The following is a 120,092-nucleotide window of genomic DNA, read 5'->3' as shown; positions in this document are numbered from 1 at the left end:
ATTCCATCAGAAGGCTGCAGGCAGGCTAGGGATGAGCTAGGTACAAGTGAAGACTGTGCATCCCCCCAGGGGTATCCGAATCGACCGACTGTCAAAACCCTTCACCACCTGGACCACACATACTCTTCAAAAGAAAGCCCTAGAAGCAAGGCAAAGCGGCTGGAAAGGTCCCTCAAGGAAGCCAGAAAAAGAATAAAAGTGCTTGAAGCAAAAACAAACTGACACATTGAGCGAAGCCGTACCCTGCAGAACGTGATTGATGAAATGAGGAACAAGTCACTGATTACAGAAGAGGCACAGACAAAACTGGAACAATTTGGAAACCTGCCAGTCGAAATACTTAATAATTGGCGCAAAAATGCCACAGAGCAGCCTCGAGGCAGGAGGTACAGTATATAAATGAAAAAAATACCACGACACTACATTATTACTCCCCTCGAGCATATGACTATGAAAGTTCTTTGTTTGCCATGCCTAGCGTGCAATCTATACGGTAGTGGCTCAGAGTTGTTGGAGGCTGGCCTGGCTTCACAGCTGAGGTGTTAACAGCACTCAAAGAGCAGCACAAAAACGACACACCATGAGAGCGCCTGTGCTCCATCCTTCTTGATGGAATGAGCATCAAGAAGGCATGCGAACTGGACCTTTCAAGTGGGCGACTGATACGGTTTGTAGATGTAGGAAACGGTCAGGAACCTCACGATGCAGACAACATCCCCCTTGCTACACAGGCACTAGTATTCATGGTGGTAGGGTTGGCAGCGCCATGGAAGATGCCCTTCGGATATTTCCTGAACGCTGGACTTTCAGGAGAAGTTATAAAGAACTTGCTCCTCGAAGCCGTCCACTGCATACAAGAATGTGGACTCAAGGTGACTGCAATTGTGTGCGACTGCCTTATGGCCAACGTGGCAATGGTGAAGCTTCTTTGGTGCCGCGTGCATGAGCTCACATTTGAAAACCTAAGGACATCATTCCCAAACCCACAGGATGAACAAGAAGAAATTTTCGTAATGTTTGACGCATGCCATGCACTCAAACTACTGCGGAACCTTTTGGGTGACAAGAACATTCTTTTGAGTGAAACATATGGGGTAAGTGTTACATTTCATGAATAATAATAACGCTTATGGGCCATAATGTGACAGTGCTACTGTAATAGAGGAATTAAAGGCATGGAAGCGCATAGGCATCTCATTTCAAAGCAAACAGGTTAGCTATGAATTGAACACAAAATGGATGTAGAATTCTTACACCTCATGATCAGGACCATCAGCAAATTCTCCTATGCTAAAGCTTTAAGCATCTTGTACAAAAGCAGCCTATTTTAGACGCGAAGCAACTTATGGCGGGCGCTTTGTCTGTCCCTCCCGAGGCGTCCCACACCCCCACAACGCATCCCCTCCCCCTCTCTCTCCTCTCCTACGCTCCCCCCTTTCTCTCCTCTAGAAATCCGGAGCGGCGTGCACGACAGGTGGTGTGACAGCTGCATGCTCCGCTGGGGGCGCCACGGTAGTTCTGCGGTATGAAAATTATGGAGCGCGCGCGCCTCATTCTCTCTCCTGTGAAGCGCCGCGATGAGCGCTCGGGCCACTGCAGCGAAACCATCTCCCGCTTAAGCTAACCATCTCCCCACTGCTTTGCATCCACACATGGTTCCCTTTAGCGGGAGATGGAGTAATTTTTTTCCGATCGACACATTTGAAATAATAACTCTCCCATGTGCAAAGAAGTAAGTCCTTTCATTTTAGCTGGAAATTAAACAAGCAGACAGTACTTGTACAAGAACTCACAATGTGGGATTAGCAAAATACCGTACGCACTCGGGTAAGGGCTGCACTCTGAACTTGTCAGCGAAAAATTTGGAGAAAAAAATTTCCAACAAAGATGTAATCACGTTTGGTACCCTTCTTCTTCTTCTTTCTGGGGTTTTACGTGCCAAAACCAGTTCTGATTATGAGGCACGCCGTAGTGGAGGGCTCCGGATTAATTTTGACCACCTGGGGTTCTTTAACGTGCGCTACAACGCAAGCACACGGGCGTTTCTGCATTTCGCCTCCATCGAAATGCGGCCGGCGCGGCCGGGATTCGATCCCGCGACCTCGGGCTCAGCAGTGCAACGCCTTAGCTGACTGAGCCACCCCGGTACCCGATATCGTGCACGTGCATCGGTGAATTTTTTTCGTCCTGCGTACTTGCACGTGCTGCTACTACATGGCGAGGGCCAGGGTGTGCACAAGTCGCTAGCTGCGCTGGCACCATTTTGACCAAAAGGTGCATTCCTGTGTAAGAGCCGCATCATATCAAAATTGTGAAGGGAAAAAAAATGCAGCCCTTACACAAGCATATACGGTACATATGTAACTAAAAGCTTGTTTAATTTAGGCAACGTGAGGCAAGAGCAACTTTCAGGCCAAACAACGCTCAATTAGGGCACACCAACTCAGTGAAAATCCTGAAGGTAAAATAATTTCCAAGATATCTGTCCCCTCAAAGTGCAATGAAATACATACATAGCAGTAAAAGTTTGTTCTGCCCTGCAATGCATGAGGCAGGCTTTGCGGAAAACAAGTGAAATGTTAATGTCTCTTGTAGCACATTTTATTAAGGGAAGGATACTTTGAAGCTACAGAAAGTTTATGGATCTGTACTGTTGACTGCATCACTACACTTCTTTAATTCTACAATCGCAGTGTGTACCCTAAAAGGATCAAACCAGAGTCAATTAATTTACATCAACTTTGACACTTATGCATTAACCTCGCCATTTGCCATGCATGTCATATATCCATCGCATCAAGTAGTCTATCCAGAGAGGTGGAACTTCACCATCCTCGAAACAAACCTTTCACGAAAGAAAATAAAAATAAAGGTATTACACCATGTACACATAGGGGGCAAAAGATTGTCAGTAGTTATCATATCTTAGCTCATGTGCAGGCCTGAGGTGCTCCTTCATTTTATCAATATCAATCCATTTTAGCCTGTCTTTGTCTACATGATTCTGGCCCACAGCGACTGCTACAACTCTGTAGTGTCGTGGCTGGGCAACTTAATTGTACCTTGTTTCCACACGCACTAATTGTGCTGTGTTTATGATGATGTTTATTGTCTTCCCAATGGCTTCTATTTTTTATTATTTGTTGTCAATGGGTTGTGGGATGTATTCCGCATAAATTAAGCCATTTCATGGTTCAAAACAATCCACAATAAACAATAGAGGAATGCTTTAAACTGTCCCAATAACAAACAAACCTTGAACTTAAGTTTTATTTATGATAAATTTTTCATGCATACTACCCAATGCAAAGAGTAGCAACCTTCACCTTTCATTTCCCCTCGCCCCAATCTAACACAGAATGTATCGAAAGAAATAGATACTGTGATAACGTCAAGCGCTGACGCGCCACTGCGTTATCGCATGCACTGATAGCAGCGGATAAGCAACCGCTGCCTATAAAAGTGCGTCAAACGAATAAACGCACACATCTTGTTCTGCACCTGCCACGGCTGTTTCTTTGAGTACGGCTGCCGCCTACTCGGCTGCCGCACGCTACTACATCTACTGGCGACGAGGATGGGATGCCGGCGGCTTGCCACTTGCTTCTGCTGTTGCTGCTGAAGACGACGACAGCCTGGCCGGCGCTGCAATGGCGAAGGTGGGAAAAATTGATAATTTTGATGAAAAGAGTGAGAGCTTCGAGTCCTACTTGGAAAGATTTGAGCTTTACGTGTTGGCAAATGATGTGGCTGAAGGCAAGAAACTAGCTGTATTCTTGACGGTAGTAGGACCTCGAGTGTATGAAGTATTGAAGAACCTGCTAATACCTCACTCCCCAGCCAGCAGAACGTATGACGAGGTCACGACTCTGTTGAAAACCCACTACAGTCCCCGAAAGGCCGTGATCGCGGAAAGGTGCCGATTTAACCGAAGAGTGCAACTTGAGCAAGAGACGGTAGCCGAATTTATTGTTCAGCTGAAGCACCTGGCTAGAAGTTGCGATTTTGGCAAATTTCTCGACGAAGCGCTTAGAGACAGGCTTGTCGCCGGGCTACGCTGCGCCGACACTCAACGTGAGCTGTTTGCAGCTGAACAGCTGACATGCGAAGAGGCATGCAAAATCGCGTTAAATCGTGAACTAGCTTGTACACAAACTCAACAAATGAAATTAGAAGAGCCCCATGGTAGATCACAAAGGTCGACAGGGCTAGAAGTTGATGTTCTGAGGAAGGGCAATCGTGCTAAGGAAAGCTATCGGGTCAAGACTGAACCCCTAGAGTGCTTCCGTTGCGGTAAAAGTCATACGCCCGAAAGTTGCCGGTATCGCAAGTACAAGTGCCACAATTGCGGTGAGCAAGGTCACTTGCGCATAAAGTGTAGACAGAGCACAGGCAGACCGAAGGCGCTAAATGCAATCGATTGCCGGGAAGACGATTCCGACGAAGATCAAGAAATATACAGCATGACAATAAATAAGTCTGCGTACTATGTCACTGTTCACATGGAAGAACAAGCCATAAGAATGCAAATTGACACAGGGGCTTCCGTCACCGTCATGCCGAAGTCTGTTTTTCAGCGCAAGTTTCCACACTTGACGGTCAAGAAAGAGACTGTTCCTTTAAGGACATACACAGGGGAACTGGTGCCGGTCGTAGGATCGGTGAACGTGCGAGTCGAGCATGGTGATCAAACTGAGATTTTACCTGTGCTGATAGTAGATGACTGTGGACGAGAGTTGCCATGTCTGCTTGGTCGTAACTGGCTGAGAAAGCTTAAATTGAACTGGCAGGAAGTTCAAGCTTTACAGCAAGATGATGCCGTGAATGAAATAAACAAGAAATTTGAGGCCGTGTTTTCACCGCAGATAGGCTTGATAACGGGCTACAAAGCACAAGTTCACTTGAAGCCAAACAGCAAGCCAGTATTTTGTAAGGCCCGTCTTGTCCCTTTTGCGTTGAGGCGAGTTGTGTCCGAGGAACTGAACGCCTTAGAACAGACTGGGGTATTAAAAAAGGTCACCAGAAGTGATTGGGCAACTCCTTTGGTGGTGGTACCTAAAGACGGAGGGGCAAAAGTGCGGCTGTGCGGTGACTACAAGGTCACGGTGAACCCGGTGCTTCTGACTGAGCATTACCCTCTTCCTTTGCCAGAAGATTTGTTCGCAATGTTAGCAGGCTCAAAGGTATTCTGTGTTCTTGACCTTGCTACCGCTTACCAACAAGTGGAGCTTAACGAAGATGCGAAGGCGATTTTAACTGTAAACACACACCAAGGCCTTTACCAATATCAGAGGCTCCCTTACGGCATCGCAAGTGCTCCTGCCATATTCCAGTCGCTCATGGACGGTCTTCTAAAAGGTATCCCTCAAGTAGGGTGCTACATTGATGATGTCATCATTGGAGGTTCGAATGCGAATGAATGTCGGCAAAAGCTGGAAGAGGTGTTGACACGGCTACAGAATCACAATGTGACGCTGCGCATGGAAAAATGCAAGCTCTTTTTCAGCGAAGTCCGCTACCTGGGCCACGGAATTTCAGCTGGGGGAATCAAGCCACTGGGATCGAAAGTAAGGGCGATTAAGGATGCACCCGAGCCCACGAATAGTACGGAGCTGAAATCTTTCCTTGGAATGGTAACATTCTACTCCAAGTTCCTATCGAACTTGGCGTCCGTTGCTGCGCCGCTCTACGAGCTCCTGAAGAAGGGCAAGCGTTGGAATTGGACAGGCAAGTGTGCCCTCGCGTTTCAGGAAATGAAGAACTTGCTCTCGACCAGTCCGTTACTTGCTTACTATGATCCGAAGCAGCCCTTGGCTATAAGCTGTGATGCTTCGCAGTATGGGCTCGGCGCGGTTCTTTTCCACATACTTCCAAATGGTATAGAAAAACCTGTTGCTTTTGCGTCCAGGACGCTATCGCAAGCTGAGCGTGGCTATGCCCAGATTGAACGAGAGGCGCTAGCGATAATCTTCGCTCTCAAGAAGTTTCATCGCTACGTATATGGCCGGGAATTCACGTTGTTCACGGACCATCAACCATTGATAGGCATCTTAGGGCCACGCAAGCAGGTTCCATCTTTGGCGGCTGCTCGCATGCAACAATGGGCTTTAATCTTGGCTTCTTATCGTTATGAATTGAGATATCGAAAGGGAGCTCAAATGGAAGTTGCAGACGCGCTGTCCAGACTGCCTATTTCAAGTGGAACCAGGAAGGATGAGACCGATACCCTCTGTGTTTTTGAGACTACGCCACTGATGGCTAAGGATGTTGCTAAAGCGAGCAAGTATGACGCGACGCTCAGCAAGGTCTACCGATATACATTGGAAGGATGGCCAGCACAAGTCAAAGACACTGAACTTGTACCGTACTATAACAGACGTGCGGAGCTATCGCTGGAAGCAGGATGCGTCACATGGGGAAGTCGTGTTATTGTGCCAACAAAGTTGCACAACGCGGTGTTGGGACTGTTGCACGCAGAACACCCTGGGGCGTCACGCATGAAGATGCTCGCACGTAGCCTGCTATGGTGGCCAGGACTAGACGCAGACATAGAAAGAGCGGTAAAAATGTGCAGCATTTGCCAAGAGATGCAAAACAGTGCTCCCCGTTCTCCGCTCGAGCCATGGCCGTTTCCCGCCCGCTGCTGGCAGAGAGTGCATGTGGACTTTTTTGAATTTGAAAAAACTACATTCCTCTTGTGCGTAGACTCGTTTTCAAAGTGGATCGAAGTGTTTCCTATGCGTACTACTACAGCCACGAAGACTATCGAGCGCTTGCGTAGTCCGTTTGCTGCTTACGGATTTCCTGAACAACTGATTTCTGATAATGGCCCTCAGTTTTCGTCGCAGGAGTTCCAGGATTTCCTCGATGCCTGTGGCATCCGACGCACGTACAGCCCGCCATACCATCCGGAATCCAACGGGGCTGCCGAAAGGTCGGTGCAAACTGTTAAGAGGAGCCTTCGCAAGCAGTTGATGCACGACAAGAAAGGAGATAACTGCAGACCAATGCGGTTCAGACTGGACGATTTCTTGCTGGCGTATCGGACAACACCAAACACGACAACAGGCAAGTGTCCGGCCGAACTGTTTCTGAAACGAATGCCGCGCACGAAACTGTCATTGCTGAGGCCATCGTTTCGGGATGACATGCAGACCAAGCAAGAAGTGGTAAAACGGCAGCATGACCGACGGAGATCTACTTTCCGTTCATTCAGGGAAGGAGACTGGGTATACGTGAAGACGGTCAGGCACGAGAAGGTTTCATGGACGGAAGGGCGTGTAGTGCGGCTAGTCAGCCCTGTGACCTATCTGGTAGAGACTCAGAAAACAGTCCGGCACGTTCATGTTGACCATTTGCGCTCGCGCAGTTGTTTCCGACATGCAGGATGTGACATTGGGGCAGAAGCCTCGAGACCACCCGGGACCGAGGACCTTGTACGTCATCAGGAGGCCGCCCAAACCGCACCCCAGCAGGCGCATCATGAGGCTGACACGGCATTACCTCCCCTTCCGGATGACGCAACAACCCCGGACCCGCCACCACCAGACGGGCAGGAATTGCAACTGCCCGCTTCGGACAACGACCACCCTCAGACGCAAGCTGAAGAGTCTTCCGTCTCCCCGCCAACCCTGCGCAGAAGCCAGCGTGCCCGGAAACCACAAGACCGATATGCCTCCCGCGATTTCCGTCACTGAAGCCAATCAATAAAGACTATGATCTGGGGGGGAAGGAATGTGATAACGTCAAGCACTGACGCGCCACTGCGTTATCGCGTGCACTGATATCAGCAGCGGATAAGCAACCGCTGCCTATAAAAGTGCGTCAAACGAATAAACGCACACATCTTGTTCTGCACCTGCCACGGCTGTTTCTTTGAGTACGGCTGCCGCCTACTCGGCTGCCGCACGCTACTACAGATACAAATGTCATTTTCCAGATAGGAACTCTTTCTTGGTGAGGTCCAGTGATGGGATGCTTATAGAGTACACTTATTAGCCGTTTTTTTGATACAAGACACTTCAAATATTTCTCTATCAGCCAACCTCTGGATCCTTCTGAGCGCACATGTGCTTTGAAACTGTGTAGTGCACGAGCACCTATTGCAATGGTCAGCCAGAGAGCCACCAGCCACTAAAACACTGACAGCCGCCCTCTGTTTCCCTCATGCGGTCGTTAAAACACCGACCCGTTTTCAAACACCGCAGCTGGTTAACCATGCTTCAAGGCTTGATTACTTCAACATAACTTTTTTTTTACAAACATTCTTTTCTACTGTTCCTTCTTTATATTCTGTTTACACACTTTGTTTTTGTTTTCCATATGCTGTATCCTCCCCCCTACAAAATGCCATAACAGTGTTGCAAGCTTTTTAAGTAAATTAAAAATGAATAAATAGTAAAAGGGGGCCTGAACCAACATTTTAGATCAGTGAATAAGTGCATATTACAAGCAGAGCATGGAACTGTGAGTACCTCTGTCACATTTACTAGTGCTATTGGCCCCGAGACCGACCTACAGGGGCGCTGCTCGCGTGAGGTTGCGGCACAAACTCACACCTGTCGCCTGCTGCAGTTCCGGCAGCGTTCGGGCTACTTCTGCAGTGTTTCCATTTGTGCGCTCTCGTTCTCTATGCTTGTATACTTATGACGATCATCTCAAATATATTTTTACAGCATCTTCATTAGCGAAAATTTATTCAAAGTGCTTATTTCCTCTATGTCCTAAATGCAGCTGCTGCAGCCAGAATTGAACCCACCGCCTTGAGCTCAGCAGCGCAACACCACAGCTGCTAAGCTATCGTGGCGGGCAAAAGATATACACAATGGCATTGTCTTTGGCACTTCCCTTAATGTTGCCTTGAACCCAAGTAGTGGGAGAAAATGGCAAGGACTACTGCCATCACGGAGCCAAATGTGATTAAATCAGTCAATAATACAGGGCCTTGAGCAATGCTTGTGTCAGCGCCTTTGTGATAGCCTTGTTTATGAAAGTACCGTGTTTTATGCATAAATGATCTCTTCAATCGTTGGCTGATGATGATCTCTTCATTGATATTCTTGTATATCTATGTTACTGCAAATGATAGTTCATTACTGTTGATCACAATTAGTAAACCTTGTAATATATATATATTACGTTTGTGTTTGTCACAACCATTAGGCACATCCTACATCTAAACATGGAGAAAGGGCCCATAACTGATCTATCCCTGTAAAACAGAAGAGGGTGGCGTTTTGATGACTCACCAAATTGCTGCAGGTGAAGCGTGGGCCCGACCCCTCCTCTCGGCAGACGATGCGGCCGCAGCGGAGACAGTTGTTGATGAGCGCGTGGTGGTGAGCCTGACATTCGCACGAGTGTCGGCCGGGCAGCAACACGACATCGCGCAACCGTTCTTCCCGGCTGTGCACAGGTTGACGAAACGCTGCTTGCGGCACGATGCGTTCTGCGTCATGGCGATGTTCGACCGCTCCTTATCAGGAACTGCCTGTTCCGATACCTGCTGGCTACTGTTCAAGCTCGACTCCAGCTGCTCCAGATTGATCTTGCGCTGGCTGCAATACGAATACACGAATAAGTTTTGCTAAACGCAGCAAGTCAAGGTGCATGGACATTTACAACGAATTCACAAGCTCGTGTGTTCGTAAGACAACTCATCTGCACTGAATTAACATACGCTAGTAGGATGATAAAAACTGCTTTTATAGCTGAGTCTTGCCCACAGTGGCCATAGCTCTTTGAAGGGGTGACACTGCGCCTAGAGTATTTATGCAACGCAAGAACGGCGCATTTGTTTGCATCGGCGCGCGTACGGCCACCGCTCGCTGTTCTCTTCAAGTACAGCAGAAACCGTGCACCGCTCACACGAAATGAGGAAATGTTCAAAGCATATATGAACACTTCTCATGCACATGTCACAAGCGATCACACTGAGACGAGAAGGCATGGACGTCACGGGAACATGGAAAACGGCTACAACGACCACCTAGTCGCACTGGCACGCGAAAATGCCGATGCCTGCCGTACTCGCGTGGCAACGAGCGGTGTTGTTGCTTACGATGCAGTATCGAAAGGGCCATCACTTGTTGCCTGTTTAGCATAAGAGGCAAACTGTGTTATCGGTAACTACTAAATCTGGCAGCGTAAAAATACACTCTAGTAGTTGCACTTCGTTCATGGAAGCGTCGGCGACTGCGACCGACAGCCTTCGTTCAAGAACGGTGCCTGTACCGCGGTATTAGCACTGCGCCATGTCGCCGCTTCCCACACACTGTGTGTGCATCGTACTATGCTAAGAGTGGTTCACTTCAAATCGATAAGGTCAGTACGGACCTATATAAGCAGTTTCCTTCGTCGTACTTTCTTATCCTATATTTCAGGTCCGCCGGTAGCGGACGAACTCGTACGCTGTAGCTGCCTGAACGAGATCGACACCGCCTCAAACTTGTTGCGGAGGGCTGTAAAGGGCTGGAAATCATGCATATCAGCGTCGGAAGCACATTTCGACTCAATTTGAGCGTCAATAAATACATACACGAGCGTATTTGCGGCGATATTCACGTTGTCGGTGCGATGTTCTCACTCGGCGGCCGCTCGCACGGCGATCAACACACAGGTTTTGTCGGCGTCATCGGCATGAAAGCTTATCACACTACGATCACTTGCTGTCGTCGGCCGCTTCTTCGTCATACTTGTATGACAATATAGGTCTCCCACTGGCACAGTACCACAACTACAGCCGGCCGAGCGTTGGCGCCAGCATGAGGTCGACTTCTCACTGGCATCGGTGTCGTGTCGGCACATATTGTGATTTACGGGACGTTAACCGAATATCGCTGTGAACAGCTGAAGTTTCTACCGAAACACAGCGCAAATACCGCGTCGTCGACCGGCACAGCGCCGACAATAAGTTCGCGTCCTCGACGACTATCCTGCATACGCGTGCGTCGTCAGCTGCACGAACCACCGACGCCGTACAAAACGTTTCCGGCGCTCGCCGCTAGGGTACAGCGCATGCGCACTCGGGACATGCAAATGCAAATGGTAGCAGACATCTTTCTTAGCTCTGCAGTAAATTAAAATAATTATTTATAGGTATTAATAAAGTTTGCTTATAATTAAAATGAACTATAGAAATTTTAAGTCCTCATAGTTACAATTTTTGTTTACAACAGAAGTTAAAAAAGAAACATGCAGAATAGTTGTACGTCAAAACGCGCGCAAAGTTTCGCTACGGTAGTTTCGCGCTACTTTCGGCGCGGGCGATCGCGGTAGGGATAACGCTATTCAGCGTTGAGCGCTTTCCTGCGGTAAAAATTTCGAGGGAGGCTTTGTGCCACTCACAGGCATTACCAAGCGTTAACGCAACGCAGTAGCCATGGTGCGAACGAAGGCGGACGTTGCCAGCCGAGGTAAGTATGAACACCGTGAACAAGCTGGTTGCACTGTTCACAGATAAGGTGGTTTTCGGACAACAGCGTATCATATCTCTTCCGCAGCTGTTGGTGCGAAGTCCTTCAGGAAAACTTTGAGCAGTCCCGGAGCTGCCAGTTCCAGCACACCGAGTTCTCGAAAGACTAAAGGAGGTATGTGGCCCGATATGCGGCTGAAAAGCGTAGCAGTGCATTGCTGGGTTGATGAGTACGAGAGAAGTCGTGTGGACGTTTTAGCGCTGTCATATTTTCTCGCCGAGTGGTTTTGGGCATTTAATCAGCGTGCCTACAGGTCTTTGAAATCCTTGAAAACCCTTGAAATTGAAAAGTGCGTTTTCAAGGCCCTTGAAAGTCCTGGAATTTTTTTCCTTCCTTGAAAGGTCCTTGAATTTCGTGAGCAATGCACTCTGATATCGACATTGCGACCTCCTTTCTGTGATAGATCGGCGTCGATCTTACAAACTCCCCCATTTCAAAAACAATACGCCTGCGCGAGCACACATGGTTCCGTTTTGCAGAACTGCACGAAAAAAAAAAAAAAATGTCACAGCTAGTTTCGCCCTAACTGCGACGCACTGAATGCGATAGCAACACAGCAATGTCATACGAAGTAAGGTGAGCGGCTTTGGTAGCAATATGAATTGTAGTAAACATGAGCTGATTAAGAAGCAGGTGTGCTGCGGCGTAAGTAGACCGACATGAAGAGAGACTTAATGACCACGAGAAGGCGCGTGTGAAACGGTGGTGTTGATGAGAAGCGCTTCCCGTGGGCAGCGCGTGCGAAGGGACACACCTGTAGCGCTGCACTGCCGATCCGGGCAGCATTGCATGTGTAGTGTGCGTTGGAAAATTTGGTCCGACTATTACTAACTGAATGAACAAGCGTGGTGTGAGCGCGCACAAACAAACATGAATAGATCACACTGAATGACTGCAGACAACGACTGTCAAAACGGTGGCAGCAAGCGCATACGCCGCAGCGGCGAAGGTACGTGCGGTTTATCGCTTCAACGGAAACTGAGCGGCGAATGCACGGCGCATAAAGGTCAGAGCCGTGTGGAGATAAGAGACGATGCGAGCGAGCGACGAGCATGGTTGTTGGCAGAGTAGAAGTGCCCCCGCTCCCTCTGGCGCTGGCTTCCCGCTTCCTTGCTTGCGCGTGGGAGATTGAGTGCGTTCGCTCTCCGTGATAGCTCGCGTCCCCGCACGCTTCCGCTCGGGCATCCGGCGCGCGGCGAAGATCTTATCTATAGGGAACCTCATGGCGACAGCAGAAATCCGGTTGAAGTGTCCATATAATTGCTATCGCAATAATAAATAAAAGGCATCACCGCTTCAAACCGGAGCAGAGCGAGAGACCCGTACCGCGCTTCGGTGCTGGCTCAGCTGGCATTGTGTACGCACTTTCCTCACCCTATCGTTTCACTCCTCGCCGGTGAGTCTGCCTTCTCCCACTCTTGCGCGTGAGGTGAAGCTAAAGTGGAGCAACTTTACCACTGACGCTCAGTGCCTTTGGATGGAGGTTTGTTATATTATTTGTGATAATATAAGTGCAATAACATTAGCGAATTTTCGGTCTTTAATTCACACCTTTGTATAAGACTGCCCCTCAAAACAGCAGTTTTTACGGAAAAAAAATGTATATAAGGCGCACCTGTTCTTTCGGTAAGTGACTCAAAACAAGGTAGTGATGTTTCGCTCCGTGAAAGCGCGGGACACACGCAAAATTATGGGTGCCATATCTTTCCACTCCAGGCGCATTTCTGCAGTCGTGGTTGCCGGGATATTCCGTATAAAGACCAAGGGCGATAACATCGTCCCCGCACGCCGTATGCTGTATGTGCGAGTGACAGCGTGCGACCGTGAGCCGAATCGTGCACAAGGGAGGAAAGCGGGAAGTCAGTCCAGGGGGGGGGGGGGGGGGGGGGCTGTCTGTACTTTCGTAGCGACTGCGTAGTTTGCGCAGCGGCGCGGGCCATATCTTATCTGCAGATGTGATGACTTCGGGGTAGAGCGACTCGCGGTCGGCCTACCGCCGTTTGCGTTGCTGCTCCATCGTTTTCGCACGGCGCTCGGGGGCTTCATCACGAGAACCCTGCACCTCGATAGTACGCACAGAACCTGTGCCAATTAGGTCAACGAGCGCGCTTCGCGTGGCCACGACATCGGATCCGATTTTGACGGCACTTCTTCCGAGGAAAAAAACAAACAAAACGTAAACCGTTCTATAAGACGCACCGGCGAAAAATTGTGAAAAAAAAACGCGTCTTATACACCGGAAAATACGGTATGCTGAATGTTTTGGAAATATTTGATGAAGCAACCCAGCTGATATGTACTGCAGAAGCCTGAGCAGCTGTTGTGAGTGTTCGTTGTGATAACTTTTAATATTGCGGACTTGAGAAATGGTCAAGACATCTTTTACAAAATTGCAATATATACATCTACTTATTTGTTATTATATAATGGATGTGTAGCAAGACTACACTGAATGGTTTGGAAATGTTCGGTAAACTTGGCCAGTTAATACTTGAGATGTCAGAGTAGCTGTTGGGAGCATTCATTGTGTTTTGTGAACTTTTTTTGGTATTGTGAACTTGCAAAGTGATCAAGGCTAGACGTTATTTCCATCATTGGGATATACATTTATTTTTTATTTTAGTGCAACAACCCTATGCTGAATGTTTTGAATAATTTTGGAGAACTTTACCCAGCCTGTACTGGAGAAATCTCAGCCGCTGTTGTAGGCATTCATTTTGTGTTGTGATCTCGAGAAGTTATCAAGGCTAGACATTTTTATTATACAGTGGAATCTCTATGATACGATCACGGCTAATACGAATTTCCGGATGATACGAATTTTTTCTGAGGTCCCGGCCGAGCCCCATTACTTTGCAACGTGCTAGAGAACGGTTGTTACGAATCGATTTTCGACCCGCGTCGGTTGATACGAATAAACGCCGCCCCACCGACGGCCGCGAAAGTGAACAGCAAGAAATCACGCGCGTTTTCCCTTGCTCTTTTGGTGCGGAGGCGCGGACGCGGCGCCGGATAGCGCGGAAGCCGCAGCTGGCCGCGAAGAGTTTGAAGCGGCGGCACTTTTGTTGCTTTTGTGCTTTTCCTTTTGTCTCTTCGCTCGCTGCGGCGGCCGCCACAGCAAGCGAAGGCTCGTGCGTTCTATCGCTTCAACGGAAACTGAGCGGCGTAAGCACGGCGCATACAAAGGTCAGAGCCGTGTGGAGATCGCTTTCAAGATACGGTGCGTGCGACAACACCGACAGCCGGCACAGGCGCAAAGTAGAAGAACGCATTTGTAGGCAGAGTAAAAGCCCCCTTCCTCCCGCGCTACCTTCCCGCTTTGCTCCTTTCGCGTGGGAGATTGCGTCGCCAGTTACCCTTGCGCTCGGTTGCAATATACGCATTTGGTGACGTAGCACAGCGTCGACACGCCCCCCTCCCTCCCTTACCCCCACGGCCTCTCGCGCCACGGAAGTCGCGTTTCCTCTCCGCTGTGCGTTCGCTCTTCGTGAAGGCGCGCATCCCCCGCGCGCTTTACTGGCACATACGGCGCACAGCGACAATTTTATCGCCCTCGGACTCATGCTCCACGTCTCATGCTTCTCCTCCGCATCGCCCTCGTTGATCTCCTCTCCCATCGGTGGGCGTTCTCGTTGAGAAGCGTGCTCGCTACCGCCCTTGTCGGCAAGATTTTACCGCGGAAGCCGCATAATAACCGGTATTTCGTCTCACGCGGCTGCACTGTAAGCGGTATGCGTATACATGGAGTTCTATGGGAGGGTAAACGGGAGTCGGAAAAGGCCGCATTGTAGCCAGCTCTTCACTATAAACGGTTACGTTATAAGTGATCTATACTGTAAATGCTTTTTACGTGCATGTGCCTGAGTGAGTTCACCTCTGATTCTTTAATTTAGCTAGTTTTAATTGTGTTTCGATGATACGAATTTCGGCTAATACGAATATTTTTCGTGACACCGTGAGATTCGTATCATCGAGGTTCCGCTGTAATTGTGATATACATTTATTTATTGCAAGTGCAATAAAACTATTTATTTTTGGAAATGTTAGGGTAAAGAAATCCTACTTTGGATGCCGCTTTGAGTCCTTGAAAAACCTGCGACAGGTCCTGGAAAGTCCTGGCATATCCATGAATTTTTGCCTTGGAAACCTGTATGAACCCTGTTTAATGTTGGTAATAGTTGCATGAGCATTGATGAAATACAGGTGCGCTCCTTACGTTTATGTGGCGCGGTTTCTGCCTGTGGTCTCCCATATCCAGTGGCCATGTTATAAAAGAATACTTTTCCTTCGATTCTATTCGTTCATCACCCGTGACAGCGAGTGGCCGGTAACGGAAACTTGGTGTCATGCAAACGAGCGATGGCAGGCCAAAAAGAACGAAAATTTCAAATCGTTACATAATACAGCCCCGGCTCACTGGTCGAGATTTTCGGTCATTTCAGCAGGTTACGTGGCACTTTTTATTTCTGCCCAGCGGGAATAAAATCATGGGGCACCTACAGAAAGGCCACACACAACTTTTAGTCGTATAATTGCTGCCAATCGTACCTCGTTGCCATTGAACTACATGCCTGCATCAAGACCATCCTCACCGTTATGGTGCCTGCACAAACCTGACATACGCCTCACCATCCCAGAAATTGTGAAGAAAGCTCACATGCCGTCATTTGCCCTGAAACAGGCCACATTAGGACTTCACAGTGGCCGCATACATGTTTATGTCGATGGCTCAGTCACACCTACAAGTTCAGCAGCCGCAGTGATGATACCAGCAAGATCCGTCAAGATACAGCTAAAGACGTCACATGTCTCATCAACGACAGCGGCTGAACTGGTAGCCCTCTGTGCGGCTCATTTCATTTTGGAGGAACCACCCCATCCATGGTCAATCTTGTGCGACTCCAAGGCAGCCCTCCAGAGTTTACTCTCAGTACTGCGCCATGGATCACATGAGCAGCTCGTCGCAGAGATCAGACAAGTACACCATCGCATAGTTGATGAAGGGCATGATATATCAGTGGTTGCCTAGTCACTGTGGCATACATGGCAATGATCGAGCGGACGCAGCGGCCTGATATGCCCATGACGGTGTCAACAGCGTTGCCATTCCTCTTTCGAGAGCCAACGCAGCGAAAAAACGTTCTGCGCTTGCGCGTGAGCTAACATTGATGCAGTGGAATTTATCTGATTTCACAAATGCACGCCTTCATGCCCTGGACCCTAATTTACAGCTCCGTATTCCGTTCAACCTTCCACGACAGGACTGCACGCTTCTAGTCCGTCTATGGCTTGGAGTAGCATTTTCAAATGCAAACTCCTTTCTTATCGGAATGGCCAATAGCCCACTTTGTGAATTCTGCGGGTGCAACGAAACAATCGCACACCTTCTTTGTGAGTGCCCTCGTTTCAACCCGCAGAGCAGCACTCTCAGCGATGATAGATCAACTGCACAACCGCCCAATAACAGAAAAGAACATCCTTCGAAACTGGCCTACACAAACAACGGCGCAAGCCGCCCCGAAGGCACTGCTGCGTTACTTAAGACACCGGACTCAGTGACAAATTGTGACTCTGCACTGTGTTACGTAAGATGGAACGTTGACACTATGCAACACGAGAACGCTTTCGCAGACTGCGTGACGGTGCCCACAGAAACAGTTCTGTTTTGTGTGTGATTTTCTTTTACTTCCTTCGTTTTTTTTTTATTTTAACATATTTTTTCTCTCTCCTTTCGCATCCCTTTACCCCTCCCCCGGTACACGGTAGCCAAGCGGAGGTAACCTCTGGTTAGCCTCCCTGTCTTTCCTTTACCTTTTTTCTCTCTCTGTCCAACGGATCACTGCTTATGAGCGTTTCATCCCATTTAGTTCTAATAGCATTGCATTCGTGGGATACTTCACACTTTCCAGTCTGTCTCCAACAGTTTTCCCTCAAACTTGGGTAGTACATGGTTTAATAAGTCGCGTCATATATATTCAGTCTAACGCCTATATTCAACAGACGCGCCGACTTCGTGGCAGTGTGAATGGCACCGGTTACAGTATTACATAGTTGTAAACACCAAAGCCTATATGAAACAGCCCGATTGTGGAATTTGTTGCATCGCAGCCCTGTTAACTTCTCAGTAAAGTTGCCGTTGTACCACTTCGCATCTGAAAACTATAGACAGTGCCCTACATAATATTCAGTTACTTTTGCATTAAATGCTCTTTACCACTTTTGGAAAAGGTAATTTGGCAAGAATCTGCGCTGAATAGTGATCTTTTGGTTATCAGTGTGCACAGTGGCAGTTTAAAAATTTTGTTCAGCCACGTACATCTGCCTGACAAGGCTGTTGTTCACATCACAATCAACCTGTTCTTGCTCGCACAAGTAGGTGCTTTGAACAGCAATGCTTCACTAATGCAAATTTTGTCTAAATTTCAGATAAGTATGGCGGTGGCAACCCTTACTGCCCACGGCCAACTCCACCCTGGCAGAAAGAAATTACAAGGTTCCTCGTGAAGACAAGTGCCTCCGAAGATGAGAATGGACAGCAGCCATCTGAAACAGCAACTAGTTCTGATGCATCTGACAGCAGCGCAAGTGGCAGCTCATTTTAGTAGTTGCTGCTCTCTTGTTTTTTCTTACCGACTGTTATCCTGCAAGTCATTTCACCATATGTGCTGTATGTATATGCTTTGCAACGTATTGTGAATAAAGAACACTAGAGGCATCTGCAACATTCTACATGCTTTCAGTTTATTCTCTTACCACTCACACAAAGCATAAACGGCCTGGAGTGACTGAAGTTCACTAAACTATTCTCATAAGAGAAGGATGGGAGGGGGAGGGAATGCATTTCACTTAAAATTTAAATGAAATAGAAAATCTTGTTCAGAATGCAAAAAGAAACAAGCTTTCTGCCACACACTGATTATCACAACAGCTTGCATTTGTGTGTATGTATACAAAGTTCAACTTCAGTGCAAGGCTGTCTGTGTAGCATAATTGATGCAGACCATTGAGAAGGGGTTTCAGAAAAACTTTTTTTGATTTGGCTTCCATCTCGCATGAACTTCTCATGCCCAAGCAAACTTTCCCTTCCATTACATCTTTGGCTTGCATTTCTATTACCTCCCTTGTAGATCACACTGACTCGGACTAATTTCATGTCATCAGAAAAGAACCAGAGGTCAGCATGGCGTTACAAATATGCGCCAGGGGACAGGCGATAATATCGGCGATTTGCTTAACTGGCCTTGTCATTATGTTGTCTACGCTAGGGGTGCATTTGAGTTTGAGAATGTATAATATTAAACATTTCATTTTGAAATAATAAAAACTCGTTACAATCGAGTAAATACGGTACACAGGCGAAAATTTACGCAAGTAAGCTTCTCTATGGTGCCACCACGCCTCTTACTTTAGTGCACTATGGAAAGTAGTTTCCCACCGCAGGTTATAACAACTATTCCGTCATTTCTTTACAGAGTGATTGCATATAAATGTACAGTGCTCACGGATTGAAACGCGACAATTTAGGCTTAACCAATGCGCATACTTTTGTTTCTACCATCGGTAGTTTGTGTGACATCGGCACAATCCCGACTCGTACGCTTACATCAGAGTCCGCGTCCTCTTTCGTGACCTGAGGTTCCATTCTGGACACGCATGGCCATAGAGTTTCTAAATAAATACCCTAGAGGGAAAAGTGGCGCTAGTGTCTACGGGGGCTCTCCTGAACGTCGCCTCAACTTACATGGGAATGATGGGAAGTACAGGCTTCGGATTGACTTCTGTCTTGAAACTGGTGGCGTTTGCTTGCGGCGCAGTAAAAGAAGCTGTATTAAAACATTTTCGTGCAAGATTTAATTTTATTTATGTTGTGTTTTATATAATGCACAATACATTGTATAAAGTTTGTATGACTTTGAGAGTGAAGCACGGTTTACCACCAGGGTATGCATCGTTCTGCAATTCTGTTCCTGATTTAGCGCCATTGAATAATTATTTATTTAGTTTCACAACAGCAATAACAACCGTGCATGTGCTTATATAAAAAATACTCATCAAATATTTATCGAAATAAAAATTTTGTATTATGAGAAAATTGTTGCGCCTTTGAGAGAAATGCTACAAGTGTCGTCTGCTACGAGGCCTGCTCACTGCGAACGCGGGAAAAGTGAACTTTTTTCGCAGACGCTAAGCACTTGCGAACTCTCTCGCTCTTTCGAAAGGCTGCATCGGCTGTCACGATTGCTGAACGTCTTCGAGTACTTTTAAACACATCTGCTGCAGTGCTAGCTGGGACCTTTGTGGCCTCTTATGAGCATGCTTCACTATATTGCGACCAGGTCACGAGCTGCGGCGAGCGCAAGCCAGTATTCAGGCAAGGGGAGAAGAAGAAGAGGTTTTTCGTTTTTGGGGTCAGCCATTTTCCTGGCTAGTGCTCGTCTCTGCCGGTGCAGTACTTCTTGCTCTGAAGGCCTTCTGTTGCACCTGACAAACTGGTGGAGGTGCGGGGTAGTCCCAGCAAATGTCCTACATGCCTCCTGGTAGCCCTGTGCCTACAGTGACAACACCTGTTCACCGGGCCAGCCGAAGAGTCCGAGGATTGCCCCCTGAGCTTGGACCTCTTCCCGAGACTACGTCAGCGACGCACCAAAGCGGTATGGAAGGCACTACTACTGCTGCTCACTATAAGCTACAGAAAGTGCCAAAAGTCTTCCATGGTTCCATCCTTGAGGACGTCGAAGACTGGTTGGCTCAGTTCGAACGCGTCGCTGATTTCAATGGGTGGACCGATGCGAACAAGCTGAAGAATGTGTACTTTAGCCTGGAGGATGGCGCTCGCACCTGGTACGAGAACCGCGAACCCTTCTCGTTGTGGAGCGACTTTTGTCGTCATCTGCGGGCAAGTTACGCCAATGCTGATCGCTGTAAACGCGCCGAGTGGGCCATTCAGTTGTGCATCCAAATGCCCAACGAAAGTGTGATGATGTACGTTGAGGACATGACGCGCCTCTTTCGTCGAGCTGACCCGGACATGGCAGAAGATGGGAAGCTCCGCCACTTAATGCGAGGGGTTAAGGAGCAGCTTTTCGCTGGCCTTGTTCGGAGTCCCCCGACGACTGTGGCCGAGTTCTTAACGGAAGCCACGACAATGGAAAAAGTGCTTCAGCAGTGGTCAGCAGTGTACGACTGGCAAATCAGCGTCGCATCATCGATGGATCAGATGGGATCTGCCGGAGGTAGCATCAACATCGACTCCCCCTGTGACCTCATCGATCAGTGGTACGCGACGAGCTGCAAAGAATTAACTGCCCGCCTCAACCTACTGCGGGATCCATATCCAGCCTCATCAGGAACGAGGTGCAGCATGCTCTGCAAGTCCCGCTTTCCAGGGAGGTCACACCACCTGTGCCGAAGGAGCTTCGGCGCGCATCATACGCGGAAGCTACGAGCCGGTATATTCCTGCTTCTCCGCGCTTAATGCGCCCCACGCCTCACGATACACTTCCATCAGTGCAACCGATCCAGCACTTGGAGAACCGCCAACCGCTTCAAAGAAAATCGGACGTCTGGCGCACACCGGACAGGCGACCGCTGTGCTATCACTGTGGCGAAGCCGGACATGTATACCGTGAATGCCCGTATCGCCGCCTTGGACTTCAGGGTTTTGCCGTCGACTCTCCAAGGCCAAGATTAGGCGAAACACCAAGAGCCATTGAGGAATACCTGTCTCAACAGCGCATGCCACTGCCCTTGCGACGGCAGTCACGGTCACCGTCGCCGAGACGATTTCCCCCAAATTCCCGGAGCTCCCCAGTGGCAGCGCAGGGGTGTTCGCCAAGCCCTAGCGGGAAAACTAAAGACAGCGACCTTCGGGAGCGAGGCCGCTGATCATCGACGCGAGCAAGGCCTCCCAGCGACGCGACCAGGTACCGGCAGTGATTCGACAACAACAACTGAACTCGGAAGCCGACTGTCCTTGGATATACCTGTGGTGCTCGACGGTCACCATGAAGTCAGTGCGTTATTGGACACAGGGGCTGATTACTCGATCGTGAGCCGGAAACTAGCGATACACCTGAAGAAAGTAGTTACGCCTTGGTACGGAACACAAATTCGTACTGCCGGCGGACATGTAGTCACCCCACTTGGTATATGCACACTCCGAGTTAGCATTCGTGGACGTACGTTTCTCTCCAGTTGCCTTGTACTTCGCGAATGTTCCCGAGACATCATCCTGGGAATCGACTTTCTACGGGAATACGGCGCTATTATCGACCTGCAGGAGCGCACCGTGACCTTCTCGACAGAGAGAGCAGCAGACAAAACCGAATACAGCCATCTCAGCACGTTTCGCGTTTATGCCAACAACGTCACATTACCCCCACGTTCGAGTTTCCTCATTGATGTTGTGTGTGACAAGTTACGGGACGGTGAGGCAGTCGCTGAAGGCAACATGTCGCTCTTGCTCACACTAGGTCTCTGCGCCGCTCGCAGCCTCGTCACGCTTCGTGACAGACGTTCTACGCTGCTTGTGACGAATTTTAGTAATGAGTACCGTCACCTTTTTCGTCACACTGCCATCGCTCTCGCCTACCCCATAACAGAGATTGCTGAATGTTTTACGTCGGCATCACTGGACAATGCTCTCCAATAGACACCGGGGGCTGCGACGGCATTACTAGGCAAAGTAGACATTAATTCGACTCTACCGGAGGAACAACAAATAGCGCTGCACGAATTGCTGCTTCAATTCCAAGAATGTTTTGCCTCGTCCTCTAAGGTGCGTCAGACGCCGATCACGAAACACTGAATCATTACGTATACCGATGTCTCGCCCATAAAACAACAGCCTTACCGAGTTTCGGCCAAAGAATGGGACGCGATACATACGCAAGTCGAAGAGATGCTTCAAGACGATGTTATACAGCCTTTCAAAAGTCCCTGGTCATCGCCGGTCGTCCTCGTGTAGAAGAAGGACGGAACGCTACGTTTCTGCGTTGACTACAGGCAGCTAAACAGCGTGACTAAAAAAGACGTTTATCCACTGCCCTGCATCGATGATTCACTCGACAGACTGCGACGCGCCAAGTATTTTTCATCTATAGACTTGAAAAACGGATACTGGCAGATTGAAGTTGATGAACGAGATCGCGAGAAAACTGCCTTTGTTACACCGGATGGCCTGTATGAATTCAAAGTGCTCCCTTTCGGCTTGTGTTCTGCACCTGCGACATTCCAAAGAATGATGGACACTGTTCTCACCGGCTTGAAGTGGCATACTTGCCTCGTTTATCTTGATGACCTCGTCGTATTTTCGGCGACCTTTGAGGAACACCTGAATCGTCTGAAACTGTGCTGGATGCTCTCCGCGCCGCTAACCTCATGCTGAAGCCAGAGAAATGCCACTTCAGGTATAAAGAACTTAAGTTTCTCGGCCATGTTGTGAGCGCGGATGGCGTTCGACCTGACCCTGACAAGACCACCGCCATAGCCTCGTTTCCTGTTCCCCGTGACAAGAAAGCGGTCCATCGCTTTCTGGGGCTCTGCGCATACTATCGCCACTTCATCGCCAATTTTTCTAGGATTGCCGAACTTCTGACTCGCCTCACACGAGAAGATGTACCATTTTTCTGGAATGAAGAGCAGGACGCGGCTTTCACCGAGCTACGGGAGCGTTTGCAGACACCACCAGTTCTTGCTCACTTTGACCAGGACGCTGATACTGAAGTCCATACGGACGCCAGCAACGTAGGTCTTGGCGCCATCCTGGTCCAACACCAAGAGGGAACAGAGCGCGTGATAGCTTACGCCAGCCGTACTCTTTCACGCGCAGAAGCAAACTATTCCACCTCAGAGAAAGAGTGCATTGCAGTGGTATGGGTGACCATGAAGTTTCGGCCTTACCTCTACGGTCGCCCCTTCAAAGTAGTGACCGACCACCAGTGGCACACCGACGGGGGGGGGATTCGGGGTTTGGAACCCTCCCCCCCTTTTGTTTAACCCCTTTCCTTTCCTTACGCATTTGAGTACTGCAACTAAGATGTAAGACGCGCAATAGTCTGCACTCTCGCAAAAAGCGCATTTTTTTAACAATTTCCCGTGAAGAAATCGAAATTAGTGCTGTTTAGATGGTATTGGCAAACTGTCAACCCCTCCCTGGCAGAGATCCTGGGTGCGCTACTGCCGACCACCATTCATTGTGCTGGTTGACCAATATACGAGACCCCGCTGGATGACTCGCACGATGGAGCACGCTGCTACAATCTTCGCCATCGCCAAGTGGAATACCACCTGGGCGATCAAGTTTGGGTGTGGACGCCGGTGCGCTGCCAGGGGTTGTCCGAGAAACTGCTCAGTCGCTACTTTGGACCTTACAAAGTGCTGCGTCGCGTTAGGGACGTGAACTACGAGGTTCTCCCGCATTGTGCCATATCGCCCCAGCGTCGAAGGCCCCACTCAGAGATTGTGCACGTTGTACGACTCAAACCTTATTTCGCACGATAGTGCGACAGCGTCTCAACTTTATGACGTACTTTATTTTTCTCTCCCTCACCCTCCACTTGTGCATAATTTATGTTCGTTCCCTCTTTTTTCTTTCCCTCTACCTACGTCAACTAGCGCTAGCATTGGGACGATGCCCATTTTTTTCACAGGGGGAAAATGCCAACAGGTCACGAGCTGCAGCGAGCGCGAGCCAGTATTCAGGCAAGGGGAGAAGAAGAAGAGGTTTTTCGTTTTTGGGGTCAGCCATCTTCCTGGCCAGTGCTCGTCTCTGCCAGTGCAGTACTTCTTGCTCTGAAGGCCTTCTGTTGCACGTGACAATATTTTATGTTGACGTACCGCTTTTTCTGAAGCGCGCGCCAGCAGCTGTTATGTCGTGGCTTTGCACTTACCCGTTTCGCAACAGCAGACTACAGCCAGGAAGCAGAAACCTTTCCTACCACAAGTAAGTTTGTGTTCTCAAATGTCCTGAAACAACTATTTCAATGAGCACATAAACGAGTAATGTGTAAGGAAGCCCTCAATCAAATTTGATTGTCAAGTCAGTAGAAGAGCAACTATGTAGCAAACAAAATGCTTTATGCAAGCAGTCAGCAGTGTTTCCATTGCACTCGGCATCATCAGCAGAAAAAAATTACTGGCAGCTTATTAAAACACCCAGCATATGTCTGCAGCTACACTTAACAGCTTTAAGGCTAGCAGCATGTACAAGAAGCCAAAGTGCTGTAGCAAAGCAGAAAGATGCATCTACGTACTGACCACACAAAGAGCGACTGAACGAAAGTTGTTAGGTGCAATGGTAAGAGTCGGGAAGAGAGCAGTGTGGATCAGAGAGGAAATGGGGAAAGCCGATATTCCGTTTGATATTAAGAGAGAGAAAAAAAGGAACTGGGCAGGCCATGTAATGCATAGGGCATATAACTGTTGGACTATTAGAGTTACCGAATGGGGTGCCAAGCGAAGGGAAGCGCAGTCGAGGTCGGCAGAAAATTTGGTGAGGTGATGAAATTAGGAAATTTGCGTACGCAAGTTGGAATCAGCTAGTGCAAGACTGGGGTAATTGGAAATCACTAGGAGAGGCCCTCGTCCTGCACTGTACATATAAATAGGCTGGTGGTGATGATGACGACTGACCACTTTCTACACTTCTTGCGTTGCATAAACAGGTTTCCATTTGACAATCCCATCCTCCTGCAAAAATGGCTTCAAGCCATGGGTCTGAGAGGCTTTGCTCCAACCAGACGTCACGCTCTGTGCTCTGCCCACTTCGAGCAATCGAACTTTTGGGGTGGTCTACAACGACGCCGACTGTGTGAAGGGGCAGTGCCGACTTGGTTTCAACCAAGATGTGACAACACAAGGGTAGAAGTATGTGTGTTTATTTAATTTCAACTTTCAATTTATTTTCACTGTATACCAGGGAAGAGAAAGGTGTAGCAGATCCCAAAACGTCAGTCTCCCTCAGGTCCTAAAGAAACATGGAAAGAAATTCACAAAGATTATTAGCAGCAGCGAAGAGCAAAACTGACAAGAAAGAGTAAAATTTATGAATATATGTTGCACAATATAAATGTTCTAGCAAAACATGGCAGTTCCCTCGAGTTCACAGTAACGATTTCACATTATGTTTTTGTCTCGAACTCACTATGTTCATGCGAATGAACTTATCAGGGAAGAAACTGCCTGATGGGATCAAGAATACTGAAGAGTACTGACACAATTTTTGTCCCCTTTTCTTTCTTTGTATGTCTATTCCAATCTAATAACCAAGGTATAAAGCTTCAACCCCTCAGGCACACAACCAAAAATTATAGGTTCCTTTGACTTGAACACTTGCAAACACATGCCAAATGACATGTGTCTTCATACGACTGGTAACTTCACAGGAACAGCATGTGTAACCTTGTGGGATGTGAAGCTAGTGATGCGTGTGCCAATCACAAGATGAAGCATACACTGAGGCCGCACTGCCAATTACCCCATCCCAGCCATCTCACATGAACCATATTCATGTTCTGAAGAAAGTGAGGGGGATGCCTTAGGTTGCAAGAGAAGTGATGGCACAGAAGCGTATATTGCTGGCTCACTGCATACATGCTGCCCCGCAGGACGAGAAGACTGGGCTAACTTCAAAGGGCAGAGATCCTGTAATTCCTGTGATGTCACTTTTGGCGCATACTGCTCTTGGGATGTTTTGAAACATGCGTATAAAAGGCAGATATAAATCATTCTTGTGCACAGTATGAGTTGAAGTTTCGTATCACGATTACTGGGTCAAATGGCATCTGACTTTTAAAAAAGTTATTTTTATAACATAATATTAGGCGAAAACTAAATTTAGCTAAGAACTATTTATAGTTGGGGAATTCAAATACAAGGACTGTTAAGAAAAAGGCCTCTGGCTAATATATACAACCAGGGGCCGTATTCTGAAACGTTCCACTTCGGCGATAGTTCGCCTTTCACCCTCAGGCACGCGCTGATTGGCTGGTTGAGCAAAATTGAATGAGGTCAGGCTCAACAAGCCAATCACCTCATCCAATTTTACTGAAACAGCCAATGAGCGAGAGCCTGAAGGTGAAAGGTGAACTATCACTGAAGTGGAACGTTTCAAAATGCGTCCCCAGAAAAACATTTCCTTAAGGAAGAGCTAGGGCTAAGTATCATACTAATATAGTATGCAACTACAAACACAAACATGTAAATAGGAGCATTTCTAAAGCACATTGTAAAATTGTAAGTTGTAAAACAACATATTGAAGCAGTAGCGCACCCAGGATCTCTGCCAGGGGGGGGGTTGACAGTTTGCCAATACCATCTAAACAGCACTAATTTCGATTTCTGCTCGAGAAATTGTCAAAAAAATGCGCTTCTTGCGAGTGTGCAGACGATTGCGCGTCTTACATTTTAGTTGCAGTACTCAAATGCGTAAGGAAAGAAAAGGGGTTAAACAAAAGGGGGGGTTAAGTCGGCCTCAGGGGGGGTTCCAACCCCCGAATCCCCCCCCGTCGGTGCGCCACTGTATTGAAGGCTTATTTGTTGAACTCATTAATCTGTAGTGTTGTGAGCTCATTAAAACAAGGAAGCATTAGCTTCAGTATTGTAGAAAATCCTAATTTGTATGGCCGATTTTATAGGTGCTGCAATCAGACTTCTACACATCACAGAAAAACAAAATTATAATTAAATCAAAATTGTAATTGCCTACAGTGACCAATTACTGCCCTACAAAAACATTAGGTAACTACAGAAACTAATACATCTTACTTTACCAATATTTCCCTCCAAAAATACACTAAAAAGAACAAGCTGGCCTCGCTGTTTCAGTGCGTCCACTGAAACCCTTCACACGTGGATGATCTTCAGTAACACAATCTTTTATATTGCTATACTACACTACACTATTGTTATATGCTTTTTAAAATTGTCTTTTGTCTTCTACCCTCGGATTTCTTGTGAAGGCATCAGCAGCAACACTTGAAGCTCACTCGATGTGTTCACTGGAAGGATGGGCAGCGTTGTAATCAACCAACACGTTGTGCACAAGATTTTGGTTGCTCAATGCTGTGTTGCTCGCATCTAGGTCTTCTATGAAGTGTACACTATGACATAGTAGCCGGGCCTCAAATAAGGTGCTCCCGGTAGGGCTGGTGAAAAACTGAAAAATTGTGTATAGGCGATTCCCGGAATAAACATTAGACGTAGACTATTGTATGGCTCTCGAGCCATAGAATTGCTGTTTGAATGAGTGAGGCAACATTTGGTGCACCTCCTTCCAGCACCCTTCACTCCGTAGCCACATAGACTTGAATGACTAATTTGAACGGACACCAGCAAATCTTCAGGTTGCTTGAAAAGGTGGCCAAATATGTAATTTAAAATAAAGTCGCACAATGTTTAGCTCTAAAAATACTGCTTGTAGATTACAATTGCAAATATAGATGTATATTGTTACGGATGAGGCGTGTTTATTTACAGGTGATGGATGAGAGTCTAGGAAAACAGTTACAATATTATCAGACATACAGAAACATGGGTGTTCAATGGACAAAAAAACTTTCATTTATGTCACAGAAGTCTATATAGTTAACTGAGCAAAGAATAATTGATTAGCAGTTTTTAACACCTCAGAGTCACACCTAAGAGATAGAGAATGCTATTATAAATTACTTGTTACAGTTTGTTTTGAAACTAGTGTAACTGGTTACATGTGACTAGGTTACTGAAAAATGTCTCTGAGATATAGCGAGCATTACCAAGCAAACAGAATAGTTATTGAATTACAAAACCACCAGAAAATAGAATTTATTATGAGCAATTGGTTATGTACAAGTCTGGCTACAATGGGGCTAAATGCACATGGTGAGTGCTATCGTTTCAGGAGATGCCGTAATTAAAACGAGTGTGAGTGAACCCATAACAATGCAATAGAAGTATTTTAAAATAAATGCACAAGCCATGCAGTCTGCTGATTTCATCAGTAAGGCTATTATTTTACTAATGTTCAACTCTCCATAAAGGTCAGAGGTGTAATGACAAACATCTGTCTTTCAGCTCGTGCAGGTGCTACCAGTCGACAACACTGCTGCTGAAGAGGCCCCAACACTAGTGCCTGCAACGACGCTCAGACACCAAGCGAGCATGCAGAAGTGAGCATGAAATGTAAGGAAGGTGACGAGTGAGCTGATGCGAAATCTATGCTGATGCAGGTGCAAGGCATTCTATCAGAAGGCTGCAGGCAGGCTAGGGATGAGCTAGGTACAAGTGAAAACTGTGCATCCCCCCAGGGGTATCCGAATCGACCGACTGTCAAAACCCTTCACCACCTGGACCACACATACTCTTCAAAAGAAAGCCCTAGAAGCAAGGCAAAGCGGCTGGAAAGGTCCCTCAAGGAAGCCAGAAAAAGAATAAAAGTGCTTGAAGCAAAAACAAACCGACACAGTGAGCGAAGCCGTACCCTGCAGAACGTGATTGATGAAATGAGGAACAAGTCACTGATTACAGAAGAGGCACAGACAAAACTGGAACAATTTGGAAACCTGCCAGTCGAAATACTTAATAATTGGCGCAAAAATGCCACAGAGCAGCCTCGAGGCAGGAGGTACAGTATATAAATGAAAAAAATTGCCACGACACTACATTATTACTCCCCTCGAGCATATGACTATGAAAGTTCTTTGTTTGCCATGCCTAGCGTGCAATCTATACGGTAGTGGCTCAGAGTTGTTGGAGGCTGGCCTGGCTTCACAGCTGAGGTGTTAACAGCACTCAAAGAGCAGCACAAAAACGACACACCATGAGAGCGCCTGTGCTCCATCCTTCTTGATGGAATGAGCATCAAGAAGGCATGCGAACTGGACCTTTCAAGTGGGCGACTGATACGGTTTGTAGATGTAGGAAACGGTCAGGAACCTCACGATGCAGACAACATCCCCCTTGCTACAGAGGCACTTGTATTCATGGTGGTAGGGTTGGCAGTGCCATGGAAGATGCCCTTCGGATATTTCCTGAACGCTGGACTTTCAGGAGAAGTTATAAAGAACTTGCTCCTCGAAGCCGTTCACTGCATACAAGAATGTGGACTCAAGGTGACTGCAATTGTGTGCGACTGCGTTATGGCCGACGTGGCAATGGTGAAGCTTCTTCGGTGCCGCGTGCATGAGCTCACATTTGAAAACCTAAGGACATCATTCCCAAACCCACAGGATGAACAAGAAGAAATCTTCGTAATGTTTGACGCATGCCATGCATTCAAACTACTGTGGAACCTTTTGGGTGACAAGAACATTCTTTTGAGTAAAACATATGGGGTAAGCAGGCGCGGATCCAGGGGGGATGTCCGGATGTCCTGACCCCCCCCTCAGATTTCTGCATCACCCCTTCGTTGACAGGGGGATGGCCCTATCGCAAAAAAATATGCCCACCAGCATTCTTCACAAGTATTTTTCGCGAGTACCAGTGGTAGCAGCCATGTAGAAGTAAAGCTAGCTCGCTCACAAGCTTAGAATTGTATTACGTAAGGGTGTGGTGTCCCCAAGTTGCCGCAGTTATTTTTCTCATGAACACCTTGGACCTCCTGGCGCCGGCCGTGCCTTACTCGTCCCGTCGGTGGCGTCGAATGAACGAGGGGACGTCCCTTTTGCCAAGCACGCCGATGTGCGCGCGAGCGCCTTCGCGCCTGATTAACTTAGTTCCCCCTCGGGGTGTCATCGGTTGCCTCATTGGATGTCATCGGTTCCACGACCAACCTGCTTAATGAAAGAGATCTCTTGCTGAAGTGTTCATATATAAATAATAACAACTAACAGCTAAACTCAGAACTACGCATAGGCAACTTTTTTAACTGTAGCACTCATTGTGATCACAGGTATATATACGTTGACAGTATCCAGCACGAGCGCAGTACCGTTCGTACGCTACAAGTTTTTCATTGTAACTTCGCAGTTTTATTGTCGTACATTGAGCATAGGAGGCTCAAACCCGCCGGATTCGTTTATCTGAGTGGGCGTTCTCGCGAAGCGGGGCGAAGCGTTCTCGCGGGAGCGTGACGTCAGCGGCCAATGCCAGTGCGCGGGCCTAGGATGGCGTCGCGTGGTTAGAGAAACGGGAGCAGATACACGCCTTGTGTAAAACGATGACGTCGAGTGGGAAACAAAACACGAAGACGTTGGCTCGCGCTCCCGATGGTGTCGTGAGTCTTCATACGCGGTGATTCGCATATCGTAAACACTCAGCATAGTGGCTGCCGCGTTGGAGCGGGGCAAAGCAAACGAAGGTGTCTCAGCCGAACACAAGGATCTTCTTAAGGAAATCAAGGTGTCCCAACAGAACTCCAAAAACGGACGCGTGCTTACGCATTTATAACGAACCTGCAACAGATCATCCCAAATTTTATTTTAAGAAACAATACAGGCTTGATATACCGGGGGTTCAAAATTAAGCTTTATGATTTGCTTAAATTTAGGCACTGGGAGGCACGTGAAAACCATCTGCGCAAATAAGTTATGTGGCCAGGGGGACACAAAGTGAGATGATAATTATCGCTGTTAGCAGCCGAATTAACTAAAATTGAATAATTAACTTTTTATTGACTGCAAAAGTCTGTGTGTTTGTATTCAAAAGTTAGAGGCAGTCGTGTTTCTACACAGTTCCACTTGGAAGAATTCTTCTAGCATGTCTGAGCTCCGAGATACCCAACTCCAAATTTTAATTGTCGTTCGCACGATTACGCATGCAACTTGCAAGAGAGTGAGGATCGGCGCAAAGCTCCTCCCTGGTGTGACGCGGCTGTTGCGTGCGGCGTTTAGTCTGACAACGGGACGGAGGCATTGGCAAAGATAGTAACTGTCCTTCTTCCCCTCACGGCTGGTGAAATGCAAAAAAAAAAATCGAAGAACCCGTAACCGCTGTCGTAACACGCGACCGCACAGCCTGTAAAGATGGCGGCAGCTGCCATGCCGAGATAATGGCGCGAGCGGAGAAGCCGGACGGCAGTGCGTGTGCGTAATGGTGACTAGACGACCGGGCATGGTCCTTGCCTGGGCTTCGCAAATAAAGTGACTGCTGATTTCTAAGTATTGTAAGTTTTATTGCAATCAAAAGCAACAACTGCACCATCAAGAGCAGAAACCTTTTTAGCTATGCTAACAAATATTTCATACAGCCGCTTTAAGTTTGGTGTTGTCATGCACAAATCTCATGACAACACTTCACCCATCAAGATGTGAATGCCCTAAAAATGTTAAAAATGCCTCCCTTCCACAGCAACACAAAGCATAAACCGCTCTCGCGTCGAGTCGATAACTCTGCGCAGTACATTTGAAATTTGCAGTCGGATATCTCGGAGCGCGGACACGCTAGAATAATTCTTCCGACTGATACTGTGTAGAAACACGACTGCCTCTAAGTTTTCAATACAAACATACTCACGTACTGTAGTCGACAAAAAATATTTGTTCAATTTTAGTTAATTGGGCTGCTCACAGCGATAGTTATCATCTCACTTTGTTCCCCCCTGGCCACATAATTTATTTGTACCGGTGTTCTTCGCGTGCCTCCCAGTGCCTAATTTTAAGAAAACCATAAGCTTAGTTTTGAACACCCTGTATTATCAGGCACAGCCGCCATGCACATGACTGTATTGGGTAACGTCCTTTTTTTAGAAACCGATACCTAGCTGGCTTCGCTACAGGTCTTCTTTCTCTTTCTGGGGTTTCACGTGCCAAAATAAGTTCTGATTATTAAGTACGCCATAGTGGAAGGCTCCGGATTAATCTTGACCACCTGGGTTTCTTTAACGTGCACTACAACGCAAGCACACGGGCGTTTTTGCATTTCGCCTCCATCGAAATGCGGGCGCAGCGGCCGGGATTCGATCCCGCGATCTCGTGCTCAGCAGCGCAACGCCTGAACTGACTGAGCCACCGCGGCAGGCTACAGGTGTTGCTCTAGCCGTATAAAACTTGGGTTTGTCGTGAGCAGAAACGGTGAATTTTGGTAAATAAGAAAGGCTACTATCATCATCATCATCATCATTGACAGAAGCTGACCCCCCCCCCTCAGAAAAAACCTGGATCCGCCCCTGGGGGTAAGTGTTACATTTCATGAATAATAATAACGCTTATGGGCCATAATGTGACAGTGCTACTGTAATAGAGCAATTAAAGGCATGGAAGCGCATAGGCATCTCATTTCAAAGCAAACAGGTTAGCTATGAATTGAACACAAAATGGATGTAGAATTCTTACACCTCATGATCAGGACCATCAGCAAATTGTCCTATGCTAAAGCTTTAAGCATCTTGTACAAAAGCAGCCTATTCTACACGCGAAGCAGCTTATGGCGGGCGCTTTGTCTGTCCCTCCCGTGGCGTCCCACACCCCCACAGCGCATGCGCCTCCCCTCCCCCTCTCTCTCCTACGCTCCCCCCCTTTCTCTCCTCTAGAAATCCGGAGCGGCGTGCACGACAGGTGGTGTGACAGCTGCATACTCCGCTGGGGGCGCCATGGTAGTTCTGCGGTATGAAAATGATGTAGCGCGCGCGCCTCAGGTGGTTAGCTTAAGCGGGAGATGGTTTCGCGGCAGTGGCCCGAGCGCTCATCGCGGCGCTGCACAGGAGAGAGAATGAGGCGCACGCGCTACATCATTTTCTCTCCTGTGCAGCGCCGCGATGAGCGCTCGGGCCACTGCCGCGAAACCATCTCCCGCTTAAGCTAACCACCTCCCCACTGCTTTGCACCCACACACGGTTCCCTTTAGCGGGAGAAGGAGTAATTTTTTTCCGATCGACACATTTGAAATAATAACTCTCCCATGTGCAAAAAAGTAAGTCCTTTCATTTCAGCTGGAAATTAAACAAGCAGACAGTACTTGTACAAGAACTCACAATGTGGGATTAGCAAAATACCGTACACACTCGGGTAAGGGCTGCACTCTGAACTTGTCAGCGAAAAATTTGGAGAAAAAAATTTCCAACAAAGATGTAATCATGTTTGGTACCCTTCTTCTTCTTTCTGGGGTTTTACGTGCCAAAACCAGTTCTGATTATGAGGCACGCCGTAGTGGAGGGCTCCGGATTAATTTTGACCACCTGGGGTTCTTTAACGTGCGCTACAACGCAAGCACACGGGCGTTTCTGCATTTCGCCTCCATCGAAATGCGGCCGGCGCGGCCGGGATTCGATCCCGCGACCTCGGGCTCAGCAGCGCAACGCCTTAGCTGACTGAGCCACCCCGGTACCCGATATCGTGCACGTGCATCGGTGAATTTTTTTCGTCGTGTGTACTTGCACGTGCTGCTACTACATGGCGAGGGCCAGGGTGTGCACAAGTCGCTAGCTGCGCTGGCACCATTTTGACCAAAAGGTGCATTCCTGTGTAAGAGCTGCATCTCATCAAAATTGTGAAGGGAAAAAAAATGCAGCCCTTACAGAAGCATATACGGTACATATGTAACTAAAAGCTTGTTTAATTTAGGCAATGTGAGGCAAGAGCAACTTTCAGGCCAAACAACGCTCAATTAGGGCACACCAACTCAGTGAAAATGCTGAAGGTAAAATAATTTCCAAGATACCTGTCCCCTCAAAGTGCAATGAAATACATACATAGCAGTAAAAGTTTGTTCTGCCCTGCAATGCATGAGGGAGGCTTTGCGGAAAACAAGTGAAATGTTAATGTCTCTTGTAGCACATTTTATTAAGGGAAGGATACTTTGAAGCTACAGAAAGTTTATGGATCTGTACTGTTGACTGCATCACTACACTGCTTTAATTCTACAATCGCAGTGTGTACCCTAAAAGGATCAAACCAGAGTCAATTAATTTACATCAACTTTGACACTTATGCATTAACCTCGCCATTTGCCATGCATGTCATATATCCATCGCATCAAGTAGTCTATCCAGAGAGGTGGAACTTCACCATCCTCGAAACAAACCTTTCACGAAAGAAAATAAAAATAAAGGTATTACACCATGGTACACATAGGGGGCAAAAGATTGTTAGTAGTTATCATATCTTAGCTCATGTGCAGGCCTGAGGTGCTCCTTCATTTTATCAATATCAATCCATTTTAGCCTGTCTTTGTCTACATGATTCTGGCCCACAGCGACTGCTACAACTCTGTAGTGTTGTGGCTGGGCAACTTAATTGTACCTTGTTTCCACACGTACTAATTGTGCTGTGTTTATGATGATGTTTATTGTCTTCCCAATGGCTTCTATATTTTATTATTTGTTGTCAATGGGTTGTGGGATGTATTCCTCATAAATTAAGCCATTTTATGGTTCAAAACAATCCACAATAAACAATAGAGGAATGCTTTAAACTGTCCCAATAACAAACAAACCTTGAACTTAAGTTTTATTTATGATAAATTTTTCATGCATACTGCCCAATGCAAAGAGTAGCAACCTTCACCTTTCATTTCCCCTTGCCCCAATCTAACACAGAATGTATCGAAAGAAATAGATACAAATGTCATTTTCCAGATAGGAACTCTTTCTTGGTGAGGTCCAGTGATGGGATGCTTATAGAGTACACTTATTAGCCGTTTTTTTGATACAAGACACTTCAAATATTTCTCTATCAGCCAACCTCTGGATCCTTCTGAGCGCACATGTGCTTTGAAACTGTGTAGTGCACGAGCACCTATTGCAATGGTCAGCCAGAGAGCCACCAGCCACTAAAACACTGACAGCCGCCCTCTGTTTCCCTCATGCGGTCGTTAAAACACCGACCCGTTTTCAAACACCGCAGCTGGTTAACCATGCTTCAAGGGTTGATTACTTCAACATAACTTTTTTTTTACAAACATTCTTTTCTACTGTTCCTTCTTTATATTCTGTTTACACACTTTGTTTTTGTTTTCCATATGCTGTATCCTCCCCCCTACAAAATGCCATAACAGTGTTGCAAGCTTTTTAAGTAAATTAAAAATGAATAAATAGTAAAAGGGGGCCTGAACCAACATTTTAGATCAGTGAATAAGCGCATATTACAAGCAGAGCATGGAACTGTGAGTACCTCTGTCACATTTACTAGTGCTATTGGCCCCGAGACCGACCTACAGGGGCGCTGCTCGCGTGAGGTTGCGGCACAAACTCACACCTGTCGCCTGCTGCAGTTCCGGCAGCGTTCGGGCTACTTCTGCAGTGTTTCCATTTGTGCGCTCTCGTTCTCTATGCTTGTATACTTATGACGATCATCTCAAATATATTTTTACAGCATCTTCATTAGCGAAAATTTATTCAAAGTGCTTATTTCCTCTATGTCCTAAATGCAGCTGCTGCAGCCAGAACTGAACCCACCGCCTTGAGCTCAGCAGCGCAACACCACAGCTGCTAAGCTATCGTGGCGGGCAAAAGATATACACAATGGCATTGTCTTTGGCACTTCCCTTAATGTTGCCTTGAACCCAAGTAGTGGGAGAAAATGGCAAGGACTACTGCCATCACGGAGCCAAATGTGATTAAATCAGTCAATAATACAGGGCCTTGAGCAATGCTTGTGTCAGCGCCTTTGTGATAGCCTTGTTTATGAAAGTACCGTGTTTTATGCATAAATGATCTCTTCAATCGTTGGCTGATGATGATCTCTTCATTGATATTCTTGTATATCTATGTTACTGCAAATGATAGTTCATTACTGTTGATCACAATTAGTAAACCTTGTAATATATATATATTACGTTTGTGTTTGTCACAACCATTAGGCACATCCTACATCTAAACATGGAGAAAGGGCCCATAACTGATCTATCCCTGTAAAACAGTGGGCATAGCATCAGAAGAGGGTGGCGTTTTGATGACTCACCAAATTGCTGCAGGTGAAGCGTGGGCCCGACCCCTCCTCTCGGCAGACGATGCGGCCGCAGCGGAGACAGTTGTTGATGAGCGCGTGGCAGTGAGCCTGACATTCGCACGGGTGTCGGCCGGGCAGCAACACGACGTCGCGCAACCGTTCTTCCCGGCTGTGCACAGGTTGACGAAACGCTGCTTGCGGCACGATGCGTTCTGCGTCATGGCGATGTTCGACCGCTCCTTATCAGGAACTGGCTGTTCCGATACCTGCTGGCTACTGTTCAAGCTCGACTCCATCTGCTCCAGATTGATCTTGCGCTGGCTGCAATACGAATACACGAATAAGTTTTGCTAAACGCAGCAAGTCAAGATGCATGGACATTTACAACGAATTCACAAGCTCGTGTGTTCGTAAGACAACTCATCTGCACTGAATTAACATACGCTAGTAGGATGATAAAAACTGCTTTTATAGCTGAGTCTTGCCCACAGTGGCCATAGCTCTTTGAAGGGGTGACACTGCGCCTAGAGTATTTATGCAACGCAAGAACGGCGCATTTGTTTGCATCGGCGCGCGTACGGCCACCGCTCGCTGTTCTCTTCAAGTACAGCAGAAACCGTGCACCGCTCACACGAAATGAGGAAATGTTCAAAGCATATATGAACACTTCTCATGCACATGTCACAAGCGATCACACTGAGACGAGAAGGCATGGACGTCACGGGAACATGGAAAACGGCTACAACGACCACCTAGTCGCACTGGCACGCGAAAATGCCGATGCCTGCCGTACTCGCGTGGCAACGAGCGGTGTTGTTGCTTACGATGCAGTATCGAAAGGGCCATCACTTGTTGCCTGTTTAGCATAAGAGGCAAACTGTGTTATCGGTAACTACTAAATCTGGCAGCGTAAAAATACACTCTAGTAGTTGCACTTCGTTCATGGAAGCGTCGGCGACTGCGACCGACAGCCTTCGTTCAAGAACGGTGCCTGTACCGCGGTATTAGCACTGCGCCATGTCGCCGCTTCCCACACTCTGTGTGTGCATCGTACTATGCTAAGAGTGGTTCACTTCAAATCGATAAGGTCAGTACGGACCTATATAAGCAGTTTCCTTCGTCGTACTTTCTTATCCTATATTTCAGGTCCGCCGGTAGCGGACGAACTCGTACGCTGTAGCTGCCTGAACGAGATCGACACCGCCTCAAACTTGTTGCGGAGGGCTGTAAAGGGCTGGAAATCATGCATATCAGCGTCGGAAGCACATTTCGACTCAATTTGAGCGTCAATAAATACATACACGAGCGTATTTGCGGCGATATTCACGTTGTCGGTGCGATGTTCTCACTCGGCGGCCGCTCGCACGGCGATCAACACACAGGTTTTGTCGGCGTCGTCGGCATGAAAGCTTATCACACTACGATCACTTGCTGTCGTCGGCCGCTTCTTCGTCATACTTGTATGACAATATAGGTCTCCCACTGGCACAGTATCACAACTACAGCCGGCCGAGCGTTGGCGCCAGCGTGAGGTCGACTTCTCACTGGCATCGGTGTCGTGTCGGCACATATTGTGATTTACGGGACGTTAACCGAATATCGCTGTGAACAGCTGAAGTTTCTACCGAAACACAGCGCAAATACCGCGTCGGTCGTCGACCGGCACAGCGCCGACAATAAGTTCGCGTTCTCGACGACTATCCTGCATACGCGTGCGTCGTCAGCTGCACGAACCACCGACGCCGTACAAAACGTTTCCGGCGCTCGCCGCTAGGGTACAGCGCATGCGCACTCGGGACATGCAAATGCAAATGGTAGCAGACATCTTTCTTAGCTCTGCAGTAAATTAAAATAATTATTTATAGGTATTAATAAAGTTTGCTTATAATTAAAATGAACTATAGAGATTTTAAGTCCTCATAGTTACAATTTTTGTTTACAACAGAAGTTAAAAAAGAAACATGCAGAATAGTTGTACGTCAAAACGCGCGCAAAGTTTCGCTACGGTAGTTTCGCGCTACTTTCGGCGCGGGCGATCGCGGTAGGGATAACAAGGCCAATTCACATAGGTCGCGAAGCTTCGGGCGAAAAGCGGTTCAGAACCTATTGCCAGCGACATCAACAAGGGGAGTTATGGGAGTTGCAATTGAAGCGTGACTAGTGGACGAGGGAACAAACACTGATAAAAAAAACAATTTTTTGTCAAGGGCGAAGCAATTTCTTATACTGTTCAAACAACATTTATGTCCCAATCAATTGTGATTAGGCGCAATGTGTAAAGAAATTATGACAGTGCTTTTTTTATACCTTTTTCTCAGCGCCCTCTGAAGAAGGGGCGCATGTCGTAATCATACCATGCAGGTACAGTGTACTAGTTCTAGTACACTGTACATGCAGCCCTTGTAGTGCACGGAAAGACGCGCTCGTAAAGTTCGTCTGCTACGACACGCCTCCTCGCATGCTTTGGTGTTTCGCTCCTGCATGCGTTCTCTGAATTATTGTGGCGCGAATTTACTTTTTGCTGAGCGTGGTGTTGCGAGGTGCGTTTCATCGTGGATGAAAGTGCTGAACACTGCGTCCAACGGGCACGGCGTCCTACGGGACGATGCGACCAACAGTTCACGCCGAACGTTTTCCTCGATACCCGCGGAAACGATGTGCCGTGCAAGGATGCAACAGCAACGACCATACGGCTGGCGTTTCACTACACCGGTTTCCTCTCTATTCCACAAGGTGAGGCAAAACTCTATTACTATCAATGCCTTCCTGTAGGGTTGTGTGGAGGGATGCCGTGGTGCTTTGAAAAATTTGTGTGAAACTTCTGTTACTTTACAATTAGCGCTACGTTGTGGCCTTAGTTTTGGCTCGGAGCTTTTGGTGTCAACTTCCCCAGCGCTTCACCACCTATTCAAATAGCTTAAATATTGTGCTTCAGTCAATTAAAATTCGCATCGCTTTAGTTCTATATAAAAACAACGCTCCAAATCGTTATTACTGTGCTTAGATGCACAACTAGGCCGATATTTTGTAGCGATGCCTTTCATGTAATAATGCCTTTTTGCGCTTATCGCGCTTTGTCAGTGGTCGGAGCGACGGTCCGCTCGCGCTATCAACGGGATCAGCCGGAACAGACTGAGCGGTGGATGATAAGACTAGTATAGAATAAGTAATAATGCCTCGCTACAAAATACCGGCCCTAATCTCTCACACGCAGTACTTCATGCTTTCACTTTGTGCTACAGCCACATCTTTCCTGCCATGGGTTCTTCATTTGCTGTCATCACCCTGCTTTGCGTTGATCTAGTTTTCTCTTTTTTTTCTTCCTTATTCACCAGGACATTGGCCTAAATAATGCTACATGCCCCTTTGAATTTGCAGGCGTGAATCCTGGGTGAAATTTTGTAGGAACCCATGCCTGCTAGATAAGACGCCGGGACAACTACGGTCGAGAGTAGTGTGCTCGCTGCACTTTCATGAATCAGCATTCCTGCGGCCCGGTTTACTTCGTCACGACGCAGAGCCTACAATATCTCCTGTTATCAGTAAGCAAATCGCCAAGCCGTCTTTCGCGCGACAATAGGCATGCCTGTACTATAGTCGTTCGTAAAACAGTGCTTATCTTTAATAGAACAAGGGGAATGCATGGACAGAATTGATCTAGTGCATTCCTTGGTATAAAATCATCGTATATTTTACTACACCTTTATGGCATGGCACCGGATCTGACACCCATGGCGACAGGTGTGGTGAGGTTGGTCAGAATCATCTCCAGCCTTCCAAAATTGAAGGTGACTTTCATTTTAACATTACACGTAGTTGCATATGGCATAAATAAATTGTCCACATTACGTTTGGAGAGTCCAACTTGTCAGGCCACGTGAGCTCGTTCATCTCAGATGGTGTCTCGCCAATGGGCTGCCAACCAACCACCGTGAAGAAATCACCTAGTGTAGGAGGTAATTCCTTGCCTATTTATGTTAAGGACAGATATAAGGAGCGAAGACACGACTGTTCCCTTAGTACCCGAAAAAAAACTGCAGGGTGGAGCACAGTAAGGGACCAATGTGATCACACGTACGCCTGTCCTCCACTTGGACGTGCAGCCTCTCCGCAGGAAGTCCCACGTAATTCCTGGCGCAATGTGCTCTCTGTGGCACTCTCCATCACTTCTTTCTTCCTTTTTTTTCTTTCATTTTTTTTTGCTGCGTGTTTGACACACTGAAATGCACCATATTATGTCCCTCATTCGCAGCACACCGTGACTACATGCAATTGGAGGAGGCTGTTCCTGCACAAGATGGCAGTGGTAACGCCGCTCCCCAGGTGCCATCGGTTCTTGAGCCAACATCCTACCGGCTTGCTGAAGGCAGCGCCTCGGTGAAGCAGTTCTCTCGTGTAGAGGGTAACCTTGCCTTTTTATGTTAAGGACACATATAAGGAGCGAAGACACCACTGTTCCCCAACAATAGGTTCCCTAAACAAAATGGCAGGGTGGAGCACAGTAAGGGACCACTGTGATCACACGTACATCTGTTCTTCACTTAGAGGCGCAGCACCTCCGCAGGAAGTCGCTGGTAACTCCTGGCAGAATGTGGTCTCTGCGCCACTCTCGTCACTTCTTTTCTCTTTTGTTATCTCTCCAGGTTTGACAAGCTAAAATGCCCCATATTTTCTCCCTCCTCCGCAGAACAAGAGGATTACATGCAGTTGGAGGGGGCTGTTCCTGCACAAGAGGCCAGTGGTGACGCGGCTCCCCAGGTTCCGTCGGTTGCACAGACTTCTCGAAAATTCTCTGTCACTGGCACAGCTGCTGAGGCTTTCCGCAAATGTAAGTATATTTACATCGTGTAAAATCATATTGGGCGCCAACGCGCCCTTTAAATTTTACAAAAGTGTAAGGTAAAAGCAAAAGTGGAAATTTTCTTACGAATGACATCACCGAGTTAGGATTACAAGACATCTGTTGTTGCGGTTGCCTGCTATCGGCTGTTTGTCTTGAGCTCCCTTAATTATTATACTGGTAAAGTATTGCAAAAATGTTAAAAAATCTATAGCGCTGCACATGAAGTCGCTAACGATATGAAAGCAATTGAAAGTCATCCAGAAAAACAATTCTCTCGCAGATTTATCTAAGGCTAAAGATGTAAAAACAGAAAAGATATTTCTGTTATGCTTTTTGTGCTCGCCACAGAGGGCGGGCATTAAAATAAGGTCATGTTTCACTGCTTTGTTAAATATTTCTCTATCTTCAAACAATAACTTTTATTTGGTCTCACTGTGCTGAGCACTGATTCATACAACATGAAGTGTGCAGCAGACATGTCTGCTTACGCGCCAAGAATGACTTGCCAAGCGGGCCCCCTGTCCTCAAATACGCAGAAACATTCGCACAAGTTCATTCAACGGTGTAAAAGTCAGCCGGGGCTGCAGTAATCAGCATTCCTTAGCGTTACTCAAATAGCCCTCGTAAAAAGCTAAATACAATCTGGTCATGCCTCAAAGCTCAGAACTATGTAAAAATTAGCCAGTATCACATGCTCATCTTAACGGTTTCTAATATACATTGAATATCTATGAAGCAAACTTTTTGAAAAACCCACATCTTTGCACACCCACAGCGCCCTGTACCAGTGAGTCCGAGGCTCGGAGAAAAACCAAGGAGCTCAAGAAAAAACTGCGGAAGCAGCGGGATTTTAACCGGAGGCTGCAAAGAAGACTGCAGAGGAAGCGTCAAGCCTTAACGATTGAAGAAATCGTCCGGAGCGTCCGCTTACACGTGTCTCCACCTGTTGCTGCACTCCTGGAGGCTCAGCTGAGGATGAAGAATGTGAGCCGGTTCGGTCGCCGATGGTCAAGCCAGAACAAATCCTTTGCCTTAGGGCTCTACTTTCATAGTCCGAAGGGTTATAGGTATTGCAGGCGACTTCTCAGGCTGCCATCAGTGCGATCCTTGCAGTTATGGCTTCAGCGTGTGCCACTAAGGGTTGGGTTTTTCCCGGAAATCTTCGACCTTATAAAGAGACGAGCGGCTACCTTTTCCATGAGTGACAGAGCCTGTTGCATTGTTTTCGATGAAATGCATATTAAAAAAGAACTTTCATACAACCCCTCGCATGACAGGTTTGAAGGTCTGGAAGAGTATAACGGTTTTCAAGGCAATAACCTCTGCAACAAGGCTCTTGTCTTCATGGCAAAAGGTATCCGAACGCCATGGAAACAACCTCTTGGTTATTTTTTTGCCTATCGAGGAACACCCGCAAGCATTTTGAAAGACCTGCTTTTGCAATGCTGCAAGTCCCTTGTGGACGCTGGCTTGCAACCAGTAGCGGTAGTCTGTGACCAGGGAAGCCAGAACGTGTCCCTTTTTGCAAGCCTAGTCACCACCGAAGAGCCGTATACAGACATAGACGGAAGGAGGCTCTTTTTTCTTTTCGATGCTCCGCACTTACTTAAATGCCTCCGAAACATGCTATTTAAGTATGATTTCAGAATAGGTGGTCACCTTGTGAAGAGCAGTTACATTAGGCAGGCGTATGAAAAGGACCGCACGCATGAGATCCGTTTGATACCAAGGCTGAACGACAGACATTTTAACCTAACCTTTGCATCAAAGATGTCTGTAAAATTGGCTGCACAAGTTTTCAGCAACCACTGTGCTGCTGCAATGTACACCTTGGTCACTTTTCAGCAGCTGCCCGCTGAAGCAATTCATACTGCACGATTTGTAGAAAGGATAGATCGTTTGTTTGACTGCCTGAACAGTTCACAGAGAGCGGCAAAGACACCTTATGCATCTGCGATGTGCAATGGCTCTGTCCATAGAGAGTTTCTGACGGAATGCATTGCAGTATTTGAAAACATGCGAGTAGTGGGTTGTCCGAGGCAGCCGCCTTGTATACGCGGGTTTTGGGCATTTAATCAGCGTGCCTACAGGTCTTTGAAATCCTTGAAAACCCTTGAAATTGAAAAGTGCGTTTTCAAGGCCCTTGAAAGTCCTGGAATTTTTTTCCTTCCTTGAAAGGTCCTTGAATTTCGTGAGCAATGCACTCTGATATCGACATTGCGACCTCCTTTCTGTGATAGATCGGCGTCGATCTTACAAACTCCCCCATTTCAAAAACAATACGCCTGCGCGAGCACACATGGTTCCGTTTTGCAGAACTGCACGAAAAAAAAAAATGTCAGTTTCGCCCTAACTGCGACGCAATGAATGCGATAGCAACACAGCAATGTCATACGAAGTAAGGTGAGCGGCTTTGGTAGCAATATGAATTGTAGTAAACATGAGCTGATTAAGAAGCAGGTGTGCTGCGGCGTAAGTAGACCGACATGAAGAGAGACTTAATGACCACGAGAAGGCGCTTGTGAAACGGTGGTGTTGATGAGAAGCGCTTCCCGTGGGCAGCGCGTGCGAAGGGACACACCTGTAGCGCTGCACTGCCGATCCGGGCAGCATTGCATGTGTAGTGTGCGTTGGAAAATTTGGTCCGACTATTACTAACTGAATGAACAAGCGTGGTGTGAGCGCGCACAAACAAACATGAATAGATCACACTGAATGACTGCAGACAACGACTGTCAAAACGGTGGCAGCAAGCGCATACGCCGCAGCGGCGAAGGTACGTGCGGTTTATCGCTTCAACGGAAACTGAGCGGCGAATGCACGGCGCATAAAGGTCAGAGCCGTGTGGAGATAAGAGACGATGCGAGCGAGCGACGAGCATGGTTGTTGGCAGAGTAGAAGTTCCCCCGCTCCCTCTGGCGCTGGCTTCCCGCTTCCTTGCTTGCGCGTGGGAGATTGAGTGCGTTCGCTCTCCGTGATAGCTCGCGTCCCCGCACGCTTCCGCTCGGGCATCCGGCGCGCGGCGAAGATCTTATCTATAGGGAACCTCACGGCGACAGCAGAAATCCGGTTGAAGTGTCCATATAATTGCTATCGCAATAATAAATAAAAGGCATCACCGCTTCAAACCGGAGCGGAGCGAGAGACCCGTACCGCGCTTCGGTGCTGGCTCAGCTGGCATTGTGTACGCACTTTCCTCACCCTATCGTTTCACTCCTCGCCGGTGAGTCTGCCTTCTCCCACTCTTGCGCGTGAGGTGAAGCTAAAGTGGAGCAACTTTACCACTGACGCTCAGTGCCTTTGGATGGAGGTTTGTTATATTATTTGTGATAATATAAGTGCAATAACATTAGCGAATTTTCGGTCTTTAATTCACACCTTTGTATAAGACTGCCCCTCAAAACAGCAGTTTTTACGGAAAAAAAATGTGTATAAGGCGCACCTGTTCTTTCGGTAAGTGACTCAAAACAAGGTAGTGATGTTTCGCTCCGTGAAAGCGCGGGACACACGCAAAATTATGGGTGCCATATCTTTCCACTCCAGGCGCATTTCTGCAGTCGTGGTTGCCGGGATATTCCGTATAAAGACCAAGGGCGATAACATCGTCCCCGCACGCCGTATGCTGTATGTGCGAGTGACAGCGTGCGACCGTGAGCCGAATCGTGCACAAGGGAGGAAAGCGGGAAGTCAGTCCAGGGGGGGGGGGGGCTGTCTGTACTTTCGTAGCGACTGCGTAGTTTGCGCAGCGGCGCGGGCCATATCTTATCTGCAGATGTGATGACTTCGGGGTAGAGCGACTCGCGGTCGACCTACCGCCGTTTGCGTTGCTGCTCCATCGTTTTCGCACGGCGCTCGGGGGCTTCATCACGAGAACCCTGCACCTCGATAGTACGCACAGAACCTGTGCCAATTAGGTCAACGAGCGCGCTTCGCGTGGCCACGACATCGGATCCGATTTTGACGGCACTTCTTCCGAGGAAAAAAACAAACAAAACGTAAACCGTTCTATAAGACGCACCGGCGAAAAATTGTGAAAAAAAAACGCGTCTTATACACCGGAAAATACGGTATGCTGAATGTTTTGGAAATATTTGATGAAGCAACCCAGCTGATATGTACTGCAGAAGCCTGAGCAGCTGTTGTGAGTGTTCGTTGTGATAACTTTTAATATTGCGGACTTGAGAAATGGTCAAGACATCTTTTACAAAATTGCAATATATACAATTTGTATATATTGCAATTTACAATATATACAATATATACAATGCATACAATATATACAATGTATATACAATATATACAATATTTGTTATTATATAATGGATGTGTAGCAAGACTACACTGAATGGTTTGGAAATGTTCGGTAAACTTGGCCAGTTAATACTTGAGATGTCAGAGTAGCTGTTGGGAGCATTCATTGTGTTTTGTGAACTTTTTTTGGTATTGTGAACTTGCAAAGTGATCAAGGCTAGACGTTATTTCCATCATTGGGATATACATTTATTTTTTTATTTTAGTGCAACAACCCTATGCTGAATGTTTTGAATAATTTTGGAGAACTTTACCCAGCCTGTACTGGAGAAATCTCAGCCGCTGTTGTAGGCATTCATTTTGTGTTGTGATCTCGAGAAGTTATCAAGGCTAGACATTTTTATTATACAGTGGAATCTCTATGATACGATCACGGCTAATACGAATTTCCGGATGATACGAATTTTTTCTGAGGTCCCGGCCGAGCCCCATTACTTTGCAACGTGCTAGAGAACGGTTGTTACGAATCGATTTTCGACCCGCGTCGGTTGATACGAATAAACGCCGCCCCACCGACGGCCGCGAAAGTGAACAGCAAGAAATCACGCGCGTTTTCCCTTGCTCTTTTGGTGCGGAGGCGCGGACGCGGCGCCGGATAGCGCGGAAGCCGCAGCTGGCCGCGAAGAGTTTGAAGCGGCGGCACTTTTGTTGCTTTTGTGCTTTTCCTTTTGTCTCTTCGCTCGCTGCGGCGGCCGCCACAGCAAGCGAAGGCTCGTGCGGTCTATCGCTTCAACGGAAACTGAGCGGCGTAAGCACGGCGCATACAAAGGTCAGAGCCGTGTGGAGATCGCTTTCAAGATACGGTGCGTGCGACAACACCGACAGCCGGCACAGGCGCAAAGTAGAAGAACGCATTTGTAGGCAGAGTAAAAGCCCCCTTCCTCCCGCGCTACCTTCCCGCTTTGCTCCTTTCGCGTGGGAGATTGCGTCGCCAGTTACCCTTGCGCTCGGTTGCAATATACGCATTTGGTGACGTAGCACAGCGTCGACACGCCCCCCTCCCTCCCTTACCCCCACGGCCTCTCGCGCCACGGAAGTCGCGTTTCCTCTCCGCTGTGCGTTCGCTCTCCGTGAAGGCGCGCATCCCCCGCGCGCTTTACTGGCACATACGGCGCACAGCGACAATTTTATCGCCCTCGGACTCATGCTCCACGTCTCATGCTTCTCCTCCGCATCGCCCTCGTTGATCTCCTCTCCCATCGGTGGGCGTTCTCGTTGAGAAGCGTGCTCGCTACCGCCCTTGTCGGCAAGATTTTACCGCGGAAGCCGCATTATAACCGGTATTTCGTCTCACGCGGCTGCACTGTAAGCGGTATGCGTATACATGGAGTTCTATGGGAGGGTAAACGGGAGTCGGAAAAGGCCGCATTGTAGCCAGCTCTTCACTATAAACGGTTACGTTATAAGTGATCTATACTGTAAATGCTTTTTACGTGCATGTGCCTGAGTGAGTTCACCTCTGATTCTTTAATTTAGCTAGTTTTAATTGTGTTTCGATGATACGAATTTCGGCTAATACGAATATTTTTCGTGACACGGTGAGATTCGTATCATCGAGGTTCCGCTGTAATTGTGATATACATTTATTTATTGCAAGTGCAATAAAACTATTTATTTTTGGAAATGTTAGGGTAAAGAAATCCTACTTTGGATGCCGCTTTGAGTCCTTGAAAAACCTGCGACAGGTCCTGGAAAGTCCTGGAATATCCTTGAATTTTTGCCTTGGAAACCTGTATGAACCCTGTTTAATGTTGGTAATAGTTGCATGAGCATTGATGAAATACAGGTGCGCTCCTTACGTTTATGTGGCGCGGTTTCTGCCTGTGGTCTCCCATATCCAGTGGCCATGTTATAAAAGAATACTTTTCCTTCGATTCTATTCGTTCATCACCCGTGACAGCGAGTGGCCGGTAACGGAAACTTGGTGTCATGCAAACGAGCGATGGCAGGCCAAAAAGAACGAAAATTTCAAATCGTTACATAATACAGCCCCGGCTCACTGGTCGAGATTTTCGGTCATTTCAGCAGGTTACGTGGCACTTTTTATTTCTGCCCAGCGGGAATAAAATCATGGGGCACCTCCAGAAAGGCCACACACAACTTTTAGTCGTATAATTGCTGCCAATCGTACCTCGTTGCCATTGAACTACATGCCTGCATCAAGACCATCCTCACCGTTATGGTGCCTGCACAAACCTGACATACGCCTCACCATCCCAGAAATTGTGAAGAAAGCTTACATGCCGTCATTTGCCCTGAAACAGGCCACATTAGGACTTCACAGTGGCCGCATACATGTTTATGTCGATGGCTCAGTCACACCTACAAGTTCAGCAGCCGCAGTGATGATACCAGCAAGATCCGTCAAGATACAGCTAAAGACGTCACATGTCTCATCAACGACAGCGGCTGAACTGGTAGCCCTCTGTGCGGCTCATTTCATTTTGGAGGAACCACCCCATCCATGGTCAATCTTGTGTGACTCCAAGGCAGCCCTCCAGAGTTTACTCTCAGTACTGCGCCATGGATCACATGAGCAGCTCGTCGCAGAGATCAGACAAGTACACCATCGCATAGTTGATGAAGGGCATGATATATCAGTGGTTGCCTAGTCACTGTGGCATACATGGCAATGATCGAGCGGACGCAGCGGCCTGATATGCCCATGACGGTGTCAACAGCGTTGCCATTCCTCTTTCGAGAGCCAACGCAGCGAAAAAACGTTCTGCGCTTGCGCGTGAGCTAACATTGATGCAGTGGAATTTATCTGATTTCACAAATGCACGCCTTCATGCCCTGGACCCTAATTTACAGCTCCGTATTCCGTTCAACCTTCCACGACAGGACTGCACGCTTATAGTCCGTCTATGGCTTGGAGTAGCATTTTCAAATGCAAACTCCTTTCTTATCGGAATGGCCAATAGCCCACTTTGTGAATTCTGCGGGTGCAACGAAACAATCGCACACCTTCTTTGTGAGTGCCCTCGTTTCAACCCGCAGAGCAGCACTCTCAGCGATGATAGATCAACTGCACAACCGCCCAATAACAGAAAAGAACATCCTTCGAAACTGGCCTACACAAACAACGGCGCAAGCCGCCCCGAAGGCACTGCTGCGTTACTTAAGACACCGGACTCAGTGACAAATTGTGACTCTGCACTGTGTTACGTAAGATGGAACGTTGACACTATGCAACACGAGAACGCTTTCGCAGACTGCGTGACGGTGCCCACAGAAACAGTTCTGTTTTGTGTGTGATTTTCTTTTACTTCCTTCGTTTTTTTTTATTTTAACATATTTTTTCTCTCTCCTTTCGCATCCCTTTACCCCTCCCCCGGTACACGGTAGCCAAGCGGAGGTAACCTCTGGTTAGCCTCCCTGTCTTTCCTTTACCTTTTTTCTCTCTCTGTCCAACGGATCACTGCTTATGAGCGTTTCATCCCATTTAGTTCTAATAGCATTGCATTCGTGGGATACTTCACACTTTCCAGTCTGTCTCCAACAGTTTTCCCTCAAACTTGGGTAGTACATGGTTTAATAAGTCGCGTCATATATATTCAGTCTAACGCCTATATTCAACAGACGCGCCGACTTCGTGGCGGTGTGAATGGCACCGGTTACAGTATTACATAGTTGTAAACACCAAAGCCTATATGAAACAGCCCGATTGTGGAATTTGTTGCATCGCAGCCCTGTTCACTTCTCAGTAAAGTTGCCGTTGTACCACTTCGCATCTGAAAACTATAGACAGTGCCCTACATAATATTCAGTTACTTTTGCATTAAATGCTCTTTACCACTTTTGGAAAAGGTAATTTGGCAAGAATCTGCGCTGAATAGTGATCTTTTGGTTATCAGTGTGCACAGTGGCAGTTTAAAAATTTTGTTCAGCCACGTACATCTGCCTGACAAGGCTGTTGTTCACATCACAATCAACCTGTTCTTGCTCGCACAAGTAGGTGCTTTGAACAGCAATGCTTCACTAATGCAAATTTTGTCTAAATTTCAGATAAGTATGGCGGTGGCAACCCTTACTGCCCACGGCCAACTCCACCCTGGCAGAAAGAAATTTCAAGGTTCCTCGTGAAGACAAGTGCCTCCGAAGATGAGAATGGACAGCAGCCATCTGAAACAGCAACTAGTTCTGATGCATCTGACAGCAGCGCAAGTGGCAGCTCATTTTAGTAGTTGCTGCTCTCTTGTTTTGTCTTACCGACTGTTATCCTGCAAGTCATTTCACCATATGTGCTGTATGTATATGCTTTGCAACGTATTGTGAATAAAGAACACTAGAGGCATCTGCAACATTCTACATGCTTTCAGTTTATTCTCTTACCACTCACACAAAGCATAAACGGCCTGGAGTGACTGAAGTTCACTAAACTATTCTCATAAGAGAAGGATGGGAGGGGGAGGGAATGCATTTCACTTAAAATTTAAATGAAATAGAAAATCTTGTTCAGAATGCAAAAAGAAACAAGCTTTCTGCCACACACTGATTATCACAACAGCTTGCATTTGTGTGTATGTATACAAAGTTCAACTTCAGTGCAAGGCTGTCTGTGTAGCATAATTGATGCAGACCATTGAGAAGGGGTTTCAGAAAAACTTTTTTTGATCTGGCTTCCATCTCGCATGAACTTCTCATGCCCAAGCAAACTTTCCCTTCCATTACATCTTTGGCTTGCATTTCTATTACCTCCCTTGTAGATCACACTGACTCGGACTAATTTCATGTCATCAGAAAAGAACCAGAGGTCAGCATGGCGTTACAAATATGCGCCAGGGGACAGGCGATAATATCGGCGATTTGCTTAACTGGCCTTGTCATTATGTTGTCTACGCTAGGGGTGCATTTGAGTTTGAGAATGTATAATATTAAACATTTCATTTTGAAATAATAAAAACTCGTTACAATCGAGTAAATACGGTACACAGGCCAAAATTTACGCAAGTAAGCTTCTCTATGGTGCCACCACGCCTCTTACTTTAGTGCACTATGGAAAGTAGTTTCCCACCGCAGGTTATAACAACTATTCCGTCATTTCTTTACAGAGTGATTGCATATAAATGTACAGTGCTCACGGATTGAAACGCGACAATTTAGGCTTAACCAATGCGCATACTTTTGTTTCTACCATCGGTAGTTTGTGTGACATCGGCACAATCCCGACTCGTACGCTTACATCAGAGTCCGCGTCCTCTTTCGTGACCTGAGGTTCCATTCTGGACACGCATGGCCATAGAGTTTCTAAATAAATACCCTAGAGGGAAAAGTGGCGCTAGTGTCTACGGGGGCTCTCCTGAACGTCGCCTCAACTTACATGGGAATGATGGGAAGTACAGGCTTCGGATTGACTTCTGTCTTGAAACTGGTGGCGTTTGCTTGCGGCGCAGTAAAAGAAGCTGTATTAAAACATTTTCGTGCAAGATTTAATTTTATTTATGTTGTGTTTTATATAATGCACAATACATTGTATAAAGTTTGTATGACTTTGAGAGTGAAGCACGGTTTACCACCAGGGTATGCATCGTTCTGCAATTCTGTTCCTGATTTAGCGCCATTGAATAATTATTTATTTAGTTTCACAACAGCAATAACAACCGTGCATGTGCTTATATAAAAAATACTCATCAAATATTTATCGAAATAAAAATTTTGTATTATGAGAAAATTGTTGCGCCTTTGAGAGAAATGCTACAAGTGTCGTCTGCTACGAGGCCTGCTCACTGCGAACGCGGGAAAAGTGAACTTTTTTCGCAGACGCTAAGCACTTGCGAACTCTCTCGCTCTTTCGAAAGGCTGCATCGGCTGTCACGATTGCTGAACGTCTTCGAGTACTTTTAAACACATCTGCTGCAGTGCTAGCTGGGACGTTTGTGGCCTCTTATGAGCATGCTTCACTATATTGCGACCAGGTCACGAGCTGCGGCGAGCGCAAGCCAGTATTCAGGCAAGGGGAGAAGAAGAAGAGGTTTTTCGTTTTTGGGGTCAGCCATTTTCCTGGCTAGTGCTCGTCTCTGCCGGTGCAGTACTTCTTGCTCTGAAGGCCTTCTGTTGCACCTGACAAACTGGTGGAGGTGCGGGGTAGTCCCAGCAAATGTCCTACATGCCTCCTGGTAGCCCTGTGCCTACAGTGACAACACCTGTTCACCGGGCCAGCCGAAGAGTCCGAGGATTGCCCCCTGAGCTTGGACCTCTTCCCGAGACTACGTCAGCGACGCACCAAAGCGGTATGGAAGGCACTACTACTGCTGCTCACTATAAGCTACAGAAAGTGCCAAAAGTCTTCCATGGTTCCATCCTTGAGGACGTCGAAGACTGGTTGGCTCAGTTCGAACGCGTCGCTGATTTCAATGGGTGGACCGATGCGAACAAGCTGAAGAATGTGTACTTTAGCCTGGAGGATGGCGCTCGCACCTGGTACGAGAACCGCGAACCCTTCTCGTTGTGGAGCGACTTTTGTCGTCATCTGCGGGCAAGTTACGCCAATGCTGATCGCTGTAAACGCGCCGAGTGGGCCATTCAGTTGTGCATCCAAATGCCCAACGAAAGTGTGATGATGTACGTTGAGGACATGACGCGCCTCTTTCGTCGAGCTGACCCGGACATGGCAGAAGATGGGAAGCTCCGCCACTTAATGCGAGGGGTTAAGGAGCAGCTTTTCGCTGGCCTTGTTCGGAGTCCCCCGACGACTGTGGCCGAGTTCTTAACGGAAGCCACGACAATGGAAAAAGTGCTTCAGCAGTGGTCAGCAGTGTACGACTGGCAAATCAGCGTCGCATCATCGATGGATCAGATGGGATCTGCCGGAGGTAGCATCAACATCGACTCCCCCTGTGACCTCATCGATCAGTGGTACGCGACGAGCTGCAAAGAATTCACTGCCCGCCTCAACCTACTGCGGGATCCATATCCAGCCTCATCAGGAACGAGGTGCAGCATGCTCTGCAAGTCCCGCTTTCCAGGGAGGTCACACCACCTGTGCCGAAGGAGCTTCGGCGCGCATCATACGCGGAAGCTACGAGCCGGTATATTCCTGCTTCTCCGCGCTTAATGCGCCCCACGCCTCACGATACACTTCCATCAGTGCAACCGATCCAGCACTTGGAGAACCGCCAACCGCTTCAAAGAAAATCGGACGTCTGGCGCATACCGGATAGGCGACCGCTGTGCTATCACTGTGGCGAAGCCGGACATGTATACCGTGAATGCCCGTATCGCCGCCTTGGACTTCAGGGTTTTGCCGTCGACTCTCCAAGGCCAAGATTAGGCGAAACACCAAGAGCCATTGAGGAATACCTGTCTCAACAGCGCATGCCACTGCCCTTGCGACGGCAGTCACGGTCACCGTCGCCGAGACGATTTCCCCCAAATTCCCGGAGCTCCCCAGTGGCAGCGCAGGGGTGTTCGCCAAGCCCTAGCGGGAAAACTAAAGACAGCGACCTTCGGGAGCGAGGCCGCTGATCATCGACGCGAGCAAGGCCTCCCAGCGACGCGACCAGGTACCGGCAGTGATTCGACAACAACAACTGAACTCGGAAGCCGACTGTCTTTGGATATACCTGTGGTGCTCGACGGTCACCATGAAGTCAGTGCGTTATTGGACACAGGGGCTGATTACTCGATCGTGAGCCGGAAACTAGCGATACACCTGAAGAAAGTAGTTACGCCTTGGTACGGAACACAAATTCGTACTGCCGGCGGACATGTAGTCACCCCACTTGGTATATGCACACTCCGAGTTAGCATTCGTGGACGTACGTTTCTCTCCAGTTGCCTTGTACTTCGCGAATGTTCCCGAGACATCATCCTGGGAATCGACTTTCTACGGGAATACGGCGCTATTATCGACCTGCAGGAGCGCACCGTGACCTTCTCGACAGAGAGAGCAGCAGACAAAACCTAATACAGCCATCTCAGCACGTTTCGCGTTTATGCCAACAACGTCACGTTACCCCCGCGTTCGAGTGTCCTCATTGATGTGTGTGACAAGTTACGGGACGGTGAGGCAGTCGCTGAAGGCAACATGTCGCTCTTGCTCACACTAGGTCTCTGCGCCGCTCGCAGCCTCGTCACGCTTCGTGACAGATGTTCTACGCTGCTTGTGACGAATTTTAGTAATGAGTACCGTCACCTTTTTCGTCGCACTGCCATCGCTCTCGCCTACCCCATAACAGAGATTGCTGAATGTTTTACGTCGGCATCACTGGACAATGCTCTCCAATCGACACCGGGGGCTGCGACGGCATTACTAGGCAAAGTAGACATTAATTCGACTCTACCGGAGGAACAACAAATAGCGCTGCACGAATTGCTGCTTCAATTCCAAGAATGTTTTGCCTCGTCCTCTAAGGTGCGTCAGACGCCGATCACGAAACACTGAATCATTACGTATACCGATGTCTTGCCCATAAAACAACAGCCTTACCGAGTTTCGGCCAAAGAATGGGACGCGATACATACGCAAGTCGAAGAGATGCTTCAAGACGATGTTATACAGCCTTCCAAAAGTCCCTGGTCATCGCTGGTCGTCCTCGTGTAGAAGAAGGACGGAACGCTACGTTTCTGCGTTGACTACAGGCAGCTAAACAGCGTGACTAAAAAAGACGTTTATCCACTGCCCCGCATCGCTGATTCACTCGACAGACTGCGACGCGCCAAGTATTTTTCATCTATAGACTTGAAAAACGGATACTGGCAGATTGAAGTTGATGAACGAGATCGCGAGAAAACTGCCTTTGTTACACCGGATGGCCTGTATGAATTCAAAGTGCTCCCTTTCGGCTTGTGTTCTGCACCTGCGACATTCCAAAGAATGATGGACACTGTTCTCAACGGCTTGAAGTGGCATACTTGCCTCGTTTATCTTGATGACCTCGTCGTATTTTCGGCGACCTTTGAGGAACACCTGAATCGTCTGAAGACTGTGCTGGATGCTCTCCGCGCCGCTAACCTCACGCTGAAGCCAGAGAAATGCCACTTCAGTTATAAAGAACTTAAGTTTCTCGGCCATGTTGTGAGCGTGGATGGCGTTCGGCCTGACCCTGACAAGACCACCGCCTTAGCCTCGTTTCCTGTTCCCCGTGACAAGAAAGCGGTCCATCGTTTTCTGGGGCTCTGCGCATACTATCGCCACTTCATCGCCAATTTTTCTAGGATTGCCGAACTTCTGACTCGCCTCACACGAGAAGATGTACCATTTGTCTGGAATGAAGAGCAGGACGCGGCTTTCACCGAGCTACGGGAGCGTTTGCAGACACCACCAGTTCTTGCTCACTTTGACCAGGACGCTGATACTGAAGTCCATACCGACGCCAGCAACGTAGGTCTTGGCGCCATCCTGGTCCAACACCAAGAGGGAACAGAGCGCGTGATAGCTTACGCCAGCCGTACTCTTTCACGCGCAGAAGCAAACTATTCCACTTCAGAGAAAGAGTGCATTGCAGTGGTATGGGTGACCATGAAGTTTCGGCCTTGCATCTACAGTCGCCCCTTCAAACTAGTGACCGACCACCAGTGGCACACCGACGAGAGGGGGGGGGGATTCGGGGGTTGGAACCCCCCCCCCCTGAGGCCGACTTAACCCCCCCTTTTGTTTAACCCCTTTTCTTTCCTTACGCATTTGAGTACTGCAACTAAGATGTAAGACGCACAATCGTCTGCACACTCGCAAAAAGCGCATTTTTTAAACAATTTCCCGTGAAGAAATCGAAATTAGTGCTGTTTAGATGGTATTGGCAAACTGTCAACCCCCCCCCTGGCATAGATCCTGGGTGCACTACTGCCGACCACCATTCATTGTGCTGGTTGACCAATATACGAGACCCCACTGGATGACTCGCACGATGGAGCACGCCGCTACAATCTTCGCCATCGCCAAGTGGAATACCACCTGGGCGATCAAGTTTGGGTGTGGACGCCGGTGCGCTGCCAGGGGTTGTCCGAGAAACTGCTCAGTCGCTACTTTGGACCTTACAAAGTGCTGCGTCGCGTTAGGGACGTGAACTACGAGGTTCTCCCGCATAGTGCCATATCGCCCCAGCGTCGAAGGCACCACTCGGAGATTGTGCACGTACGACTCAAACCTTATTTCGCACGATAGTGCGACAGCGTCTCAACTTTATGACGTACTTTATTTTTCTCTCCCTCACCCTCCACTTGTGCATAATTTATGTTCGTTCCCTCTTTTTTCTTTCCCTCTACCTACGTCAACTAGCGCTAGCATTGGGACGATGCCCGTTTTTTCACAGGGGGAAAATGCCAACAGGTCACGAGCTGCAGCGAGCGCGAGCCAGTATTCACGCAAAGGGAGAAGAAGAAGAGGTTTTTTGTTTTTGGGGTCAGCCATCTTCCTGGCTAGTGCTCGTCTCTGCCGGTGCAGTACTTCTTGCTCTGAAGGCCTTCTGTTGCACGTGACTATATTTTATGCTGACGTACCGCTTTTTCTGAAGCGCGCGCCAGCAGCTGTTATGTCGTGGCTTTGCACTTACCCGTTTCGCAACAGCAGACTACAGCCAGGAAGCATCAACCTTTCCTACCACAAGTAAGTTTGTGTTCTCAAATGTCCTGAAACAACTACCTCAATGAGCACATAAACGAGTAATGTGTAATGAAGCCCTCAATCAAATTTGATTGTCAAGTCAGTAAAAGAGCAACTATGTAGCAAACAAAATGCTTTATGCAAGCAGTCAGCAGTGTTTCCATTGCACTCGGCATCATCAGCAGAAAAAAATTACTGGCAGCTTATTAAAACACCAAGCATATGTCTGCAGCTACACTTAACAGCTTTAAGGCTAGCAGCATGTACAAGAAGCCAAACTGCTGTAGCAAAGCAGAAAGTTGCATCTACGTACTGACCACACAAAGAGCGACGGAACGAAAGTTGTTAGGTGCAATGGTAAGAGTCGGGAAGAGAGCAGTGTGGATCAGAGAGAAAATGGGGAAAGCCGATATTCCGTTTGATATTAAGAGAGAGAAAAAAAGGAACTGGGCAGGCCATGTAATGCATAGGGCATATAACTGTTGGACTATTAGAGTTACCGAATGGGGTGCCAAGCGAAGGGAAGCGCAGTCGAGGTCGGCAGAAAATTTGGTGAGGTGATGAAATTAGGAAATTTGCGTGCGCAAGTTGGAATCAGCTAGTGCAAGACTGGGTTAATTGGAAATCACTAGGAGAGGCCCTCGTCCTGCACTGTACATATAAATAGGCTAGTGGTGATGATGACGACTGACCACTTTCTACACTTCTTGTGTTGCATAAACAGGTTTCCATTTGACAATCCCATCCTCCTGCAAAAATGGCTTCAAGCCATGGGTCTGAGAGGGTTTGCTCCAACCAGACGTCACGCTCTGTGCTCTGCCCACTTCGAGCAATCAAACTTTTGGGGTGGTCTACAACGACGCCGACTGTGTGAAGGGGCAGTGCCGACTTGGTTTCAACCAAGCAGTGACAACACAAGGGTAGAAGTATGTGTGTTTATTTCATTTCAACTTTCAATTTATTTTCACTGTATACCAGGGAAGAGAAAGGTGTAGCAGATCCCAAAACGTCAGTCTCCCTCAGGTCCTAAAGAAACATGGAAAGAAATTCACAAAGATTATTAGCAGCAGCGAAGAGCAAAACTGACAAGAAAGAGTAAAATTTATGAATATATGTTGCACAATATAAATGTTCTAGCAAAACATGGCAGTCCCCTCGAGTTCAAAGTAACGATTTCACATTATGTTTTTGTCTCGAACTCACTATGTTCATGCGAATGAACTTATCAGGGAAGAAACTGCCTGATGGGATCAAGAATACTGAAGAGTACTGACACAATTTTTGTCCCCTTTTCTTTCTTTGTATGTCTATTCCAATCTAATAACCAAGGTATAAAGCTTCAACCCCTCAGGCACACAACCAAAAATTATAGGTTCCTTTGACTTGAACACTTGCAAACACATGCCAAATGACATGTGTCTTCATACGACTGGTAACTTCACAGGAACAGCATGTGTAACCTTGTGGGATGTGAAGCTAGTGATGCGTGTGCCAATCACCAGATGAAGCATACACTGAGGCCGCACTGCCAAATTACCCCATCCCAGCCATCTCACATGAACCATATTCATGTTCTGAAGAAAGTGAGGGGGATGCCTTAGGTTGCAAGAGAAGTGATGGCACAGAAGCGTATATTGCTGGCTCACTGCATACATGCTGCTCCGCAGGACGAGAAGGCTGGGCTAACTTCAAAGGGCAGAGATCCTGTAATTCCTGTGATGTCACTTTTGGCGCATACTGCTCTTGGGATGTTTTGAAACATTTGTAGAAAAGGCAGATATAAATCATTCTTGTGCACAGTATGAGTTGAAGTTTCGTATCACGATTACTGGGTCAAATGGCATCTGACTTTTAAAAAAGTTATTTTTATAACATAATATTAGGTGAGCACTAAATTTAGCTAAGAACTATTTATAGTTGGGGAATTCAAATACAAGGACTGTTAAGAAAAGGCCTCTGGCTAATATATACAACCAGGGGCCGTATTCTGAAACGTTCCACTTCGGCGATAGTTCGCCTTTCACCCTCAGGCACGTGCTGATTGGCTGGTTGAGCAAAATTGAATGAGGTCAGGCTCAACAAGCCAATCACCTCATCCAATTTTACTGAAACAGCCAATGAGCGAGAGCCTGAAGGTGAAAGGTGAACTATCACTGAAGTGCAACGTTTCAAAATGCGTCCCCAGAAAAGCATTTCCTTAAGGAAGAGCTAGGGCTAAGTATCATACTAATATAGTATGCAACTACAAACACAAACACGTAAATAGGAGCATTTGTAAAGCACATTGTAAAATTGTAAGTTGTAAAACAACATATTGAAGGCTTATTTGTTGAACTCATTAATCTGTAGTGTTGTGAGCTCATTAAAACAATGAAACATTAGCTTCAGTATTGTAGAAAATCCTAATTTGTATGGCCGATTTTATAGGTGCTGCAATAAGACTTCTACACATCACAGAAAAACAAAATTATAATTAATACAAAATTGTAATTGCCTACAGTGACCAATTACTGCCCTACAAAAACATTAAGTAACTACAGAAACTAATACATCTTACTTTACCAATATTTTCCTCCAAAAATACACTAAAAAGAACAAGCTGGCCTCGCTGTTTCAGTGCGTCCACTGAAACCCTTCACACGCGGATGATCTTCAGTAACACAATCTGTTATATTGCTATACTACACTACACTATTGTTATATGCTTTTTAAAATTGTCTTTTGTCTTCTACCCTCGGATTTCTTGTGAAGGCATCAGCAGTAACACTTGAAGCTCACTCGATGTGTTCACTGGAAGGATGGGCAGCGTTGTAATCAACTAACACGTTGTGCACAAGATTTTGGTTGCTCAATGCTGTGTTGCTCGCATCTAGGTCTTCTATGAAGTGTACACTATGACATAGTAGCCGGGCCTCAAATAAGGTGCTCCCGGTAGGGCTGGTGAAAAACTGAAAAACTGTGTATAGGCGATTCCCGGAATAAACATTAGACGTAGACAATTGTATGGCTCTCGAGCCATAGAATTGCTGTTTGAATTAGTGAGGCAACATTTGGTGGACCTCCTTCCAGCACCCTTCACTCCGTAGCCATATAGACTTGAATGACTAATTTGAACGGACACCAGGAAATCTTTAGGTTGCTTGAAAAGGTGGCCAAATATCTAATTTAAAATAAAGTCGCACAATGTTTAGCTCTAAAAATACTGCTTGTAGATTACAATTGCAAATATAGATGTATATTGTTACGGATGAGGCGTGTTTATTTACAGGTGATGGATGAGAGTCTAGGAAAACAGTTACAATATTATCAGACATACAGAAACATGGGCGTTCAATGGACAAAAAAACTTTCATTTATGTCACAGAAGTCTATACAGTTAACTGAGCAAAGAATATTTGAGCAGCAGTTTTTAACACCTCAGAGTCACACCTAAGAGACAGAGAATGCTATTATAAAGTACTTGTTATAGTTTGTTTTGAAACTAGTGTAACTGGTTACATGTGACTAGGTTACTGAAAAATGTCTCTGAGATATAGCGAGCATTACTAAGCAAACAGAATAGTTATTGAATTACAAAACCACCAGAAAATAGAATTTATTATGAGCAATTGGTTATGTACAAGTCTGGCTACAATGGGGCTAAATGCACATGGTGAGTGCTATCCTTTCAGGAGATGCCGTAATTAAAAGGAGTGTGAGTGAACCCATAACAATGCAATAGAAGGATTTTAAAATAAATGCACAAGCCATGCAGTCTGCTGATTTCATCAGTAAGGCTATTATTTTACTAACGTTCAACTCTCCATAAAGGTCAGAGGTGTAATGACAAACATTGTCTTTCAGCTCGTGCAGGTGCTACCAGTCGACAACACTGCTGCTGAAGAGGCCCCAACACTAGTGCCTGCAACGACGCTCAGACACCAAGCGAGCATGCAGAGGTGAGCATGAAATGTAAGGAAGGTGACGAGTGAGCTGATGCGAAATCTATGCTGATGCAGGTGCAAGGCATTCCATCAGAAGGCTGCAGGCAGGCTAGGGATGAGCTAGGTACAAGTGAAGACTGTGCATCCCCCCAGGGGTATCCGAATCGACCGACTGTCAAAACCCTTCACCACCTGGACCACACATACTCTTCAAAAGAAAGCCCTAGAAGCAAGGTAAAGTGGCTGGAAAGGTCCCTCAAGGAAGCCAGAAAAAGAATAAAAGTGCTTGAAGCAAAAACAAGCCGACACAGTGAGCGAAGCCGTACCCTGCCGAACATGATTGATGAAATGAGGAGCAAGTCACTGATTACAGAAGAGGCACAGACAAAACTGGAACAATTTGGAAACCTGCCAGTCGAAATACTTAATAATTGGCGCAAAAATGCCACAGAGCAGCCTCGAGGCAGGAGGTACAGTATATAAATGAAAAAAATTGCCACGACACTACATTATTACTCCCCTCGAGCATATGACTATGAAAGTTCTTTGTTTGCCATGCCTAGCGTGCAATCTATACGGTAGTGGCTCAGAGTTGTTGGAGGCTGGCCTGGCTTCACAGCTGAGGTGTTAACAGCACTCAAAGAGCAGCACAAAAACGACACACCATGAGAGCGCCTGTGCTCCATCCTTCTTGATGGAATGAGCATCAAGAAGACATGCGAACTGGACCTTTCAAGTGGGCGACTGATACGGTTTGTAGATGTAGGAAACGGTCAGGAACCTCACGATGCAGACAACATCCCCCTTGCTACAGAGGCACTTGTATTCATGGTGGTAGGGTTGGCAGCGCCATGGAAGATGCCCTTCGGATATTTCCTGAACGCTGGACTTTCAGGAGAAGTTATAAAAAACTTGCTCCTCGAAGCCGTCCACTGCATACAAGAATGTGGACTCAAGGTGACTGCAATTTTGTGTGACTGCCTTATGGCCAACGTGGCAATGGTGAAGCTTCTTTGGTGCCGCGTGCATGAGTTCACATTTGAAAACCTAAGGACATCATTCCCAAACCCACAGGATGAACAAGAAGAAATCTTCGTAATGTTTGACGCATGCCATGCACTCAAACTACTGCAGAACCTTTTGGGTGACAAGAACATTCTTTTGAGTGAAACATATGGGGTAAGTGTTACATTTCATGAATAATAATAACGCTTATGGGCCATAATGTGACAGTGCTACTGTAATAGAGGAATTAAAGGCATGGAAGCGCATAGGCATCTCATTTAAAAGCAAACAGGTTAGCTATGAATTGAACACAAAATGGATGTAGAATTCTTACACCTCATGATCAGGACCATCAGCAAATTGTCCTATGCTAAAGCTTTAAGCATCTTGTACAAAAGCAGCCTATTTTAGACGCGAAGCAACTTATGGCGGGCGCTTTGTCTGTCCCTTCCGTGGCGTCCCACACCCCCACAGCGCATGCGCGTCCCCTCCCCCTCTCTCTCCTCTCCTACGCTCCCCCTTTCTCTCCTCTAGAAATCCGGAGCGGCGTGCACGACAGGTGGTGTGACAGCTGCATGCTCCGCTGGGGGCGCCACGGTAGTTCTGCGGTATGAAAATTATGGAGCGCGCGCGCCTCATTCTCTCTCCTGTGCAGCGCCGCGATGAGCGCTCGGGCCACTGCTGCGAAACCATCTCACGCTTAAGCTATCTCCCCACTGCTTTGCATCCACACATGGTTCCCTTTAGCGGGAGATGGAGTAATTCTTTTCCGATCGACACATTTGAAATAATAACTCTCCCATGTGCAAAGAAGTAAGTCCTTTCATTTCAGCTGGAAATTAAACAAGCAGACAGTACTTGTACAAGAACTCATAATGTGGGATTAGCAAAATACCGTACGCACTCGGGTAAGGGCTGCACTCTGAACTTGTCAGCGAAAAATTTCGAGAAAAATTTTCCAACAAAGATGTAATCACGTTTGGTACCCTTCTTCTTCTTCTTTCTGGGGTTTTACGTGCCAAAACCAGTTCTGATTATGAGGCACGCCGTAGTGGAGGGCTCCGGATTAATTTTGACCACCTGAGGTTCTTTAACGTGCGCTACAACGCAAGCACACGGGCATTTCTGCATTTCGCCTCCATCGTAATGCGGCCGGCGCGGCCGGGATTCGATCCCGCGACCTCGGGCTCAGCAGCGCAACGCCTTAGCTGACTGAGCCACCCCGGTACCCGATATCGTGCACGTGCATCGGTGAATTTTTTTCGTCCTGCGTACTTGCACGTGCTGCTACTACATGGCGAGGGCCAGGGTGTGCACAAGTCGCTAGCTGCGCTGGCACCATTTTGACCAAAAGGTGCATTCCTGTGTAAGAGCCGCATCTCATCAAAATTGTGAAGGGAAAAAAATGCAGCCCTTACACAAGCATATACGGTACATATGTAACTAAAAGCTTGTTTAATTTAGGCAACGTGAGGCAAGAGCAACTTTCAGGCCAAACAACGCCCAATTAGGGCACACCAACTCAGTGAAAATCCTGAAGGTAAAATAATTTCCATGATATCTGTCCCCTCAAAGTGCAATGAAATACATACATAGCAGTGAAAGTTTGTTCTGCCCTGCAATGCATGAGGGAGGCTTTGCGGAAAACAAGTGAAATGTTAATGTCTCTTGTAGCACATTTTATTAAGGGAAGGATACTTTGAAGCTACAGGTAGTTTATGGATCTGTGCTGTTGACTGCATCACTACACTGCTTTAATTCTACAATCGCAGTGTGTACCCTAAAAGGATCAAACCAGAGTCAATTAATTTACATTAACTTTGACACTTATGCATTAACCTCGCCATTTGCCATGCATGTCATATATCCATCGCATCAAGTAGTCTATCCAGAGAGGTGGAACTTCACCATCCTCGAAACAAACCTTTCACGAAAGAAAATAAAAATAAAGGTATTACACCATGGTACACATAGGGGGCAAAAGATTGTCAGTAGTTATCATATCTTAGCTCATGTGCAGGCCTGAGGTGCTCCTTCATTTTATCAATATCAATCCATTTTAGCCTGTCTTTGTCTACATGATTCTGGCCCACAGCGACTACTACAACTCTGTAGTGTCGTGGCTGGGCAACTTAATTGTACCTTGTTTCCACACGTACTAATTGTGCTGTGTTTATGATGATGTTTATTGTCTTCCCAATGGCTTCTATTTTTTATTATTTGTTGTCAATGGGTTGTGGGATGTATTCCTCATAAATTAAGCCATTTCATGGTTCAAAACAATCCGCAATAAACAATAGAGGAATGCATTAAACTGTCCCAAGAACAAACAAACCTTGAACTTAAGTTTTATTTATGATAAATTTTTCATGCATACTGCCCAATGCAAAGAGTAGCAACGTTCACCTTTCATTTCCCCTCGCCCCAATCTAACACAGAATGTATCGAAAGAAATCGATACAAATGTCATTTTCCAGATAGGAACTCTTTCTTGGTGAGGTCCAGTGATGGGATGCTTATAGAGTACACTTATTAGCCGTTTTTTTTATACAAGACACTTCAAATATTTCTCTATCAACCAACCTCTGGATCTTCATACAACGATAGGACGCAACACATCAAGGAAAAATTACAGGTGAAAGGAAGGAAAGAGCGTCTAAGCAAGGTTCGGACATAGGAAGAGTTGAACCGAAGAAAGGGCCCGCTATAGAAGAAATATATCTTAATAAAACTTGTTGTTGGGCTCGTTGGTACATTCTTCATACAACGATAGGACGCAACACATCAAGGAAAAATTACAGGTGAAAGGAAAGAACCTATGGATCCTTCTGCGTGCACATGTGCTTTGAAACTGTGTAGTGCACGAGCACCTATTGCAATGGTCAGCTAGAGAGCCACCAGCCACTAAAGCATTGACAGCCGCTCTCTGTTTCCCTCATGCGGTCGTTAAAACACCGACCCGTTTTCAAACACCGAAACTGGTTAACCATGCTTCAAGGCTTGATTACTTCAACATAATTTTTTTGTTACAAACATTCTTTTCTACTGTTCCTTCTTTATATTCTGTTTACACACTTTGTTTTTTTTTCCATATGCTGTATCCTCCCCCCTACAAAATGCCATAACAGTGTTGCAAGCTTTTTAAGTAAATTAAAAATGAATAAATAATAAAAGGGGGCCTGAACCAACATTTTAGATCAGTGAATAAGCGCATATTACAAGCAGAGCATGGAACTGTGAGTACCTCTGTCACATTTACTAGTGCTATTGGCCCCGAGACCGACCTACAGGGGCGCTGCTAGCGCTGCTCGCGTGAGGTTGCGGCACAAACTCACACCTGTCGCCTGCTGCAGTTGCTGCAGCATTCGGGCTACTTCTGCTGTGTTTCCATTTGTGCGCTCTCGTTCTCTATGCTTGTATACTTATGACGATCATCTCAAATATATTTTTACAGCATCTTCGTTAGCGAAAATTTATTCGAAGTGCTTATTTCTTATACGTCAATATATTTCCCAAAGGCAACGCTACAGTGCCAGCCGAAGGAGGTCAGACCAGCCCATTGCTGGTTTTGCATGTGCGGATCTACACTTTGCTGCGGTATCTCATGTGAATAATAAAAGCATAAACAAAAGAAAATAGCACATAAGAATCCAGTTAGGATAACATACCTGCCGTGGTGCAACAAGCATGTCACAAACGCTGGCTGTGTATGACTTCTACAACATTTACCTTGATTTTAACCCGCTAGAACATGTTTGCTCACGACGAATAGTTCATGGTATAATTTCATTTTTTTTTGCATTGCTTCACACAAATGCTCGGCAGTAACACGAGGACTTAATTACTTCTTCCTGGGGTATTACGTGCCAAAACTAGTTCTGATTACGAGGCACACCGTAGTGGAGGCCTCCAGATTAATTTTCACCACCTGGGGTTCTTTAACGTGCACTACAATGCAAGCACACGGGCATGTCCACATTTCTCCTCCATCGGAATGTGGCTGCCGGTGCCGGGATTTGATCCCGTGACCTCATGTTCAGCAGCGCAACGCCTTATATGACTGAGCCGCCGCGGCGGTTTAACTAACCCTGCTTTTTAGATTATGCCTGCACCACTTGCTTTCTTAACTACTTCTTTAAGTTAGCCACATCTCCACCAGTTAATTATAGGTGCCGGTAATTTGAAGTAAAGCTAGTTGAGGCTCACAGCTGTTTGCGGCATACGCGAAGGAATGCACCAATATTTATTGCCCTTTCCGCTCTACACATTCAACTCACTTGAGGTATTTACTGGTACTTGAGGAACAGACATGACATATCTGTTTGGCGACCTGACCACAGACTGCTGGATCGACCCAAACTTTTGAGTGTAAGGCTGTAGGGCTGTAGAGGCTGTAGACCGTAAGGCTGTAGAGCAAGGAGCCGAAGCCTCATTCATTAGTAGTAGTATCAGTATATGGGACATATTGAAGATATCATTATTCCCCGGCGGAGGTAAAAAATCAAGTGAATTCATTTGAGGTTTGTGGTGTCTTCTTTATGAGGCGGGTATGCGAGGTTCTCCTTATGTACTGACGAAGCGAATAGTGCGCAATTTGTATATATTATTGCATATATTAAACAATGCAGGATCAAGACATGGTGAGGCAGAAGATGTTCAAATTTTCCTTTAAAGGGAGCCTAAGCTGCGCTGTAGTGCCTTGAGTATACCTTAGGCATTGCAACTGGCACTGTAAAGAACTACAGTGAAAGCTCGTTAATTCGCACCTCATTAATTCGAACTTTTGGGTTAATTCGAACTGATGGTCATGGTCCGGCCACAATATATAGGCGTCTATGGGTTAACCAACTCGTTAGTTCACGCGCGCATCGGCTCCTCTATCGATAATTCGAACTGCGCGCCGCTGCGTGGTGGTATTTTATACTGCCGCCGCAAGCTTTCAAGGCTCAACGATAGATGGCGCGAGCGCAGCGGCGTCACTGTCGTCATTGATTGCGCTCGCTCTTCGCATCGTGTGCCGCACATTCAGTCGCTAGGCCTCGTGTACGTCAGAGCTACGAAGTCGTTCGGTGCCGTGTCGGTACGATGTGACGCTGCTCACGGCCTTGCATATGTTGGTGCGGGCCTGGGATCAGGTCACGGCAACAACTGTTGCCAATTGCTTCCGCCACAGTGGCTTTTGTGTGACCAATGAGGGCACAGCTTGCGAGCCCGACGAGCGCGAGGCCGTGGTCATTCCTGCCGGATTGCGGGATGCGCTGGAGGACGTCATCTTCGACGACTACGTCGATGCAGATCGCTGTGCAGAGGTCTGCAGCACAATCACCGACGATGATATCATCGCGCAGGTGACTGGTGGAGAAGCGCCCGTCGTCGATGTAGGTGCGGATGACGAAGAGGATGATGCACCCACGCGGCCCTCAGCTTTGGAACTAATGGAGGCTATGCGTGTCGCGCGTCTATTCTTCAGCTTCGAGGAAGACGCAGAGGATGCTTTCTGCCACGTTCGCGCATTGGAAAACAAGGCTATGGCGATCGCATTCAAAGAAGAGAAACAGACAGTGATCACGGATTATTTTCGCAAGTAAATATTTTGAGTGATTTTCCAACAACCCGGTCTCAATTCCTGCTGTTTTTTCAATGAATTTCGTTAGTTCGAATTTCGGTTTAATTCGAACTCATTGGGCGTCCCCGCGAAATTCGAATTAACGAGCTTTTACTGTACTTCATCATGGCTTCAATTTGAAGTTGCAATAAAGTAATGAGTTTCGCGAACAATGCGTGCCTCGTCATAACAACAGTCAGTTGCTTCCATTGCGGGAGGTGGGAGGGCTGTGTCATATGTCGATAAAGACTCGTGAGGCCCTTTATGAAACATTTCAGCGCTTGCAATTGATTGGCCCTCTATCTTAGCCACGAAATTTTCTCTCAGGTGATTGCTGTTATGGTATTCGTGAAGTATGTATACATACTATACATGACGCGCTGTTGTGTTAACAGCCATGAGCAGCGTTTTCTAGATGCCTGTTTCAGAGAACAGTGAAATTAAGTAGTTGCAAACCTTTTCATACAATAAGCGCACGTAATTAAGTCTTCCTTCTAAGCAGTAATAAGGTGGCCACATTTGACTAGACTAATTTAACAGAGTAATAAGAACCATGATGATAGCTAATTCGCTGGGCAGTGTCCTTGTAACTAGGATTCGTAATGTTGACACCAAAACCAAGATATTTCTTCCATGTAAAATGCAATGTCTTTCATATCTAAGTACTAAGGGAATGTTAAGTGTTAAGTGGAGCATCGTACATAACTTCGTGTGTTGAATTTGCAGACATCCTTTTTACACAAAATTTATGGGCAGACGCGGCAGATTTATGCATTCCAAAACCAGTATATCCTTTTATCGCTACACATCTTGCGATATCCATGGCGCAAATTTTCACGACTCACACGGTGTCAAAGAAACTGCGGTTCAGGCGCAACAGCAGAAAGAAGCCGAAACATCCTTCAACAAATTTGGCTCGAGCCACCAATACCCCGAGCATGCACGTAGAAAACGAGCGTGCACGGCAGCTTAGTGAGCCAAAGTGAGCAGCGTCCTGGCCATGACGTAACTCGCGAGAGGGTGCCACTCCAACTTCTCGTCATTAATGCAATGAGTGGAGGTAACAAGCATAACATAAATATAGCTGCTTCTTGCTCTAAAAAAGGCTCCTTTTCACCATTTCTGAAACCAGCTAACTTGTATTCTAATGCCCTTCTTTGCTGGCACTGCTACACCACTTTGTTCACACTGTCTGTACACGTGTGTGTGTAAGTGTTCGTATGCTTTTGGGCTAGTTGGTGCACAGTTGGGCATGGACACAATACATTGAGCAAAAACATGTTCAGAAGTAATGCATATATTGCTCTAAACTTACAAGTCTCTCTTTAAAGAATTTTGTCTCATTTTCCTTCACAGGTACATCTGCACCAGCCACCTAAACCAAGACCCACTGGAAATGTACTTCAGCTGCATCAGACAGCGCGGTGGATGGAACCCCAATAACCCATCAGCTTCAGAGTTCCGACATGCTTACCACAAGACACTTGTCGCATGTTCGATGAATGCCAATGCAACACCACAGCTGGAGGGTATCTGCCTGCCCAGGAGTCAGGCACACGCCAGTGGCTTTTTCACTGCACAAAGCGATGACGAAGGCAATGCAAGCATGAGCACACACTGCAGCACTGGGAAACCAACAGCCACTCTCACAGAAGCTGTAATCGATCATGATTACTTTGCTATAAGTGAATATTTGGGAGAAGTAGTACAGTACATTGGTAGGCTTGTAGTCAGAAGCATTACAAAGAAGCTCTCATGTGCAGAGTGTGCAGCTCTGCTTGTGTCTGACACTGTGCACAGCTTGTTGACAACTTCGAAAGACAATGGTGACCTTATTGAACCTTCAAAATTTGTGCACGCTGCATTACATGCCTCTGAGTGCATCAGCACACTGATGTGCACAAAGAAAGCATTGAGACACTCACACTCAAAGTATTTCAAGAGTTTGCTCACCTGAACAGCAACATGCTTCAGCAAATACACCATTATCATGAAGAACCACAACACATTATCAACCTTGCAAAAGTGCTGCAGGCCAAATATGCAGCACTGCGACCGCGAGTTTTTGGCCGACAAATCACTGAACAGAGCAGAGGGGCATATATAAGGCACGTATTGACAAAACACATACTGTTCCTACATCAGTAGGAACATGTGTAAGCATCCTCAAAGCATCAGTGGCTGCAAGCTCCAGATCTGAAACGTTTCAATAATGCTATTGAGAGGACACAGATAACAGTAAGGGAATAATATCGGACTAACAAAATCAAAGATACTTAAACAGACTGTCTCACACAGGCCAAGATCAGTGGTGGTGTGAGCAATGTAGAGTTCAGCATGATGTGTTTACAAACAACAATGTGCCAACTTTAAGGTGTACACATAGCGCATACTGAAGTTAGACCACTGGTGCCTTGCTGTCGGTTGTAAGAAATACATTGTAAGAGTCGCATTCACACTGGCAGGACAAGGCAGATCTGACAAAAAAAGAATTATGGGGTTTTACGTGCCATAACCACCATATGATGTATGAGGCATGCCGTAGTGGGGGACTCCAGGTTAATTTGGACCACCTGGGGTTCTTTAACGTACACCTAAATCTAGGTACAAGGGTGTTTTATGCATTTGGCCCCCATCGAAACAGATTTGACCAGTGTGATGTGTGATGATGATATGTGGCGTTTGATGGCGCAAGGGCCAAGTGTGGCCAAAGAGCACCAAGGCAGTAATGATGAGTGCTCAATGGACTAATGGTTCATGTGACGTGGCTGTATAGAGGCCTAAAACTCAGAGCTAGAAATTGCTTAAAATATATAGGAATTAAAAATATGATAGTGACTGAAGTGGGGTATGCTATGAGTATGAGATGTGTAACAAGGTTGTGAGAGCATAACATGTATTTAAAAAGTGAAATAGCACTACAGCCTCACCTGGTCCCTTGAGTACAAGGGCCCAGAGGCACGTGCTATAAACAAGGGTTCACATTGCAACAGCGGCCTCTCGCAGGAGGCCGTGCTACGAATTTCTTGGACAGAATACGTTGAGGGTATGGACATCATTCAAGAAGGCTAAAACGGATTTCATTTCGAATAGCGGTTCTCTGCCTAGAAACAGTGCCAGGTGAAGCGGTATGCACTGCCTATATGCCAAAGGGAAGTGTCTTTTCCTCTCGGTTTGTGTTTCACGACATTCCAGGAGGACATGCTGAACACTGAGGGTGTCCCCACATCTACTACACATTGGAGGTTCACCGCCAGTCAGCAAAATATGTGTACCATAAGTGTGCCCTATTCTGAGACGACAGAATAGGACATCACTTCGTCTTGAGTTGGTCAGGGATGGCCAGTACCCTAAATGTGGCTTAACCACGTGAAGCTTATTAAGCATTTCAGCGTCCCACTCACTTTGCCAGTAGGTTCTGAGTTTGTTCTGCAAATATGGCTTCAGGTCTATAACTGGAACAGCTATGGACGTGTTGCAAGATTTTGTATCTAAGGAAGTTGCCATTCGGTCTGCTAGCACATTACCTTCAATACCTCTGTGTCCAGGCACCCAGCATACCGTTACATGTTGGCCAGATGCATAAATAGTACATAGGAGAGAGAAAAGATCTGCAATTACTGGATTTCTATGTTTGCAGCATGGCATCAATGTTTTAACAACGCTTAAGGAGTCTGTGTATATGACGGCCTTATGTAGTTTTAACTGCTTGATGTGTTTCGCAGCGCACCATAGTGCATACGCCTCTGCTGTAAAGATGCTTGTATGATGGTGAAGAACATCTGACTCCGAATAGGATGGGCCGACGGCTGCATAAGACACGCCGGCATGCGATTTAGATGCATCTGTGTAATATTCTGGGCACGAGTACTTAAATTGTAACTCTAGAAAATGCATATGAATGTGGGCCTCTGGAGCGTGCTTCGTTACCTCCACAAATGACGTGTCGCAGTCAATGATGTGCCACAACCACGGTGGTAACGGCTTAGCAGGGGCCATTAGGCGATTTTCAAGAAGCGGAACGTCCATATCTTCGCTCATCCTCCTCACATGGAGCGAGAATGGCTCTCTCGCTGCAGGCTTGTTATGAAAAAGTGTTGCAGAGGTGATATCGTTGATGATGGAATAACAAGGATGGTCTTTATCAGTACGTGCTTTCAGAAAGTAATTAAAAGTAGAATATGACCGTTGTAGATCGAGGGACCATTCGTTCGATTCGACATAGAGGCTTTGAACAGGGCTTGTCCTGAAGGCACCGGTGGCAAGGCGGATACCAAGATGATGCACAGGGTCCAGCATCTTGAGTGCACTGGGGGCAGCAGAGTGATATACTACAGCGCCGTAGTCTAAACGCGATCGTACAAGGCTCCTGTAGAGGTTCATGAGGCATTTCCTGTCGCTACCCCATGTTGTGTGTGACAGTATTTTCAGGATGTTCATTGTTTTCAGGCACTTAGTTTTGATATACTTGATGTGAGGAATGAATGCCAGTTTTGAGTCGAGTATAACGCCTAAGAATTTATGTTCAGTGTTGATTGGTATGCGTTGTCCATGGAGCATAATATCAGGATCTTGTATTAAGCCTCTCTTTCTAGAGAAAAGTACACAGGAGCTTTTGAGGGGGTTTAGCTTAAAACCATTTTCATTTGCCCATTTTGAAACTTTGTTCAGTCCGAGCTGAACCTGACGCTCGCATATTGCAAGGTTACAAGACTTAAATCCTATCTGCACATCATCAACATATACTGAGTAAAACATAGAGGATGGTATGGCTTTGTGAAGGGAATTCATTTTCACAATGAAGAGGGTGCAACTAAGCACGCCCCCTTGTGGCACACCAGTCTCTTGAGTGAAACTTCTGGACAGGGCATTGCCCACTCTAACGCGGAATGTGCGGTTAGACAAGTAACTTTCTATCATGTTTAACATGTTGCCGCGTACATCCATTGCAGATAGGTCTCGAAGGATTCCGAATCGCCATGTTGTGTCATAGGCTTTCTCCAAGTCAAGAAATACAGATAAAAAGAATTGTTTGTGTATATAAGCGTCTCTAATGTTTCCCTCAATGCGAACGAGGTGGTCTATTGTTGACCTACCTTCCCTGAAACCACATTGGAAGGGGTCAAGTAGACGGTTGCTTTCCAGATAATAGATTAGACGCCGGTTCACCATTTTTTCATATAACTTGCACACACAGCTTGTTAGTGCTATTGGCCTATAGCTGCTGGCTAATGCGGGGTCCTTGCCTTGTTTATAAATTGGGATGATAATGGCTTCTTTCCATGAGGATGGAATATGTCCAGATGACCACATGGTATTGTAAAGACACAGAAGCGTGTTTAATGTTTCCGAGTGCAGGTTCTTGATCATTTCGTATATTATACGGTCACCACCTGGTGCTGAGTTGCTGCAAGAACTGAGAGAAGCCTTGAGTTCTGCAAGACTGAACGGACGGTTGTAAGGCGCTTCTGTTGCGCACTTTCGTTTGAGGCGCTCCCGCTCTGCATGTTCCTTGAACTTTAAGAAAGTAGGCTCATAGTGGGATGTACTAGAAATGCTTTCAAAATGCTCGCCCAGAAAATCGGCCTGATCTTTCATACTGTCACCTTGAGTGTTTACTAAGGGAAGTGGTTGTGTTTCCCGGCCTTTTAATTTGTTCACTCTGTTCCACACCTTACTCTCATCCTTGTAAGAATTGATGCTACTTATGTACCTTTCCCAACTGGCCCGCTTAGCACGTCGACGTATTCTCCTGCCCTGTGATTTTGCCTGTTTGAAATTAGTGAGATTCTCCGCAGTTGGAGAGTCGCGGAGCAGGCCCCAAGCTTTTTGTTTTTTCCTTGCCTCTTTACATTCATTGTTCCACCAAGGCATACGACGCTTACTAGCAAGTCCGTTAGTTTGTTTTATGCATTTTTCAGCAGCGTCAATTATAAAACCTGTAAAATATGCCACAGCATCGTCTATATTAAAAGAAACTAAAGCATCCCACTGTAAGTACGTAATCCTTTTAAACAGTTCCCAGTTCGACGAGTCGGTTTTCCATCAAGGAACCTGTGGAGGGCAGCCAGCTTGCTTTGTTAGATTTAAAACAATAGGGAAGTGGTCACTTCCGTAAGGGTTTTTTATGACCTTCCAGTCAAGGTATGGCATTAGTGTCGGAGAGGATATGGTTAGGTCTATTGATGAGTATGACTTATGTGTGGCGCTATAAAAGGTGGGTTCTTTTTTATTCAGCAGAACCGCACCAGAACATAAAAGGAAGTCTTCTACAGTACGCCCTCTTGCATCGCAGCGCGAGTCGCCCCACAGCATATTATGGGCGTTCAGGTCACCTGTTATTATGAATGGCTCAGGGAGCTGATTGACAAGCGTATGAAGTTCCGTAAGCGCCAAACGATGTTCGGGTGGTACGTACAGTGAACAGACTGTCACCAACCTGTCAAACAGTATTGCCCTAACAGCTACTGCCTCTAGATTTGTTTGAAGGTGGAGGTGTCGGCAAGCAACTGACCTCTGAGCTATGATGGACACGCCGCCAGACGCGGTCTGGCCATCATCGCGATCTTTGCGAAATACTGTATAGTGTGTTAGAAAATTTGTATTTGATGTTTTTAAGTGTGTTTCCTGAACACAGAACAGCCTAGGATTAAATTCTTGTATTATTTCCATGATGTCGTCTAAGTTGTTTAGAATGCCACGGGCATTCCAATGAATAATTTGTACCGCCATCTTATTGAAGAGAGGAGTGTTCTGTGTTCAGGTGTGTAGTGTCTTAGGTAACAGGACCGTCGTCCGGCCCTGTTATGGGTTTTTTGTTTGTTTTGGCGCGCTCGAGAGAGCCACGCCGGTTCTTCGGCACCAAAGGTACCGGTGTTGTTTCCATCGCCTCCTGGGAGGCACTGGATGCCCGCACGTGCGGGCTGCTTGTTCGTTTTTCGGACCTCGCCTGATGAGGCTTGGTCTTGAGACCCGACGTACCTGGGGTAGCGGGTCTCTGTGGCTGGGTGGGTGGAGCAGATTGGACTGCTGCCACCACCGGGGCGGGGGGCGCCACAGCCGACCGCTCGCTGTGCGCGGGCCGGACAAGTGGCGGAGGCCGGTGCGACGCTGCCCCCTGACGCGTCGCATCGGCATACGTTGTGCTGTGGAATGGTGAGCACCTTTTACGCGCTTCTTTGAAAGAGATGTTCTCGCGCACTTTGAGAGTGATAATTTCTTTTTCTTTTTTCCAGTTAGGACAGGATCTGGAGTAAGCTGGATGTTCACCATCACAGTTTACACAGTGAGGTGTCGCTTCGCAGTTATCTGAGGCGTGACCTTGGACTCCACATTTCGCGCATGTAAGTCTACCACGGCAGCTCTGCGAGCCGTGGCCAAATCTTTGACATTGGAAACATCGTCTTGGATTAGGTATGTATGGTCTGACAGCTATCTTAGTGTATCCGGTTTCTATTGTTTGTGGCAGATCGCAAGTGGCAAAGGTCAGGATCAGGTGTTTTGTAGGAATTTCTTTATTGTCTCGTCGGATAATGATACGCTGTACGTTGGTTACATTTTGCTCTTTCCAGCCCTCCAATAGTTCGGTTTCGGACAAGTCAATGAGATCTGCATCAGAAACTACTCCGCGTGCTGTATTCATAGAACGGTGAGGTGAAACGGTAACAGGAATGTCTCCAAATGCCACAAGCTTGTTGAGTTTATTGTGCTGCTCTTTATCACGGATCTCAAGCAGGAGGTCCCCGCTCGCCATTTTGGTGACTTTGTAACCTGGGCCAAGGGCGTCAGTCAAGCCTTTTGCGACTAGAAAAGGGGATACAGTTCTTGCTGGTTTTTCGGTCTTCTCACTGTGAACTACTTGGTAACGGGGAAAAATTTCTCTTGGTCTGAATAAACTTAATAGTTATTCGGTGCGTCCCCTCTTGTGAGGGTGACGATCAAGTAAACGGGGAAATGCAGGCGTTCCCATACTGGTTTGGTTTATTTCGGCGGCAATGGCGGCCACCCACCACGGAGCCCAACTAGGGGACGCTGCAGCACTTAACGCGTAAGGCTGCAGGCGCCAACCGTACATTGCCACTATAACCTAATATATTATACCCAAGGGAGGGCACATACACAAGGTTAACCCAAGCCGCCTGTGAAAATTAGGAAGTGACGGAAGAGAAGAGATGATAGGAGAGTAAAAGAAAGGAGATAGGAAAGCAAAAGGTTGGAGAGGGGGACAGGAAAAGGCGACCACCGGTTTCCCCCGGGTGGGTCAGTCCGGGGGTGCCGTCTACGTGAAGCAGAGGCCAAAGAGGTGTGTTGCCTCCGCCGAGGGGCCGTAAAGGTCCAAACACCCGGCATTGGCTCAACCCCCAGGATCCCCTTTTCCCCGGACACGGCTAAGCCGCGCACGGCTACACGCGGGAGGGTCCAACCCTCATGTGCTCGGGTACGTGGTGTCGCAACGCACCAAACGCCTGCTTACGCAGACGCCCCTGCGGGGGATTTGACCAGTGTGGAAGTTTCACATAAGCTGCCACTTAAAAAATGCACCTCGCACATAAATGCATAGATAATGCAAGGACTCGTCCTTTCTTGCTAAATGAATGGTCATCGACTAGCTAGCTTGACATTCCAGTGTTGATGTGCTCATGTAACAATGGAATGCCAAGAATCATGCAGACAATGTGCAATACTTACCCATCAGTTGCAGCATTGCATCATGTTGGACAGCATAAGGCAATGGTGCAAGGAGTGTGGCTTGTCTTATGAAGATGGTGTTTGATCTCATCTGATTATCACCCTGAAGTCTCAATGGGGAGGGCATGAGTGAAACCGTGGTCACTGAAGGCTTACTAGGTTGGTGCTCTACGTTTCCATGCTGACACTGTAGTGGAGCTGGTATCGTGAATTCTGCACCACTGGAATGAACAAAATGAATTTTTTTTACTTTGCTTTTGGTTTTGGGAACAACAATTTCATGAGTACCTACACTCATCTGCGACGCATGACAACTGTTTATTAACAAGTGTAAAATTCTGCTTGTAATACCTTGTTTTTTTTGCACACCTTGTTGAAATGTTGCACTTGAGGATTAGTGTTTCTTTGTTTTTTCATAAGCAAAGCCATTTCCTTCATTGATTGTACTGCTATGCAGCCACAACTACGGTTTACTTCTTATTGTAGGCTGTATCTTACATTACTTCGTAAACAATTATGCCACTTCATTACAGTTACACTAAATCACAAAATGTGAATTGAGGTCACTGTGACAATTTCATTCGCATACCTGTGCATGTGTTATTGTGGAGTGTTGGATATGCCTATGTGACCCACCAGAAATCGGTTACAGCACAAGCTACTTCGTACAGATGCAAATAAATCATTACAGAATTGAGCACCACCTGTAATGCAGTTATACGTGATGCATACTCCAAAGGTGCACCTTCAATGTCTGTCACATGTATGTTACATGTGTATTCTGCATGAATGTTGCAGCTTCACTGCATATCACCAATGCATATTACCCGTAAGTGCCCCTTCATAGCACTTCTGCCGCCATTTCAATGTGATGTATGTTGTATAGGGCGTAACACTTATTTTGTGCGCAAAGCTCGAAAGCTTGTTAGGTTATTCCCGTGGGCCTAGGGATAGGTCCACAGATTTCATTGCAGTGCTATTGTTCACAGTTTTTTCTTTTGTTTTCTGAGCATGAGGTGTGAAGTGTTTGAATCAGTGTTACGAGTTCTCCATGCCTGTTTTCTTGTAGGCTCTCATGTTCTGTCAAACTTTGGTGATACAGAACAAACTAGCAGAACACTGTGATATGTACTACAATTCCAAATGTGGGTGTGTTTCACAGATAAGAACAAAGTTACAGATGGTGATCTTTCCTTGCAATTTTCTTGGGTCTGTAGTACTTTTACACAACCTACTCCATTTACATATGAGTATAAGCATCTGTACACTGTGTGGAGGCTACTGCCTTACATAGTATTTGTTAAACGACTGTTCTATCAGCATTGTACCTACTGTCACGTAGTAACGATGAAGCAAACAGTCGTAAAACTGGGAATGACGAAACTGATTCTTTATTGGGCGAACCTGTGCCCGCAAAAGCAAGTTACACTTGAAGCACAACGATAGCGGCGAACACAGTCGGCGATCGTCGAAATCTCATCAGCGGCGAAACGCGTCAGCTTTTATACCTGAGTCATCAAAGGTTCTAGATAAATCCCTGATGCCCGCGTGTCTTCCAGAAAGTTCTAGACAATTCGCGTCAGTCATGCAATCAGATTACATGGACGTCGGTGACCGCAGACGACGGATAGAAGCATTGATAACGTCCGAGAAGCTTCCAATGCAGGCGCGTCCTGCGCCGAGCGATAACGTTTAACATTTGTCAGCCAATGTTGAAAGCTGCCACCGGTGAAAGATAAACATGTGTACGTGTCAATACCCTCCCCTTAAAAAGCATCGTCCCGATGCTACAAACAAACACGAAAGCGAAAACAAAACCATGCGTAATAAACAAAACAACAAAAAACAATAACAAAGTAACAAAGTACCTAAGTTTGTCAGCGGGCGTAGAAAGGCTTAAGACGCACCACGTGGATGACTTCAGGTCGTGCCCGGCGCCGCTGTGATTGCGAAATGCCGTCTGGCACGACCTCATAGTCCAGTGCGCCAATACGTCGGGTGATCTTATATGGTCCGAAATAGCGACGTAACAGCTTCTCGCTAAGTCCTCGTCGGCGTATCGGAGTCCAGACCCAAACACGGTCACCGGGCTGGTACTCGACGTAGCGTCGTCGAAGGTTGTAGTGTCGGCTGTTGGTCCTCTGCTGGTTCTTGATGCGCAGTCGGGCGAGCTGTCGACCTTCTTCGGCACGCTGCAAATAGGTGGCAACGTCGAGATTTTCTTCGTCGGTGACGTCCGGTAGCATGGCGTCAAGCGTCGTTGCCGGGTTCCTTCCGTAGACCAGGTTGAACGGCGCCATGTGCGTCGTTTCTTGCACGGCCGTGTTGTATGCGAAGGTCACGTACGGAAGGATAGCATCCCACGTCTTGTGTTCGACGTCGACGTACATTGCCAGCATGTCGGCGATGGTCTTATTTAGGCGCTCGGTGAGGCCATTCGTCTGCGGGTGGTAGGCGGTGGTCCGGCGATGGCTTGTGTGGCTGTATCGCAGGATGGCTTGAGTTAGTTCTGCCGTAAAGGCAGTACCTCTGTCGGTGATGAGAACTTCTGGGGCACCGTGACGCAGGAGGGTGTTCTCAATGAAGAATCGGGCTACCTCGGCAGCACTGCCTTTGGGCAAGGCTTTTGTTTCGGCGTAGCGGGTGAGGTAGTCCGTAGCTACGACGATCCATTTATTCCCGGACGTCGACGTTGGAAAAGGCCCCAGTAAGTCCATCCCAATCTGCTGGAACGGTCGGCGAGGTGGCTCGATCGGCTGTAGAAGTCCGGCTGGCCTTGTCGGCGGTGTTTTGCGTCGCTGACAGTCTCGGCATGTCCTTACGTAATGGGCGACGTCGGCAGAGAGGCGAGGCCAGTAGTATTTTTCTTGTATCCTCGCGAGCGTGCGGGAAAAACCCAGATGTCCAGCCGTTGGGTCGTCATGGAGAGCTTGCAGAACCTCTGGACGCAATGCTGAGGGTACCACGAGGAGGTAGTTGGCTCGGAGAGGCGAGAAGTTCTTCTTTAGGAGAATGTCGTTTTGCAAGAAAAACGACGCCAATCCTCGCCTGAACACCTTCGGCACCGTGACGGTCTTGCCTTCCAGGTAATCTACAAGGTTCCTTAGTTCCGGGTCGGCTCGCTGTTGTTCGGCGAATTCGTCGGCACTGATGGGTCCCAAGAAAGTGTCGTCATCCTGGTCATCCTGTGGCGGCGGTTCGACGGGGGCGCGAGACAAGCGGTCGGCGTCAGAGTGCTTTCGCCCGGACTTGTAAACGACGGTGACGTCGAATGCTTGAAGTCTCAGACTCCATCGTGCGAGGCGACCTGAAGGATCCTTCAAGTTAGCTAGCCAACACAAGGCGTGGTGGTCGCTCACAACTTTGAAGGGCCTGCCATAGAGGTAGGGGCGAAACTTTGATGTAGCCCAGATGATGGCGAGGCACTCCTTTTCTGTTGTGGAATAATTTGATTCCGCCTTCGATAGCGACCGGCTAGCGTAACTTACAACCCTTTCTAGTCCGTCAGTCCTCTGCACAAGCACGGCGCCAAGTCCTACGCTGCTTGCGTCGGTGTGGACTTCGGTATCGGCGTTTTCGTCGAAATGCGCAAGGATGGGCGGCGATTGTAGGCGTCGCTTCAGTTCTTCAAATGCTTCGATTTGCGGCGTCTCCCACTTGAACTCGACGTCGGCCTTCGTGAGGTACGTCAGTGGCTCGGCGATCCGTGAAAAATCCTTAACGAAGCGCCTGTAATAGGCGCACAGGCCAAGAAATCTACGCACTGCCTTCTTGTCGGCGGGCGGAGGAAAGTCAGTGATGGCCGCCGTTTTCTGTGGGTCAGGGCACACTCCAGACTTGTTGATGACATGGCCCAAAAACAAGAGCTCCTCGTATGCGAAGCGGCACTTTTCTGGCTTCAACGTGAGTCCGGAGGTCTTGATAGCTTGAAGAACTGTTTCAAGGCGCCGCAGGTGTTCTTCGAAGCTTGAGGCAAACACAACGACGTCGTCCAAATACACGAGGCAAGTCTGCCACTTCAAGCCTGCCAGTACTGTATCCATGACGCGTTGGAAAGTCGCAGGTGCCGAGCAAAGACCAAACGGCATGACCTTGAACTCGAACAGTCCGTCTGGTGTTATAAAGGCAGTCTTCTCCCGGTCCCTCTCGTCGACTTCGATTTGCCAGTAGCCGGTTTTGAGGTCCATCGACGAAAAATACTTTGCGTTGTAGAGTCGATCCAAGGCGTCGTCAATCCGTGGGAGGGGGTATACGTCCTTCTTCGTGATCTTGTTGAGGCGACGATAATCGACGCAGAAACGTAGGGTTCCATCCTTCTTCTTCACTAACACCACGGGGGACGCCCACGGACTCTTGGACGGCTGGATGATGTCGTCGCGTAGCATTTCGTCGACTTGTTGCCTTATGGCCTCGCGTTCGCGCGCCGAAACTCGGTACGGGCTCTGACGGAGTGGGCGGACATTTTCGTCGGTTATGATGCGGTGCTTGGCGACAGGGGTTTGTCGAACTTTTGACGACGACGAGAAGCAGTCCTTGTATTGCAGGAGCAGAGCTTTTAGTTGTTCTTTCCTATGCCTGGGAAGGTTCTGATTGACGTCGAAAGTTGGTTCAGGTACTATAGTCGTCGTTGCAGGTGCACTGGAATCCGTGAAGGCGAAAGCACTGCTGGCTTGTACTATTTCGTCGATGTAGGCGACCGTGGTGCCTTTGTTAATGTGCTTGTATTCGGGGCTGAAGTTCGTGAGCATCACCCTTGCTTTCCCTGCACGTAGCTCAGCTATGCCTCTAGCGACGCAAATTTCACGGTCGAGCAGTAAGTGATGATCGCCCTCGATGACGCCCTCCATGTCTGCAGGCACTTCGGTACCGACGGAAATCATTACGCTGGAGCGAGGCGGAACGGTGACTTGTTCTTCTAGCACATTCAAGGCATGGTAACTGATGTCTGTATCCGGTGGTATCGCGTTGTGCGTTGAAAGCGTTACCAACTTGGACCTTAAGTCGATGACTGCACCGTGTTGGTTTAGAAAGTCCATGCCTAGGATGACATCCCTGGAGCAGTGCTGCAGGATTACGAAGCTCGCCGGGTAAGTGCGGTTGTTCACAGTGACTCGTGCTGTGCAGATTCCAGCCGGCGTTATTAGGTGGCCTCCCGCTGTACGGATATCGGGTCCTTGCCAGGCAGTCTTCACCTTCTTCAACTTGGCGGCGAACGGGCCAATGAAGACGGAATAGTCGGCTCCAGTGTCGACGAGAGCAGTGACGTGATGACCATCGATTAGCACGTCTAAGTCGGTAGACCGTCGTCTGGCGTTGCGGTTAAGTTGTGGCGTCGGATCACGGCTGCGTCGGCTTGCTCCGCTGCTGCTACGTCGCGTCTGTAGGTCTTCTTTCGGCGGCGAAGTGTTGTCGTTAGGGCTCTTGCCAGGCGGTGTGCTGATACCTCGTCGTGGTGATTCGCGAATCTTCTTCGTCGGCGGCGGAGGATCTTCGGTATTGCGTCGTACAGCAACCGCACCTCCATTGGTTGCTGCCTTTAGTTTCCCGGGTAAGGACTGGGAGATCGGCCCCGAGTGGGACCGGTGTACTGACGGCGATGGGGCGAGATGTAGCGGCCTGGTGACGGCGAGCATGAGGGTCGTCGTGGTTGCCACTGAGCTCCGGCGAGGTAGTCGGCGATGTCACGTGGTCGCTCCCCAAGCTGTGGACGTGGCGCGTTGACGGCGAACCCTCGTAGGCCCATCTCGCGGTATGGGCATCGGCGGTAGACATGGCCGGCTTCCCCGCAGTGATAGCAGAGCGGGCGGTGGTCGGGGGCGCGCCAAATGTCCGTTTTTCTCGGGTAGCTGCGCTGGGCGACGGGCGGGCGTGCTGGCTGCGGCGGCGGCGCTGGGCGACGGAATTGCGGCGTTACGGGGCCCTGGCGCGAGCGCGGAGGGGGGCCTTGACGACGGGCGACGGCGGCGTATGTCATCGCTTCCGGCTGGGGTTACGGCGATTCGGGAAGTCCTAGCGATTGCTGGATTTCCTCCCGCACGATATCGGCGATGGAAGCAACTTGAGGCTGCGACGACGGTAGCAACTTCCGCAGCTCTTCGCGTACTATCGCCCTGATGGTGTCTCGTAGGTCGTCGTAAAGTCCTTGGACTTCGGCGTAGTGTGGCGTCGAACGGCGATTGTATTGCCGGTTGCGCATGTCCAGTGCTTTCTCGATCGTCGTAGCCTCCGAGAGAAAGTCTTGGACTGTTGTTGGTGGATTCCGTACCAGTCCGGCGAATAGCTCCTGCTTAACTCCCCGCATGAGCAAGCGAACTTTCTTGTCTTCGGGCATAGCTGGATCGGCGTGCCGGAACAATCGAGTCATTTCTTCAGTGTACATACCGATGCCCTCATTCGGGAGCTGTACACGGTTTTCCAGCAAGGCTGCAGCTCTTTCTTTACGGACGACGCTCGTGAAGGTGTCCAGGAAGGCGGCTCGGAAGAGGTCCCAGGTTGTTAGTGAACGTTCCCTATTCTCGAACCAGGTTCTGGCGCCATCTTCAAGAGAGAAGTAAACATGGCGCAGCTTTTCGTCGCAGTCCCACTTGTTGAACGTAGCGACCCGGTCGTATGCCTCCAGCCAGCTTTCGGCGTCTTCACATGGCGAACCGCGGAAAGTCGGCGGCTCCCTGGATTGTTGCATCACGACCGCAGATGTTGGCACAGGGGCTGTCATGGTAGCTGCTGCCGAGGTCATGACTTTTGTCCTCTTGGTCTTCTCAGGTAGGGGTTCGTACTCCGGTGGCAGGTTCAGTAGCCTGCGACTAGCTCGCTGGTCGGGGTAGGCGTCGACGTCTTCTAGACGGTGTGGGCTTGGCTCACGGCTGGACGGGGGGGTCCGGTACAAGGACATAAAAGCACCTCCACCAGATGTCACGTAGTAGTGACGATGAAGCAAACAGTCGTAAAACTGGGAATGACGAAACTGATTCTTTATTGGGCGAACCTGTGCCCGCAAAAGCAAGTTACACTTGAAGCACAACGATAGCGGCGAACACAGTCGGCGATCGTCGAAATCTCATCAGCGGCGAAACGCGTCAGCTTTTATACCTGAGTCATCAAAGGTTCTAGATTAATCCCTGATGCCCGCGTGTCTTCCAGAAAGTTCTAGACAATTCGCGTCAGTCATGCAATCAGATTACATGGACGTCGGTGACCACAGACGACGGATAGAAGCATTGATAACGTCCGAGAAGCTTCCAATGCAGGCGCGTCCTGCGCCGAGCGATAACGTTTAACATTTGTCAGCCAATGTTGAAAGCGGCCACCGGTGAAAGATAAACATGTGTACGTGTCACTACAGTGTTTGGCCCCTGTTTGTTACTTGTAACATTGGTATTTACCACGGCGTTATAAACATCTCAACATGTTTTACTTGCGCTGAGCCGGTGCAACGTGTGACACAGTACACACTTGTCATGATTGTATGATAAACTACACTAGAGTTACACCTATTTAAGAAAACAGTTCTGATAAATGTAACCACATTTATATTGCTGTATTTAGCATGTGAAAGTGCTCCATGAATATGCGCTGGTTTGCATTTTCTGCTCACTGTAAGTATGCTTAGCAAACTCGCTGTCCAGTGCGATCAATGTGACAAAGCTTACAGATTTGACCACTTATAACATTAACAGGACTATTAGTGGCGTCTCTGCTGAAACTTAAGGCAGACCAGAGCGAGAAAAGTATGAAGTATTGGAGCTGTACATTTCTCCAATTAATATGTTTTTTTACGATTTAATCTTGCTTTGTGTACTTTAGCAATTATATAGCACTGTTTTTTAGCCGAGTCTTAAATAATGATTATCCACATTTTGCCACTTCATCTTCCACCACTATCACCTCATCCTCAAGTCCTTACTTGTCCCATACCAACACATTTAGACCCACTTTCTTTCCTTGAACAATTGAAACATGAAATGCTTTACCCAGTACTAACCTTTTATTGCCAGCTGGTACATATGTGCATAATCCAACAAATTACCCTTTTGTGCAAGCATGTGTACATTTCTGTAGTTAACTTGTACCTATGTTATCTATGTCTCACTGTCATTATTCTTGTTAGTAGTTTCTGTGGCTTTTCACTCTTGATTTTATTGTCGTTTTTTAGTTTTCATTATTTGTGCACTTGTTTCCATTGCTTTCTGTTTGCCATTTCTTTGTATATATAGTTATAATGCTCATAAGTGTGTTTTTCCACTTTTGTATGGTTTGTTCTGGTAAATTTTCAATTATCACAGTATGTACTCTCCGATGTCTGCTTTAGCACCAGCGCAAGCTGAAGTATGTCTCACTGAATAAACCCCGTATGAACTGTGCACAACAATTCCAGCAATCATGATAAAAGCTGTGGCTGCACCCTACATACCCACAGTCTTTCATTTGAAGCAAACACCGACACATGAATGTTACCGTATATAAATGAACTTGCCTGAAACTAGTGCAAAGCTTCTTTTTTACTCAACCTTTCAAGCCACTGGAGAGGTGCATTTTTTACGTAAGCAGAGGCAACTCTATAGTCGCAGATATTGCAGTTAGATTGCTGATTTATTTCACATAGCTGCAGCTACTTGATTTCTATCTTTGCAGATGTCACATTCACACGTGCATAATGTAAATGTTTGGTGAAAATGCAAGATTACATTTCTTAGCATTAATTACTCAACCTTGTGAAGATACCTGTGTAATGATACCTGTGTGTAAGATAATGATCTGTAATGATGTGTGTAATGATGTGATAATGATGTAATGATGTGTGTAATGATACCTGTCTAATGCATACTTCATGTATCGTATCATACAACTATGGGTAGACATCCAAACACGACAGAAGTTCACACAGATATGGGGCTTGAAGCGATGAACAGTAGTCGGACAAGGAATCTCATTAGAACCAACTCATCGACAAGGGGTCTTGTCTTCATCAGTGTAGCAACTGCTTTCCTAAGCAGTGTTTTTATGTACGTGTATCTCTCTCCCCTACCCTCAATGGGGGAGGAGAATAAGCCAATGCATGGTAGCCAGTAAACCAGTAGTGTACATAGCAGTAGCATTAATTATTTGTTTGTCCTCAGGGCAGCGTCCTGGGTTCTTTATTATTTCTTATCTACATTAATGACCTTCCATCTCATATATCATCAAACATCCATTTGTTTGCCGACAATTGCATAATATACCGTGAATTTAAACTCGGGCAGATTATCTGGTACTACAACAGGATCTTGACACAATTTCATTCTGGTGCTCGAAGTGGCAGATGATGGTTAGCGCTGAGAAATGCAAACTAATGACGTTCAGCCGAAAGCAGTCAAACTCGACTGACACATACTCTCTTAACAATAAACCCTTATTGGCAACAGACCCCTACAAGTACCTTGGCATTAACTTCACTTCTAAACTATCCTGGGCAACACACATTGAAAAAAAGCATCGCGTACACTCGGATACCTAAAACGTAATCTTCATGCGGCGCCATCTATAACACGAAAACTAGCATATCAGACATTTGTTCGTCCACAACTCGAATATGCATCCTCTATCTGGTCACCTCACCAATCGTATCTAATCGACTTACTAGAATCTGTGCAAAACCGCGCTGCATGTTTCATCACCTGTGACTATAACTGCTACTCCAGTGTGACTAACATGAAGGCTTCGTTATCATTACCATCCCTGGAATTACGCAGGAAGACAGCCATTCTATGTTTATTCCATAAAGTAATCTACAGCGCGCACGTAAATACTTTGCCACTATCAAAACCTCATCGCATATCTCGCAGGCTTCATAGTCAGCATAGTGTTGTTGGTCTTTTTGGCCGCACTCAAGCCTTTAACGCATCTGCGCTAGCACGTGCCATTATTCAATGAAATGACCTCCCTGATGATGTAGTGTGTATTCATGATCACGCGGCATTTAGAAATAAAATACTAACCATGCATGACTGTGTTAAACATAGTTGATATCTTGCAATCATGTTTATACATTAAATAATGACAGCATGTTGGCCTGTTCAATATACATAAAATAATGACAGCATGTTGGCCCGTTCAAATATGTATAATACATACTAAGTGTCTTATTATTAGTATTACACCTATGTTATCTCTCACATTTTTCCATTGTATAACGCTTGGTTTTTGAATTCCTTTTGTTTTCTGCTCTTGTAAAAATTTATTGTATAGTCCCCCTCACATAATACTCTTATGTGTAGCCTGTGAGGTATTTGTAAATAAATAAATAAATAAATAAATACTCATTACTATTATCATTACGATTATATTTTTGTGGTCTTACACCTGGTTATGCCAGGGCTTTTTATGACCCCGACACTGAATTATTTCATTTATTTGCGATATATATATATATATATTGTGACACTCGATCTTCGGTGCGTTCTGAGTTAACGCCTCAACAGGATGTGGGGCATCCAAGAGGTGTGAAGAAAGACGACAAAGTGCGGCTAGCTAGCTGAAGCTCGGTCGGCACTCTGCTGATCAAGGCCGTCGCGACTCACTCTACTTCGCTTATCATTACGCCAAGCCTTTTGTTGGCATAACAGAGTGGTGGAGTGTGCTGGGTACGACACAACATACCACGGAGCCGCAACATCTAGAACTTCGCCGGAGCCGCCGTCTCACTGGGCTCTCGCCAACGACGTTCGTCATGTCTCAGGACATAAGTGCACAAACGCCAGCGCCAGGTGTACCAGCTCAAAGGTCAACGCCAGTTGGACCTTTGCACCACATGGAACCACGCTCGTTCTCGGGAACAGCAGGCGAAGATGTCGACGAGTGGCTGACGCACTATGCACGGGTGAGCGGTTACAACCGTTAGGACTCAGTCACTCAGCTTGAATATGTCGTTCTGTTTCTGAGTGAGACAGCGCTGATGTGGTTTGAAAATCACGAAGACTTCCTGACAACTTGGGAGCGCTTCATGGAAGAAATTAAGAAGTGTTTTGGAGACTCCTACGCCAAACAGAAACGCGCAGAGCGAACCCTAGCTCTTAGAGCTCAGACTCCTGGAGAAACATGCACCATGCACATCGAATAGTGAATTCACAGATGTCGGACATCTCCTTAAAGGAATTGCAGATGTCTACAATTTCCTTATAGGCAGGGAACACGTTGATTCCGTCTCGGATGTCATACGTCACTGCCGTACGTTTGAGACGTTGAAGACTCGTCGCATTGCGCCAAAATTTGGACGACTGGCGAATGTGACAACCGTTGGCAGTGTCGATGAGAGCCCGTCCGCCGATCTTTCGTCTACTATACGGCAGATCGTGCGTGAAGAACTGCGGCGACACGAGGTACTTGCCTGCAGCGTCATGCAACAACCTGCTGCAAAACACGGCGCTTGCAGCAATATGCGCTCCATGGCAACCGTCGGTATGTGTCACGGACATCACCCACAGAGGAGCTCCATGGCCTCGTCAAGGCACATTTATGCCCGAACAACGACGAGAACACCCTCGCTCAGGCAGGTTTTCACGCTGACCGACTGTATCTCCTGTTCAGCAGGTTCAGCCACTTGGCCACACGATCCCCCACGGATGAGCGCTTCGAGGAGCCATTCATCGATTGTCGGTTACCTGTGTGCTACAGCTGCGGCAACTTGGGCCACCATTGCCAGGTACTGCAATCGCTGCCAACCACCGAGGTTCGACCGATCTATGATGTCAAGGCAGTACCGCGCTCCATTTGATGAAACGTACTCACCCTCGCACACATATCCAGGAAGCAACCCTCACCAGCACCCGGGGACGCTGCGGAATCGTTCTCCAGCATCCGTTTGCTGTTTGACACCACCACCCGCTCCTCGCTTAAGCCGGTCGCCGTCTCCACGGTGTCGCTACCCGTCGCCACCTCCGGAAAACTAGTCAGCGCGGCCGTTGGAGGTGAGGTCGCTGGACAATCTTCGATGTCGACAGAGATACCTCCACCCATTTGTATGCTTAAGAATAAGGTGTCTGTACTGATTGACGGGGTTTCAACAATGGCCTTAGTGGACACAGGAGCAGTGGTGTCAGTGATGAGTCTTGCATTTAAAAGCCTCCTAGGACGAAAAGTGATGTTTCGCTGGGACCGTGCTGATACGTTTCGTGGAGTGAGTGGGGAGTTGTTACGTCCTGTCGGGGTTTGCAATGTGGACGTTATCTTGGGCGGTCAAATATTTAATGCAGAGTTTGCAGTTTTGCCTCATTCTACGCATGACATAATACTGGGCCTTGATTTTTTTAAACAGTGTGGTGCCACTGTCGACTGCAGAATGGGAGAAATTAGTATAGATACGAGCTTTTCGGCTGTGTTTACGGATGGTCCACCGCATCACGAAAGTGTGCTTTGTGTGTCGAGTGATACAGTTGTGCCTCCGTTATCTGCAACGTGTTTCAGTCGCCTGTTTGCCTACCACCAACGGAACGTTTGATGCTATCGTGGAGCCCGTTCATCTGAGCTGCATCAAAAGGAATGTGCTGATACCGAATTGCACGCTGTCAGTTGTTCACGGACGCATAAGCTTATGGACCGTAAACTGTTACAGTGAACCTGCAATACTACCACAGGGTCTGAAACTTGCCGCCTACCATGAAGATCAAGTGCTGTCAGTCGCCGTTCTTACAGAAGTCCCTGATTCTTCGGATGAACGCCGTGTCGTTAATGCATGCCCTGCTGCAGACTCCTCCATTCCAACTATGGTGAACAAGACACTCAGCACTAGCCAGCGTCAGGAAGTCGCGAATATTCTGCTAAAACACGCCGGACTGTTTGACTTTTCACAGCAAGAGGGGCCACCATCGTTTCCCCCTTCTCGTATACACCATCGCATAGATACGGGATCTGCCCAACCATTTCGACAGAAGCCGTACAGAGTCTCACCATCGGAACACAAGGTGATCAACGATCAAGTCCGCGAGATGCTAAGTAAGAATGTTATCCAAGAATCCTGTAGTCCGTGGGCAGCGCCAGTGATCCTGGTTAAAAAGAAAGATGGCACATGGCGATTTTGTGTTGACTACCGTCGCCTCAACACCATCACCAAAAAGCATGTGTATCCACTTCCATGTATTGATGATGCCATCGACTGCCTTTCATCAGCATCTTACTTTTCGTCTGTTGACTTGAGGTCGGGGTACTGGCAGATCCCTATGCACAAAGAAGACAAAGAGAAAACGGCATTTGTAACACCAGACGGTCTTTTTGAATTTAATGTGATGCCGTTCGGGCTCTGTAATGTGCCTGCGACTTTCGAGCGCTTCATGGACAACATCCTGCGTGGTCTGAAGTGGGAAGTGTGCATGTGCTACCTAGACGATGTAGTGATTTTCGGGCGCACGTTCAGTGAGCACAACGCATGTCTCGATCTTATGCTAGACTGCTTGGGAAAAGCAGGTTTGGTGCTAAACTCGAAGAAATGTCATTTTGGAGAGTGCCAAACACTGGTCTTGGGTCATCTAGTGGACAAGGACGGCATACGACCTGATCCAGCAAAGACTGCTGCTGTCGAAGCCTTCAAACAACCTCGCTCAGTAAAAGAGTTACGCAGTTTCCGAGGCCTTTGCTCATACTTCCGCCAGTTTATTCGTGGGTTTGCCAACATCGCGTATCCACTGACATGCCTCCTGCAGAAGGGCGTTCCCTTCAAGTGGACCCCTGAATGTGAGGCCAGTTTTTGTGAGCTGAAGTTTCTTTTGACGTCCCACCCCATTCTCCGCCACTTCAACCATGCGGCTCCCACGAAAGTTCATGTGGACGCTAGTGGTATTGGCATCGGTGCAGTTCTTGTTCAACGCGTCGATGCCAAAGAACACCTCGTCGCCTATGCGAGTCGCTTGTTAAGCAATTCTGAGCGCAACTATACAGTCACAGAGCAAGAATGTCTCGTAATGATTTTCGCAGTACAGCGCTTCCGTTCATACCTGTATGGGCGCCACTTCACCATGGTGACAGACCATCATTCTCAATGCTGGCTGGTTAATCTTCGTGATCCATCAGGCCGGCTTGCGCATTGGACACTTCGCTTACAGGAGTATGATTTTACCGTTTCTTATAAAAGCGGCCGATGGCACGCGGACGCTGACTGCCTCTCGCGCATGCCGCTTTCAATGACAGACTGCGACGCGGACAATTTCGACCGCTATATCGCATCACTGGAGCCAGGGTTTCCTGATTTTCATACCTTCAAGGTCGAGCAACAAAAAAGACAGAACTTTAGAGCCACTGCTCATTACCGAAAGGAAATCAGCACCATCCTCTCATTTCTGTGTTCGTGATGGGGTACTGTACAAAAAGAACTATTCTACTACAGGCCCATGACATCTCCTGGTGGTCCCAGAGAGCCTCCGTGTATCCATCTAGCGCGCTATGCATGACGATCCAATGTCTGGTCATTTGGGATCTGCGCGAATGCTCTACCGCGTACAAGAAAGGTTCTACTGGCCTAGAATGCGTCAGACGACCGACCAGTACGTGTCCAGCTGCAACGAGTGTCAACGTCACAAGTGTCCGACGAGCGCTCCTCCTGGCCGACTACATCCACTGCCACCCCCAAGCACTCCGTTCGAGCAAGTCGGCATCGACCTTATCAGTCCTTTCCCGCGGTCATCTGATGGGAATCGCTGGATTGTCGTGTGTGCCGATCACTTGACGCGCTAATGTGCGACAGCTGCTATACCATCGGCAACTGCAACTGAAGTGTGTATTTTTCTGCTGCGTTTCGTCATTCTCCGACACGGACCTCCCAGAGTCATCATCAGCAATTGTGGATGGCAGTTCACTGCAGACGTGGTCGAAGAGATGCTCCGTCTATGTGCTTCAGATTTTCGACATTCCACACCGTATCATCCCCAAACAAATGGCCTGATGGAACGCACCAACAGAACTCTTACTAACATGCTGTCCAAAAATTAAATTATGGGGTTTTACGTGCCAAAACCAGTTCTGATTATGAGGCACGCCGTAGTGGGGGACTCCGGAAATTTGGACCACCTGGGGTTCTTTAACGTGCACCTAAATCTAAGTACACGGGTGTTTTCGCATTTCGCCCCCATCGAAATGCGGCCGCCGTGGCCAGGATTTGATCCCGCGACCTCGTGCTCAGCAGCCCAACACCATAGCCACTGAGCAACCACGGCGGGTAACATGCTGTCCATGTATGTTGCGTCAGATCATAAGAACTGGGGCAGCTGCTACCTTTCATTACTTACGCATTTAATACCTCACAGCACGAAACTACGGGCTACAGTCCCTTCTTTCTTCGTATGCTCGTGCGCCTCGTTATACGCTAGACACTATCTTCCCGTTTTCAAGCCACGAAAATCTTTGTATATCCGAGACCCTCTCTCTTGCTGAAGAGGCCCGACAACTTGCTTCTTTACGCACTCTTGTTTCCCAAGACCGCTCGAAGGAACGCTACGACCGCCGACGCCGACACGTCATATATGACCCTGGTGACCTAGTCTACCTAGACGATGTAGTGATTTTCGGGCGCACGTTCAGTGAGCACAACGCACGTCTCGATCTTATGCTAGACTGCTTGGAAAAAGCAGGTTTGGTGCTAAACTCGAAGAAATGCCATTTTGGAGAGTGCCAAACACTGGTCTTGGGTCATCTAGTGGACAAGAAAACGTGGTTTAAGTGAAAAACTGCTCGCCCACTATGTTGGACCGTATGTTATTACTGATCGTATCAGGGAACTGACCTACCAGAACCCAATTGAGGACAAAGCCGTTTGTGGAAACCAACAAGAAAACGTGGTTTAAGTGAAAAACTGCTGGCCCACTATGTTGGACCGTATGTTATTACTGATCGTATCAGTGAACTGACCTACCGCATAGCACGCCTCACATCAAGTGGCTGACGGTCAGCAAAGATTGAACTTTCGCATGTTGCACGTTTAAAGCTCTTTATCCCTAGACAACCTGTTTGATATGCCCGGCGGGCTTCGTCTGCGTGGAGGGCAATGTGACACTCGATCTTAGGTGCGTTTTGGGTTTATGCCTCAACAGGATGTGGGGCATCCAAGAGGTGTGAAGATGACGAAGTGCGACCTAGCTAGCTGAATCTCGGTCGGCACTCCGCTGATCAAGGCCGTCGCGACTCACTCTACTTCGCTTATCAATAAACGCTTTTTGTTGGCGTAACAATATATATATATATACATATATATATACACTTCTTTGTACTTTCTCACAGCGTATTCTCTATTAACTCCCTATAATACACAGTTTATTAACTTTTTTTATGTTTCGTTAATATTTTTTTTCCGTTCTCGTACCATGCAGTGTCGTATTATTTCTGTTTTTGAACGGGACATTTATACATATTCTTTGCTTGCAGTTTTCATTTCTACTCTTAACGGAACATTAATGGCTAGAACTCAGTTTCTTTGACCACATTATGTCCTCCCAATTCCCTTTTTCCCTCCTTTTCAAATTCCAGACAGATTATACGAATATTTATTGCATTCTTAATCATGCAGACTTAATTGGTTCCATCTGCATCTGAAGTTACATGTCATGTAAGTTCTTTTCAGTTTCCAATTTTTATCTCCACTTTTTAAAGAACCCAACAGTATCCCTACTGTTCCCCTTTTCATAACTGCAAGCCTCCCTTTAACCCTCCCCTTTAATTTTCAGTCCACTTTCTTTTTTAATTACCTACCCCACACCGTCTTATTCTCCTCCCTCAGTGAGGGTGGAAGAGAGTCACCAACACATACAAGAAAATGGTGCTAAGGAAAGCAGTGGTTGCCCGGACGATAACGAAGCCCCCTTGTCAAAATGTTGGCTCAGGGACATTCCTTGTTCAATTACTGCCCATAACTATGGGTACAGCATGCCTTGTATATTTACTTTACGTGATTGTGATGACAGGTTATTTTGTTTAATGGTTTCTGATGGTTCTCTAGGAGCCTCCCAGAACCCAATTGAGGACAAAGCCGTTTGTTGGAAAACGCACACAAGCATTTATTAAAACCATTATCACCTGAAACGAAAAGTAATCCATAAAACAAACACTCAAAAATACTATCACGGCAGGAAACGCACTCGGAGCTAGAACCAAAATGATAGCGGGCAAGTTCGGGCAGGCCGCGAGTGTGTGGCACACAAGTCTCGACGCGGAATAGCGGATGTGAGACGACGAGAGAAGCAGCGTCAATCTCACCAATGGTCAGGGTGTCAGATCGTTGACCGGGCGACCAGAGCGTAGCAGCTCTGGCTTGGAGGAAGAAGACAGGCGGCTCGGCGGCACGGGTAGACGGCGGCGGTGGCATTCTGGCCTGGCAGCTGGTCGTGGAACTCGGGCCCGTAGCCCGACAGCTCACATTCTGCCCATGGGCGCAGACACTCACTGGCCTCGGGCAGCAGCAGTTGACGATCGGGCAGTGTGGCAATGCCCAGGAAGGCAGGTAGTTTGGCAGCATGGGTAGACGGTGGCAGTGTTCTAGCCGGGCAGCTGGTTGTGGCAGTCGGGCCCGTAGCCTTACAGCTCACGTTCTGCCCACGGGCGCAGACGCTCACCGGCCTCGGGCAGCAGTTCCCTAACGAATGGAGTGGCGACGCCCAGGAATAGGTTAGTAGGAGGCCCCAGCCGGGTGAAGTCCTGGTGGCTCCGGGTCCAGAACCCGACGGCCGTCTTCAACCCCCGATCCGGTGGCCGACCTTCTCCTGGTGCCCCGCTTCTGGAACTCTCCCCCCTTCTGCCAGCGTGCCTAGTTTTTCTGCCACTCTGGCCGATTTGTCGTTTCCTCATTGGCTGCTTGAGGTTTCATGTTGTCTTGTGATTGGCTTTTTCTTTTAGTTTCTTGTGCCGCGTGTCCACGCGCACTTCGACGTTGTTGTCTTTAGCCAACACGAAATTCACCTCGGCGCGCGCTCTCCTTGTCGTCTGCTTCTTGTCTCAATCCACCGCACCGTGTCGCGCACTACACATCACAGTAATGTAGCCTTCAGTATGGTAATCCTAGCAGGCACTTTCTCATGTCACTAAGCACATACTGCACTAGAGTTAGCATATACATTTCAGCAGGCTAAGCCAAATTTCATGCCGAGCACTTACGGGCATCTAGCCAAACAATACCTAGGCAGCATTCACATAAAACTTTTACCTTTTTTGCTGTAAATGCAGGCAAGTTGTATAACAATCAGGTTACTACTGTCCAGATTTTTTAAATTAAAAGCAGCTGCTATTATCTTCTTACTTCAGCATGTCAGCATCTATCTTGCAATGGAACTTCTTCAATGGGCTGCTAACGTCGCTGGCATGCATGCTTTGTGCAAGTGCCCTTTCCTCAGAATATAATTAAATTACAAGGCAAGCACTAACCAAATCAAAATGAAGACAATGACACCAGTATTAGTACAGGTGCCAGTGTACAGTTGTCTACAGAGATAGGCTAGTAATGTGTCACATTCAGCTAGTATCCACATACCTTGGCAAAACAGGCCTCACTTGTGTGCCACGTTGATGTGCCAAATGTAAACATCTGAATGACTTCGTCCCCATTAGACAGGCTTTTCCTAAAATGCAGGAAACGATGCTGCAAACCAGGTGTGCCATACATAGGAATGTACCTGTACAAGGCCACAGAACAAAAAATGTGGTCATGCCAAACGTACTTAATGAAATGCATTCTTAGAAGGAGAAAAGGGAACCACAACTGATCATCACATTATGTTTCTTGAATAACAGAGAGGTATATACAGCTACTGGTATGCCAATAAGAATTGTAATAACTGCCTGTTTTGTACGTCATGAAAGAGGAATGCTGTAATAGTTGCACTTGCGAATGTTGGCAGTAGTGCTATCAGGTATCATGCTCTTGTAGTGCTACTATATCACATGTTTTAAGAGTTCGGCTAGTTGGTATTTTGACATAAGAACCATCTTGAAATGCAGCAGAACGCAGCGCTGCATTTGCAGCGCCTGTGTTTGTCTTCCTCTCTGCTGTGCCGGCCCGTTGCGCTGCATTTCAAGATTGTTCTTATATCACATGTCCTTGTGTTTTCTGTACTTTTATTTAAACCAATGCAGTAGTGTGAAGCCCCACCTGCATTAAGCATATACGTGTTTTACAAAAAAATGTTCTGCGGTTACAGTGCATTCCTCGCTAGATCATTCAGTGTTCACTTCCTAATTCTGCCTTAGTGTGTTTTGCAAGCAAACCAAAGAACTGTGCTTGATTGTCCTATTTTCCTTTTGCTACGATTCCTTCATCTGTCAATCTCATGTAAACCCTGGCAACATTACAAAAATGAATGACTACAGCAACGCGTATACACACTGCCCCCATTTATCTTAATACTAATCTGTAAACTCAAAAGTATAAGGAGTCAATTTCGTGCAGACATTAACCAAATTCAATTGCAAGGAGCATTGACAGCATGACACCACCACACACTTCCAGGTTTTGCAATGCACCAATAATTTTATGAGCAGGGAAGGCCAACCTCATTACCTATAGTGTTTTTCTTTCTTCATCTGTACTACAGTATTTGAAACGCAGCATTTTCTTTTCCAGTTATCAGATGCAACATTCTTTCGTCAGTCCCGTGGCACTGCGTTAGAGCAATCGCAAGCTGAAATATAAATGAAAGCTGCAAGCTTTCAAATAATTATGCATGGTGTGCGCCGGAAACGTATGCTGCATACCCCCATAATCTAACGAACGTAGCTGGTACGGATTTCTAATGGGCCTGGTAAAATCCAGCGTACTTGACAGACCACAACTGAACCACAACCGATCGCACATCCCACAAGAAAGCATCACTAGATGCAGTATCGCGACGCGTTACAATGATCGCATACGCCGGCCCGATCGGTCCATCCCAGGAATTTTAATGAAAACCGCCACTGAAACTTACTTGTGGGGATATGCCACGTTTTCTACGTGCTTTAAAGGTTCTAAGCATAAAACATGTGCGTAGTACTGTACTTCAAAAAAAAAAAATTATGGGGTTTTACGTGCTAAAACCACGACATGATTATGAGGCACGCCGTAGTGGGAAACTCCGGAAATTTGGACCACCTGGGGTTTTTTAACGTGCAGCTAAATCTGTACACGGGTGTTTTCGCATTTCGCCCCCATCGAAATGCGGCCGCCGTGGCCGGGATTCGATCCCGCGAGTACTGTGCTTGTACGTTACCTTCTTTTTGCTCTTCTGAAGTTTGATACAGCGGCTCACGCTACGGCGTCAACCTAACACACTTAACAAAGCAACGTCAAAACAGTCAAAACATGTTCCCTCACCTTTTACGATGCCGTCGCTTTCTCGTCAGGGCTTCGTCAACACGCCGCGACACACACACCGCTCCAGCCGCTAGCGACCGAACAAAAACAGAGAGCTCGAGGATGGATGGATGGATGGATGATGAGGCTGAACCCTTTAAATCGGGCGGTGGCATACACCACCTAGCCATGACTATTAACATGTCGAGAGTTTTGCGCCGCACTGCCCCACTGCGGATTGTAGCAACTGCGCTTGGAGCAAATACGGTGAGCAAAACTAGAGTGACTGTCCAAAGCGCCGGCTCCGGCGACGGCCTTTTTGTGTAAACGGCCGCGCCGCGCCACTGCTGCTCCGGACCCGTGGGCTTTTCGCGCTCGCGAAGCGCGCGGGAAGTGAGGGTGCTTCGCGCTGTGGTTTTTTGCGTTCATTTTCCACGCAAATCACTTAAACTCTATTTAACTTCCGCTGTGTGGTGCTGCATGGAGCTTACCCATCTTTAAGCATTTCTTCGTGCTTGGGCAGCAAGATAATGCAAAAACTAACGGATCAAACTCATCAGCGCGGCATAGCTCCGGTGCTAGAGTTCGGGAACGGTATTACGGTAACTGTGAGTGCGTAGAAACGCGCTAAATGAGCCCGCGCAAGGAAAGAACGTAAAAAAAAGAAACGTTATTCGCATCGGTATGCGGGCAATATCACCATGCTTGCAAGAATAAGAGTAACGAAAAAAGGAAATTACTCGCGTAGTCAAGTGAAATACGCGCATGCAGCGACCGCTTCGCTCACCATTACGCACTTTTCGCTCACGGTCAGTATTGGGTTACAGCTATATGCATATGTATTTATTCGAATATTTTTTAGCCACGACAATATTTTATTACGAACAGAGCAGAGTGACAAGGTGTAAGAAAAGCAAGAGAAAGAGCAAAGACGGCCCTAACGGCGCAATATTGTTGGCTTATTTCGCTTCGGAGATTGCGTACACGAACAATTCTTGCTGTACGCTATATATCTCTTCAATACAAACTTCGCGCATGATGTACCTTAAGGTTCACCGTGAGCAAAGCTTTTTGTCAAATTCAGACATTAGAAAGAAAAGCCATTCCGATCCAGCCAATATAGCTAAACAAATTTTTTTTTCGACATTGAAATGAAAAGATAGCTACTACTGGCCTAGCCATTTACTAATTTGTTATGTAAAAGTTGTTACTGCAATAGCCTTGTTTTAATAATCCGTGAATCCTCTCTGAAATTACGAACATGTAACTTCTCATTGTATCATAGTTTGCGTAACGTGGGATTTTTTACGTAAACTAACAATCATTCATGGCACGTGACGAGGTTTGTGCTCGCATTATATTGAGTGGAAAGTCGTCTCGAAAATTACTGTCTTTGATGCACTACAAATATCGCTATTGATTCTACATATCCCTAAAATAGTTACCTTCAATAACAGCAAGAACTGAAAAGTTTATGTTCTGGTGATTTGTTGCCTCTTTCATTACGTAACTACAATTACGTAGTTATTGATCAGTACGTATATTTGCTGTGTACGAACCAACGAGCATACGCAATAAATATTCCTAAAGTTACTTCCATGTTAAAATTCACTTAGTGTTTGCGCTCTTGCAACACAAGAGGGCGAAAAACGAGTTGCACATCTGTAATGCATCACGTTCGTTTTCTGACCTTCGCTCGTAATTATGAAATGAGGCATACGTACACAATGTTGCACTGTTAGCGTTTCATTTATTTTGGTTTGCCTTGTTTTTTTGCCGCGCATATTTCTCGCGTCCCCTTTACCTGCACGCCATGGTAGCTTAGTAGCTTTGGTAGATTGTACTGCTAGGCTCGAGGACGCGGGTTCAATTCCCGGCCATGGCGGCTTTCATTTCAATGGAGGCGAAATGCATAAAACACCCGTGAACATAGATAGTATAGGTGCCCGTTAAAGAACCCCAGGCGGTCGAAATTACCGGAGCCCTCCAATACGGCGTCTCAGCCATATTCAGATTTCTGGATGAAAAACCCCGGAATTTATCATTACTATTATCACCTGTGCTCTCAGTTCTTCGTGATACATGGGTAAGTTCAACACGTTGAGATCGAGATTGGCATTCAACACGTTTTTATCGTCACACCCACAGCACCAGAGGGATTTCTGGCCGTCGTCATATGACCACACGTCATATTGTTATCGTTAATCGTGACGTGAGTGCAAGTATGTCAAGTTACTAATGCCATGACCCATCAGTCATCTTAGTCACACATTGGTGCCTTTCCACACTATACTTTGGTACCGCGAGAGTTACGCGGTTTGTATTTATTTTTGCATGGTGCCGCGGCATCGGCGAACAGACACATTCCGCTTCCCAAGAGCCCAGTTAAGGATTTCGCCTTAATAAAGAAACTACAGAGCGCGGTATGCAGTCTTGTAAAGCAAATCGAATGCATGAAATAAAAGAAAGGAAACGATAGGGTGTAAAAGCGTTAGCATGAGCAAACCATATCTGCTACGTTCTCTTGGTTATTATCGCGGTCTCCAGCCGATTTTCTTCTGCAGCACGTTCACGTTGCTCATTCCACGCATAACTAAATGAAGTAAGCGCGCGGAAAGCGTTACTCAAACAGCCGCGTAAGCGCGGACCAAGCGAGCTAGAAGGAAATAGACAAAATACCCGTATTCACAGCTGGCAAACGCGTTCTCTGTGCGGTGAGTCACTGCGGTATTACCTTGCGGTGACGTGGTACTTAATATATCCCAAATTATCGAGATGTTGGCTAATAGCAACCAAAATATCAGGCTCGTAGCAGACGCCCGCCGCCTTGGCGCGGCTTCCGCAGCGGAGAAAGCCCACGATGATGATGATGATGATGATGATTTATTGGCATCCCCTTTGAAACGGGGCGGCGACAAATGGTCACCTAGCCTGCTTGATTTAATCAGGTATACTATACATGTTCTTTATCTAGCATTTTTGTATACCTCTCATTATTTTTCTTTTTCAAAAATTTACCTTGTACAGCTGCCTATGATTTTAAGAGATCAGGTCGTATCCATCTTTTTCCTGCTTTTTTTCCACCAGTACTCTAATCGTCTCTTGCTGATCTCTACGGCTGATCTGTTTATGTTTCCTTCCACTTTAAACCCAAGCGCTTCTGGGAGTTGCACGTTACCTACGGTTCTCGCTGGGTGGATCCCGTCGCATTCCATTAGGATGTGCTGAGTGGTCTCTGGATCTTTACTGCAGCATACACATGTCTCATCTAGTTCTGAATATTTGTTCCGATATGTTTTCGTCCTTAGGCAACCGGCTCGAGCCTCAAATAGCAAGGCACTGCCCTTTGTGTTATCGTACAGATTTTCCCTTCTAATTTCTTTCTTCTCATTCTTGTAAATCTCCATTGTCCTTTTCGTTTCCATTCTTTGCATCCAATTCACGGTCTCTATTTCTCTCACTTTCTTTCTGATGACCCCTGGTTATCTATTTACAGTTTTGATTATCCTGTAGTTGGTTGCCAACTTCCTTGACCTCTTCCTCCATTCTGTGTCCACGCTTTTCATGTAGAGATACTTGTGCACTTTAGCCGCCCATTTATTTTCATCCATGTTCCTGAGCCTTTCTTCAAAACTAATTTTGCTTTGTGCTTCTCTGACTTCAAAAGAGGACCAACCCATGTCACCCACGGGTCCGGTACAGCAGCGCCGCGGCGCGTAAGTTCACACAAAAAGGTCCTCGCTCCTCCCATGCATTCGCGCGGCGCTTGGGACACTCTCCCATATTCTAGGTCACTCTAGCAAAACTAGCGAAACCAAAACTGACAAAAAAAAAATACCTGCAGACGAGTTCGCCAGTCAACAGAATACCAAGCCGTAGTCTGTACTTCCCATCATTCCATGATAGTTGAACGATCGCAGCGCCAGATTTCCCTCTAGTTATAGTAATATGAAACTCTCTAGTTCACTATAACCATGGAGGAAGGTTTCCTTCCTCCATGGTTATAGTGAACTAGATAGTTTATAGCACGGTGTAAGAAGATAGGTGCTCCGACGGCGCGCCCGCGCTGGGGCGAGAGAGCGGCCACTTCGTGTGACCGGAAGCGAGCGCCGCCGCTAGGGGCAGCACGTGTTCAGGAGGCCTTGGAGAAGCGGCACAACAGTGGATAATTTACGACCTCCGTCAGCATTTAAACACTTATACCCAAATATATGCACTTTTTCGTTATTTATACGCCAAATCCTGAGCAGGTAGAAGGTTTCATGCCACTTACAGTCAAAATACCGTCATTTCGAACACGAGAGAAACGCGTCGTCTGCTCGAGCAGACGGCGCGCTGCGCTTACCGCTGCTCGCCGCGTCGGAGTCAATCGGAATGTCGGCAGAAATATAAAGGGACGTTCCTCCAACCAAGTAGAGTCGTTTTAAGCAAGCGAACGACATATATTCATCGAAATAAAGCACTTCTGCCGCGCGTGCCCATAAAAGTGCCAGCAAAGCGAGCGAAAATGTGGCCCCCAGAACAGGTGCTGCCTCTTGCGGCAGCGGCGTGCGTAGAATCACACTAAGTGGCCCCGCCTCGCGCCGCCGTCGGATCACCTTCCTTTTTGCACCGTGGTTTATAGTCATGACTATAATATAACTAGAGCGTACAACACAATGGTCGAGTGGGCCAAACGGTGCTCTCCCGCTGAGGCACCGCGTGTGCAAAATTGTGCGAGGGCGCTGCGAGCGAACTGAATTTAAAGTTCCTATATAAGAAAAGTACCGCCATCCTTTGATAAACGCCGCTTCTCTCTCTCCTGTATCTCCGATTGGACGATGATAGCGCGCGCTTTTCACTTCTTTATATTTTCTTTTTTTCCGCCTCAGAGCCATGTTGAAAGTCCTCTGCGCAGCCGCAGTCGCCGGCGGCGGCGGCGGCGCGCGCCCGGCCTGAAAGCTTCAACGTGGACTTTCTAGGTGCGCCACCGTCGACTTGGCGTTCGCAAGCAAAAAGTAAAGAAAAAAAGCAAGCGCTTTAGGAGAGGAGGCGGCGGAGGAAAGAGTAGATGGCGGTACTTTTCTTATATAGGGATTATAACTGGATTGGGGCGGAGACGCGCTCCGCGGCATATTCAACGTACTTTCGCTGCGGGCGCCGAGGCCGATTGCGTATAGTACGGGCTTAAAATAGTGATTTATTTCAACTGCAAATTTATGTTTACACCATTTTGCCAAACAAATATATTTGAGACGTGGATTAAACAAAGCGACGTCTTCAATTTTCCTGTCGTTGTCAAGCGCGTCGTCTGCTAGCGAGCGCGCGTTCGCTACGCGGGCGCTGCCGGACGCTTAGGTTTTTTCGCAGATCGTCTGTGCAGTACATTTTTTTAATGTTTTAGTTGCTTTGGTGCACCCATGACTCTTGTCAGCCGGTATCAAATGTAGTTTTAGCCAGGTGAACTACTGTTTTTACCACTATCTTCTAAATGTAACTGGTACATCTACAACGTGAAGCTATGTAAGAAAATTTTATTATTGATGTCGTGTCATTTTACACGCGCCTGTTGGTGGATATTTATGAGGGAGAATTGTCGAAGAAAACAATATTAGAGTGAAATAAACCAGGTTTATTTATTGCGTGGCGCGAAGAATGACCAATGTATTTCTAGGTAATTAAATCAAAGGGTACATAGACATATATATTCACGATATATATGTAAGGGAAGAAATAACAAATATTCTACATGCACTAATTGAAAAAGTGAGAACTCCCGACCGGAATAAGCGCACTTGTTTGCAGTAACAAACACACGTGTTAGTAAATACTGCACAGAAAACTCTCATTCGCAGAAATAACATGCATAGCAGACAAAATCAATATATATATATATATATATATATATATATATATATATAGGGAAGTGTTATTGATATACTGTACCACACCGAATAGTCGTTTACGTTCGAGTGCAATGCGTAACAGTACTATTGAAGTCTCAAAGGTGAGTGACCGATGCAAGTGAGGACTGTTATTCCGAATGATTGTGCTGCCGGAGAGTCCTGGCTGTTGCGCAGAGGCGCAATTGCTCGGAGAATTAACGCACGGGTGTTAATAAGTCCTGCTTAACAAGTTCCAAGCTGCCGTTCAATATAAACGACCCGTTTCGGGGTAGCCTGTAAATCTGCTAACTTGATTCAGACAAGGAAAACTTTGTTTGACAGTCTCACCACGTTTGCAACCCATTAAAACTGGTTGCCCCATGTGGTGAGTGAGTGAGTGAAATAACTTTGTTGTAGGTCCGGCGAGGACGCGAACTCGCCGAGCACCCGGCTAGTGCCACGTCGGGACCGGCAGGTCTAGCCCACCGTCCCGGTCGCGGGCATGCCGGACAGCCAGGATTTGCTTCTCTAGAGCGGGGCTACGCACACTTATCTTCTTCAACGAACGCAACAGATCTGCACATATCTCTAAGTGTATGTGAGACATGCGGTTCCTTTAATTGTTTCATTATGGTCGTTATTAGTGCACCGGATAACTGAGAGCCGCTGTTTATAATATACAAGCTGCCGAGTGGAGCGGTCTTACATTTGGGAACGGCATTACATTATTGTATGAAATATAGGATAAGCGTAACATGATTTTTCTCGGAAATCAGGCTCGAGAATAATTTATTTTGTTTACACCCCTGGAAAAACGCCGAACAACGCAGCCATCTGCTTTTTCTTTATTTAAGCAAGTTTTTCGCTTTTACATGGCAAAACCACGATATGATTATAAGGCACGCGGTTTAGTTTTCACCACCTGGGGTTCTTAACGTGCACCTAAACAGAAGAACACGAGTCTTATTTCCTTTCGTTCCCATCGAATTCTGCGACCTGGATTGAGCAACGCCGTATCCACTATATAGCCACTAATTAGGCTACCGCGCAGGCTTTCTTTCTTTTCTTTTTTTTCTGTTTTGAAGCATCGACTGGAAAAAATTTCCACGTATGGCTTACGGCCAAAGATTAGCACATAAAATGACAAACTAAAACCGTTTTCGGCTCTCGAAGTCCGGCCGCAATGAATGACCCCGTACCAATTACTTCGCAATCTGTTACGCGAGGAAGGCGGAAACTTGAATGGAACGTTGCGCTGCAGTTTACTATTTTTTATCTATAACAATGCTTCCCGTAAATCCGAGTACAAGGCGCCAGATGAGGCAGATATGCTTTACGTGTTTGAAGCGGCAAGCAGGAAGGTTCCATAAGTTTCTTCGTCTGCGTTTCGCAAGAAATACTGATGGAAAACTATATGCGCAACAATACACACGAGATATACATGCCGCTTGAAGAACGAGAAAAAAAGTTGTCGCAGTTTCACCTGAAAGGCGAAGCATCAATTGCGATAGCAAATTTGTAGAGAGCTACACGGAGTAATGATAGTAGCTTTATCAGGTGTATAACCTTAGACATGCAGCAGCACCGGCAACACGCAGAACCGAGATTTCTGAAGAAGCGGGATGGTGCACCATTTCCCGGCGGGAACGACTTTCTCCTGCGGGCAAGCACGCTAACCCTAACATTTCACCAGCCTCCCAAGCCGGCGTTGGAGGCACGAACAAGGCGCAGCAACGCCCGCGCGCACACAAGCAGCAAATTTTGAAGGCAGGAAAGATGCCCACCCTTCCACGTGATCACCACAAAGTTGTTATCAGGCCACGGGGTGGCTTGAACGTTGCAACAGTCGGGGTCGTCCGCCTAGCTTCGGCCCTATATAGGGCAGCAAGCGTATCTCCACAAGACGCCATGGAAGACATTGTATGCCCAAATATACAACAAAACATCATCGTTGTGAGTACCCCTCACTCTTCAAATGCAGAACGGTACCGCCGACTCGCCAGCTTTGAGCTCGACGGGCACAAGTTCGAGATTCGGGCTTATGAGACTGCGCCCGACTATACAGTCAAGGGAGTCGTGCGAGGCATTCCCCTCGAAGAAGACGTCAAGGCCATTCACGTCAATATTGTCAACAAGAGAAACCCGACCGCCTTAGCGGCCAAAAGACTCAGCAAGACCACTTCGGTCATTATCGCCTTCGATGGTGATCAGGTCCCAACTTGGGTATACTACGGGGGTGCAATGCTCAGGTGCACCTTGTACAGAAAGCAGATTGACGTGTGCCACCAGTGCGGACGCGTTGGTCATCGCATGGACGTCTGCCCGAACCCCCAAGACCGTGTGTGTAGAGGATGCGGAGCCTCGAACCCAGACCTCAACCACAAATGCACGCCAAGGTGTCGCCTCTGCGGGGGAGCGCATCCCACAGCGGACAAGACCTGCATGGCTCGATTCAAGACCCCCTATCTCGTTAAGAAACGACGCGGGGACCGACAGAGGGCAGAAGCGGAGGCCGCCCTCGCGCTACAGCAGCAGAACTACGACGAACACTTCCCACCTGCTTCACGTTCCCGCTCTCGAGGACGGACGCGGTCTCGCTCGGCAGCGGGGACTCGATCTCGCCAGCAGAGCCGATCCCGGAGCCGGGCACGCAGCAGAACCCCCGGACAGAGCCGTGGTCGTTCAAGCTCGCGGCGTCCGAAGCAAGCCGGCCACCGGGACCTGGAGCTATCTGACAAGGTGAGCTGGGCAGATGCGGTTAAGGGCTCGCTGAGACGCGGGGCTCAGGGAGCTACTGCCTCAGAGCCTAGCAATAAGAGGGACCCTAGAGATGTGGCATTAGAAGCAGTACAGCGCGAAAACGCGCAGTTACGCACGATCGTGCAACAGTTAACTCAAGAAATCCGCGAGATTAAACAGTCGATGGCGCAGCCATCTATAGCTAAAGCAACTTCAGTCCCCACTCCCGTCACAAACGGTAACGACAGTGCGGCGACGCCCTCAAAGAAACGCGCTGCAGCCAGCTCTGAGTCTCAACAGCCCGACAAGCTCGAAGCCACAGTAATTGATTGGCGCAAAGAACAAGAAGAAATGAGGAAGCTGCTCGCTGAAATTAAAACCGCCATCCGCAACATTGGCGTTGCGGTCAATAACCTCACTGCTCGCACAGACAGGGTTGAAACCCATATAGGCCTTCGCGAAAGCACGCCAATGCCCACCATGGGACCTACCGTCATTCACACTAGCCCTATCTCAGTTAATGCACACGTACAGCATCACGATGGCCAGCCCAGCTAACGAGCTAGTGGTGTGGCAGTGGAACTGTCGGGGCTTCACGAAAAAACAACCACTGCTGCAACAATACGTCCGACATGCGCAACCCAAGCCCGACGTCATAATGATACAGGAAACAGTAGGCACCATACCAAAGCTTCCAGGTTACAATGTACACGCCTCGCTGATTCCCGTTGATCGAGGACTCGCAATTTTAATACGGAAAGGTATCGTAATACAAGAACACACCGTACGCGGTGCACATGCGGAACACATGCTCGTAGAGCTCCTTCCTAATAGGACACGTAAACACAGTGTATTTCTCCTCAACGTATACAGTAATCCGGCTCACTCGCGGCGTCGTTTCCTCTCTCTGTTCCGGGGGGCGCTTGCCTTGGCGGGCGCACATCCGTTTTTTGGGGGGGGGGTGACTTTAACGCCCCGAACGAGGCCTGGGGATATGGCTACACTACAGCCAAAGGCCGACGCCTGTGGCAGGACCTGCATGATGCAGAACTAACTCTTATTACCGATCCCACGGCGCCGACTCGCACGGGCACGTCAACGGCACGGGACACGACGCCGGACCTGACGGCGGTCCGAAACGTGCTTCAAGCAACGTGGCGCAATACCTTTGAAAATCTCGGTAGCGACCACATGGTCATAGAGACACGGATTCCTCAGGCGGGTACACCCCCTCCCCCTAAGTTATTCAAATGGACGGACTGGGACAAGTTCCGAAAGCAGCGAGTCGAACAGAGAGGTGAGGAGACCATCGATAACATCGAGGCATGGATGGAGACACTGAATGACGACATGAACAGGGCGACACAGACGGTCACACCCGAAGTCCAGGTTGATAAAATCGACAGTCGACTAGCCCACCTCTGGGAAGCCAAGACATCACTATACGCAAGATGGAAGAAGCAACGGCACAACCGAAAGCTTCGTAAGAAGATCGCACTGATCAATCGCCAGCTAGAAGAACATTGCCGCACCTTAAGCCGCCAGCAGTGGTACGACATCTGCAACGCAATCGACGGGCAGCTGCACAATGGCAGCACGTGGCGTCTCCTGCGTCACCTGTTGGGGGAAACGCAGGGCAAGTCTGCTCAACGTGCCAACCTGCAGCGCCTTCTACACAAGGAACGGGCTACCACGAGTGATCAACAGATCGTGACACGCCTGCTAGACAAGTACTTCCCTCAACGACCCGATGTCCAACACGGAGATTACACCGGCAAGCCAAACGCGACGCTCGATGAAGAATTTCACGAGTCAGAGATCCGCGCAGCTCTACACGACCTTAATGGCAAATCAGCACCTGGTCCTGACAAGGTTACAAACAAGACTCTACGAAACCTTGATGATGTCTCGATCACCGCTCTCACGACATACGTCAACAAATGCTGGCGAGTGGGTCGCATCCCAGATGCGTGGAAACGCTCTAAGGCAGTCCTGATACCGAAGCCAGGCAAGCCGTCCAGCCTGGATCACTTGCGGCCCATTTCCCTCACATCCTGCGTTGGCAAGGTTATGGAGCATGCGTTCCTCACCCGTATCAACCGCCACCTCGAGGACACTGGAGCCTACCCATCCACTATGGTGGGCTTCCGGTCACATCTCTCCACTCAAGACGTTATGCTCCAGCTCTACCACCAGATCATCAACGACCCAACTAGTGGCACCCGCGCCATCCTTGGTCTCGATCTGGAAAAGGCATTCGACAATGTATCACATGCAGCAATCCTGAGCCGAATTAACAAGCTCAACATGGGCGAGCGCAGCTATAACTACATCAGAGACTTCCTGTCGTGCCGCACAGTCACCCTCGCAGTCGACAGCATGACATCCCACGAACATGCACTAGGAAGCGCCGGCACTCCTCAAGGGTCGGTCATATCCCCGCTCCTTTTCAACCTCGTGATGCTGGGTCTCCCGGCCTGCCTTGACGAGATTGACGGCCTCCATCACTCCTTGTATGCAGACGACATCACCCTGTGGGTCGACAAGGGCAGTGACGGTCAGATAGAAGGCACCTTACAAGCAGCAGTCTCTGCAATAGAAACCTACCTCCAAGACACGGGTCTCCGACTATCTCCACTCAAATCGGAACTGCTCCTCTACCGCCCGCGCCGCCGGCCCAAGCCTACCGGCGAATCACGCCAATGTGAGGAAATACTCTTGTATACGCAAGACGGCTCCTGTATTCCCCGAGTCCCGAAGATACGCATCCTTGGCATGCATATAGCAGCCAACGGGTCAAACGCAGAAGCTATTCGCAGGATTGAAGGCAAGGTTACAGCGGCTACCCGCCTGATCAAACGCATTACAAACAAGCACACGGGCGTGAAGGAGGACAGCGTCATGCGCCTCATACACTCCTTCGCAATCAGTCACATTACTTATGTGGCTGCCTTCCACAACTGGAATGTCACCGAAAGGGAGAAACTGAACACCCTTATACGCAAGACTTACAAGATCGCCCTTGGCTTACCGGAGTCCACGAGCACTTCTCGTCTGCTACAGCTGGGGGTATACAACACGCTTGATGAAATCGTGGATGCGCAAAGAGCCTCCCAAAGAGCCTCCCAACTCGAACGCATGTCCCTGACAGCCACGGGTCGGTACATCCTGCAGAAACTAGGCTTCAATTACCATGTCCAACACGGTCAGAAACAGGCCATTCCACCCGACATCAGCGACACGCTGATCGTCGCCCCTATCCCTCGAAACATGCACCCCGAACATAACGGGGGCCGACGCCAGGCCCGTGCCAAGGCACTGCTGGCCTCCTTTGGTGGGAAGACGACTACGCGCTTCGTAGACGCGGCAGAGTACACACAAGAACACCGGTTTACGGCGGTAGTCATAGACGTTAACTCCCGGCTTACTCACGCGTGTAGTGTCAGCACGGAATACCCAGATACAGCGGAAGAGGTTGCGATTGCGCTTGCGCTTACCGACCCCTTCTGCGAGGTAGTTCTTAGCGACTCACAATCCGCAGTTCGTAACTACGCGCGGGGGCGCATTGCCTCCGAAGCTCTTCAGATCCTAAGGAAAGCTGGTCGACAGCACTTCGATAGCACCGCAATCATGTGGTTCCCAGCGCACGTCGCCACCCCCACCGACGAGGGCCCCCCTAACTTGAATGAGGTGGCACACCGCTCTGCGCGAGAACTGACTCGCCGCGCAGAGTCTGAGACACCCTCTTCGAGTTCGGACCTCCTGGTGCGAAACACGCGAGAACGCTTAGTAAGTTATAACGATATCACCAAGCACTACCAGTTAGGCAGGAGGATATTGCCCCCACCTCACCCCAAACTGAAACGTTGCCAGGCAGTCGTCTGGCGACAACTGCAGACACACACCTTCCCCAGTCCGGTGCGATTGCAGCACATTTTCCCCACGCAATACCCGAGTGCTATTTGCAAATTATGTCAGGCAACTAGAGCGACACTCTCACACATGTTGTGGGAGTGTCCTGTTATAGCAGCGAAAATGGCAGTAGCTCCGGAGGCTCTTGCGTCGAAGTGGGCCGCCGCTCTGCGCAGCTCCAACCTCAAGACACAAGAGTGGGCAGTCCAGCGGGCCCGGGAGGCGGCGACGAGGCAAGGCCTCGAAGTCCCCTCATGGGAGACCTGAGCCCGGGTCATTAAACTTCGCCGGATTTGAATAAAGTTGTTTCCATCCATCCACGCAGAACTGTTGTCGACGCCGTCGGCGTTTTGCCCGCGTTCGCACAAAATGCGTACGGCGTTGGTGACTGTTGCCGGAGCCTCTGATATAAATAGGCACTTGATGCCGCAGCTAAACGTCGCCTCCCTTCCCTCCCCCTCCCCCCCTCCCCGCCACGGCATTCGCGCGTCGGAAGAAGGCGCATTTGTTCTACATATATGGTGATTGTAAAGGAGGTGGTGGTGGTGAAAACTTTTATTGAACAAAGAGAGAGGGTGAAGCCCGTGAGCTCCATGAAACTAGGTGTCATCCTTAGTCCGGGACGTCATTGGTCGAAGCCGCCACTCGAGCCCGTTGGACCAGAGCTCGTTGTTTCTCTAGTCCGGAGCTGTTGAGCACGGTCGCCTCCCAGTCCTCTCGAGTTGGGTGGGGAATGGGGGATAGATTGGGATTCTGTTGGCAGGCCCAGACCATGTGATACAGATCTGCCAAATTACCACAGTGCTGGCATTGCCCATTGATTTTGGGATCGAAATGCTTTACTATAGCTGGGCAGAGCAACGTATTAGTTTGGAGGCGCCGTAGGACGCGTTCTTCAGTTTTGGATAGGCCTTTTGCCGGAGGGGGGTACACCCGGCGCTGCTCGCAGAAGTAATGTCGAATTGCACTGAACCGTAGTAGGGGAGTACGACATTCAGGCTGTTTAGGGCAACAGGGAAGTTCCCGGGGAATAAGTGCGCGGGCTGCTGCGTCTGCAGCTGCATTACCTCGAAGGCCCTGATGGCCTGGAGTCCAGATTATTCGTTTTGGTGCGGGATCCCGATCCCTGATGCAGAGTCTCAGAATTTTGTTGGCTAGTGGAGAGATTTCCCCTGCCAAGTAGTTTTCACAAGCCCTTCGAGAGTCTGTGAGTATGCATTTGGATTGAGGGTGTGCAGCCGCCAAGGCGACAGCGACTTCCTCTGCTTGGTTTATATTCGCGGCTCTAAATGAGAGTCCGTCCACCTGAGTTCCCTGATGTACAACCGCCGCCGTGTAATATCCCCTGGGCGAAGGTCCGGCTTCATCCACATAGTAAACCCCAGTACGGGAGCCAAGCTGTCTTTCTTGCGCTTTGGCACGCGCCTGTCTTCGTCCTTCATGTGTTTCTTTCGTCATATTACGAGGGAGTGGGGGCACCCAGAGTTTGGTGCGCCACAGCTCTGGGATGCGCTCCGTGTGTTCAGGTTCGCAGTTGTGTTGAATGCACAGGCGGTCCAGCAGGCGACGCCCCGGGGCGGTCTGCATAAGCCGTGTGTATTGATTTGTGAGGTGCGCCTCCCTGAGCTCCTGAATAGAGTTAAGAACCCCCAAGGCAGATAGTTTCTGATTGGAAGTGCTGATGGGCAGGTCTAAGGCGCGTTTGGTTACTTTCCTGAGGATTACATCAGCCCTGTTCTCGTCGTGTTTAGTCATTCTTAAATACGGAGTTGAGTAAAGAATCCTGCTGGTTACAAAGGCGTGGGCGAGCCGAAGCGCGTCCCTACCTCGTAACCCCCCGCGTTTGTTTGAGACGCGGCGGATCATACGTCCTACCTGTTCCCCTACTTTGCTTAACTTGTCCAACGTAGTTCCGTTTTTTGTTCTGTTATTTATGAGAAGGCCTAAGATTCGGATCTCAGAGACCACCCGAATGGAACCCCCTGATAGAGTCAAGTCCAGGGTCGTTCTGTCTTTTACGTTTGCTCGGATATGTAGGAGTTCGGATTTAGCTGTAGCGCACTGCAATCCGCATTGAGTCGCGTAGGCGTCCACGATGGAGGCGGCCTGCTGGAGACGGTCTTCCATTTCGCCTACACTGCCCTGATTTGCCCAAATTGTGACATCATCGGCGTATAGTGCATGATGTACCCCCTCTACCTGTGCCAAAACCTGCGGGAGATTCATCATAGCTATATTAAATAGTAACGGGGAGATGACCGCCCCTTGCGGGGTCCCTCGCGTACCCATTTTAAAGGGTCCATGTTCCTCATCATCTATGCGGAGAATCGCCAGCCTATCTGAGAGGAAGTCTCTGATATATGCAAAGGTTTTCCTACCGCAATGAGTGCGGCTTAAGTTGGTCAGAATGATCTCATGTTTAACATTATCGAACGCACCTTTAAGGTCGAGAGCAAGAATTGCCCTGTCATTGTGTGTCGAATAGGTGGGTTGGATGATGTCTCGATTTAGTTGAAGGAGGACGTCTTGTGCAGACATATGTGGCCTAAAACCAAACATGGTATCCGCGAAGTATCCCTTACTTTCGAGGTACGGAGAGAGGCGGTCTCTAACCATGGCTTCCATGAGTTTGCCTACGCACGAAGTAAGTGATATGGGCCTGAGGTTGTCTGTACTAATTTGCTTGCCGGGTTTGGGAATGAAGGTGACTAAGGCTGTTTTCCAATCGATTGGAAGCGGTTGGCCGTCCCAGATCGCGTTAATGTATTCCAATAGATGCCAATAGGTATCATCCGACAGATTTACTAGAAGTGTTACAGTGATATGATCTCGGCCCGGGGCGGTGCCCCTGCGCATTTTGCCCAGCGCCGCTTTCAGATCATGCATGGCAAATGGAGCATCGAGTTGATGGTTTTCCCTGCCCGCGTATTCGTATGCAGTCTTGTCCGGGTCCAGCATGCGGCATAGGTATTTATCGCAAAGAGCATCGGCTAGCTGGGAATTGGTTCCATGAAAGCCTTGCAAGGCCCGGCGGAGCTGTTTTTGTGTTTTTCCTCTGGTTTGCGTGGGGTCAATGAGACTGCGGAAAAGGCGCCATGCGCCCTTCGAGTTCATCTGCCTAGCTACCGCATTGCATCGTTCTGTCCAGTTTGAGTCGTTGAGTTGCGCCGCGTATTCCGCCGCTTGCATGCTCAGCTCAGCTATTCGAAGTTTGAGCTTGCGGTTGAGTTTGTTTTTCCGCCAGCGTTTGGTTAAACTCCTGCGGGCCTCCCAAAGGTGGAGGAGGTGATTGTCTACTGCAGGAATGTCTTCCGTGGTCTGTAGGATTGCGACACACTTCGAGTTTGTGGCAGTGAGTTGTTTCGCCCATTCTGTGTACCCACCCGCTCCGAAAACAGAGGGGATTGCATGAGAGCGAAAAGCTGTCCAATTTGTAAGCTTGGCTTGGCTCCACGTTGTGCAGGCCACTTTAGCGGAAATAGTGATTTTGAGGAGACAGTGATCGCTACCGAGTGTATCGTCCAAGTTTTCCCATGTTGCATGAGATATATTTTTAACCAAAGTTAGATCCGGGCATGTATCCCGGTTTACAGAATTTCCAACTCTAGTGGGTTGCATCGGGTCTGTAAGGAGCGATAGACGGAGCGTGGAAATTAGTTCTGCCAATTTGCGACCTTTGGCGATTTCGCGAGTGTAGCCCCAATGGTAGCTGGGGGCATTAAAGTCACCCACGATCACTAGTGGATGCTTATCCGCTTCCCTAACTGCTTTATAAAATATTTCGTTGAAGACGCTTCGCTTGCATTTGGGGGAACTGTAAACATTAAGGACGTATACGCTAGGGTCTCGTCTTTTATTAGGTAGGATGTTGACCATCGTGTATTCATGCCCCTCTGAGAGATCGAGGTCTATCTGACGAGCGGTACACTCCTTATGTACGAGAATACAGGTGGACGTACCCCCCTGAAATGAATTGTATCCAGACAGTTTCGCCTGCAGTCCGGTTTCTTGTAAGGCTATGACCGCCGGCATTGAATTTAGGGTCTGCAGGTAGAGATGGAGAGTGGCCCTCTTTTTCCCATCTCTAAAGCCCCTGCAATTCCATTGGATAATCTCTAATTTCGCTTGTTTGGAATTTTTATGATTAACTTTAGAAATGCCTGCCATCGTGAATTTATTGTTGAGGGGGTGGCATCATCACCACTGGGGCCTGCGTGGGAGCCTGAGTAGGCATGGAAGTCTCGATTTGATGTGCAATGGGTTGCTCCATAGTGCCCTCGGATTCAGAGTTTGCCGGGTTACGATGAACAATTTTGCGTCGACGTTGTTCCGGCATCTTAGTGCTAGCTTTGATTTCCTCCAATTGGGGAGTGAGCCAATTTTGGATGGTCTGAAGTATGCTGGCCGTGAGTATCGGCACGAGACTCTGCTTCAGGTCCTGGATCGCTGCCTGGACTGCAAGGTTTACCTGCTGTGGAATAATGTGTTCCACCATAAGTTTGTTTTGTTCCATTATCATTTTGTTCTCTTCCTCAAATTTTGTTGCCAGCCTGCTAAGACGTGTCTCTATGCCCTCCGAGTTTGTTACGACGGTTTCGGTTTTCGAGACGCTTTTATAACCTGATAGGTCCGACCCAGACTCCTGTTCCTCGTCCGAGCTGGCCGAGGCCTGCATAGACTCCGGCTCCGTTCGTTGTGGAGCCTGCATCGCTTTCAGCGCCTGGTTTTCGCGTTCTAGAGTGGCAATTCGTTTTTGCATAATTTCTAGCTGTTTGCTGATTTCGATTTCGGAAGGGGACGGGGAGATGGTAGCGGGAGGCTGAGAGGCGACCCCTGCCCAACTGCTCACCTTTTGCTGCGGGCTTACCAGTGGGGGGAAATCCCCAGCCTGGAAGGTAGGCGGCTTCGACCTCGGCCCGGCCTGTACATTGCTCGGTTTGGGCTGTCCAGTCTTCCTTTGCTTGGAATTCTGTGGCTTTTTTACGCCATTCACGGGAGGTGCTGGTCCCCCTTGTTTGTGGTGTCCCGGTTGTCCATGTTTCAGCTGGGGTGGAGTGGGCTTCCATGCCTTCCTGAATTTTCCCACACATTCCGCAGAGCCAGTGAAGTGGTTTCCGCCGCAAATGAGGCACTTGGGTTGGCAGTTGTGCTTCGTTGGGCCTGACGGGGTGATGTTCACATTCGCACCACAGTGAATACACCGCTGATCGTCCGGGTTGGGGCCCGCATCCGCTCTGTGGCCCAGCGTGCCACACCGGTAGCATGCCGGAACCGTTTTCTTGTAGTAACGCACTGGCACGTTTTCGGAACAGTAGTGAATGAATCTTGGAACGCGACGTCCCTTGAAAGTCACCACTGCGACGTTAGATGTTCCTAATTTCCGCACGTACAGGATTTCGCCGTCGATCCATTCGAGCTTGTGCCGAAGGGATTCCGAGGTTTCGGTGTCTGCAACGGTGATGACGCCTTTGCAGGTTTCTCCAGCCGATTTTAAATGTCCGTGAAACGGTATTTGGCGGTCCCCGATTGTCAGCGTGACGTCCCCGATAAGCTTCGAGGCCAGGGCTTCTGTCTTCACTCCCACAACAACGATGTTTTGATCCCATACCGGCCACACGGAGACGCCAGCGTTCGCGGTACTACCGGTGAGGCCTTGCACTGCGGTGCCGATCCCGCCTGGACCGAACGCAGCACGGAGATCCACGTTAAGTCTTGGCTTGAGCACAATCACCAACTCATCTGGCCGGATCCGAGGTGTTTGTGTCGGCTTCCATTGCACTTGCTGCCCTCCTCGCCTTGGAGAATCGGAGGCAGCGCCAGCTGCGGGAGCCAATCCTGTTTTGGGAGCCTGTTGCTGGGCGGCTGGCGCAGAGCCCGTTGGCTTCGTCTTGGCGAGCTTCTCTTGCATTTGGCGAACCATGATCTGAAGATATTCATCTTCTCCGGGTATAGGATCTTGCCGTGCTTCCGCGGCCTCGAGTTCCATCCTCTGCGTCGTGCTGGGGTCATTGCCTGCCTTCGCGGCCACCGCCATGGCTAGGGAGCCTCGGCGTTCGCCCCGCCGGCGTTTGGCTTAGCCAGGCTCGTGCGTGGCGTGAGTTTCAACCAGTCGTAAATTGCTGAAAAAAGGCCCACCTGGACAAATATGGTATCCAGAGGTTCCTGGCAACTTCACGGAGACGGTGAGACCAGTTTCGGGTGGATGTAGGGCAAATTTTCACAACACTCATCGATTTCCGACGGAGCCGACGTGGCATGCGTCCGACCGCCGCGTCTTGACAGACGCGTCCCTGTAAAGGAGGAAAGAGACGCCTACTTCTGCAGCCCTTAAGGGAGCACGGCGCAGAACGCGCGTTTTTTCTTCGCCGAGCGTTCACTCCCCATGAAAGCGTGCGTCCCTCGCGCCCTTTCACTCGCACATACAGCGTTCGACGCGCGGCGACGATTTCATCTCCACTGACGTCATACGGAACCTCACGGCAACGGCGACGACGACGGCGGCGCCGACGGCAGAAATCTGCTTTGGAGTGTCCATATAATTGCTATCGCAATAATATTTGTTCTCCAAAGGGAACCGTACAATAACATAGTAGAATGAAAGTCGACACTGCAGCCGCAATGCAGGCGTAATCACCGAGCGACATTAAAAAATAAAATAAAGAAGAAAAAGGAATTTATTCTTAAGGCATAAATACATGTCATATGCAATTATGAACACCATTTGAGCGGTCTGAACACAAATACCAGTGCGCGAAGTAGTACGAATGACCCTGCGGAGCAGTAACGCCAGCAGTTTCCAACGGCGCGACCTTGATGCGGCCCAATCCACTTCGATCGCAGCGCCGCCAGAGTATTTTTCCACATCGGGCGCCTCACTGCAAAGCATGCGCCGCCCCAGTAGCTCGTCCCACTCGACCGCATTCTAGTACACTCTAAATGAAACTATATGTGCATGGCGGCTGCACGGCCGCCATTATCCGCCATCTCGGCTGTCTCATTGGCTGTCCAGAGGTCACGTGTTTTGAAATTTGTGCCGGGAAACGGAAGTTTTGCAAAATGCAATTTTGCGTTTGCACCAAAACGACGAAACGTCACGTGGAGCTGCAAGTTTTATCGACTAATACTTTTTTCTGGTCCTTGGCACCTATATTGCGACTTTAGCGCTTTAAAAATAAAGTGGACGGTAGCGTGCAGAAACCCGTGCAATGCATCTGCAATTTCGCGATTATGTGGTGGCGTTCCAAGATAGCCGGCCTGTCAGCTATTGATTGGCTGAAGGAATATCCCGTGAGGAGCGTCACAGGAAGGGCCGTTTCGTAAACGTCATTTTGACGTTGCGTGACGTAGCGCTGGGACGCCATTGCAGAGATTTTCCGCCTTAATTTGTGGTGCGACGAGCCGCGCGAATTATGATAATGAGCGGCCATATGAAATGACGGTTGAGAGGCATGCGTATCGCCGCATTTTCCCTGTCATTTGGGGCCATGAAAATCTTTTGTTCACAAAGCGTGCTCTTAGCATTTGCATCGCTCTCGGGTGGTGTTGGCATTTGTGTTTTGAACCATCATTTTTATAGAAAACACATTTATTTGAAATAATATTGGTTGAAAATAGTGAACTTCTTGCGACGTTTTGCACTTTTCGCTACTGCGTTTGTATTGTAATCAATATTAATGACTTTTCGCGTCATCAAAGGCTATGACAACGTCGACTTTTTAATTTATGAAAATAAATGTACGCAAGGCGGCGTCTTGAAGCTTCCTCTCGCTAAAGTGCACAAGTATCTCTACATGAAAAGCGTAGACACAGAATGGAGGAAGAGGTCAAGGAAGTTGGCAACCAAGTACAGGATAATCAAAACTGCAAATAGACAACCAGGAGTCATCAGAAAGAAAGTGAGAGAAATAGAGACCGTAAATTGGATGCAAAGAATGGAAACAAAAAGGACAATGGAGATTTACAAGAATGAGAAGAAAGAAATTAGAAGGGAAAATCTGTACGATAACACAAAGGGCAGTGCCTTGCTATTTCAGGCTCGAGCCGGTTGCCTAAGGACGAAAACATATCGGAACAAATATTCGGAACTAGATGAGACATGTGCATGCTGCAGTAAAGATCCAGAAACCACTCAGCACATCCTGATGGAATGCGACGGGATGCACCCAGCGAGAACCGTAGGTAACGTGCAACTCCCAGAAGCGCTTGGGTTCAAAGTGGAAGGAACCATAAACAGATCAGCCGTAGAGATCAGCAAGAGACGATTGGAGTACTGGTGGAAAAAAAGCAGGGAAAAGATGGATACGACCTGATCTCTTAAAATCATAGGCAGCGACACAAGGTAAATTTACGAAAAAGAAAAATAATAATGAGAGGTATACAAAAATGCTAGATAAAGAACATGTATAGTATACCTTTAAATCAAGCAGGCTAGGTGACTATTTGTCGCCGCCCCGTTTCAAAGGGGATGTCAGTAAATCATCATCATCATCATCATCATCATCATCATCATCATCATCGCGGTACGAGTAAGCAGCGAAGTGAACAAGAGATGGCAGTGCCGGCGCTTGCGTCGTATTGCGTCGCGCAAGCGGATACCTGTGGTGCGCGCAACGCTATCGATGATGTTCGGCCGCTTCTCAGCCAGACGAGTCGGGTTGAGTCACTTGCGTTTCACGAGATAGCGATAATGCGGCCTAGAGCGTGCTCTGATCATCACTGGCAGGTCACGTATGTTCTCTTAAAGTAGAAAGCACGTGTATGGGCGCCAATATACGATGGCATTCCATTCCCCGAGGACACGCATCCTAGCTAATGAAGTAGACGACAGCTTGTGCGCATGCCGACGACGGAAGCGAGAAACGATTTTTATGGAATAATCGTACGCTTTGAGCTAGCTGCTTTATTTTTACTGGGGAGGAAAACTGTTTTTCTTTATCAAGAATGCTAGGTTCAATGCCTGCATTAGAGTTTCTTAGGCGAAACGTCAAATTTGCGTCACGTTACGAAAGCAAAACGGGGCCATCAGCGCCATTTTGTAAGCGTCGCGCCTACGTCACGCCTCGGAGAAAATGGCGGAATGTCCAGAATAGCGGCTCAGATTCGAAGCAACAACGCATATGGTACGTATAAAACCCCTATATATAAAAAGTAGCGTCACGCTTTAAAGAATGCCGCCGCCTCCTCGCACACCCTGTCCGAGGCCGACGCAGCGTCGGTATTGGCCTAATGGCATCACGTGGACCGTCGAGCCCCCGGACGCTGGCTGCGTTTGTTTACGACCACGCTCCATCGCCATTTTCGCCCGAGAAGCGTCTACCGACTGGCGAGGAGCACGACGATAGCGACGAGCACAGTCGGCGATCGTCGAATCTGATCAACGGCGAAAGATAAACAAGTGCACGTGTTTCAAGCGGTGTAGGCGGCGCAGCGGTCGAAAAAGGAGCGCGAAAGAGAGGAGAAACGAGGAGGAGGGAAGGCGGAGGAGGAGAGTGTCGCTACTTTTTATATATAGGGGCTTTAGGTACGTATACTCTCGAGTAATTGCACAGAAAGAGCGTACTACCCAAAATTTGCCTGTCTCGTTTCAATCTGTGAGCACTGTACAAGATTTATTAAGTAAAATGAACAACAATTATCGTTTTTTATGCAGGTTATTTTATTCGGCCTCCATAATAGATCAACTTTACTCTCTTGTGTTCTTTAAATTTTTGTCGTAAGCTTATGAGTAATCACATTCCGTAGAGGACTGAGACAAAGCACTTCATTATATACGAAGGATCTTAAATATAATCTATTTAATTTAGCTAACCATACGGTTATAAAACAAATTGGCTCTCCCCGAACTGCTTAATTTTCCAACTCTACTCGAGGTGGCGGTAAATGTTACAAGTATATATTCGTTATTTGTGCGCAGGCGCGACTACATGCGGGTGCGAGAGTGAAAATCTGGAGGGCTTTAGCCATGGAGGATGGCTTTTGCTGCGTTTGTTCCTTGAATATCTGCGTTTGCCTATGTATTACGTAGGAGTACTGTACAGTAGTAGTACGTTCCTTGCTCAGTTTTTCCCAAGTAGGGTTGCTCAGCATGCATGTTCTGTTGCGGTCACGGACTGACCGAGGTGAGTTTGTAGCTTTTTTTGTCGCAACGGTAACATAGGAAATCGTGATAGTCGCGAGGGGATCACTGAACGTGTGAGATTGGCAACGAATTTGATAACTTTAATCAGGCGGTGAACAGTGGGGCCAGTTTCGGTATTGGCAATAAAGCGTCGCCATGACACTGGTAGCCAAAGGAAAATTCAGTCACTTTTACATATGTGGCTCTATCTTTTCAACCTACATAGCAATAAAGTGCTGCAATTATATATATATATATATATATATATATATATAATGTGTTTGCGGCTATTTTCTCCTTTAGCGTGCTATATCTTTATTTAGTCGCTTCACTCGTTGCGCCAACGGGCGGTGTTTTCGCTCTTATCGCCTCGGCCAGGGCTAGGTCAGCTGGTATACCCCCCGGGTAAACGATGTTTGCGTCACTAGCGCCAATTTGTCCCCTGGTGTTTGGTAGGCCAAACTGTGAAACCAATAAACAATAAAAAAATTGCTGATGCTGCTATGGCAACGCTTTTGTTGATGAGAGAGGAGGAAACGCCGAGCTGCTTGTCGTCTGCTATGCGCTCGACGAGCGCGTGACCGCTTTGTGAGCCGCAAGCGGAAAAGAGCACCGCTTGCATCTTTTTTAGATAGTGTTGCTGCTGCATATACTGTTTTCTACAGCTTTCGGTCGCTAATTTTCTCGGACGTTGAGCACGTCCACGAAACATTTGTTAGGAAATATTTCTCAGTTAAAATGCACGCTAGCTAGCAAGCTCGAAGCGTGACAATTTTGTTTGAGCAAGAAAATTGAGTAGTCGGAAAATGTGGTGTATTCACTGATTTTATTAGCAACGTATTGCAAACGATACAACTCAATACATACCACAATAGCACAGAGCTGTGTAATTCGTACAGTAAATACAAATGTTGGCATCTGTATTGGTTACACAAACATAAGAGAAGTCTTCACACAATTCATCGTATATAGATTATCGCTGCAGGGGTCACCACGTTCATTGGCTGTACACAGTACAATTCACCACAAACGAAGGTTCATAGTAACACGTTCGTGAATAATGAACTGATCCCGCAGGGGCGTCTGCGTAAGCAGGCGTTTGGTGTGTTGCGACACCACGGACCCGAGCACATGAGGGTCGGACCCTCCCGCGTTTAACCGTACGTGGCTTAGCCGTGTCCGGGGAAAAGGGGATCCTGGGGGTTGAGCCGAAGCCGGGTGTTTGGACCTTTAAGGCCCCTCGACGGAGGCAACACACCCCTTTGGCCTCGGCTTCACGTAGACGGCACCCCCGGACTGACCCACCCGGGGGAAATCGGTGGTCGCCTTTTCCTGTCCCTCTCCTAAATCTTTTACTTTCCTATCAACTTACCTTTCTGTTCTGTCATCTCCTTTCTTCCCAATTTTTTCTGTTTCTCCCAGGCGGCTTGGGTTAACCTGGTGCTCTATATCCAACCTTGACTATGGCGCATTGGGTTATAGCAGCGATGTACGGCTGGCGTGTGCAAGTCAATGCTCTGTCAAACTTGTAGCGTCCCCTTGTTGGGCTCCATGGTGGGTGGCTGCCATTGCTGCCGAAACAAATACAACCAGCATGCATAGAGCATCATTTCCCCTACTATCTGATCGTACCGCTGCAAAGCGCGTACGCACCGAAGTCTCCCTCAACTTTTTCTCCACACGCAAAGAATCCTTCCCACGCTACCACGTAATCCACAGTGATAAACCTGAAAAACCAGTAAGAGTTATTTCACCTTTCCTCGTCTCGAAATCCCTAACGGACACTATTGGACCAGGCTATAAAGCTAGCAAGATGGCAAGCGGCGACCTCCTCCTTGAGGTTCGTGACAAGCTGCAACATGAAAAGCTCGCAAATCTCACAACCTTTGCAGACATCCCAATAACAGTGACCCCACATCGTTCCCTCAACACAGTCCGAGGCGTGATTTCAGATTCCGACCTCTTAGAAATAACTGAAGCAGAACTGTTGGAAGGC

At 47.8% G+C, this 120,092-nt stretch overlaps 1 protein-coding gene and 1 long non-coding RNA gene across 3 annotated transcripts; one reads left to right on the top strand and one right to left on the bottom strand.

The window, feature by feature from the left end:
- The first annotated feature begins 11,226 nt into the window (after window positions 1-11,226).
- LOC119453100 (PCNA-associated factor-like) lies at window positions 11,227-49,727 on the top strand. Of its 2 annotated transcripts, none has more exons than XM_049660409.1 (3): window positions 11,227-11,414; window positions 11,502-11,588; window positions 49,437-49,727. In XM_049660409.1, exons 1-3 carry the CDS (start codon window positions 11,381-11,383, stop codon window positions 49,610-49,612), a joined length of 297 nt encoding a protein of 98 aa, XP_049516366.1. In that variant the 5' UTR covers window positions 11,227-11,380; the 3' UTR covers window positions 49,613-49,727. The 2 variants fall into 2 exon arrangements, with proteins under 2 accessions (XP_049516366.1, XP_037571030.1); XM_037715102.2 differs by lacking the exon at window positions 49,437-49,727 and adding an exon at window positions 17,901-18,183.
- An 18,258-nt stretch (window positions 49,728-67,985) lies between these two features.
- Window positions 67,986-95,560, bottom strand: LOC125942239 (uncharacterized). The gene is made up of 4 exons (XR_007464926.1): window positions 95,486-95,560; window positions 93,668-93,755; window positions 75,193-75,413; window positions 67,986-68,078 (listed from the first exon to the last, which is right to left on the bottom strand). It is a non-coding gene; the product is annotated as an uncharacterized LOC125942239 (long non-coding RNA).
- Window positions 95,561-120,092: the final 24,532 nt, after the last annotated feature.

The sequence above is a fragment of the Dermacentor silvarum genome, chromosome 1 (assembly GCF_013339745.2).
Source record: "Dermacentor silvarum isolate Dsil-2018 chromosome 1, BIME_Dsil_1.4, whole genome shotgun sequence".
In the NCBI taxonomy this organism is placed as follows: domain Eukaryota; kingdom Metazoa; phylum Arthropoda; class Arachnida; order Ixodida; family Ixodidae; genus Dermacentor; species Dermacentor silvarum.
The sequence above is the reverse complement of the archived record's forward strand: the minus strand, read 5'-3'. Positions and strand labels throughout refer to the sequence as shown.

Excerpts from the sequence above, each read along its gene's own strand:
- LOC119453100 (XM_049660409.1), top strand. The coding sequence starts at position 11,381 with ATGGTGCGAACGAAGGCGGACGTTGCCAGCCGAG. Across the intron at positions 11,415-11,501 it reads GGCGGACGTTGCCAGCCGAG|CTGTTGGTGCGAAGTCCTTC; the intron begins GTAAGTATGAAC and ends TCTCTTCCGCAG. Across the intron at positions 11,589-49,436 it reads TTCTCGAAAGACTAAAGGAG|ATAAGTATGGCGGTGGCAAC; the intron begins GTATGTGGCCCG and ends TCTAAATTTCAG.